The following is a 111905-nucleotide window of genomic DNA, read 5'->3' on the forward strand; positions in this document are numbered from 1 at the left end:
CTCTCTCTCTCTCTCTCTCTCTCTCTCTCTCTCTCTCTCTCTCTCTCCCCCTCCCTTCTCTTAATTTTCAGAATAGAACATTATCTTTCTCCAAGTAGGTCTTGCTCTTCAGAGAACCTGGTGTTTTTACAGGTTATCAGATATTGCTGAATATTTGGAGAAGCAGAGGGAAAGGATTAATGAAAACATTTCCTATTCATGGCTCATCGATTTTTTATTACACCTTTGGCTGATCTCTCCTCTCCCCCTTACACTCTCCAGCTAGCCAGCATCTCTCCAAACTAGATCAAAGAATCTAAAAGGAAAAATCTGCATCATCTTTAATATCCATCTCTCACCTCCCTCAAAAGTAGTTTAGAATAAAAAGAATTTACTCCCACATCCTGAGCCCTGCTTTACTTTGATCTTCCCCATCATTTTCTTGTTAAAACCAAAGGGTGCCTGCTGTGGCCACCACCATCAATTTCAGGTTGTGAAGTAAGGACTCTAATGTGGGTTTGGTTTTTAAGATTTTGAATTTGTAATAATAAAATATAAATAGGAAATCACAATAATTACAATATTGTATTTTCATATAGTGCACCAAGTACCTTACTCCCACTTGAAAACCAAGGAAGGTAATCTAAGTAATTTTCCAACTACTAAAAATATACAAAATGGTACAATCAGAAGACAGGTCTTGACTTCTGTTCTTCCTGTCTAAGTCACCCTTTTACTTTTTACTTTACACTTTCCTAGAATATTTTTTCTACATAGTTCTACCTGGAAGCAACTATACATCAAATCATTTTTTTAAAAAAAGGGTTACTATTTTTTAAAACAACTTTTTGCTAACAAAACAAAATTCCAGTGCAACAAGATGATTCAGAGTTCTTGGCAATGGGATGTGAAGTGTATTTAAAACAGACACATGCCCCACACACTGCCTTTGAATGAATGAACTGGAATCCTATCTCCAACTCTTACTAGCTGGGTAACCATAGGCAAGTCAACTCACATCTGTAAGCAGTAGTTTTCTCATCTGTAAAACGTTGGTAAGGAGTACCTTTCTCACAGGGTTGGGAAAATCAAAAAAGATCATGTGAGTAAAGTACTTGTTATATCTCAAAGCCTCTACAAATATCTATCACTTTTATTATTTTTATTATTAGTCACAATTCATTTGCAGCTCAATTCTTTTTTTTAATTCAGTAGTTTATTTTTTCCCCGTTACGTGTGAAAACAATTTTTAACGTTCTTATTTAAAACTTTGAGTTCCAAATTCTCTCTCCCCACTCCCCCTTCTATTGATAAGACAAGCAATTTCATATTAAGTTATACATGTTGCAGCTTGAGTCTTAAGAAAATATAAGCTTCAAAACACCCCAAATGCTATTCTTGCTTTAGATTTTATATATATTCAGTCATACAATTTGGAGGGAAATGTTATAAAACAGCCCTGGAGATGTAGGAACTGAACAGGACAATTCAACACCATGAAATCATTCTTCAGATTTCAGATAGTGCCTAAGAATTTATGGAAGTCTCTAATTGTGACTTATGCATCTCAAGGCATTTTCACTGTGGCCATAGATGATTTGCAAATTGTCTTCAGTTATATATCTTTTGCTTTTCAATGGCCTTTTGGTTACCTGCCTTGTTTAGTTTTCCTAAGGGATTCCATAAAGAATTTGTAAGTATGTCTCATGCTGGAGGGCTTTAAATCCAGGGATTTGCATCCAAGTACTGGCTTTCCTATTACTATGCAACATTAAGGAAAATCACTTCTGTCTCTGAACCTCAATTTTACCTACACTTCCTACCTCATTGTAGTTTGAGTGCTTTAGGTGTCTGTAATGTTTTTTTACCCTCCCTCAAAGGAAGGCTTGGTAGCTAATTACTTTTTGTTGTTCAGTTGTGTCTGACTCTTCATGACCTCATTTGGGGTTTTCTTGCAAAGACACTGGAGTGGTTTGCCATTTCCTTCTCCAGCTCATTTTACATATGAGGAACTGAAGCAAACAGGGTTAAGTGACTTGCCCAGGGTCACACAGCTAGTAAGTATCTGAGATGATCAGATTTTAGCTAGCGGAGTCTTCCTGTCTCTAGGCCTCAAACTCTATCCATTTCACCACCTACCTCCCCTAACTAATTACTTAGAACCCACAATCAACGTTTAAGAGGGAGGAAAAAAAACAGGAGAATTTGATCACTTTATTTTTGAGTGTTTCAGATATTAATCTTAAAAGGCAGGATATGCGACTAGTATCTTAAATCCCCCAAATTTCAAAAAAGTAGAGATAAGGGTAACTACATTTGAGGAGGAAGAAGATGAACAGTATATATTAGAACTATAAGTTTTCTGAAAGAATCAAAAATAAATTGGAATTTTTCTACTAGGAAATAATTTTTTCCTTCTCCAATTTATTCTATTGATTTTTCTTTTTGTTATAATGCTCACTTCTTGGCAAATGATTTTTCAGTTAATTGACCAGAAAAAGTAAGCTCCTCTGCCAAATCAACACACACACACACCTTACAGTGTTTAGTTGTGAAATAACCAGTGGCATAGGAAGAAAGAATTTAACTCTAAGAGTTTAAGTTGCAGAGAAGGTGCAGACCTGCATTGGTTGACAGAGTTTGCTCACTCTATAAAAATGAAATCACAGGTCCAGTACCATAGAGAACATCAATGAGGTAAACTTATCTACCCTTTCATTTGGTAAAATTACAAGGGGGTATTTAAAGACATTCAAAGGCAATACTGTATATTCAAAACAAATGCAAGGAAATACTTTTAAAATAACATATAATTAGTTAGTTGAACTTGCTATCACAAGACACTATTGAAGCAAATTGTTTTATCAGCTTCCTTTTCTTACTAATCAAATTTCAGTATTAAATAGCGAGCAAAGGGTGAAAGGGGACCTATATTTGGTATTTCAAATTATTGGAGGAATACACAACATATCATGCCCCAGGGCCATGGTCATTATTCCTTTTGCTTCTCAAGACGCAGTTTGCTTTGAAATGTGGTGTTGAAGTAGAGTTTCAGCACAAGTCAGTATTTTCAAGTAAACTAAAAGTATTTGGACCACAGAAATATTGTATTCCTCAATTATGATAAAGTTTCAGGGCATTTGGAAAACAGTATCAATACACGGACCATAAATTAAGCTATGCTTGTGTCCTAAACTATAAAGGGGTTGGTAATTTGATAATTAGATAAGGTTACCCCCACTATATCACCTTTGAAGAGTCAAAATACTCTGCTTACCATGACTTTTTTTTTCTTTCTTGCAAGGCCAATGAATTGCTGGTTTGGGGAGAGAGGAAGGGGGCTATACTCATGCAAATCTAATACTCCACAAAGAAGACTCTCACTTTATACCAGTTTATTGAGAAGATGCTATCTACAAATTCATTACAATCCAGAGACAGAATGGTGAATAAATGAATGAAAATGAATGGGGGAAAAAAGCATTTATTAAGTGCTTACTATGTATAACCATTCTGGAAAGGAATTTGGAATTATGCAAATAAAATGGATAATATCTCCATATCCTTTTCCTTAAAGGCTCCGCAGTGAGGCGTACACCCCAAGGAGGCCATTGACTAAAAGTCCCCAAATACACCAAAATATTTTATAGTAGCACTTTTTGTGATAGCTGGAAACAAAGCCAATGCCCATTGAATGACGGACGTCTAAACAAATAAATGGAATGGAATGGAATGCTGGGTGAAATGATGAACCTGATAAATAAAGAAGTATGGAAAGACTTACATACATGGATGCAAAGTGAAGGAAGCAGCACCAAAGAAACAATATACACGATTACCATGTTATGGAAGGAATAATAACTAAAAACCAAAGATAAATGTTGCAAAATTGTAAAGAATATATCTGACCCTAAAGAAGAGATACAAGAAAACACCTCAACCCACTCCTTTGTAGAGACAGGGTGTCTCTAGGTATGAAACTTTGTATGAATTGTCAATTTTTTTCAGAGATATTGATAGGTTTTTCTGATATTTTCTCTTTCTTTTTTTCTTTTTAAAAATAATTATTTCTTTTAAGAGACGGCTATCTGGGAGTGGAAGAAGAAGGGATACAAGGGGAAGTCTAGGTGTTGTAAAAACAAAAAATGTTGATAAAAATTCTTAAAAAAAAAAGAGCTTACTATGTTCAAGCACTGTTCTAAACACTGGCCATACAAATTTAAAAGTGAAAACAGCCCTACCCTTAAGATCCTTTCATTCTAATAGAGGAAGACTGAATACATAAAGGTTAGGTGACCCAGGAGGGGTATTGTGGTTTGAGACAGTAAGCAGAGCCATAGGGGAATCTATTGACACGCCCTTTCCAGTAGCAAGAGCTAATATTTATGTAGCTTTATAATTATTATCTCATTTGAGCCTCACAACAACCTGGGGAGCTAGGTGCTATTATCATCCCCATTTAACAGATAAGGAAACTGAGGTAAACAGGGGTTAAGTGACTTGCCCAAGGTCATACAGCTAGTAAGTGTCTGAATCTGGATTTGAGTCTTCCAGTCTCCAGGCTGAACTCTATCCAGCGCAGCACCTAATAATTTGATTACGGTGGAATAGACAAGAGTGCCTGACCTAGAATCAGAAGATCTGAACAGCTTTCCCAATGCTGATTCACTTATGAGCTGTGTGACTCTAGAAAAATCACTTAATTTCTCTGCACCTCAAGTTCCTCGCCTGTAAAAAATAGGGACTTTGGGAGGATCAAACAAAATAATATATAGGTTATGCTCTGCAAACACTGGAATAGCTATATAAATACATTAGTGTCGTCGATAGAGCTCGAGACTTAAAGTCAGGAAGCCTGAATTCAAATCCCACTTTAGACATAGTGTGGTCACAGGGTCACAGTGCGTGACCCTGGCCAAATTAAAAAAACTCTCTGTGCCTCAGTTTCCTAATCTGTAGAATGAGAAATTTGGATTCTCAATCTCCCAAGGTCCCTTCCAGTTCCCCATCTACAATCCCAGTAGTAATGCCCTTCCCCCGTCGCTTGCTTCAATTTTCCACCGACACCTAGGGCTCACCCGACATTATTGGGCATGGGTTGTTCTGCTGCAGAGTCCGTTGTTTCAGTGAGGCAGAATGGAGTACCAGTCTGTGGTCGGGGATCACCCGGTTCTTTCACTTCCCTTTCCTTGGAAATTTACGACCTCATGTAATGCCTCTACCACTATTGCCTCAGTAACCCCTTTTTCTCCCTCCCTTGCCCCTTGCCCTCCCCCAGCAAGTTCCATGTTTGATTTGGAATAGGGTGAGAGGCAAGGCTTCCTTCAAATTCATTTAGAATCTCTCCATAACCCCTCTGGGTTCCATTTCTCTACTCCCAGGGAGTTAAAAGTGAAAGTGAATTTATGGGGTGGGGGTAGGAAGGCTGCAGAAGGCAAGAGGGGAGTGGGCAAGCGAATGGATGGGGAAGGAGGAAGAAGGGAAGGTAATCCTGAATCACGTGATAAGGCCCAGCTGCCCAATCAGATGGGGGGAGGGGGGGATGAGGCATTTGAGCCTCTTGGAGGGTGGGAAACGATTTTCTGTCCACCAAACTGTCTGGCTGGAGGTTAGAGTGCTAGCAAAGTTGTATGCCTGGCTGGACTGCCGCTGTACCTGCGTGCATCTTCTGCTTCGCAGGACCCAGCTTCTCCCTCTCCCTCTCTCACCTCTCCAAAAGGTCCTAAACACCTACATTGACCTAGCTGTGAACTGCTTTCCATACATTCACTTTCACTCAGTGAGCCACCACCCCTGCCCCGGGGAGAAGAAAGTGCTTTACTTAGAGTCCATTTAACTAGGCATAGCTGCTGCACCCCTTCCTTTCCGTCAGACCCGAGGAAGGGAGATTTGGGCGTGGATAGGTGGGTGCAGGTGTGTGTGGCGGGTGGGTATTCCAATTGTCATTTATTTGGTGGGCTTTACTCCGTGCCCATTCGGATTGGGGGTTGGGGGGGGGGGGAGGAAGCCAGCAATCGGATCCCTACCCTCCTATGTTCGTGTAAAAAGTGAGAGGAAGGAGGGAGGGGAAAGAGAGAAGCAGCTAGTCGTCTCTTCCTCGACCTAGGAGATGCAGCTGACGCGTTGGCGAAGTGGTCCAGGTGAGGCTGCTGCCTCCTTTCCTTAACTGGCAGCGGAGACTGCAGGTGAGTGAGTGGCCCCTGAGGGCTCTCTGGAGCTTCCTTCCAGTAACTGGATTTGTCCTCTCTTGGACGTCCAGCAGATGAAAACTTCTGTTCTTTCCCTTTGAAGCCTTAGTACAATAGTGTGAATTGTATTTTAAGTGACACTTGATCTTCTCCCACCCCACCCGGACCAATTCCAATTTCCTAGCAGAAGCTGGAACCGTGATTTATATTTAATTCTGTTTAAGAAACAAAACCCTCGGTTTTAACGAAGCAAACATAATTTGATAGGACTTTGCTCTTCCAAAACCATTCTTTTCCTTTTAATATCTATTACACACTTCCAACATACCACCATCCCAGCCCATAAAAACAAAAAACCGATAACAATAGAGAGCAGGTTTAAACTAAATAGATAATAGATGTAAGACACACACACACACACACACACACACACACATACACACACACACACACACACACACCCAAGTTTTAGCCCCCAGTTTCTTTCCAACTTGCCTCCAGGTATATTTGTGTAATCCGAGACAGAGAGTAGCCAAACTGGAGTTTCTCCTCTGAAAGCCTAGTTTGCATTGAATGGAGGTGTTTTGTCATTTAGGTTTACACATCTCTGCGATTTGAAAAGGAGCAACTTGGAAGAGTCTGATTTCCTGCTTGACGTCTGGCTGCATTTTGTCAGACTTGAGTAGGTGGGGAGGGGGGATCTATTTGAAACGAAGTAAGGGTGACTGGGGAATGGGAGTGGGTGTTCTAATGAAGAGCTCCCTTCTTTTTTCAGGGTCTTTTCTATCCTGCATTCATGATTACATATCACAGTGATTAAAAATTCGGGGGTGTAGTTGACGTTTTAGGGAAAGGCAATTATGCTCAGAGTTAAAGTTAACATGAAATATTAGTTGGAGGATTTCAACTCTTGCTCAATCTGCAAACAGTGTAAATGTTGACAGTTCATCTCGCTTGTAAAAATTAGTATTAATTATAATCTGTATTTTAAAATTTGTGCTAGAAGGAGGAAAGTGAAAGTTATTTACCTGTAAGGTTTGTTTGGAGTTACAATTCCGCTCAACTAGGTCATTGTCTGATAAGACTGGTTGAAATGCGAATAAGATCCGGTTTATTTCTCAAACTTATTTATTCTACCCATCTTGGAAAAGATGATGCAATGTGGAGGGAGCAGGGATACCCCCGTTTGCTGACCAAGGGAAGGGGCTTTTAGGGCTCAGCCTTAACGTAATAGCCTCGGGAATACTGTTGCTCTAGTCTAAAAAGCAGTGTGAAAGGGATGAGGGTGATGATCCGCTCAGCAGAAGTGCTTTTCTGACTGGAGGTGAAACTTACACGATCTTTTTTCTGGACTGTTTGTTTAGATCGTTCGGTGGAGGAGAACCGTAGAAAACTGTTCAAGGTAAGGCTGAATTTTTTTTTTTTTTTGTCCGAGATTCCAACTCCGGCTGGTGGCCAAAACCAATCTAACTGCTCGGAAGAGACCTAACAAACAGTTCGTTTCGCTGAGTTCTAGGCGAATGCGGCCAGTGCCTCCGTATTACTGGACCGTATTTAGACAAATTGCGTAATAAAAGACTCCAGCCAGTATGCGTGCGGCCCTCCATACCCACCAATGGTGAGATGTACATTGGGGTGCAGATAGGATTCCTCCAGCCTATTTTCTTACTAACCACCGACAAAGAGAGGATTAGCCAAAACGTTCTTTTCAGGTCGGGCTGGTGAAAAGCTTCAGGCGACCTGATTCCAGCTTGGATCAGAAAAATAAATCCATCTAAAATACGTAATTGTATCACTGGTTTCTGGAGGAAAACTAGAGGAAGCAAGTTGTGCAGCAGTTTGTCTAGAGGAAAGGATCATACAGAGGACCCATTCCCCCCATCCCTTTTAGCTTGCCAGGACTGGGTCCCTAGTTGCTGCGTGGACGCTTCCTCTCAGCCCTTTCGGCTGCGCAAATACAAGTATTTGTAAAAGTAAGAGTTCACGAAGATCCCAGAGTTTGTGTTTGCTTATTTGAGCGCCTTCGCCCTCCCTTCCCCCAAGTATTCGGCAAGTTTGGGGGGACTTTGTATTGGGGAATAGGGGAAGGGAGGCAGAGGAAAAGGAATTCAGTCTTTATGTTATCCACAGCCAGATACCCAAAATCAGTGACTGTGGCACCTGGCTCAAGTCGCTACCCGCCTCGTGGCACAGAGCCAAGGGCTTGCCTTTTTGGCCCTGAGGAGCAGTTGTGTCTCTAAGTGTCAAAGCTCGAGTTTTCTTTGGCCCCCAATAAAAACTATAACAAATGAGAAAGACACTTTGCTTTTTCTACTCTTCCCTTGTAGGTGAAGTAGGTGCGCCCAACTGAAAGTTTAAGTAATGATAATCTTCCCTCCTTTCCCTATCTCTCTTTCCCCGCCACCTTCCTTAGCCCACCTTTTTATGGTTCTCTGGTTAGTAACAAGCATGTTGATAGGCTAAACTGAAGAAGTCTGGAAAACTGCCAACCTCAACAACTCACACCACCCCACCACCACTGTAGTTAAATCACTTCTAGCCTTATCACGCTGCAGTTTGATTCTATAAATTCAAGAGTGGCCCTTCAGATGATAACTGTATTTGACTAATTAACTCAAGCCCCTCCGAGAGCTGTCAGAAAAGTAGTTGGCGGTTTTTGTTTCTGTTATTGCACTACTTTTATGAAGGCAGAAAAAAAAAGTGGAGCTTTGAAAGGATGTTGGTACATACAGCATTTTCTGGAAATCCGAGACTAGATGGCATGGAGTGGGGGAGGGGACAGGGACCAACTTCCAAACAATTCTACCTTGGAGCCTTTTTTTAGTGAGCAGTAATTGCTGGAACCACTACTCAGCAGGACAGAGGAACAGGCTTTCAGGAAAGAATAATTGAACAAACTCTTTGCTGTAATAAAATAGAAGAGCTTAAGTAAGAAGAGTAAATTAATAAAATCCAGAGAATATATACCGGTAGAGGGGCCTTTTTGTTATTTTTCCATGTTTCCTCCATATGCCTTCTCCCTAATGCTGTATATTTGTACACACACAAAAAAAAACTTCCTTTTGGATTGGACACTTTCTTTTGACCTGAATTGTGTTCTATAATTAGTAGATACACTAAGTTGTCTAAAGGAAGAAGTCATTTCCAGCTTAGGTTTTTGAAATAATTAATAATAACTAATTTTAGAGGACATCTTTAGCTCATAATATCTAAAATTAAAATGCAGTTTTTCAGATTTCCCATTACAAAGCCTTGTTTGTTTCAGACAATCATTGGCAGCCCATTGTTTGTCTTTGAAATTTTAACACTATGGAACTAGTCCATACTCTGTCCCCCTCCTTAGACATCCAACCCATCAAACTTTAGAATATGTCAAAATTTCATTGTGCTCAAATAACCTCTTACCAGTGTCTCCTTTTAAAACATTTCCCTGGCTCAGCACTGCAATAACAAATGTTTAAATTCTGGCAATGATTCCTGACCAGATGACTATTTCTTTTCCTTTTTTAACCTGTTCCAATCTGTAAAGAATATATTTAAGCATTCAGGTCCACAATTTTTGAGTACTTAAAAAAAATCACATAAATCGGTGATTTTGGTCTGAATTACCAAACTTGGTAACTTTACAGCTTGAATATAATGCAAGCAAGGAAAACCTTGCTGAGATGAAATAATAGTTGAGGCAGCCTAATAGACGAAAGGACTCCTTGGTCCGGAGTCAGAGGACCTGTGCTGTACCACTTTTGTATAACCTTGGGTAAATCACTTACAACTCAATTTCCTCAACTGTAAATGGGGGGCTGTACTAGATGATGTTATTTAAGGTCCCTTCCAAATCTATGATCCTGCATACATGCTTCTGTTCCTCTGGGCACTAAATGATATGAGAAATGTTCATTGGGAACTGATTTTTTTTCAAGGAGAACCTTCAAAAACTGTGACAAATTAGTGTTATTTTTATGGGAGGCTTTACATACATTTTCAAAGTTTATATAGTACATTGTCATTCAAAACACGCACAAATAAAATATGCTCTCCAGGCTTAGAACATATTTCATAGTATCTTTCTACAAGTATAGCTTAGAAGCATTTTATTTTTTACAGGTAGGGGAAGAACCAGTGATGAAGGGGAAGAGACTGGTGGAAAACAACTGGGTTGAAAAAGCAGTTGGGTTTAATTCTGATAGTGGTATTTTGCAGTTTTAACTTCACATCAATAATGTGCTAAAAAAAAATTTCAGTATCTTTTCCTTTGTCAAATAAATCCCTGAGGATTGGTCACAAGCTCAAATGTCCTCTATATGGCTTAGTATAGAGTTTGTTAATTGGAGGAAGAAGACTCTTGGTTTGTTTCCCATTAGATAGTAAATTATTTGATAGCAGAGACTCTTTTTTTGCCTTTCTTTGCCCAACCCCAACTCCCAACACAGTGTCTGGGACACAGCAGGAACTTAATAAATGTTTGTTGACTTCTTTAACTGCCTAGGATCTAGTTTTGTTTTTAGCATTTTAAAATACATTTTTATTGGTCTTTTGCTTTTTTACATCCCTATAATTTCCTCTAGTATTTCTTCCCCTCCTCCTCCCAGAGAGAGCTATCCCCAATAAAAACTGATATTTTAAAGACAAAGCAAAAGAGAGAAATAAGAGGGGGGAAATCAGCTTAACTAAGAATGCATCAAAAAAAGTCTCAAATATGGACAGTGTGTGATATCTGTGGGCCCTCCACCACTTCCAAGGGATGGAATTCTCATATCTTCTCATATCACCTCTTTTGAGACTTATTTGTTCTTTATCGTTTTATAACATCCCCTCTTCATTTTTATTTTGTGTGCGTATGGCTCATTTTTTCCACTTATATTGCTGTAGTCGTGTATATTATTTTCTTGGCTCTGCTTACTTTGCTCTGCATCAGTTCATGGAGATCTTTCCATGATTCTCTGTATTCATCACATACATAATTTCTTACAGCATAGTAATATTTCATTACACTTATATACTCCACTTTGTTTGTCCATTTCCCAATCAACGGGCATCTACTTTGTTTCTAATCTTTGCAACCACAAAAAATGCTGCTCTAATATTTTGGTATATGTAGGGACATTTTTTTTTAATGCCCTCCCTGTGGTATAAGCCTAGGAATGGAAGCTCTGGGTCAAAGGGTAGCACATGTTTTAAAATCAACTTTGTGCTCACAGGTAATGACAACCTCGTTTGCCTTCAGTAGACCTGTGCAGCTATTTTTAAATTACAAAAAAAAAAAAAGGCTTAAAGTTAATATGGAGGCAGTTAGCAAATAACACAAAATGTTTCTTAGGTGAAAGAATCACATACATAAACATTTCACGTGTAAAATTTCACTTTAGCTGAAGAACCCGCACTAGAAGTAGACACAGGCTGGCTATTAGTGTCCCTCCATTCATTCATATGGCAGAGGTAACTAGAAACCATAGCCCCTCTTACTCCTACTTCTCGATTTTTCCTGTATATGTGCTGCCTCCTCTTTATGACTACCCAGTAAATATGTTTTGCATGATTTCACATGTATAATTGATATCATATTGCTTGCCATCTCAATGGATGAAGGAGAAGCAGGAGGGAAGGAGAGAATAGGGAACTCAGAATTTTTTTAAATAAGCACTAAAAAAAATTTTTTTTAAACGACTATCCAGCAGTCACACTGAACTAGAATTGTAGTTTGCTGTTACTTCATAGAAAGACAGGAACAAAGGAAAAAGGAAGTCTGTTTTTTGTAAGAATTGTATAACTTTTTCAAGCCACTTGTTTTTTCACCAATCTTTTTCTCTTGATCACTGGTCCTTCCCCTACCTATTAGAAAAAGATACTGCTCAGCTATACTTATGTAAAGACATGTTCTAAGATCTGATTCTGTATTTCATTTATGCATATCTGTTTTAATGACATTGAACTATAATTATATAATAATCTGGAAATTTATACAAATTTGAATATAAGGCAGAATAGTATAGGGATAAAGTGCTGATCTTGGAGTCAAGAAAATCAGAGCTCTAATTCCTCCTCAACTGTGTCCTCCTGAGCAAACTGCATGATCTCTGAACCTCAGTTTCCTCATCTGTAAAATGAGAATGATAATAGCACCTATTTGAGGCTTGGCATAAGAATCAAATGACAAAATGTGTGTTACACGTTTTGTAAACCTTAGAGAGCTATGTAAATGTGAACTATTGATTAATTTAACATCCAAAAGTGAAAGCTCTATGCATTGTTCTTATTACCTTTGATGTCCCTCCTCTCAGGAGCATCATCTTCCATGAGCTAAATTCTTTTTTTTTTTTTGAGCTCTAGCAATTATTTATAATGTTTTTGACACATTATAAGAAGCAGGTATAAAAGAAGACAAATTATTTTCTTTACTGTTCACTCAGACTAAGAACTTCAATTTGCTTTCTATTCTCCAGCACAGGATCATAGATTTAGGGTCGATAGCAGTCCTTCAGTCCAACCCCTTCATTTTACAAATGAAGAAATTGAGGATCTGGGGGAGGGGGTCAAGTGACCTACTAAGGTCATACAAGTAGGATGTGCACATCCTCTAACTCCAAATGCTGGGTTTTTCCCACTATATCTTGTGGCTTCCGCGATGTTTGTAAATTATAAACTGATTTTTTTTTTAATCCTTCTGAAAGTCAAATACATTTTCAAGGATCTCAGAGTAAGAGTGTAATTTGGAAACAATGCAGCCTTTTTTTCTTTTCTAGTTATAGGTGTAGTCTAAGTAGTTTCTTGATGGTATTGAGTTTGTGATTAAAGGCTCTTAAACACTTCTGTTGGTAACCCACTCATTAGGATCTTTTTGATGTCAGGAATTTGAAAAGGTTACCCAGCAGCCATCATCCCTTATCCGCACATCCCTGTCCCTTAAGAAAAAAAATGATTTCTCTATTTGCTAAAAGGATCAAGATATTTTTTAACATGTCAAAATTTGAATACTTTTATATCTGGGTAGCAATATAACTAGGAATGTGTGGAGTTAGGAAAATAAGTGAGGAATTCAGTTGTGCCTTACTATTTTTCAAAAGGGAAAGTGTGAGAACAACTACCTAAGAGTAAGGTAATATGAAGAATTTAAGGGCATAGCAGTGGTCATTTGTCTCTCCATATTTAAAACTTAAACTGCTTCGTAATTTTCCTTTTGAGTACAGAACAGGATTTGAAGGATCTTTTATTTCAAGCTGAGAAGTTACAATTCACTCCTAAACAGTTTTGAAAACAAGAGATACTGGAAAGCAATAGAGAAAACATGGGACATAGAGCAGAAAGCTTCTCAACAGTTGTGTAAGTGTGTGTTGTGGGGGTTGTGGGTTGCTTTAATGAAGCTATAAATATGGTTCTAAGATCTGTGGGTAATTTATGAATGAAAGCATCTGGGTTAAATGTTGGCATAACAGAAGACAAATATTTTGTTTCTCTTTGACTGTGGATTACTTTAAACTTTGATAATCATGGTGAGCCTCAGTGTTTTTCTGAAAAGATGATCATATCTGCCATACCCACATCTGACAATTGAAAGCCAATGTTTTAAAATTTGTTTCTGGTTTGGCAAAATATTGCCATTCATTCTAGTGAGATTAAACTAGTAGCTAGAGATTAAACTAGTAGCTAGAGCTCTGGACCAGGAATCAGGAAGACCAGAGTTCAGATTTGGTTTCTGAGACTTTCTACCTAGGCAAGTCACTTGACCTCAGTTTTCCTCAGTTGCCTCATCTATAAAATGGGGATTGTTATTTTACATAGCATTTACCTCCCAAGGCTTTTGTGAGGATAAAATGAGACAATATTTGTAAAGCACTTTGCCAACCTTAAAGTACTACATAAACACTAGCTATTATTATTATTCTATCGAAGAATATAAATTGTGATTAGATTCTATTTGTATTCACAATAGAAAATATACTCAAAGTGGGAGGAAATAGAATTATATAGTTGATTTTAAGCATTTTCATTACAAATCTAATTTAGTAGCGGTTGTGGTTTTGCTGCAAGTATTTCCAAAAATAGATTTAACATTGCTACCACTTGCAGCATTTCCCATTTTCTATCTTTGTATAGTAAATTTAATTGAGCATTGTAGACAAGTAGTTAAATAAATGGCTGTGAACTTTCTCCTCAGGCTAGCTATTACTGACCCAGTTATGGTCAGGGAAAAAGTGGGAAAAGTGGTCATAGTGGAAAGATCACTCACTGATCTTAGCAATCAGAAAACAAAGCTACAGGGTGGCTCAGGCAAAGCCCTGGCTCTGTCACTAGAAGGACCTAGGTTCTAATCCTACCAGATTATGCCACTTAGACCCATGTGACATTGGACAAGTCATTTCCCCTCTCTAGGTTTCAGATTCTTCATCTGTAAAATAAATCAATAAATAAAAATAGGAGATTGAGTTAGATCGCCTCTAAATCTCCTTTCAACTGTAAATCTATGATCTCCCTTATGTACAATACATATGATATTTTCTGTGGCTAGCTTATATATAATGCTTTAGTCTCTCTTCTCTATTTTGTGCTGGAATTTGAAATGTGCCAAAAAAAATTTGTCCTTAAAAGTTTTAGAAAGTATATTTTAAAACACTGAGAAATAAATTTGTAATTACACAAAGAGCATAATTCTTTTGCTTCCATGAAATTTATAGAACTGCATAAGTTTGCATGCAAATATTGTCTGATAAAGATATGGAACTCAAAGCTTCAGAGCCTGAGAGATTACATTGTTATCTTCCTAGTACCTTTTTTTCCCCACTCAGTATCTTTAGTCATGTTTCTTCCATCCTCAAGTGGAATGCCTTCTAGTGATCTAGGCTTCATTTTTGCCTGTGAAAATGTTATCTATCCTTCAAGGTTCAATTTATCCTTCAGCTGTTCCATGAATTCCTCCAGATTATCACAGCCAGAAGTGATCTCTCGACTTTGTGAACCACTTCCTACTTCTATGGCATTTGACTCTTACCACTCATATGGAGGGCAGAATGCGATATTAGCATAAAAATTATCAGCTGCATCAATAAATTGCAAGAGGAAGCTGGTGGTGCAGTAGACAGAGCACTAGGGCTGGAGTCAAGAAGACTTGAGTTCAAATTCAGCCTCAGGCACTTCATAGCTGTGTGGCCCTGGTCAAGTGACTTAACCTCTGATTGCATGACAAAGTGGATCCACTGGAGAAGGAAATGGCAAACTACTCCAATATCTTTGCCAAGAAAACCCAATTGGGGTCAAGAAAGGATAGACACAACTGAACAACCACAATCAGCTGAATAGCTAAATTGTAACCTAGTAGGGTAGGGGCTCCTTGTTTTATACTTCTTGGTATGACTCAATACTTCTAGACCTTTGCATTTGTTGAAAAATGAATGATTGAGCACTAAACATATTACATATATATACATATATATATATACAAATAAGGTACTATTTCCATTTATATGAGAGAATTTCAAAGATCCATGGAAAATTCTTTTTAAAATAATAAACTCATGGTGGGGTTTGTGTATGTGTGTGTGTGTGTGTGTGTGTGTGTGTGTGTGTGTGCTTTTCTTTATTAAAAATTGACTGGATTGCAGAAACGCATAATAAAGAAATCAAACAACGCTTGTGGTGGGTGGGGTGGGGGAAAGGGAATAAAACTACCTGTGAATTCAATGAAAGGCCAAGTAGTTAGTGGATAATGGGGACCCGTTGCTCTGCAAATGACCTCAGGCTAGTATCTTAGGCTGGACTTTCCACTTCATTTTGGTGAATGAGATGGTTTTTTAAGGTCCATTCCATTTTTAAAAGTTCTATGATTTATTGGAAGACTTAAGAACTAATAAAATTGTCCTGGAATCAAAAACTACTAAGTTATTTAAATCCGGTACATATGATCTTTGATTCAATAGGGTAAAGGGCACATTGTCTGACCTTCATTTACTTTTCCACTAATTTATTTTTCTAATTTGAAAAAATAGATTTCTAAAATAGTTTTGTATATGAATTAAATTGTCTTGCCATTTTATTCAAGCTAACTATATATGTGAATTCAAAATACATTCTGCACATGATTTTTGTTTTTATTTTTTCTATATCTTTATTGTAACATCCTATACTTTTGATTATCTCTGTATCACTTCAAATCCTTATTTTCCCTTCTTAAGACTGGAAGTCTGCCTAGCAAAGTTACTGAAAAGAGGATTGGGCAGCCAATGAGAAAGGTGGTGGCTTTTTTTTTTTTAAGTAGCATTTGAATTAAGCTATGGAGGTAAAGCCAGGTAATCGTTTTCCTTTCTCTCTTTGTCATTGGGAGAGACTGTAACAATGGGGCTATTTGGTCTCCAGATTTGCCCTTATAACCTTTGCTGCTCTTAAAATGCCTCAGGGTCTTCAGGATGTTTTTAGCGTCTTTTTTTTCCCTTCATATTTCTTACATTTAACAGTTAACTACAGGAAGATGGGAGGAGTTTGGTACTTAACCTTCTGGGGAACTAGTTAGAAACTAGGGACTCTAGAGAACCCAATCTAAGAGTGTTTCTTTTCTTAGATTGATTAGTTTATTATTATTTTTTAAATGGCACTGTTTTTTACCAACTTCAAAAGCCTATCTTGTAAAGAAAGAATGTTATTATTTGCAGCATTAAGGAATCTAGAACACTTGGCAAAGGTCAGAATGATTTTAAAAACTTAGTTTTTTAGCTTTTTTTTTCATTCTAGGACCTTTTCTTTGGTCATTCATTTTGAGAACCCTGGCGGAACATTAAGAGTGTGTGAGGACATGATGGAATTTGAATTTCATTTATTTCATTTTTTTGTGCTTGGGGAAAAGAGGGAAGATGCAGTGAAATAATTAATTTAATCCTTTGGATATTTTGACAGGTAAAAAAGATGGACTGAGTTGGGTGCTTCTGGATTATTCAGAAAAAAAAGCCACGCTTTCCCTTCCCCCATTTTTTTTCCTTCCTCAAGTGGAGGCAGATCTTCCTACTTTCATTATGGCCCCATTGCAACTTTGGGCCTGGGGTAAGAGAAACTAGTGGCTGGGTTTCCTCTGGAGCATTTAGAAAATAATTGTTTAAAAAAATGACTTACATATTGATGAGTCTTTTAGATTTTAATGCTTTGTAATAATTTTCGCCCACTTCTTTTAAAAAAATTTATCCAAAATTTTTACTTTTATTATTTGTTTTGCCATCACCTCCATTTCTGTCTATATCACTTCTTCTCCTGCCCAGAGAGGGTTGTAACAAAGGACGAAACAGAAGGGGAAAAGGCAGTTCAACAAATGAAACTACAACACCAAGTGTGACTATATACTAATGATTGAAGTGGGTGGGGTGGGGGAAAGGGAGCAAAATTGCCAGTGAATTCAATGAAAGGCCAAGTAGTTAGTGGATGATGGGGACATATGCACACACGTACACACGTGTATGTGTGAATAGATGTGTGTATATCACATGTGTATATATGCAGGTGTATATATACACAGAGATGTGCCTATGTATATATATGTATGTGTATATGTAATATATTTGTGTAGTTCCCCATTTCCACAAAGGGAGAGAAATTCATTTACTCACCCCTTCTCTGGGATTCATTTCTTTTTGTGTTTTCATTTGTTTAAGTTAGTGGATGCCAAGTTATGGAAAATCAAATGATCCCCTGTCATGTTATTCCATTTTGACTGTACCTAAGGACATAGGCATATGATATGTTTGAAACAATGCTGGCCTGGAAGTCAGGAGACCTGAGTTTTGGTCCTACAACTGTCATTCAACTGGCTGTTTGGTCTTGGGCCATTCTGTTCTTTTGAGCTGGGCCCAGATTGGTCATCCCAGGTCTCATTTAAGGCTTTTTCCTTATTTTTTGGTGCAGACTTTACCTCTATGGGCCTCAGTTTCCTCATGTACAAGTTAGACTAGATAGTCTCTAAGAACCCTTCCAGCCTTTACATTCTTTGATGCCAAACATTTAGATTGAACTTCAGACATTTACCTACATGTGGAGGGTCAGTCTTAAATAAAACATGTTCCATAGAGTTACAATTCATTTCAGAAATTTCACAACCTTCAGTAACTTTAACCCTTCTCCTCTATCACCAAGCTGTATTTGCAGCAATCGTATAATGGTATCTTCTAATTGTATCAGTACTACCCACCTCAGAGTCCTGAGGAAACCTCTTTGTAAATCTATAAGAGATAAAAAAATGTCAGTTAATGTAATTATTCGTTAATAGCTATGTTCATTGTTGAATAGTCAAACTCCTTTCCCAAGTCAATCACTATCACTGGGTACAGAAGAGATAGAAAGGTAAGGAAGGAGGTGACAGCTTGCTTGATTTCTTAAGGCTTTCTTTGTACAAAAATTGGGGGTGAAACACTAGCAAAGCTATAAATGAACTGCTGAACCCTCTAGGTACACATGGGTGCACACAGGTACTCAGTCATTCAATAAACATTTATTAAACATCTACTGTGTGCAGAGTATAGCTCCATGTTGGGGGAGTCACAAAGTTGAGATAAGACACCATCAAACTTTGCCCTCCTAGAGCTTAATGTCTAGTAGAATGATAAGACCCAAACAGATAAACTATAGCACACAAGATTACTTCATAAATGTATTAGAAAGGTGTAAAACCCAGTGTACTGTAGCATTGAGCAGGTCTCATTGTAGTGCTAAGTTCCTTTAATTGCCCCTATAATTGAGTTATGTCTGTTTCTGGTGTAAGTTTGGTCTCTTTTTACTTCTTCTTTGCCTTTTGGACAGTGATCATTTCCTCAAGAAGCCATTTTTTTCTTTTGAGCTGGGCCTAGGTTGGTTATCCCAGGTCTCATTTAGGTTTTTTCTTATTTGGTGGTACAGGCTAAACAGCCCTTCACCACCTTATACCCCAAGCCAGGCTAGAGGTAAAATTGATTGGCAAGTTTTTTAAAGCCCAAGCCCATTTTCTTTTGACCATTTGAAAATGAAGTCTTTCGCACCACTTTGCGAATGCAAACTGTCTTGCTCTTTGTCACATTCCAAATCTCAAAGTGCTTTTTTGAAAGGACTGAAAGCCATGTAATTTCAGTACTAAATAGTCAGAGTCTTCTCTATCCCCCAAAACCAATCTAGGATATCCCTAAATTAAACCAAGTTGGAGGAAATGTGATGAACTCAAATAGTTTTTACTTCTTTAATTGGAGCCCCCCTCCCACTTTTTAACTGAGACTTCACACCTTAGGGAAAGGTATGGGTTGTTGTTTTCTCCCTACAACATACACAGTGCAATGTAAGAAAGGTTTGTTTGGTTTGAGGTTTTTTGGGGGGAGGGGAGAGACATTTTGGTTTGGTATCATCTGTTTTGTGTTTTTTTTTGGCCTTTGGAATGTGCACCTGTGAGTACAAAATAGGGGTGTCTGTGTTTGGATTATACCCATTGCTGATTATCAAATGTTTCCCAATCACTTCCTCTCCTTGAAAAGGGAAAGGGCCTGGGTTGACTTTCTGTCTGCTGACCATTCTATCAATTTTGTCATCAATGCAAGTTTTCACCAACAAACTTGTTGGTAGAACTTTCTCCCAAGTGCCTTTTGAGGGGAAGCAAGTGTTTAAGTGTATTGATGAGGATAAGTTAATTTAAGATAAAGTTAAGTCATATGGGAGAGAAAAATGTAGCAACAAACAAACACTAACACAAATATTTCTGCTAACAGTTAATCTTTCATCAGAACCCCCACTGGATTATCTTCAGGCTTTAGAATCCTTTTGTTCAGTAGTGATGAATGTCACCATAAGGCTAATGTTGTTTAAAAGGATGAAATTGGTAGTAGCAAAGGTGAGGTTGACTTAAGTAAATTCTTAATCTGTCTCAGATATTTACAGGTTGGAAATGTTTAGCATTCAAAAATGTTTAGCAGAAAGGCTAAGTGACTTTATAGTCACTAGTAGTTTACTTCCTAGTTTTCTAGAGATAATCTATCCAAAAAAATAAAAGGGAAAGTTTTGGCCGTGTGATGTAGTAGTATTATTAATCACAATTTTCATATGTTAACATATGTTGTGGGGAAAGGAGGGAATTAAGCATGTGGGAAAATGATGTCCATTCATTACTTTAATATATAAAAATGCTATACTAAATAGCAGAAGGATTAGAAAATTTTTGTTAAATGCTGAATTCATCTAAGTTTAGAACTGTTTGCATCACCTTGAGTTAGAAACTGACAATAAATATGCTGATCCAACACATAGATAATTTATGAGATTATAAAATAAATCATCCTTAAAAAATTTGAAGGGATGTTGGGAATTTCTTTTACCATAGAAAAAAAGAAGCCTAATGTTAAAATAGGACATTTGAGTCACTGTAATGAACTGCCAGTTAGATTTCCACCTATTGTATTCTTTTAAACAGCTGACAAACTTTAATAGTAGTATTCTGAGCACCTGTAATGTTACCATGTTCCTTCTTACTTCTAAGAGGGTCTACAAATTTTTGCCTAAATCTAAAAGAATGACTTAAGGGAAGATTTTGGCTTCTTATCAAAACTTAATTTCCATGAATGATGGATTTTGGCACTTGATGGGAAACTGTGGAGTGATCAATTACCCGTTTCTTATGCTAATGAAATTGAAAGTGACTTCAGGAATTTCTTTTCACTGAAGGTACCCATTTGGTTATGCCCATGACTACTCCTCTCCCCAGGCTCTATTTCTACTAAATAGTTGTTTTATAGAGTAACTGTATCTAATCTTTCTGCTGGACTACAGGCCCTGGCCTTCCTTTTCTGGACTGGTCCGTAATTTGTAAAGCTGTCAAAACAGGTGTTCTGTCCCTAAGAGAACTTTTTTTTAACAAATCTTCTAGCAAACTGGAAAATCAATAAAGTTTATATTTGTTAATTTAGTTACACATTAGCTACACTGAAGGATTAAATTTTGGAGAAAATCAACTTGTTGCACTATTTAGATAACTAGAAACAACTCTAAATGTAAGCAAATTTAAAGTCAGTTTTAAGTGTTTTTAAATTTGTATAGTACTGTTAGAAGGGAGAGGGAGGAACAGCTAGGTGATGCAGTGGATAGAGTGCCAGGGCCTAAAGTCAAGAAGACCCATCTTCCTGAGTTTAAATATGCCCTCAGACACTAGCTGTATGATCCTGGGCAAGTTACTTAACCCTATTTGACTCATCTGTAAACTGAGCTGGAGAAGGAAATGGCAAACCACTCTAGCAATCTTTGCCAAGAAAACCCCAAATGGGCTCGCTGAGAGTCAGACAACACCGAAACAATTGAACAACTGTTAGAAAGCATTACTTTTCAGCTCAAAATCAATTAACAAATATTTATTAGGCATTTGCCAGGCATTGTGCTAGCCTGTAAGGATACAAAGACAAAAATGAAGTAGTCCCTGCGCTCAAGGAGCTTACAGTCTAGCAATGGATTGTTTTTCTAGAATGGCTAAACCATTTCATAGCTCTCCAAAGATGGAATATTAATGTGCCTCCTCCCATTGTCCCTCCAATAATTACTATTTTCCTTTCTTGTCATTTGACAATGTGATGAGGTAGAACTTCAGAATTGTTTTAATTTATATTTCTCATATTTTTATTGATTTGCACAATTTATCATATTAATATTGATAGCTTTGGTTTCTTCCCTTGAGAACTACATATACTTTGACCATATATCTGTAGTGGAATAGCCCTTATTCTTACATATTTGAATTGGTTCCCTTGAATATTCCTTGTATATCAGATCTTTATAGAGACATATACTGCAAAGATTTTTTCCCAGTTAGCTTTTTTCTTCTAATTTTGCCTGCATTGATTTTGCCTATGCAGACGCTTTTCAACTTTATATAATAAAAATTGTCTGTTTTATCTTTTTGTAATCTTTCCTCTCCCTTGTTTAGAAAAAAAAATTTCCCCATAGCTGTGAAAGGTATCTTCTTTCTCCTCTAATTTGTTTATGGTATGACCATAAACTATAAATCTAAGTCTTGTGTCCATTTGGAGTTTATTGTGGTATATGTAGAAGTCTATTGTGGTATTTATATTGTCAAATGTTGGACTAAACCTAAATTCTGCCAGGCCATCAATAACTCTTTTAAACAGGTCAGGTTATACTTGTTTGAAATGCACATCCGCTCTAGCGTTTATTAATCTTTGCTGTAACAAGTCAGTGGACTGACTATACACAGACAGCTGATTCATGTATGACTTCCACATCTCTAATCTCTTGTTTCCTGTCTGTTAAAATATGATCAATTTCATTTTCTGAATGAAATTTTTTTTCTATCAAGCAGTAAGTATTTAATGTTTTATCTAAATGATTTTTCACTTCGTGTTGGTGTGGCTTTTTCTATTGATCCCATGTTCATTTCCCTAATTTTTTGATTAAAGTCACAGACATACTTACAGTTATAGTGAAATAAGAGGAGGAGAAGAAATATCAAAAGAGTGAGGGAATATTGTGCAAGTTATTTAGAGCAGAATTATACATAGGCTAAAAAAGACACCAGGAAAAAATCCATGGCCAGAGAAAGCAGATAAGAATCATCTGGCATAATATGAATAGCAACCAACCAACAAGCACTTTTAAGTGTCTGCTGTAAGTCATACACTATACTACTGTAAGTCAGAGAAAAAATAAAACAGTCTCTGATCTGGAATAGCTTGCATCCCATTGGTAGAGACAGTACATATTTAAATAAGGATAAACAAAATAAATACGAAACATTTTGGAAGGAAGATAATAGCCACTTGAGGGGCAGGGCAATGTATTAGGAAAGGCCCCCATATATAAAGGTAATATTTGAGCTGACCTTCAAAAGAAAGATAGTCTGCTTTGGGAGTACTGTAATTACTTCCATAATTCTTCAGAGATCTAAGGTACTCCAAAAATTAAGTACTTCTTAGTACTTTTTTCCCATTGTTTCCTGATTACATCAGTTCCTTTGTTCATATTCTAAAACCCTGATGTTTATTGTTTAACAAAGCATACCCTAGACTTAGAACAGACTTTGGCTAACCTTCATTCATAAAGGGGTTTACTTTTTTTTTTTTCCAATTCATATGCACCTCACAACAACCTGGCTAGACAGTTAGTGGAAGTCCTCATTGCAACAATGAGAAAGCTAAGTGTAACTTTCCAAGGTCACAGGGATAACAAGTAGCAGATCTGGGACTTAACACAGATCTGACTCAAATTCAGTGTTTTTTCCATGGTATCAAGTTGCCTCTAAAGTTGCTTAAGTCCTGTGTGAAGTCTCTAAACCCAAGAAATTGTCTTGATTTTTAGTCTAGTACAAAGTATTCGGATCTGTACTTTAATTACTCAGGGAGAGCCACTAAAGTTACAGCTACAATTCATTTGACAGACCTTTATTATAAGTACTGAAGTAGATATAAAGTTCTGATTGGACTTTACCCCTCCCTCTTTATGTTATTAAGCTAGTAGGGGATAAGCTGGACATAGATAACTAACATACAAAACGTTATATGGCAAATGTATTAGAGAAGGACAAAACAAAGTGTTATGTGAGAAAATGATCATGGCCAACAAGGAGGGTTAGACAAGGCTTCATTCAGAAAGTAGCATTGGAGTGAAACTTTAACAGATGGGAAAGCATTTGGGGGGGGGGGGGGCCGCAGCAGGGAGCAGACTGACAAGAGATATTTCAGGATTAGGTATGAGCAAAACATAAGCAAAGGCACTGGAGGAAAAGTGAGAACATGTTTTAGGGGCAGAGAGTAGTCCAGTTTGACTCTATCATAAATTATATGGAGAACAATATGAAATAGATACAGGGTTGGGGAACCTGTGGCCTTGTAGGTCCTTGGGTGTCTTCTTTTGACTGAGTCCAAGTTTTATAAACAAATCCTTTTATCAAGGGGATTTCTTCTGTAAAGTTTGAATTCAAAGGGCCACACTTGAGGACATAGAAGGCCAGGCCACAGGTTCCCTACCCCTGGGCTAGAATGTTAGTCAATAAACATTTATTAAGCACCTACTATGTGCCAGGTGCAGCAACTAGGTGGCAAAGTGGATAGTGCTGGGTCAGGAGTCAGGAAAACTCATCTTCCTGAGTTCAAATCTGGCCTCAGACACTTACTAGCTGTGTGACCCTGGGCAAGTCACTTAACCCTGTCTGCTTCAGTTTCCTCCTCTGTAAAATGAGCTGGAGAAGGAAACACTACAGTATCTTTGCAAAGAAAACCCCAAATAGGGTCACAAAGAGTCAGACATGACTGAACAATGTTCCTGTGGCCTGAGTGCTGGGCGTACACATAAGAAAAAGAAAGGCAGTCCCTATCCTGAAGGAGCCTATGATTAATGGGAGAGGGTACCCACAAAAGGAGGGAAAGAAGGAGAAGTTCAAAGGAAGGCAGCCAGTGGGAAATGAAGAGATGGTTTGTCTTGGTTTAGGGAGGAGTTCTCCATTCCCTTCTCTGATCAGAGGGTTGCCCTCCCAGGGCAGAGGGTGTGAGTTCCAGGACTGATGTGAACTTGCAGGATGAAAAGATTCCAGGGGCATGATGGAAAAGTCCAAAGGAGTACAGCAAGCTGGAAAATGAAGAATGTTGTCACGTTGTGATCTGCTTTGACTACCAGGAAAAGAAGTTTGCCTTTGACTCTGTAGTCAAGATGATTGAGCAGAGGAATGATGTGATTAGACATATGCCTAAGGAAGATTAATCTGCCAGTGGTATGTAGGATAGGTTTGGAAGGGGATGGCGGGGAGGGAAGGTGAGTAGAGAGTGGAGGCTGGAAGACCTGTTAAGGAGACAAATGCAAAAATCCAGGTAGATGGCAAATGAAGGCCTACATTAGGGAAGGGCAGTAGGAGTAGACAGGATTAAATGGAAGGGAGAGATGCTGCAGAGATAAGAGCTGGTGAGAATTTGGATGTGATGGAGAGGGAAGTGGCCTTAAGGCCTCAGCTTCCCCACTCCTGTGACTTTTCTTTACTTTTTTTTTTTTGCTTCACTATTCTCCATTCACATTTCCATCCATACGTCTCCCCAGAACTTCAAATTCAATACGTCCAAAATGGAATTCAAAGAATCATAGGTCTAGAGCTGGAAGTGGCTTAGGGGCCGCTGAATCCAATTTCCTCATCTTATAGATGAAGAAACCGAAAACGTAACTGATTTGCCCGTAGCTACACAACTCATCCTCACCTCCTCTCCAACAAAATCTGTCCCTTGGAACAAATAAATACAATAAAGCAAAACCAATTTGTGTCTGAAAATGTTTCATTCTCTATCTACAGTCTGTTACCTCCCTGTCCAGAGGTGGGAAGTACAAGTGCATCTCACACATTTCCAGTTTCTCCCTTTATCCTGATTCCTTGCCCTTAAGTCTTTAAATGTGCCCACATCTCCTGCAGTCTAAAAACAACAACAACAAAAAAGCCCAAACCTACCCTTGTCTCTACTGCCTCCATCTTACCTGCCCTTCATAACCAAATTCTTAGAATGACTGCTCTCACCTCACTGCCTCTATTTCTTCACCAACCACTCAGTCACACTCTGCTGAAATAGCTCTCTCAAAGGTCACTTATGACCTCATTACAGAATCCAGTGGCTTTTTTTTTCCCTTTTGTCATTCTCCTTGATGTTTCTGTAGCATTTGACTTTGCTGACCATCTTTCCTCCTTTGGTTTCCATGACACTGTACTCTCCGTGATGGTTGTCTACTTAACATTCTGACTAGTTGTTATTCTATGGCTCTGACTGGTTTCTCTTCATCCTCCCACCTTCTAAATTATCAGTTTTGCTAAAGTCTCTATGCTAGGCCCTCTTGCCATTTTATACTCTCTCCAGATCATCTCATCTACTCCCAAGGCTTCTATTGTTACCTATATACATATGATTCTCAGATCTATGTCCCCACTCTCAACTTTTCCACAGAGATCCCACATATCTCTTAACTGTCTGCTAGACATTTCCACCTATACATCTCACTGGAATTTCAAATTCAATATATACAAAATTTAACCCAAATGTGTACATCCCACCCAAACTTTAGATTCAACATGTTCAAAATTGAACCCAAAGGATCATAGATTCAGAGCTAGAAGGGTCTTTAGGGGCCACTGAGACCAATTTCCTCATTTTACAGATGAGAAAATTGAGGCATAGAGATGTTAAAGTGACTTGCTCGCAGTTACATAATTAATAAATATCTGAGGCAATATTTGAACTCAGGTATCCCTGATTCCAAATCCATTGATCCGTCTACTCTGTTACCTACCTTAAACCTACCCATTAAACTTCTTCCTTAAAGGGATCATTCCTCCTAAATTTTCTGTTTTTAGTAAGGAATCAAAGAATTTTCAAAGTTGGAAAGAACACCAAAGCTCATCTAATTCAACCTTTAGAGCAGGGGTTCTCAAATTTTTGGCCTGAGAACCTCATTATACTCTTAAAATTATTGAGGACACCCCTCCCAAGAGTTGTTGTTTATGTAGATATATCTATTGATAGCTTACCGTTAAAATCTTAATATATTAAAATTATTACTAACTAGTAATACTAAAAATCAAAATATATTATTATTATTATTTTAAAAATCTTATTATATTAAAAATATACCTAGGGTCACACAGCTATTAAGTGTTTTAAGGCAGGATTTGAATTTAGGTCTTTTGACTGTTACTGTCAAGTTCCTTGAATCCATTAGGATGGGGGTTAGAAACAACATGTACACAAACACAAGTACAAAATATATAGAAGGAGAATATATAGAAGGAAAATTATCAAAGAAAGTCCTTTCTAAAATGTGCCTAGAACTGAAAAGTATATATCAGAGGTCTGATGAGGATTAAGTACAAATAGCAGGACTAAATCTATGTCCCCATCTTATTCAAAGCTGCATTGTGTTATCACACTGTTGATACATCGAGCTTTCAGGATCTTAATTTTGCAGTCACTTTTGACCCATTGTTCTCTCTTACCCTACGTATCTGACCTATTCCCAAATTCTGGGTTTTTACCTCTTCAATATCTTGTGTCTCCCCCACCTCCATTTAGTGTCTCCTCAATGTGAGTTAACCTGTTATACATTCTCAATTTCTTTCAATTATTACCAGTTAAAATCAACAGTGGAATATTTACTGAAAAAGTGTAGCAAGGACAGAACTACAAAAACCTCTCTCCCCAATTGGAGTGCACTCTGTCCTTTATACCTCCACTTGGCATTTGCGAGAGTGTTCTCAAAGTGGTTGCCACAAAGTATTGCCCCTACCAAGTTCACTTCTGGTTGTGGTATAACTAATAGACCCGGACTTCTGGTTGGATTCGCTGCTGAACTAGGTCAAGCAGGTTGCTGCTTAGAGCTGTTTCTTCATTGGGCTTGGCTGCTGGACAACTGGTGTCTTCCTACTTTTTGACACTCACAAGGTCATAATCTGTTAAGAGGGAAGAAAAGATGTAACAAGGATGGAAGAAACAGTAAGCCATGAGTTCTCAGCCATATAAAATCCATGGTGGGGAAGTAAGACAGCCAGGAATAGTACCTGCTTCCTCTCTCTGCCAGGAGACTTAAAACAGTTTTTCCCCTCACTTGCCACGTAGCTGGAGCTTCTTATATGCACATTCAGCCAACAATTAAAAGACTTTTTATCACCTCGCTGGTAGCCAGAAGGAATCAGAGACATACCTTGGAATGCTCTGAATGAGGAGAGGCTTTCCATCTCCCATTTTCATCCATTTCTAGAAGCAGGCTTATCAGATTGTGAAGGGCCTTGAATATAATTGTAAGGGATGGATTGTGGAGCTCCACAAAGGTTGATACCAGGCAGAGCATATTGAGTATGCTTTAAGGACAAGTGGCTAGTTCATTGGCCAGCCCCTGTACCCTCCACCCCCAATCTATCCCTTACAATTATATTCAAGTCCCTCCGCAATCTGGTTCTAATATGATGGAGAAAGTGATGGATAGATTTCCAATTAACAAACCTGGAGTCCATTTACAGCTCTTAACAATTACTATATCACTCTAGGCAAATCACTTCATCTTTCTGCATCTCAGTTTCTTCATCCACAAAATGGAAACAATAATACTTTACTATCTCCCATGATCACAATCCATGATGATGGTAAGAAAAGTGCTATATAAATGTGAGCTATTATTATCGTTATTAGGAATATTTGGCCAAATTTATCTCATACATTCCCTTTTATTTAATCTGTGTTCTCTCCAAACTAGACCACACTTGGTTCTGGTGTTCTTGCTATACTTTCTTCCATATTGATGCACTGAGGGAACCTCACTTGTGCTCTCCCTTTGGCTATGATAGAAAGCATGGAAGAAGCAAAAGTTATCATCTCCTTTTTCTCCTACTGCCACTCTTCAATGAAATTAGATCCTTTAAAAAAAAAAATTCAGGTTGCACAGATTCACACACTCCTACTGGTGGAAGTATCCCATTCTCCTTTCCTACTTCTAGTAAAAGACTGAAGAATAGGTGAATATAGATCCCAACTCCCCTCCACCCCCAGTGCTACCCACACCCACAGGCTATTGCTTGTTGGCCAAGGCAGAAATCTGTTCTAGCATACCCACTCCCGGAGGTCTGTGGTGTTGTGGATTAGAAAAACAATTGGAACCTCTTTTACTTAACCCTGGGAAGACCTCTTTTGCCTCCCAGTTTTCAACTTAAAATAAGGATCTAGAAGACTGTTTCTTTTTTGTTTGTTTGCTTTTAATTGTTAATATTGCCTTCAAATGAACAAATATGCAATTAGAAATATGCCCGTCCAGAAGGCATGGGTAGTTGGAGATCTACAACCTTAGAGGGAGTATTTCCGCATTGACGAGATCGAAAGGGCAGATGGGGTCAAAGTATTTCACGTCCTCGGAGATGTCTAACTTGGTGGCTAATAGAAATGATTTGTATATTTTATGTTGCCATTATTACCTCTATTTTTTGCTATTTTGTGAATTAACTTGAAGGTCTCATTCTATTTGGTAAAAAAAAAGATGCTAATTTCTTTGGAAAAGCTTAAAATGATGGATACTTTGATTTTTGTCTTAGTGTTATAATATCCCTGAGAAGGGGGCAAATAAGAAGGGTTTTACATTTCAAAGGAAAAGGAAATATGCACATGAGTCATGAATTTTTGTTTTCCTGTGGCTTACACAAATATTTAAGTGTTGTTTTGTTTTTTTAAATCAGTGCATACATAATCTTTTGAAAGGCATGACTGTTCTTACCACTGCTCTAAATTTTGGATTTGATTACAAATGCCCGATTACAATGCTCCTACTTTCTTGCATGGGGGTAGAGTAATTATGAAGGTAGCAGTTGGTATTCTGGTGACAGGTGTTCTCCACTTTTATAGCCGAAGTTGTAAATTACGGTCACTAAAATAGTTTGTGAGGTGGTGGGTTTTTTGCTGGAGTTTTTTCATTTTGGCGGGGACAGACTTGAGTGGAGAGAACAGACACCACCAATGGGGATCTGGGAGTCCCTTAGAGAGTTCAGCAGAAGGCTTTCTTTGATGGTCTTGCAGACTCCTAACCTGCAGAGAACATCCCGTTGCCCTCCAGTCCTGCCCTCTGGACTGAGTGGTCAGCAGGAAAGCTGCTGTTTTCCCAAGCCTTCCCTTTTACTGAATAGATAACTCAAAGGTGGGGAGGCTGCATTTCTGTCTTTGTTTTACTAGGTGGTAATCACTTAGCTGCCTATGGAAATGAGGCTGCTTTGAAAGAGGAGATTTACACATTGTAAACTTTTTCCCTTGGGGCCAACTCAGGCATCCCCTTAATGTGACTTGAAGTTGTGTTTTTTTTTTCATTTGTTTATGAAGTAGAAAGTGATCTACTCTCCCCTAGTTAAAGTGCCCTCCTGTTTAAAAAAACCAACCACCACTACCACCTTGAGTTCCTACACCTCTTCTGATTTGTGCAATTTTGTGAATTTCTAATCTCACCCCAGATATTTCAAATCCCTTCTTTTTCTCTGCCCCATTTTCTATCTCCTTTTAGACTCTGGCAAGTGGAAATGGATTCAAAGCTGCCAAGTTACAGTAGCTAGAATCTGAGCTATGCATTTTTTCCAATCTGGTAAAGGACAGTCAAGCAGCTTGGGTCTTTGGAAGAGTCTTGACTATGGAGTCAGCGGACTTGGGGTCCACTGCCAACTCTGGCGCTCCCAACCTGTGAGGCCTTGGGCAAGTCACATCCCTAATCTAGCTCTCAGTTTCCTCCACTGTAAACCACAGGAATTTGGAGTAGATGACTTCGAAAGACCCTTCCAGCTCTAAATTTCTGATCCTAGACAAATGAGAACCTGAGATCTCATTTACTCAGCTTTGATCCATCAACGCCTGTGTTTATTTCAAATTGGCTTAAAGATGAAGTCGACATTAATTTGTAATACACATATATTTAGAGGGACGGAAGTAGCCACAAAGCTTTAGACTTTCAAAACAAAACAAAACCGTGGAGCTGACAGGTCATATTGATGGAAAGAGACTAATGGAAAACATTCCTGAGGGAAGGTGATGAGGAGGGTATCAGAAGCAGAGTCTGAGGGTTCACTGTGCTGAGTATCCTCCTTGGTCAGAAATGACTGCAGACTGGCTGTGACTGTTTGACTGCCAGGATTTCCCCTTCTACCATCTCCACCCCCCACCAATTCCCATTCTAAGATTAAAACTTAAGTTTAGAAGCAAAGTGACCCAAAGGGGCACAGAGGTTTATGGAAGTTCAGGGCAGTAGCTTGGCCATTCTGACCCTGTGTAAACATCCCCTCATTTCTCCATGATGGATGATGAGCAGCTTTGACCAAGACTGAGCTCCTTAGCTCTGAAGGCCAGCTGCCTAGCCAGATTCTTTTTCCCTTTTGAAAAGGAACCCTGAAGGGATGTTGATTTAGTGACATTTCCCCAGGATTGACCCTGTCAGTCAGCTAGCCAGCATGATTGAATTGTAGCTAGAGCTACACATCTAATTGAGATACATTTTGGGGAAGAGAGATAAAAGTTAGGGTTTAAAAATGGCTCCTCTTGTGGATTCTGATTGGATTGGGTAGGTGGAGGGGCAGGGAACTTTGTTACACATATTTTGAGTAAGTGCCTTTGACTTCTTTCTGAAGCAATTGCAACCTTTCTAATATCATTGAGGTAGGCAGGGGTTTATGGTAGTGGATAGATAGATATGTTTTTGGACCTGAGACTTTGGTCACTTCCTAGCTTGTGACCATGGACAAAGTCATTCAACATCTCAGTTTCCTTTTCCTCCACTATGTAACAGAAGTAATGACAGCACCAATCCGGAGTTGTTAAGAGGATCGAATGAGATGATACATAGAAAGCGCAATATGAAGACTTATTATTTCATTCTCTTCTTTACATCTTTATTATTTTTATGTTATTTGATTTAAAAAAAAGATAATCTCTTCTGATAGAGCTCTGATAGAAATGGTCCTGGGACAGACATGTCATTATCCTGTTATTATTCTATTGTAATTGGCGTTTATTCAAATTCTTGTATAAGTTGATAAAATAATTGCTTTTGATAAGTGAAGAAAAGTGTTAGGGTGTACATTCACCTTTTTTTTTTTTTGGTGAGGCAATTGGGCTTAAGTGACTTGCCCAGGGTCACACAGCTAATAAGTGTCAAGCATCTGAGGTCAAATTTGAACTCAGATCCTCCTGACTCCAGGGCTGGTGTTCTATCCACTGCACCATCTGGCTGCCTTTGTAGGCTCACTGAAAACATCTTTGTGATAATTCCAACACTGATTGGACGACAGGGATTGTATGTACCCTACTCTGTTCTGACATGGTTTTGATTTCTATGCATTATGTAGCTACACTTTGAAAACTTTTCATTCTACTTAGCTTGTGGATTGGGCAGCTAGGTGGTACAGGGGATAGAGCACTGGGCCTGGAGTTCAAATTCAGAAAGACCTGAGTTGTAATCCTGCCTCAGATACTTAGTAGCTGTATGACCCTGAGCAAGTCATGTAACCCTGTTTCCTCATCTATAAAATGAGCTGGAGAAGGAAATGGCAAATCACTCTAGTATCTTTGCCAGGAAAACCCCAAATGGGTTGAACACGACTGAAATGACTTAAGAACAACAAAAAGTTTTGGTGCTGTCTATTAAAATATTCTTAAATTGTTATGGATCAAATGTTGTATCTTGGGAATTGGAGCATCAGTTTTGTCTGTTGCTATTATTACTGATCATCTTATTTTTATCTTTTTTGATGAGAATTCAGATTAAAACTATCTAGGGACAAGATATTATGCTGCTACTGTTATTTGATCTTTGATTTTTCTGATGACTGTTGTTACTGTTGAGGTGTTTCAGTTGTATCCAACTCTCCATGACCCCATTTGGGGTTTTCTTGGAATGGTTTGCCATTTCCGTCTCCAGTTCATTTTACAAATGAGAAACTGAGGCAAACAGGGTTAAGTGACTTGCTCAGGGTCACACAGCTAGTCAGTATCTGAGGCCAGATTTGAACTCAAGTCCTCTTGACTCCAGGCCCAGCACTCTATCCATTGTGCCACCTACTTGTCCCTCTGCTGACTGTAATAATAGCAATAATGACAACCAACCCATCATTTAGGTCATGTGGATAAGGGAGTAAGGGGATAAGGGCAAAGTAGGGGAATGCCAACCAGGATGGTGAACAGTGGGAGCTTCAGGTGCTCTCAGAGTGCTATGGTAGGCTATGAAGGCCTGTCAGGAAGGCAAATTAAGCTCTGGTGATAGCAATGATCACTGATCGAGTTGGCATCCCAATCAGGGTGGTACAACTGCTTTTAAGAGTCAAAGAAATAAATAAGACAATAGATGAGACGGCATAGGGTTTCAGGTGGTCATACTCAAAATTGTCGCGATGATCAGCTTGAAACAGAAGACATGGGAACAATGGTGCTTCTTTGGATTATGGGTACCATAAAAAAGGTAGCTTAGTGCAGGGGATAGGCCACTGATCAGGAGGAACTGAGTTCAAATTTAGTCTCAGACCTTCCCCTTAAATCCCCACTCCTCCCAGGAGAATGTAAGATCTTAGAAGATGATTTTGTATTCTCAGAGCCTAGCATAAAGTCTTATAAGTAGTGGGCACTTAAGAAATGTTTCTTGAAATTAATTAAATCATACATTCACTAGCTGTGTGACTCTGGTCAAGTCACTTAACCCCAATTGCCTCACCAAAAAAAAAAAAAAAAGAAAAAAGAAAGAAATTAATTAAATCAAGCATAAGAATTACCTGCCTTCTCTTTGAAAATGACTCATAGATTCCAGCTAAAACCACTCCCCCCCATTCAATAGCATAACACTTTAAATAACTATTATAAATGTTAAATTATGTATTATAGATAATATATTATACATATTATATGTATTACTACTCCAGGTATATATAGTATTACTATAATTGATTTTTATGTAATTTCTAAAATAATGTCAATCAGAGGCTCTGTCAATTTAGATTTGAGGTGTGATGGAAAGTGAATACTAGCAACAGTCATTGGCCACTTGTTAAGCACGTGTCTTATTCAAGATGGTTGTATTTGGTTTCTGATAATAGAAGAAAAACACAAGTGTACATATTAAATCATGTTGACAAATGCATGTAATTCGATGCCAAGTGTAAAGTGAATGGCCAGCAAGTTGGCTGATACCAGATACTTTATGACAGTTTTTCTTTTTTAAGTACTTTTAGGTTTCTATATTTAGATCCTATCCTATCCCACCTCTCTGCTATTCTTTTTTCCTTTCCTCCTCCCTCTTCACCTATCTAACTGTCATTGAGAGTGGTGAGAATACCATAAAAAAAAAGCACATTATTGGCAGGGCTATACTAGTGACTATACTAGTGATTAGTGACAGGGAAGAAGTTACATGGAGTAATCCAGTCTCAATTGAGTTTCCTATATTTTACTTAAGTGGTTCTTGCTCTTTAGCTAAGAACATGCCAAGCAATCAATTAGTAAGTATTTGTTAAACACCTACACAGTCCTAGCACAGTCCCAGGCATTATGCTAAGTTGTGAGGATACAAAAAGAGGCAAAAGACAGTTTCTGCCTTCAAGGAGCTTGCAGTCTAATGGGGAGGGGGTGACAACATGCAAACACATATATACAAAGAAAACTATAGGCAGGATAAATAGGAAATAATTAACAGGAGGGAATGATCTGGAATTAAAAAGGATTGGGAAGGTGTCTTTTTAGTTGCGACTTAAAGAAAGCAATAGAGGTCAGTAAGCAAATCAGAGGAGAGAGAGCATTCCAGGCATGAAGGGCAGCCAGAGAAAATGCTGGTGTCTTGTTCATGGAACAGCCAGGACACCAGTGTCACTGGATGAAGAGTAAGTGTTGGGGAGTAAGGTGTAAGAAGACTGGAAAGGTAGGAAAGGGTTAGGTTATGAAAAATTTTGAATGCCAAACAGAGCATTTCACATTTGATCATGGAGGCAAGAGGAAGCCCCTGGAGTGTGTGGAGAGGGAGATGGGGGGAGAAGGGGGATCAGACCTTCATTTTAGAAAAATCACTTTAGTTGGATAGGAGTGGGGAGACTAGAGGAAGGTAAACCCACCAGCAATAAAAATGATACAAGGCTATTGCAATAATAATCAGCCAATAGATTGGAAAAGGTTGAAAATAAGTGACAGAGTGGGGATGATAGAGGAAGCAATCTGTTGGAAGAGATGAGCTGGAATGTGACTGCTTGAACAAGTAGAGGCATTTAGCTTTGGTACGGAGTAGGCCACTTCATCATGTGAAACAGGGACAAAGGAGGAGAAAGTAGCAGAAGGCATCTGACTAATAGGAGATGAGAAAAAGTGAAGAAGAGGGAGCTCACAGTGAATGGCCTGAATTTTTTATGTAAAATATGGGGCAAGATTCTCAGCTGAGAGAGTTGGGGTGGAGTGGGAGGAAGGGGCAGCATGGGAGTTTTTAAGAAGGATGAAAAAGTTGAGAAGAGCTACCGTGGAGAGTGGCATAGTGAGTTGATAAGGGAGATATATTAGGATTGCCTAGCAGAAATGAGGGCCCACTTAAGGTCATGTAACATAAATTTGTGGTGGACCCAGTCAGAACAGTTCCATGATTTTCTCTGCCTTTGTTCAACTGCATATGTGTAGGAACAGAGATGGCAAATGATGGGAGTGATCCTAGGCTGAGTCTTGGCTGGGCATAATTGGAGAAATGATAAGGGGGCTAGGTATTCAAGAGAGGAGGACAGTGTAGAGTTAAATTGGTTCAGCAAGGGGTCAAGATGGGAAGAAGAAGAGAGAGTGCTTATACGAGAGAGACGACCTTGGAGAGAATTGAGAGGTCAAGAAATTAGAGGTCATGGTATGGATGAAGAATAAGGTTTCATAAAGAGAAGGCAGAGGGAGAGGGGAAAATCCAATAAATTGTTGTCAGATAAGGGAATTTCAGATTTCTTGAACATAAAGGTGGTATATTTATGGGTGATGGCAAGATCAAGGGGGTATGACTATCTTTGTGTGTGGCTGAGGTTGGGTAGAGGAGTAGCTTGTGGGAAGTGGGTAGTTTGAGGAACTCAGTGGTTAGGGAATTTGAGGGAGAATCAATATGTATATTGAAGTCCCCTATGAGGTCAGGAGTTAAGGAGAAGAGAAAAAATGTGAGCTAAGAATTGAACTTATTAAGGAGGGAAGGGGAGTTATCTAGGGTTCTGTAGACAACAGCTACCAGAATAGTGATTGAGTGGTAGATATGGAAAGCACGAACCTCAAAGGAAGAGAGGTTGCTGAGTGATGAAAGAGAGGGAAGAACCTGGAAATGTAATGGGAAGCAAGGAGTATTCCAACTCTTCCACCTCAACCACTGAGTCAAAGAGGAGTGCAGGTGTAGCCAGTACAGCCAAGGGTGGCTAGGGAGGCCGTGTCATTAGGTGGAGACCACATTTCAGTAAGAGGTGGTAGTAGACGGGAAGAGTACGAGAGGAAAAGATTTAAATTAAGGGAAGTTTGTTGCCTATGGAACTGGCATTCCAGAGGGTACGGTAGAAGGACTGGGTGGAGTTAAGTTGAGACTTTGGAGTGGCAGGGGTGAGGGGATGGAAATGAGTAATAGTGTGATAGGTGGTGTGGAATGGGGTTTGGATGATGATCTCCAGGAGTTCAGTGCCACTGGGAAGTGAAGGGTATGACCAAATGTGAGGATGTTCATCGTTGGGTGGAGGGTGTCACTCCTCTACCCTCAATCAAGCATAAGAAAAGATGGGAGGCCTGAAGTCAAAGGGAATATTGCTCTTCTTTTCACTAAATGTTCTCCACTTCCCACTTGGGAGATTGGGCTGGCAGCAGGAGGTAGAAGTTTCATTCATGGAAATAGTTGCTTTTGGGCCGGTGGAAGATGCCCAGCTCAGCCCTTAGCAGCCATTCCTCAAGGGACACAGGGAGCCCAGCTGGAAATGGAGGGTTCAAGGCACTAGCAACGATGTGACATAGAAGGAAAACGTGTGGTTGGGGCAATGTTAATATTAAAGTGGATTAATATGACAAAGAAATAATTTTTTTCTGCTTTAACTAGTATATTGTGTCGCTAAAAGACACTGAGTTAAAAGTCAGCAGCCCTGTCATGTCCCCACCAGTAACTGCTTAAAATAAATAATCCATCATTTCCCCATGCCTCAATTTCCTTGTCTTTAAATTGAATGGGGTAGGGGGGGATCTGTGGCCCCGAGGCCACATGTGGCCCTCTAGGTCCTCACATGCTGCCTTTCGACTGAGTTCAGGTTTTACAGAACAAATCCTTTTATTAAAGGGATTTGTTCTGTGAAGTTTGGATTCAGTCAAAGGGCCGAACCCAAGGACCTAGAGGGCCACATGTGGCCTCGGGGCCACAGATTCCCTGGCTGATATGTTCTATATAGAGTGATTGCATGAAGACGTAATTAGATTTAGTGTGTGAAAATGCTTTAGAAAATAAAGTACTGGGGCAGCTAGGTGGTGCAGTGGATAGAGCTCTGGCCTTGGAGTCAGGAGGACCTGAGTTCAATTCAGACACTTGGCACTTACAAGCTGTGTGACCCTGGGCAAGTCACTTAACCCTGATTGCCTCACCAAAAAAAAAAAAAAGTGCTATGGAAATGGAACAGACTTCATTTATTGAAATTTTTGGACAATGAGATGTTCCAACAACCAGTATTTCAGTTAGATGCAACAAATATTAAGTGAATACATGTTCAAGACACTGTGCTTAATTAGGCTCTGGAGATGAGCTAGAAGATGCCAATGAAAATCTGCTTTACAGGCATGTTAAGAGGGATGGCATATGGTGGTAGATCAAGTTCAAAGCAAGGGAGGTTGTGAGGGGTGCAACAGAGACATCCAAAACAAAGTATTCTTAGAAAATTTTGAGATAATATTAATTTGAGAGATCATATTATTGGGGAGGGAGGCATTTCACAGAGGATTTGACAGACCTGAGCTGAGCCTTGAAGAAAAAGAATTCTGACTATGGGTATTTGTTAACAAGGGTTTCTTTCCTCCCCCCCTTTTTCCCCCATGAGTAATAAGGGGTAAATAAGAAGAAAAAAATACTTATTAATTTAAAATTTTTGAAAGGCAGATATGAGAACACAAAGCAGTCATGGCCTTTGGCTTGATTAAGTAAAAGGAGGCAGGAAAATAGAATGAGGAGCTCGGCAAACAGTATTTGCTTGGAATGGATAGATTGTGAAAGGGAAGTAATATGAAATAAGACTGCAAAGGTAGGTTGCTAGAGGCAGTTAGATGGAGCGGTGGCTAGAAAATGGGGCCTGGTGTCTGTAAGATCTGAGTTCAAATCCAGCCTCAGACACTAGCTGTGTGACCTTGGGCAAGTCACTTAACTTCAGTTTCTTCATCTGTAAAATGGAAATAATAACACCTACTTTCCCAGGGTTGTTGTGAACTTCAAATATGATGATAATTGTAAAGCACTTAGCACAGTACCTGGCAAATAGTAAGCACTATATGAATGCTAGCTATAACTATTACCACTGCTGGAGCTAGATTGAGGTGGGGGCCTTGAGCACCAGGCTAAAGAGTTAAAACTTTTTATTGGAGGACAAAGGACTTTTGAGTAATAGTTTGATCAGGTCAAACCTGTATTTTAGGAAGATGAAATTATGGGGAGAATGGATTGGAGTTAGAAGAAACTGAAAAATGGAGATCAATTAGGGGGCTATTATAATTTAGTCCAGGGGAGATTTAAGGTGGTTACAGTGGGCATTTAGAGAAATAGAGAGATGACAAAGTTAAGGTGCTAGATTTTGAGCTAGAAGGGGCCTTAGAGATCATTCAGTCCAGCTCTTTCATTTTTATAGAGGACTATACTGGGACCTGAGGGCAGGGGCACAGTAGATAGAGCACTGGCCTTGAAATCAGGGAGACTCAAATCCAGCCTCAGACACTTACTAGTTGTGTGACCCTGTAAAAGTCACTTAGTCCCGTTTGCCTCAGTTTCCTCATCTGTAAAATGAGCTGGAGAAGGAAATGGCAAACCACTCCAGTATCCTTGCCAAGAAAACTCCCCAAAAAGGGGTCACGAAGAGGAAAATGCTAGTGAAACAACTCAGCAACAACAAAATACTGGGACCCAGGGACATGTCGCATCTTATCAGACTCAGAATTGAGATTCAAATCCAGGTGCCCTGACAGAACTAGAGATTGCACCACACTTGTGATAGAATCAGCAGGACTCGGCAAGAAGAAAGTTGAAACTTAGCCTTTTAGAAATGTTGGTGGTGTGCTTTTAAACTACTTTTAGTAGAAATCTAAAATGTTTCCCATACATTCTTGTCTTTATAAACAAGATATACTGAATTTAATTTTATCATTTTCTTCAGAACTTAGGGTCATCATTATTGCTACAAATGTCTTCAAATATTGTTAATAGTGGGATTATTGAGGTGTATAATGGATGTTTGCCTCTACAATTGATGTCCCTTTTTTAAGTGTTATTGTGTCTTTCTATAGTCTTTCTACCTCCTCACTGTCAGCCTTCTTCTCTCAATGGGCTTGTCTCCAGAACCAACATCTCCTCCTCTCTTTTTTCCTCTTCTAACTCTTATTATTTGCTACTTCTAATATCCTGTGGCTGGAAACTAGATAACCAAATCTGTTAGAAACATATCTAAACTAAGTGTCAATAAGTATTGAAGAAATTGCCTGAGCAGCTTTTCAGTGACTGAAGCTTTTGCTATTGTTCTCTTTGTGATTATGACCCATACAAAGCAGCACCAGTATTCTGGAAGCAAACTCCTTTTTTCTGATATTCATTTAAATTGTGTTGATTTTAGATAAACTCTGATCAGACTTCACTTCCCCTAGGCATTTTTCAATTTCCTTGATTGGGAAATGGAGGGGTTGAACTTTTCCCCATTATCATGGACTAGGTTTATTCCTAATGTCTATTCATTTATCTCCTATAGACTTGACTGGAAGCTTTTTAAGGACAAGTACTGTATACCTTATCTATAAGATACTCTAATCTAGAACATGACCTTTAAAAAAAATGCTGAACTTAATAAATTCCAAATAAATTCATTTATCCATAAAGATTATATAACAGGAAAGAATTGTACATGAAACTGTGTAATCTTTACTATGTAGAACTGCCTTTTCTTTTTAAGTATATAATACATTCAATATGTAACTTTCAAAGCTGAGCTACTTGTTTAGGATAGCTTTTGGATTTCCTTCTGTTCTCTTTTCATTTTGGGGGAAGGGGCAGAAAATACCTGCTGTAGCCCCTTCTATCTCCCCCCACCCCATTTGATAAAAGGAAGGAAAACAAAATCCTTGTAACTACTATGTATAGTCAGAGAAAAAAAATTCACACATTGGCCTGGTCCAAAAATATGTGTCATTCTGCACCTTGAGCCCATCACCTCTATCAGGAGAATAGAATGCTTCATCATCAGCCCTTCGGAATTATAGTTGGTCTTTTCATTGATCAGAGTTCTTAAGTCTTTCAAAGTTGCTTGTTTTTTCTTTCTTTGTTATTGTATAAATTGTTCTTACCAGATACTTTTGGATGGTTGAAATAGGAAGTAAGAGAATCACAGAATTGGAACTGGAAAGGACTGTAGAGACAGGTCATGAAATCCAACCCCTTCTTTTTTTAATGAGAAAACTCAGACTCAGAGAAATAGTGCAGGTTCTACATCTAGTAAGTGACAGAACTCTGATTCAAACTCAGAACCTCCAATTTCAAATTCAGCACACTTACCAGTGTAATTCATGGTACAGTGTTAGGAAGTAATGAGTATTGCAATTATTCTTAAAGTAGGCGTAGCTTCTATAACTCTTACCACCATGTCCACTGCTTTTGTTGGAAACCTTCTTCTCAGACCCTAACATCAGTCCCTTCTCCATCTCAGCCTGTGAGATGGTGTCCTACGTTTTAGAAAAGAAGTACCATCTTCTGTGAGCTCCCCAACATTCCCTTTTCCTCATCTCAAACCCTTTTTTGTCTTCATTCATCCTCTCTTCAAAATCCTCTATTCTCATAGCACCTTGTAGTTCTCTCTGTATCTCCATGACTATCCCTTCCCCCTTTGCCCTTTCCTATCTTCTCTCTGGGTCTTGTTGATTATTCCCCAACCCTCTTATCTGCAATATCTCTCTCTCTATCTCCTTGGTTAGTTACTTTCTATTTACAACTATGCTCAGATGTCCCCATCCAAAAAAAAAAAAAAGCCAGAAACCATTCCTTGACCAGCTACCTACTCCCTCAAACTATCTCCTATTTTCCTTCTCTCCTCCCCTCCCCAGCTGAATTTTTAGAATTAATACCCTGCCTTCACTTCCTGTACTGCCTTGCCACCCACTCATTCCTCAGGGATCTACAATCCCAGAAGTATTATTTCACATTACTCCCTTTTACATACTCTGCATTCTGGCCAAATTGGACTATTAGCTGGACTTCTTACTCAACGCGAAGTCTCTGGCTGCCCCACCTTTTCACAGACATCCTCCATGCCTGGAATTTGTACCTTCCTCATCCCTGCCTGGCCAAATCCTTTTCTTCCTTTGAAGACTCAGCTCCTGTGGAAAGCCTTCCCTGATCCACCCAGCTGAAAGCATCCTGTTCTTCTCTAAATTTCCCTAAACTTCTTTGTCTGGATCTCTCCTTTGCCCCAAAGATTCTAACTTGTATTTAATTTATTTGTATCCTTATTTAGCACCCCCTCCCCACCATCCCAGCAGACTATGTTATGTTCCTTATTAAATAAATGAATTTTTAAAAGCACTTATTAAGTGCTTTTATTAAGGAAGCTGCGGGGAGACAAATATAGAATCAGATGTCAAAGGAAGAACTTAATAAATAAAGGCTTGTTGATAGATTGATTGATTCTTAAGGCCCTCCATAGTCTGACTCAAACTTATTTTTCCAGCCTTAATTCACAGGGTTATCTATCCCACACTCCTGTTCCTGGTCTCTTCCTGCCCTCTCCAGCTTACACAAACACTGATACACATGCATCTCCCTGCTAGACAGTAAAATTCTTATAGGCTGCCCAGATTCCCCAGCTTCCGTCTGCCTATATTACCTGGCTCTGAATACAATATGGTTTAACAGTTGTTTGTTGACTTGGAGTTAAATTAAATACCTTTGAGTTCTGTACCCTCCCAGCAGGGACAGAAGGGCTCTTCCTCCTTTCCTCCCCCCACTCCAAACAAGGGTAATAAAAGCATACATGTAAGGCTTGCCTATACTTTTGCCTATGCTTGAGAGTAATTGAAAAAAACATCTTATTTTAGTCTTTTGTATTTTAATGTGTTGCTATCAACTTTTTTTAAAATAAAAAAAAGGAGATTTATTCTTCATGTTTGGAACACTTAAGCTGCCCAGAAGTTGACATTTGAAGTTATTTTGCCATTTGTCAGCTGCGTGGATTTGTGTGGCTGAATGTGTGTTCATCTTCATGCTGTGTGTTTCACATGTTTCACTGAACAAAATCATAGAGAAGTAAAGTAATGGCTGGGCTTTGCCTCGGGTGGGTTGGGAGGGCACACAAAGACTGCTTCTCCATGGGGGGGTGGTGTAGGGGATGTTGGGCTTAGCCATCCTCATTATACTCACATGTGACCCTCAGGACCACCCTGGGAAGTAGATGCAGTTATGGGCCTCATTGTACGGATAGGAAAACAGGCACAAATAGAGGGGGAAAGAAACTTGCCCAGGATCCCACAGCTAGCAAGTGTCTGAGGCCTGATTTGAACTCTGGTCTTCCTGGCCCTCAACCCATTGCCCTACCCACCCCAAGGAGAAGGAGGGAGCTGCTCTCCTCCATTTGTAGAGCTCTGGTCAGGTTCTCCCTGTAGATGAGGTACCAAAAGTGAAACCATCCCTGCCTGTGGGAGGGAGAAGAGAACAGGACCACCTGATGTACCCCCAGGAGGTCCCCAAAGTCTCAGTGTCAGAAGGTGTTAATAGCCTAAAGGGCATTGGGACTTTGGGGACCCTCTGTGGAGGACCCAGTGTCTCAAGGAGAAGTAGGGAAGGGGGACCAGGAAAGGCTTCACATCCTGGATGTGACCCCTTAGGTGACATCCAAGCTCAGCCTTTGAAAGATGCTGAGAGGCCCAGAGCCACCATGATGACATCCAGGCCAAAGAGAATTTAAGTTTTCTGAGGCAGGGAATATAGTGATCTTGGAAGAATTCAGTCTATGGAAGAACATTTTCATCCCCATGAGTGGTCACAGCCATAATACGATGGACTGACAGAAAGCCTGGGAGGGCACGAACTCCCTGAACCCCTCTGTGCAGCACTCATCTGACAAGGGCCCCAAGAGGTGGAAGAATATGATGATTGATGCCTGCAAGGAGCTGGTCACCTCAAAGTACCCCCTGCTCAGGCAATGCCCCCAGGAGCACCTCTTCTATATGCATTTAGGAAGGCTTTCTGGATCTTGTCCCCAACCTGGTGCTTCCACCCCAGGGGAACTTCCTCCCACACTCTATGGATGTGCAGGCCGGTTCAAGGAGCCCTCTCTAACCAAAGATGTCTCTAAGTAGGGAGAACAAAGGCTACTAGATCCCCTGAAGGATTTGCCTCTGCACTGTGAGCCCGTGTCCCAGGTCCATCCTGCCTCGCCCAAGGGGGTAGTGTCACCAGAGGATACATCTGCAGACCTGCCCTACCTCTGTACGATACCAGTCCCAGCAAGCCTTCCGCAGACACGACTCTCCCACTTAAAAGATTAAATGCCCCATCAGCCCTTTGCTAGACTGGCCCTATTTGGGAGTGAGCTCCAGTCCAGTCACACCCAGCAGTGGGATGGACACTATGAGCACAGAAGGAATCCATATAACCATAGACAACAATGGTGAACACCTTAAGTTCTCTCTGGTCATTCCTGCGCAATGGGTCCACCCCTACCGCCCAGCAATACTGGCCTTATTAAAGTCTAGTAAAGTTAGAAACATGGCCCAGGTATTGCTTTGGTTAAAATATAGGCTGTACCCAAAACTCAGGTCCCTAGAATCTTGGCGATCTTCAAGGTTATTTCTTTAGCTTACAGATGAGGAAACTGAGGGGAGTGCCTAAGATCAGAGCTAAAAAGTATCAGAGCTTGGATTACAGCTCCGGTGTTCTCATTCTGTGTTTCTTGCTATTTCTACTTCTCATCAAACTATTTTGACAGAAGAGAAACATGAAGTTAAACACAAAATAATAATTTCACAAATCTATTAATCAATTTACAAGTTAGACACCAGGAGATGAATATTTTTTTTCAACAGCATTTTGAAAAATGGGCTGTCAGGGTGTGGAAAGATTAGGATTCGCATTGATGGAAACAATGTAGGCTCTAATGAAATTCTTTGAAGACTTTAAAAAAATTTTTCTCTCATTTTTCATTGTGCCATGTAGCTAATTGCATTGTACTAAGTGTGTGAGGGGGGAGGGTGGAATATAAATAAAATAAATGAAATTTATTGGTATACAAAGAAATTGATATTGGTAAATATAGAAACTGAGGCAGCTAAGTGATACAATGGATAGCATTGAGCCTGCAGTCAGGAAGAATTGGATTGAAATGTGATCTCAGACATGAACTAACTGTGTAACCTTAGGGCAAGTCACTTCACTGCTGCCTGCCTCAGTTTCCTCAACTGTAAAATGAGGATAACAATAATGCCTACCTTCCAGAGTTGTTGTGAGGATCAATGAGATAATATTTATACTTAGCATAGTGACTGGCATATACTAGGAGCTTAATAAATACTTATTTCCTTTCTTTCCCTGCCCACCTTTCCTAAAAAGGGAGTCCTCACTATGAGCCCCATACACCATAGAGGTCCAAAGTCCGGTCCTTCCCAAAATGTTTTGGTTTTCTGAAACTTAAGTAGTATTTATAGAAAAGCCTAATGTGAATCTGGGACAATACATCCCTTTTAGACAGTTTCTCTTAAGAGATTAAAGGCTTTAGAACCAAAAGATACCTTAGAGATCATGTGGTCAAACTCTTTCCTTTCACAAAGGAAATTGAGAGAGTGGTAAAATAACTTACCCAAGGTCATCCAGCTAGCTAGCAGGGGTGACATTCCAATCTGAATCCTTTGGCTCCAAAGTTAGTGCTGTGTTGACTGAATCATGCTGCCAATTAAAGACTTGTTTTCCAGGTAAAATGACATATTTATGAATACTCAGTCGAATGGCAGCTACGTAAAGAAAAACTTCCTGGTTGATGCCTGACAAAACTGTTGCTTTAAGATGCACAGCATAACTGAGATGACAGTGACGTGATGGTCTGAGTAATCTCTGCTTGGCACACCTATATGTTTTACTTTCCTAAGAAACCTATGTAAAAATCCATGCCTATAATGTTAAATTATCCAAGTTACAGTTGTAAAAATGATAAGACCAAGATGTAGGCTAGATGATAGCATATTTAGATAGATTCAGAACTTTAAGCTAGGCTTAAAGAGAAATGATTAATGCTTTGAGAAAAGACAGGGTGGTATAATGGACAGAGCACACCTGGAATCAAGAAAAGGACTTGTGTTAAAAATCCAACAGCAGACATTTACTAGTTGTGTGAGTCTGGACAAATAATTTCATTTCTCTGGGTCTCAATTTCTTTTTTTTTCCCCTTCTTCTCATACTTCTCTCTCCCCCTCCATCCCCACATAAAAGAAAACCTTTATAACAAATATGCAGAGTCAAGAAAAATAAATTACTGCATTGGCCATGTCCAAAACATATGTCGTAATCAGCACCCTGAGTCCATCATCTCTTTGTCAGGAGGTGGGTAGTAGTAGCATGTTTCATCATGAGTCCTCTGGAATCATGATTGATCATTGTGGTGATCAGAGTTCTTAAGTGTTTCAAAGCTGTTTATTTTTACAATGCTGCTGTTTTATAAACTGTTGTCCTGGTTTTACTCTCTTCCCTCTGTATCAGTTCATACTAATTTTTCCAGGTTTCCTGAAACTGTCCCCTTCATCATAATTTATCCCATTACATTCATAGGACACAATTTGTTCAGTCATTCTCCAATTTATGGGCAAACCTTTAGTTTCTAGTTCTTTGCCAGCCCAAAAAGAGAGACAATATTTTTGCTTTCATGGGCCCTTTTCCTCTTTCTTTGATCTCTTTGAGATATAGGATTACTTAATAAAGGTATTACTACATTAAAGCCTATACAAAATATAGTGAGTTTGGAGGCATAGTTTCAAATTGCTTTCATGAATGGCTATAGCAGTTCATAGCTCTATCAATAGCGCTCTAATATTTCTGCTTTCCCCCAACCCCCACAGCATTTATCCCTCAGTTTCTTCATCTATAAAATGAGGGGCTGGACTTGGCAACCCCTAGGGTCTCCTCCACCTCTAAATCTATGATTCTATGTTGTCACCTTGGAAGGTGGTTTCTAGTGGAGTCCTCCAGGGATATGACCTTGAACCCTGTGTAAACTATCAGATGATTTGAATAAAGGCATGGATGACACAAAACCAGGAAGCATAGCTAATAGATTGAATGACACAGTCAGGATCCAAAAAGATATCTCTAGGCTAAATTGCTAGAACTGATCTAGAAAGATGACATTTAACGGGGATGAATATCAAGTCTTATTGCTTGGGTTTCCAGAAAGCAACCTCACATATAGAAGGTGGGGATACCTGATTAGATTTCATTTTGTCCGAAAAAGATCTCAGTATTTTAGTGAACTGAAAGCCTGAAAGCTCAATACAAATCAGTAGTGTGATCAGACCACCAACAAAACTAATGTCCTCCTCCCATGCTTGAAGAGAGGCATAGTATCCAGGACTAAGGAGGTGGTAGTTCCATTATAGTCTGCCCTGATCAGACCACATTTGGCATATTGTGCTCAACTCTCTGTACTGTAATGAAGAATAATTATAAGCTGGAGAATACTCAGAAAATGGTGAATAAGTTGGTGATGGACCTTGAGATGCCACATGAAGATCAACTGGAGGAAATAGAGATGCTTATACCTAGAGAAGAGAAGACATAGGGAAATATGATGGTATTTAGTAGGAGATAGTCAATATTAGTAGATAGTGGATATTAGAGATAGTAGACTTGTTCTGCCTTGCCCCAGAAGACAGAGATAGGAGCAAATTTCTGAGAAGCAAATTTGGCCTAGACATAAGGAAAAACATCAAACTTCCTAAGATGGCCGTTCAAAAGTAGAATGGATGGCTTCAGGAAGCAGGAGATTCCCCTCAATAGGCATCTTCAAGCAAAGTCTGAATGACCACTTCTTGGATAGGTAGTAGAAGGGGCTCTTGTTCAGACATATAGTAGAAGAAGAAGGTTCAGGTACAAGGGTTGAAGTAGAATGTCTTTGAGGTCCCTTCCAACTGTGACGTACGGTGACACTATGATCTTCATTTTGTCAAAAGTGTGTTTCTCAGTGCATTTACAATTGGAACTTTTTTTTTCCTGCTTCCATCAATAAAATACTTTAATATAGTCAGGAAGACCTAAGTTCAAATCTGGCCTCAGACACTTACTAGCTGTGTGACCCTGAGCAAGTCACTTAACCACTCTTTGCCTTAATTCACCAGAGAAGGAAATGGCAAACCACTCCAATATCCTTGCCAAGAAAACTCCATGGACAGTTTGTTCCACAGGGTCACAAAGAGTCGGACACGACTAAACAACAACAACTCAGAGAATAGACAATGTGTTATAATGGAAATATCACTGGATTTAGATTAGAAGACTTGAGTTCAAATCCTTGCTATTCAATTTACTAACAATGAGATTTTGGACAAGTCACATAACCCCTCTGGGACTCAGTTTCCTCATCTATGTGATGAGAGGTTGGACTCAGTTAACTCAGTGGACCCTTCCACCTTTGAACCTATGACCCTATGATTCCTCTTGTCTTCTTTTAAATATTATTGATAATTTTTTTACATCACTTTAATTCTCCAATATATTCCTCCATCTCCTTCACCCGGAAAGCAGCAGTTCAGCAAAACTAACCAATGCATCAACTGAGACCAACAGTTTTTTCAGTCTTACACAGACATTGTCCCTTGTCACTTGAAAGAAGTGAAGGAGGTACATTCTTATATCTTACCTTTGGAGCCAAGCTTTGACCCTGAACTATTTTGTATGTTCAGTTAGCCATTTTGACTGGCAAGCTAATGTTTTTCCAGTGTGGAATCATTTAGATTAGTGTGGATATTAAGCTTAAACAAATAGGTAAATATAATCTCATTCAGGAGGTTATAAAATAGAAATCATAAATTAATCAGATTATGGAGGAAAACTACAAAGAGGACCCTCATTTTACATACCTAGAGAAGTTTTTACTCAAGTGGTAATATAACCCAGCAACAGATTAATGGATATTTCTATGACGGCATAATTCTTTTTGTCAGATAACATCAAGGTTATGTGTCATCGATCAAGTAACTTCTCTGAAAGGAGTCAAGTCTTCTTTGGAAATACCAGTTTTTTGCTGGGCGTGGTGGGGGACACCTATATCCTTGCTACTGGGGTTATAGGATGGTAGATTGTACCTCGAGCTCTGCAGTTCTGAGCTGTAGTTGTAGGCTAAGTCCATTAGGTACCTCACTAATACGGTGAAGGCGGAAAGGCCACCAGGCTGCCTAACAAGTGTGGGAACCCACCAAAACAGGACATGTCAAAGCTTCAAGCTGGTGAGTAGCTGATGCCCTCTTATCCTAGCTAAGAAAGGGAGATCTAGTCTAAGAAAAGTAAAGTAAATAAAAGAAAGATATGGCATTTTAAATATAAATAAAAATCAGATTTGCATGTTTGACTTTCAAGAGTGAGAAAGTAGATATTTCTGGTTTTGTTTTTATCTGATACGGTAGAAGCAAAAAGAGGGGCATAAATTTCCTGCCTTGTTGATGATAAATGTAATCTAGTAACGTCTGTTGGTCGGCATTTTGATTTTCTAGCACCAGATGGGGATGCTAAAATAACCATTGACTCTTGAAAATAATGCTATTTACTTTTTCTACCATCTAAAAAACATTTGTCCATTTGAAGCTATTATGGTGGTGCAGGGGAAGGCACAGAGCTAGAATGAATGCAGATCAAGAAAATCACAGAGGAAAAGAAATAAACAGAAAAACTACTCCCCCCTCCCAATTTGTGGAAAAACAAGGAACAGGGAAACCACAAACAGGAAATACTACTGAGCCTAAAGGAATTGCAGCAGTGAATTACAAGCAATAGGACTAAGGATGTGCAGAGAAGTCCAGTTTTCACAAAAGACCTGTTAGTGCTTACACATCACCAGCCTTGGCAGCTGTCGTCTTTTTCTCCTCCTCCTACTCATCCCCTGCTTACACCCACTCCACACCCCTCTACAAGATCAACCTCCGCCACCCACCATATTTAAAACCACGACGACGACGACAACAACAGCTACAGCAACATCAACAACAATGGAGTCTGTAGGAGTTATTCCTTCTCATTAAACTGATTTACTGGGGCAGCTGGTTCTGTTCAGCCTCAGTTTATTCCTACTTTGTTTTAAATTCAAGAAGTGCTGGGGGAGGGGACAGGGCATTAATCGCTGCACTTGTGCAAAACGGAGTGCCAACTGATTTATTGCACAGGTTATAAAGGAAAAGGATTCCGTGTGCTTCATTCTCTTGGCAAGCCCATCCTGCACAATGTCCTCAGAAACCCCGAGAGTCCTGTTTTGTCAAAAGAAAGGGGGAAAAGCTCCACCAAAGATGTGCTCTTCTTTTTTTGAGCATTAATTAAGACTGTAAATCACTGGCCACATGAAACAACTGTATACGACAGACAGACTTGGGATAGTCCCGGAGCTCTGCTAGGGAGATCAGCCTGAGTGCCTAGACCAAAGCTCTTACGGGAGGGCAGACTTCAAAGGGAAATTTTGACTCAAGGAAGAGGCCTGCTACATGGATACAGTTGTAAAATGCCCAGTTCTCTATGCAAATTAGTGAGAGGAGGGAGGATGAAAGTTGGCAGAGCGTATGTATGGGAAATCTGTTTTTTTTCTTTCATTTTAAAGGTACAATATAAACATTATGTAGTAATATCTAGTCTTTCATCCTAAAGTAGTGGTGAGTTGGGTTTCATTTTGTTAATACTTTCTAAGTATTAGAAACATCCTGTCTTTCTGAGAAAAATTATCTTATACAATCTTCATTGAGAGGCAGTGCAGGGGACATTGTTGGCCTCAGGGTCTGGAAGACCTGGGTTCAAGTCAGGCCTCTGAACCATACTGACTGCGGAACTCTGGGCAGATCACTTAATCTCAGTGCTGTATAAACTCTCTAAGACTATAATAAGTTGTAGATCTGCATTGGGAGAAGGAGTTTTTCCCCTAAGAATTGTCATTGATGTTCAGTCCTGTCTAACTCTTCAAGACCCTATTTGGGGTTTTCTTGGCCAAGATATTGGAATGGATTGCCATTTCCTTCTCAAGCTCATCTTGCAGATGAGGAAATGAGGCAAACAGGGTTAAGTTACTTGCCCAGGGTCACACAGCTAATAAGTATCTGAGGCTATATCTGAACTCAGGTCTTCCAAACTCCAGGCCCTTTGCTCTGTTTACTGCACTTGAGAATTGACACTCCCCACAAAAAATTATGTGTTTAAAACTCAGAAGATAGGCCATCTTATTGTATTGGGAAATATGTATATAATTTAGATAAATGGATGGATGAATGGATGGATGGATGGATAGATAGACACATACATACATAATTTCCCAAGGACACATATTCATTTTTTAATGTCATTGAATCCCATAAATTGCATTGTAGATGATCTCTGGACATTCATTATCTTTCACTGATATGTATCCAGAATAGAACTTTACCAAAATACTACTCGATTCTTTCATAGAAGCAAAATTCTCAAAGGTTAGTCAGATCTTGACAACTTAGAAAGGTTTGAAGTCATGTTTCAGGTCAGCCTGCCTAAGTTTGGAGAAACCCAAAAGGTTGGCTTTCTGGCCTTCACTAGGCAGTGAGTTTGAAAAAAAAAAAAAAAAAAACAAACCCCAGCAATTCAAGAAGGTGGTTGATGTACCAAGGCTGGGGGGGATTACAATCTGCTTTGAATAAGTCAGCACCCACATTGACAAAACCAAGGATGTTTAAAATCTTGATACATGAAAGTAGGTATGCACTTCCAGTTTGTGTAGTAACTACCCTTAGAAATAGTCATTAAATAGGCCCTTGATAAGGTAGTCACAAATAATTTTTTTACCAACCAAATATATTTTTATTATTATAAAACAAGCTACTTAGGCTCGACATAGGTCCTCAACAAATATATGGGCATTTTTGTTGTCTTATTCTTGATAAACACAAAGATATAAAATTTCCCTTGGGAGGCAACATGATATAGTGGAGAATAAATTTTATTTGGAGTTTGAGGACCTGAATTTGAATCTCAGATCTGCCACTTAACTCACCCATCTGATCACGGACAAGTCACATCTATCACAACTGCTGGAGTTCTCAGTTTGCTCATCTGTAAAATGGAGAAGGACTAAATAATCTCTAAGGTTGCTTGCGGTAAAACTATCACGTCCATTTTACCACATGAAGAAACTGAAGCTCAGGCAGTGTTAAATGACTTACAAAGCTATAAATTAGACTTATTCTCCTGAATCATAATCCCATGGCTTTGTCACCACAATACATTCATACCAGTAATTTATTATTAAGAGCAGCTAGGTGGCATAGTGGATAAAGTGCTGGCCCTGGAGTCAAGAGGACCTGAATTCAAATTCTACCTCGGACACTAGCTGTGTGACCTTGGGCAAGTCACTTCACCTTTTGACTTAGTTCCTCATCTGTAAAATGAGCTAGAGAAGGAAATGACAAACTACTCCAGTATCTTTGCCCAGAAGACCTCAAATGAGAGCAGGAAGAGTCAGACACAACTGAAATGGCTAAATAACAACAACAACAACAACAATTTATTGTTAAACATTTATTTAACAACCGGTTTGGGGGGAGGGGCAGGGTTAGGTCAGGAAAAGTATGGTTATATTTTTGCTGTTAATCTACATTATTGGCATTTTCTTCATCATTTTCTTAAGTCTGTACAATCAACAGAACAATAAACCAGACCTGATTGTAGAATTTGCCTACTTCGGAAGTGTAAATGTTCACATAGAAAATGTGATGAGCTGATTCCAGCAATCCCCTGCCTTCTTGAATATTCAGTCTTACTTAGATTTGAATGAATCTTACAAACTTTTATTTCTTTTCTAAAAATTGTGTCCAGAGCTACTTGAATGGAATAGAATCCAGAAATAACTTTTAAAAGTTCTGTTTTGAAACCTCTAATTACTAAAGTATTGACCTGGTTTTAGAAGATTCTTTTATCAGTTTCCAAGGAAATTGTAATAGCAGCTCACAGTTTTGTTTTGTTTTGTTTTGTTTTAGCTCAATTTTTATAGTGCTCTACAAAGCAGCTTACGTTCTGTTCTATTAACTCATTTGATTCTTACAATATCCTTATTGAGGAGGGGGGGTTTGTTATCCCAATTTTGCAGATAAGGAAGCTCACAGGTTAAGTGACCTGAATAGAGTCATACAGCTAGTGAGGATCAGGCAGTATTTGAGCCTGTCCTCTTAACTCCAGGTCCAGTATTCTCTACTATACCATATTATCTCTCCCATGAAGGCAATAATTATATTGTCCTGTACTTACTGATTGTCTCCCTCATAAGAACTAAGCAAGTTCCTCAAAGCAGGGACTGTTTGGCCTTTTTTGGCTATACTTCATTGCCTGGCACTTAATAATTATAATAGCTAAAAGTTACTATGTGCCAGCCACTGTGTTTATATAGGTTTCTTTCTCACATTTATTTCTTTTATTTTTAATTTATGAACTAAAACAAGTATTTCCATAACATAATATAATAAAAAATATGATTGTACATGAAACTATAAATCTATTACCTACAACTTGCTATTCCTTTTAAATATGTAATAAAGTTATCATGTAAATTTCTTTTTTTCTTTTCTTCCTTCCCTCCCCTCCTAGATGACTACCATTAGACACACACATACATTATATCTATATCTATCTATCTATCTATCTACACACACACATATACACCTGTATATATACATACATATACATATATACAAATATATACTTTTATGAAATTTTATATATATATGAATGTATATATGTCAAATTATCCCATACAAACTTCTATTTATCAGTTCTTTCTCTGGATGCAGATAGTGTCTTTCTTCATATGTCCTTCATAGTTAATTTGGATATTTATAATAGTCAAAATGACTTATTTTGCTCAGCGTCATTCTTAAAACAATATCGCTATTACTGTATACAATGTTCTCTTGGTTCTGCTCTTTGCTCTTCATTATTTTGTGCCTTGTTTTTTACAGCTAATATCTCACTTGACCTCACAGGAGACGGGAGCTATATTACAGTAAAAGAGGTGCTCTCGCCATTTTACGGTTGAGGAAACTGAGTCAGATAGATATTAAGTGACTTGTCCAGGGGTTACACAGTTAGGAAGCATCAGATTTGAACTCAAGTCTTCCTGATTCTAGATCTAACACTCTATACACCACATCACCTAATAAATGCTGAATAAATGCTTATTGATTGATTACCATTAATAATAACAATAATAACAGTAGCTACCATTCATATAGCACTTTGAGGTTTGCAAAGCATTTTACAAATATTATCTTATTTTTTTCCCCTCACAACAAGCCTGAGAGGTAAGATACTATTATTTTCTCCATTTCACAAGTGTCAACACTGGGACATTGAATGATTAAAGTGACTTACCCAGGGTTACAGCTAGTAAAGTATCTATTACTATTGGAATCAAGTTAAATTATGTTTGTGAATGTTTTGGAAACCATAAAACACTGTTTCAATATTCTTGAACTAAAGCCCCATAAGAATAAACAATTTTTTCATCATTTGTATTTGTATCCCCAATGCCTGGCACATAGTAGGCACTTAACAAAGGCTTGATTGATTGACTGAAATGGGCCCCAAAATTAGAAGCTTAAGCATATGGGTGTAGTATCCACCCAAGCAATCCCTGGTGTGCCAGTCAAACCATTTTCATCAAACCAGGTGGCTCCCTGTCAACCACAGGGACATAAGCTTGTGGAGATCACTTTTATGAAATTGTGCTTGGGAACCTGGAATCAAAGTTTAAGTTGATGTTAAAAAACTATTTTAAAGAGTGTATGTTTATAAACTTGTATCTGGTAAAACCATAGATAACTTAAATAAATACTTTGGCCACATAATGAGAAGCTGAGACTCATTGGGAAAAAAAAAACCCTGATGTTGAGAAAGATTGAAGGCAAAAGGAAAAGGGGATGGCAGAGGATGAGATGGATAGACAGTATCATGGAAACGATGAGCATGAGCTTGAACCAACTTCAGGAAATAATGGAGGATAGAAGGGTATGGCATGTTATGGTCTATGGCAGGGATGGGGAACCCGAGGCCTTGAGGCCACGGGTGCCCTTCTATGTCCTTGGGTCTTTAAACTGAGTCCAAGTTTTACAGAAAAAAGTCCTTTTATTAAGGGGATTTGTTCTGTGAAATTTGGATTCAGTCAAGGGCTGCACCCAAGGACCTAGAGGGCCACATGTGGCCTTGAGGTCTCAGGTTCCCATCCCTGGTCTATGGGGTCATGAAGAGTTATCATATATATATAAGTGTTTTATATACATATATATATATATGTTGTTAAGTTATTAATACAAATTAATAACTTAACAACAACAACAACAACAAAAACCAGCTTAGAATCTCAGGGGTTACAAGGGACCTCACAGAAAATTTAGTCTTAAATCTGACCAAGAATCCCATCTACAATAAATGGTCATCTAGGCTTTGCTTAAGAGTTCTCATAAGACAGAATCCACTACCCAGGCAAGTCCCATAACAACCATGGATTTCAGTTTCCTTATCTGTAAAACGAGGAGTTTCAAGCAGATGACCTTCTAGTCTTTGGATCTACGTGCCTATGTTCCTATGACCTCTCAGGCAGCCCATTTCACTTGTGGATCAGCTCTAATTTTGAGGAAAGTTTTCTTGACATTAAACCCAAAGCTGCTTCTCTGAAACATCAATCTATTATTTTCAGTTTCTGGCCTTTGTGATCAAGCAGAATACATCTAAAATTCATCTTCCTCATGATGGAGAAGATAAGTCTTTCAAGTGCTAGCACAGAGCTAACATGACCCTCCTAAGTCTTTTCTCTTCCAAGCTAAGGATCCACAATTCCTTTGATATTTATATATCTTATCCTAAGGCTCTGCACCATACTGGTCACCCCTGATGAGCTGGACAGAAGGTATGCTCTATCTACCTAGTAGATCATTGCCTTTCCTCAAATTGGGCACCCTGAATTGAAGACAATATCCCAGTGGTCCTGGCCAGGGCCCTCTCATCTAATGTCCTTCTAACGAGTTAAAGGAGCAATGAAACTATATCTCTTATGTATTTGGAGAAGCAATTTTGTGTAGCCTTGAAGCCAGGAAGACCAGGGGCCTATTTGGGGCCTCTTTCAATCAATCAGGCCCCCTACTTTGATACAGATGGGCTGTCACTCAACCCTCTCTATGCTCTAGGCAGCTCTCTAAAACTATAAATTGCAGAGATGGTCCTGTTCTGCATTGATGGAGGGAACTTGTTCATTTGTGAGTCCCCAGCACTAACAAAATCACACAGGTTTAAATCTTGGCTTTATTTTGTGTGGATTTATAATTAATTAAATTCAAATAATTTTCATTCAGTAGACTCCTGTGGACCATCTACTGTTTATTAAAGTGTCGTGTTAATCACCAGTGCAAAACACAAAGACGTGGTTTCTGACCCTTTACAGTACTAACAATTTAGGAAGGAAGAAACAAGTATGTATTAAGTGTCTACTATGTGCCAGGCACTGTGCTAAGTGCTTTGAAAATATTATTTATTTGATCCTTGTAATAACCCTGGGAAATAGGTGGTAGGTATTATTATCTCTATTTTACAGCTGAGGAAATTGAGGCTGACAGGTTAAGTGACTTGCCCAGAATCACACAGCTAGTGTCCAAGACTGGATTATATATTATATATTAACAACAACTAACATTTATATAGCTCTTACTATGTGCCACTGTCCTAAGAGTTTTACAATTATTATTTCATCTGATCTTCACAATAATTCTGCAAGGTAGGTGTTGTCCTCACTTTACAGATGAGGAAACTGAGGCAAACACATTAAGTGACTTATCCAGGGTCACACAGCTAGTAGTGTCTAAGGTCACATTTGAACTTAGTTCTTCCTAACTCTAGGCCCAGTGTTCTATCGACTGCACCATGTAGTATCCATAAATCATATAAGCCTCAGTAAGTCCATGATTACATTTCATGTGGGCTTTTTTTTCCTTACCCTTGAAGACCGTGCCCTCTCCTTTCCTTAGTAAAGGGTCTTCTTCAGTTGCTGCAGCCAAAAGGTAGGCTCTGTACATAAGTAGCTGTAACTATAAGAAGAGTGTGAGAGTACCTTAGTGGTACAAAGTGCTTTGACAGTTGGCCAGAGGGAAAGATGAATCCCAGATGCATTTGTTTCCTTTCAGTCGCTGTTTGGAACAATTGGCTGCACCTTTTGGAGAACAGTAAGGGAGTGAAGGTTGTCCTTTATGACCATTGCTTGGATTACTCCTAATGGTTTTTGACACATTGGACCAACAGATGAGACAATCCAGTATTTATTTCTACATCCAGCCTTCCCAGGATGCCACCTACTGCTTTTTTCCCCCTTGTCTAAGAGTTGGAATATAGGCCACCTGGAATTAGCTTCCTTCTGTCACCCAGTATCATTAAATTCAAGCTCATAATTTCACCACTGGTGTGTTCAATGAAACATGACTAAAATGTTGAAGTAAGCTAGTTTGGAAAGAGGGTAGAACCATAAAGGCGGTGGGGTAGGGGGGGTGGGTAGGGGGGAGAACAATCCTGGTTTGCCAAACAATAGAAATAAGTATGTTTATACTGACATCCCTGTCCTAATCTGTTAGCCAGTCCATAGCGGCTTAGCAAGCCTGTATTTAACCTATTTCCCTAATGGCAATTAAGACATGTCTTCATTTCCCAGGAAAAGGATTGCCAATAAAATCCCTTTGGCTTGCTCTCTCTGGACACCCACTCTCTCTCTCTCTTTCTCCCCTGCCCTCCCTCTCTCCCTCCTCCCTCCCCTCCTACAATCATCCCCTTCCCCCACCCAGAGGGCCTAGGCATCCAAAGCATTCCCTGTGTGTTGGGGTAGCATGCAGTGAGGAAGAAATGATTAAGCAGCTGAATGTTTGAAATCCAGCTAAATGCACCGATTATTATCTGCTTAAGCCTTTCTTATCTTGAACTGTGTGGTGCTTCATGGCAGGCCCATTGTTCTCAGCTCTAAGGTATTAATGAAGGAATCAGGGCAACTGGCCAGCGGACAAGGGGAGGTGGCAGGAAGGTGACCCTACTGGATTGATTTCTTACCCCCCCCTCCTCTGTGAGACCTTTCCAGCTGGTGTGGTGGAAGGTGTAGTATGTTTAGTAGTTTAAAAAAAAAAAAGAGCATGCACACACTGCCAAGTCAGGTTGTCTAACCTTTCTCTTAAAGGGATTGAAGAGGGTTGCAAATAGCCTGCTTAAAAAGACATTTTTGAACCTTCTCTGCTTTCTCACCAGACAAAAATTCTCACACAGGCACTGCCGTGTGCAGGGAGCCACCTTTGTTCACACCTTCACCAGCTGTTCCAGGAGCTCTGCATTCCATGGAAGGGGAGGTTTGTTCACTTTTAGGGGAAGAAAAACATGACTAAGTGGAAGGTAGGGAATTCTAAGGTATTGGGACTCAGCCTGTGATTTCAGTGGTACAGGGAACTCCTTCCAGCAATAAAGGTCAGTGCCTTCTCTGCAATTTAAAGTCTTAGGGAGTTGTCTAGAGCACTGAAAAGTTGTGACTTTTCCCAGTCTGAATGTATCAGAGGCTGGTCTTCCAGGCCTTAAGATTGGCCTTCAGCTACTTTCCTACACTGCCTCTCTGGAGATTCTAAGAAACAAAGGGAATAAAAAGATCTCCGTTGCCTCAAAGCAGAGATATGCTAGATTGCAAATTCCATAAAGGGGAGGAATGAGATCTTTTTTTTAATCTCTGTTTGAGCCTAGGTACTGCTACATAGACTAGGTGTCTTTTTTTTTTTTCAAATTGAGGCAGGGATATTATAACTTCTCGAACAATCATACTTTTTAGTTGCTGTGGATTTTGCCATCAGGTATTATAATGTTGCTAAGATTATACACCAGCAATTAGCTTTCCAATGTAGGTTATTAAAGGAATTAGATGGTGCTATAAATATGTTTACCATAGAACATAATTATTATGCGTTTGCTGGAATGGGTCATACTGCCAACCAGGAAACCCTTGCAAACATACCCAATATTCTGAAATGCATCAAAACTACCTTGGAATGGGTCTGGGTGGTGATCTGAGTTAGATGACAAAATCAGCCTTCCCTGCCCACTTGACACCTCCTTACTCTGCATTTTTTCAGCATTTTTCTATGTGGTACAATTTGAACAATATTATGGTACCTGTGTTCATTTCTCTAATTTGATTTATGACTAGTTTAATATCCTTAAGACTGAGGACTGTTTTATTATACTCTCTTTGAATCCTTCATAGCACCTGATACAGTTCTGCCCAAATAAATTAAATGCAATTTGAAGACATTTGACATACACCCTTATATTGGGCTTCCATCACAACCTAGTATAATATTGTACACATAATGGGTACTCAATAGGTACTTAATTGAATGAATAAATGAATTCAAACAGTAGACCTCCAAGTACTTGGTGAATGGTGTTCAAGTGTGAGGAACTCCAGGTGTGAAAATTTTTTAAAATTATATTGGTGTCATAATATGTGTATCACCTGTATTTTCCAACACAGGCATCCCTTCCTCCAACCACTCATTAGAACAAAGAATAAAAGGGGGGAGGGGAAGGGTTTCGGCAGAACTAACAAAAAAAAAATCAAATTTGACATTAATATGCAGTGTTCCATACTCATAGTTTACCATGTCTGCGAAGTAGAAAGTATGGTATATTTTCATATCTTTTCTTTTTTGTGAATCTTTCCCATTATAATTGGATAACATTCAGTTTTGCTTGTTTTTCCTCTCCATTTACACTGATATAACTTATAAACACACGTATGTACATGTATATGTGTGTATATATATATACATACATGGTATATAAATATGTGTGTATATATACATATATATGTATTGGTTTAAGGTTTGCTAGGTAGCAGTGGACAGAGGACTGGACCTAAAGTTTGGAAGACTCCTATTCTTGAATTCAAATCTGGCCTCAGACAGTTACTAGCTATGTGACGCTGGGCAAGTCACTTCACCCTGTTTGCCTCACTTTCCTCATTTGTAAAATGAGCTGGAGAAGGAAATGGCAAACCACTCCAGTATCTCTGCCAAGAAATCCCCACATGGAGTCATGCAGAGTTGGACACAACCGAAAAGCAAGAAGAACTTTACACATGTATTATTTTCCTGGTTCTGCTTTATTTCAATTTGCGTTAGTTCATAGAAGTCTTCCTATGTTTCTCTGTATTCATCATTTCTCACTATGTAGCACAATTTCATTATACTCATATACCACCATATTTTCAGCTATTCCCCAATCGGTGGGTATTTGCTTTGTTTCCAATCTTTTGCTACCTTGAAAGTGCTACTACAAATATTTTGGTGTTTATGAGATCAGCCTTCTTTGGGGATATATATAGATATAAAAATATATGTAAACCTAGCAGTGGAATATTTGGGACAAAGGGTATAAATATTTTAGTCATTTTCTTAACATAATTACAAATTGCTTTCTAGAATGGCTGCGTCAGTTCATAGCTACACCAACAGTATATTAGTATTCTTAACCTTTCTACAACCCTTCTGATGTTGGCTATTTCCAACTTTTGTCATCTTTGCTAATTTACTGGGTATGAGGTGAAGCCTCAAAATTGTTTTGATTTGCATCTGACTATTAGCGATTTGCAACAATCTTTCATGTGGCTGGCCATTAATAGCTTACAATTCTTCTTTTGAAAATTGTTTATATCCTCCACTATTTAGCCATTGGGGAATGGCTTTTGGTCATATGCATATTTCTGTTAGTTACATACATATATATGTATATCTTGGATATCAGGTAAAGAAGAGGAAAAGAAAGGAGGATAAAGATGAGAAATATGAATGAAAGAAAGAAAGAAGAAAAATAAAGAACAACTAGAATTTACCTGGCACTTTTAAGTTCTACAGGGTTACTCTGTACCAGTTAGACATCTGGGCAGTTATATTGTTTTATTGATATACAACCAGTCTACTACATTATCTGGCCAGGTACTGAGGTGCATAATTACTTTATGCAATGAAATCATTCCCATGATACCCTCAATGACTTGTTTCATGCCTTATTATCTTTATTGCTAGAGTTCCCAACATGAGAGACTGCCTTATTTTTGCTCAGGGACTTGGAGTATAAAGCAACTAGTCATTTTTTTTTTGTTATAATACTCCACTGGATCTATACTCACATTGCCTGTTAGCCAAGAAGACTTGAGTTCAAGTTCCGCCCCTGCTAAACCTTGCCTGCGTGATCTTGGACAAATCACTTAACTTTTCAGAAAATATAGAGGATTCAATATGTAGTTAGGTAGACCTGAGTTTGACTACTACCTCAGATACTTACTACCATGAGTGACCCTGGGAGAGTCACTTAACCTATCTTAGCCTCAGGTTCCTCATCTGTATAGATAATAATAGGGTATTGTGAGTCTTAAAATGAGATAATCCTTTGGTGGGCCGTATGTTGTGCAGGCCTGAGTTAAACCATAGATTTAGCCCCTGTCCATATTCCTTGACATTTCAAGGATGCCAGTGGAATATGTGTCCTATTTTTTTTTTATATTTCCCACTTGTCAAATAACCAGTCCATCTAATTTTTCACCCATACATTTCTTCCAATTTCCTTTCAAGTGAGAATGTCACTGGGCAAGGTAGCCCAGGCCTGTCTCTGCTCCCTGCATCTGGGGAAGATGAGGCAGATGGAAAGCTTGAGCTTTAGAGTTCTGAGCCTCAGTAGGGTTATGGCAGAATGACTAGATGTTTACACTAAGTCTGGCATCAATAAGGTGACCCTCCAGGAAAATATTTGCACTAGGTACAAGATAATCAGTAGTACTAGGTAATGTGAGGAGAGAAATCATTAGCAACTGAGGGAATCTAGGAAAGCTTCCTGGGGGAGGATACATCTGAACTGAGCCTTGAAGAAAGATAAGATTATGAAAGTAAAGACAATAGAGAAACAGCAGGAGAGAAAGTAGAGAAAACTCCAACACCAGATTCTTAGTGGCTGAACGAATATGTAACTACCATTGAATAATGGTTTTGTCTGGGGGGTTTTAGTTTTCAACATTCACTTTTATAAGATTTTGAGTCCCAAATTTTTTTCTCCCTCCCTTTTCCCTCCCTGAGACAGCAAGCAAGCTGATATAGGCTATACCTGTACAATCATATTAAACATATTTCCACATTCGTCATGTTGTAAAAGAAGAATCAGAAAAAAAAGGAAAAACCATGAGAGAGAAAAAAAAAGAGAGGAAAAAATAGTATGCTTTGATCTGCATTCAAACTCCATAGTTCTTTCTCTGAATATGGATAGCATTTTCTATCATGAGTCTTTTGGAATTGTCTTAGATCATTGCATTGCTGAGAAGAGCTAAGTCTATCAAAATTGGTCATCACACAGTGTCGCTGTTACTATGTACAACATTCTCCTCGTTCTACTCATTTCACTCAGCATCAGTTCATGTAAGTCTTTCCAGGATTTTCTGAAATCCACCTGCTCATTTCTTATAGCACAATAGTATTCCATTACATTCCATTACATTCAACTTGTTCAGCCATTCCTCAATTGATGGGCATCCTCTCAATTTCTATGAATAATGGTTTTTAAAAACCATGAGAACCAGATTTTTTGGTTGCTTGCCTCCTTATCCTCTTGGGATTTGTACAGGTTGTCTTTCTAGCCTCCCGCCCTCCCATTAGAACTAAGCTTCTTGAGCGGTGGGATTGTGCTATTTTCACTTTCATATTCCCAATACCTAGCAAGTAGGAAGTACTTAATAAATACTTGTTGACTGACTGACTACTAGGAAACATCATTTACAAGTGCAGTAGGTAAAAAATGTTTCTTAAATTGCATTACAGGCAGCTAGGTGGCATAGTGCATAAGGATCTAGACTTGGAGTCAGGAAGATTTGAGTTCAAATCCTGACGCTGGCACTTACTATCTGTGAATAAATCAGTTAAAATCTCTCAGCCTCAGTTTTTTTTTTTTTTTATCAAATGGAAACAGTGGTAGAACCTACCTCCCAGGGTTGTTGTAAGGATCAAAGGAAATAAAATACGCAAAATACTTTGCAAACTTTAAAATACTATATAAATGCTTGTGATTACTTTAAAAATTTTTACCTTCCCAACATTATGTGGCCTCCGCTTAGCATGATATAAATTATAAATGTTCAAATTAGAAGACAAGAAAAACCATTACATATATTTAATAATAAAGTCATGGTGTATATGTTAATATAGATGTTAGGGCTGATAAGAAGACACAGTCTTTCTCTCCTATCACATAATTGGAGTAATAGTCTGTTGAAAATCAGTGAGTGGGGCAGCTGCATGGCACAGTGAATAGAGCTCTGGCCTTGGAGTCAGGAGGACTTGAGTTCAAATCCAGCTTTAGATACTTAACACTTCTTAGTTGTGTGACCTTGGGCAAGTCACTTAACCCCGATTGACTCACCAAAAAAAAAAAGAAAGAAAAAGAAAATCAGTGAGCAATCCATTAGGAAATGACCGGTGACTTGATGGCATTGAAGAACACCAAACTAGCTGGTGCAATGAACATCCACTGATCCAAGGGCAACGATAGCATTGTTTTACAAGCATGTGTGACACAGGCAAAGGAAGGCTTGTTGAGAGTCTTTCACTTCAAACTTAATGTCTTGAAAATGAATTTCCTGTTTTAAAAGGGGATCCCAAGCAAAAGTCCCTGGCATCATACTTAAGACTAATAGAGGAAATCAATTCTGTTTGTTAAAATAAGCTAGAAGCTGGTTCTTCCTTTTTTCTTTAGATCAACAAGTATTTATTGAGCACCAGCTCTGTGCTGAGGAGTGTTCCACTGCACTCCATGGAAAAGACTAGAGAAGTAGAAAATGGAGGCCCCACCCCAACAAGGAGTTTACTGTCTAGACAGGGAGATAGCTGAAATCTTACCTTTGCCCAGCCTTTGGGTGTTTTCATGAGTTTAATAGTTTAAGTGCCAAGTATGGTAAGTGATTTTCCCCCCTTCGAGTTGTATAAGAAGTAGAAGGGAAAGAAGCTTATTAAATTACAGAAATTGATTTATTTGTAATACTATTTTCTAATACCTACCAACCTTTAAAAATATTTTTGCACCTTAAAAATAGCTCTTTCTATATTTATTTCCAACAAGGATCTCCTTGGCATCCATGTACATTCTTGTCAATCCCCTCGTAGTTTCGCCCTCATTTATACTTTCATTCATCTTCCCAGAGCTTAGGTATATTATCTCTGTTGACTTTTATAGCCATACATCTGTTTCATCATTCCTGTTCTTTCTCAGTCATTCAGTTGTGTCCAACTCTTCATGACCCCATTTGGGGTTTACTTGGCAAAGATACTAGAGTGGTTTGCCATTTGCTTCTCCAATGTATTAAGGCAAACAGAGGTTAAGTGACTTTTCCAGAGTCACACAGCTAGTAAGTGGCTGAGGCCAGATTTGGATTAAAGACTTCCTGACTCTATACCCAGTGTTCTGTCCACTAAGACATCTAGCTGTCTCCATGATCTTAGGCACGTATCAAATATTTTTCTTTTGTCTGCTTCCATAGAAGGCCAAACCCCCTCAAATGCAGGGACCATGAAAAACTTCCTATAGTATCTAGCATATCTATGAAATGAAGAATGGGAATTTGTGAGATGTTCATGTTAGAGCTTTCCTGGCATATCATGTGGTGCAAGATCAGGTGTCTCAAGGAGCCTTCAAGGATCTCCAAATAAATTCTGGGTAGGGAAAAGAAACATGGCCTATCTCTCCAAATAGTCACACCATTCTGAATGAATATAGCTGGCAATTTGAAGGAGAGAGCTCTGTAGACATCCATGTATCCTTCAACAAAGGGATGGGGAAGGAGTACTGGGGCTGGGCAGGGGGGAAGACCCCTGCTTAAGCTGGGGAAGAGGAAAGAGCTACATAATCTTCATGGAAATACTTTCAAAGAACTTATTTCCCATCCCTGCATCTTATATGCTCAATTTGATTATTCTCTTTCTATAATCTTACCAGTTATGTGATCTTAAGTTTTAACTATTATAGGGCTGCCTCTCTATACACTCTGCATGCCATTCTATCTCTCATTTTATTTAGCTATAATATGTTTAAAAAAAATAACAACAACAATATTATCAATTTTGGTACTCCCTTCTCCAATGCAAATTAAAATCTCCTTATGTTTTCTCACCCTGTGCAATTGTCATCCATGTCCATCAATCGCTCAACAACTATGTATTAAGCACTCACTATGTGCCAGGCCCTGTCCTAGGTCCTGGGGGTGCAGCTACAAATGTAGAAGAGGCCTTTCCTTTCTTGACTAATCATCTGTTATCATCCCTTACACTCGCTTCCTTGCCAACCCATCTCCTTTTCTGGTCATACGTATCCTTAGGTATGATATTGTCTAACACATTATTCTTATGCAAGTCATTTTGGGCCAGGTGCGACAGGTTACTTGCACGTACCATGTGTTTTTACATTTGGGTCAGTATCAAAGGATCATTGATTAGAGCTGGACGGGAATTGATTGGTTATCAAGTTCCACTCATTCTGGTTGCCTCAGTCCTTGTAAAATGAACTGAAGAAGGAAATGGCAAACCACTTTAGTCTCTTTGCCAAGAAGACCCTAAATGGAGTCACAAAGAGCCGGATACAACTGAAAAAAAAACAAACAACAAGAAATACACAACTTCTGTTGTGTGATTTGTATACCACAAAATATTCAGGAACAAATATCATTTGCATTTATTTATGCATTTCCCAAAGCAGCGTGTACTTTGAAGTTATGTCTTCAGAAAAAGGCAATTGTCTACTAATCTTCTTTATTTGGAGTGAAATTTATTTTTTTAGTTTACTGATGAAAACTTTCCAGATTTGGTCATTTTTTCCCCCCTCAAGCTGAGCTATCACCTACTGAAGGTATCACTTTTGTTTTTCCTCAAGTCTACAAAGCACTTGTGAAGGAGATATTTGTCACAAATTCACTTAAAAGTTAGATTCCTTTTTCATTGACCCTTGATTCAGTTCAGTTCAAGGAACCCTGATGCTGAGTTAAATTAGGAGTGGTGCCACCAAAATTACTTTCAGGTCAGGAAAATTTAATCAGAAAAGGCCTTGGTGGCTATAAATGGGTGGTAGCCATCTCTAATTCATCTTGTGATTCTATGGCAGGCTCAGAATTGCCCATATTTGTCTAGAGATCCCCTGAATGGACATTTGATCAAAGATGGGAAGAAACCTGAAGGTCAATTCTGTTTATTTCTGCTTCTTCCCACATCTAGGTCTCTTTAGTACTACTTGCTACTTATTAGTAGACTCTATATTTTTTTTTCATTATAGTTGGGGTTTTTGTGACAGAACCTTGGAGTGTATAACACCCTGTGGTTTTTAAGACAGTTTTTCTTTTGCATTTGGACTCCATTGTGAATGCTTCTGGTCAGGAGTCGGTTGGGATAAAGAAATTCTAAAATTAAAGGACACTTTAAAATGCCCAACATCATTCGTCTACGTCGTGATTTTTGAAGTTATTGCTTTAGGGAGAACTTCTGTTTTTCCTATACTGCTCTCTCATTTCTTTAGGATTACAAAAGTAAGAAGACGGAAGAATTCATTATTAAAAATCTTTCTCCATCCTGCTGCCAACTTCTTTCCTCCCACCTTTTCCCAAACTTCTATGCCTACATGAAAGAAAATTACTAGGTTTCTGTTTGTGGTCAGATATATACAGTAGAAAAATGTAGGAATGCAGGATCGTAGACTTAGAGCTGTAAGGAAGCTCAGAGGCTGTCTGGTTTAACCTCCTCATGTTACAGATGAGGAAACTGAGGCTTAGTGAGTAGAAGTAACCTGCCCACGATCACACAGCTAATGAGTATCAGAGGTAAGATTCAAATGCAGACCTTTCTGACTCCACGTCCAGTGCACTATGTAATTAGACATTCCACATGCGTATTTGTGAATCCCTTTATATCTGCTTGGCTTTCTGCTTTTTTAATTTCAGTCTCCTGCTGCAGCAAAGGCCAAAATCCACGATTCTTTTTAACGTCTTCTTTTACTTTTTGACACTGACTGAGGACAGAAGATGCTTTAACAGAGGTGGGGAACCTGAGGGCTGGCCTCAAGGCCACTTGTGGCCCTCTAGGTCCTCAAGTGTGGTCTTTTGACTGAATCCGAACTTATGAAGTTTGATTTCGCGTGTCATCGCTGGTTTCAAGTGATTATTAGGAGGTGAAAATCCTACTTCTCACTCCCTACCCACCATTTTTCCCTCTTTCATTCCTCAGAATTCCTTTTGCTCTTCTGTTCCCTGTGGCTTTGGAAGTGGAGGAACTGGGGTCACATCCTACCTTTGTCATCAACAGCAAGTAAGTAACCTTTTCGATGTTGTTCTCCTCTCTGGGTTTCCGTTTCATCATCAGTGAAATGAATAGTTTAGACGGCCTCTAATGTCCCTCATTCCTATGATAAAATACCAGCCAAACCATCCCAGTAGCGACCGGTTGGTAACCCTAGCCACGGATGAGTGTGTAATTGCAATTATATTAGGTGCTGAAATAAGCTTGGTGTTAATGCCCCAAACAAAATTAAACTTGGTTCTTTCTGAGGTGCTGTGGGTATGGGTGTGGAGAAATTGTGGGGAGGCTTGCTTACAACAGATAAGGAAAGAGAAAGGATGGTTATATATTTACATGAGAACTAGGTGATAACAGGGAAATGAAGCCAATGAGCACCTTTTAAAAAAAAATTTATAGTGGTAGAATTCTCTAATTTTATTTGTTTTTTAATATTGTTTTAATACTCCCAAGACTAAAATTATAGAATAAAAAGGACATAGGGCAAAGTGAACAAGTCAACTTTCAAAAAAAAAAATTGAAAAGAAAGAAATATTTAAATCTCATATAGATAAGATTGAGAGGTGGTTTAAACGGAAAATGTGGCCTTAGGACATAGCTTAAATCCTCCTTCTTTCCTTGTGTTTATCCACATGTTCTGCCCTCAGTGGCTTAGTCAGTCTTCATGCTAACATCTTAACCAAGACAAGAAGGATCCCAATAAAACATGATTACCATTATTGCTTGTTGCCCAAGTGAATGGTAATAACAACCTTAATCCTTAGAGAATTTCCTATTGCACAAGAAGGGAGATAGGAGCCTTAGCAGGATGCAAAACCTGGATGTATAGGTCGTAAGTCCGAGCTTTTACTGCTTTGCTAGGGTGTGTAGGATATTTGAATCTTAAGGGGAAAACAGAACTTAATTTTTCTTAGTAGTTTATTTTTCTTTCTGCCCGATTCCTGATTTTTTTCTGACTTGACCCACAGATGTTTATGTGAAGTAAAAGTAGTTCTTTAAAGAACAAGTTATTAGCAGAAAAACAGGAACATGCTTAAAAAGGGAGCCAATAATGCCCAGCCAAAGAGGAGGGGAATAACAAGGCTTCAGATTGGTCATTGTAAGTCATTGCAGTCTATGTCTCTCTGGCTCACATGTTCATCTTGCCTTCCATTCTTCATGGTCTGCAAAGACAAACTGCATCCTTGGCTGTTTCAGTCCCTAGCTCCTGCTCCAGATCCTAGGATTCCTCTTACTTCCTGATCTGTCTGTCCCTGTTTGTTTTATTATTATTTTTGCTTCTTAAAAAAAAACCTTTTAATATCAAATGTCATCTTTTTTGCTGCAGTCACTTGTTTTTACAATATTTCACATTGGGTCCACAAGATTTTAATATGTGTTCTTTCATTCTTCATCATGAAACCATACTTAACACAGTAGAAAATAAGCATACTTTTAACAGTTGATTTTTCCAAGTCTAGCCTCCATTATAGCCCATAGTTTTTTTTATTCTATTTTATTTTCATATCTGCATTCTCTCCCTTCCATGACCCTCTTCAGCACCTCCCCTTTTTGAGAAATCAAGAAAAACAAAACCCTGTTATAAACATACATATTCAAGCATAACAAATTTCCACATTGACCATGTCCAAAAAAAAGGTCTCATTCAGCAAAAAACTAGGACTTTAAACTTAACCATACATTATTAATGCCTTTATACAATTCATGCCTTCGAAACACAAATATAGGCACTTGCTGAACCTGTGAGTATAATGACGACTTCCTTGAACTTATATTACATAGGTACTAGAGGGTGGGGTGTATGGGGTGTTCAGGGAGGACTAGTACCTCTGGCGTGAGGACATGCCAAGACCTTTTCAAGGTTGCTCATCTACCTTTGGTGTCCACCTGTAATCCAACTCTCTCACCTGTGACTCCAAGAAGCAGTAGCATGTGCAGTAGTCATACCCCAGTAAACCAACTATCTCAGCAGGTAGACTAAACCAGGTTGAAGATGACCAACAGGCTTTGGTGAGTTAGGGGCATGTCTACCCCAAACATGTAAAGACTTCTCCTGGCAGAATGGGCAGACAAGAACAATTTGTTCCATAGGCCATGAAGGCAGCTGAAGTAGGCACTGTGAAATACTTACAGCTTGGTCAAACATTGAAGATGCCAAAGTCATCCAGGGCATCCCAAGCCATATTACCAAGTCATCCTGATCTTTGTTCTGCCATTGGACTTCGATGATTCTGGAAGAGAGAGGGAGGCTGAAAATTTGTACAACTCAAATCAAGATATCACTCATTGATGATGTCATTGGTCTTCTTCAAAATACAACAACAATAATTAATGTGTTCAGATATAACTAAGAAATCGCTCCAATGGAAACTTTGCTGATACCTAGAGCATTTGAAAACCATGGAGCAACAAAGACAGGATTGGTCTCCAACTGTCTTCTGTGAAGTCTTCCTAGTACTCTTAAATGTATAGAATTAGATAAAATAAGTGACAGCCATTCCACTTCTTCACTACTCAGTTTGTGTTAAAAGGGTAAGTAGGGTATGGTGTAGAAAGAATTAGGACAGAGGGAGGGTTTGGAAAATGCAGTGGCTTATGCTTATGGCTTAAATATAAGGTATTTGGGATAATAAAATTTATGTGAAACAAAGATGCGCTAAAAAATTCTGTAAATAATGACCCAACCCTCCCCATTATAGAAGATTTAAAATAACCTAAGTCATGTAATAGATACACAGGTTATGGATCAAATCCCAGCCTCTGTAAGTTTATTTTTTGAAGAGAGAAAAATAAAGAATATTCAACAAACAACCAAGAAAAAATCCAAGCTACTCACCCTTCCCCTTTAGCAATTCTAACAAAATAAAGACATCTTCATTATTAGAGGAAAAGAAAGTATTAGTGCTGATCCCAGCAGGGCTGCTTTACAGAAAGAAACCCTCTATAGGATGCTAATCAGGCCCATTCAGAAAAGCCTTAATTAATTTAATTAAAATCTGTCAGATCAAACTGATTAGCTTGATATCCAAGCCTAAGTTGAGAAAGCTGGGCTGGTGGGCAGCTGCTACTGAGGTGGGCTTAGCTTTCAGTAAGAAGAGAGGGATGGTCTCTGAGGTGATCCATGCAACCTGCCTTGTGCTTCCATTGGAATAAAGTCAATCTAGTTTCCTTTTCTTTCCCCTTAGTTTAACCCATGTCTTCACTGAATTGCCCAGGTAAAGTGGGTAGCTTGCTCTGCTCTTATGGGAGAAGGGTAGACAGGTGACTTTACTTACCCCTTTGATAACTGAATTCCTGATTGAGCATTTTCCATCGCTGGCCATCCACTGTCTCAATCATTGTCCATGGCCACTAACACACTAGCAGAAAGGAGACAAAAGCCAGGTCATGTGACCCTCCTGATAGCACTATTGACACAGACAGCTTTCACAGATCCACATTTTAGCTCTGGTAGAGCAGCCAGTGCTCTTTGTGCTATGAAGAGGGAAAGCCCTGCTCAAGGGCAGGACTCTAGAATATCCTGTGGGGAATCACTTTTCATTAGAAGATTCTGGAGGGGAAAAGTGAGTATTTCATCTACAATGGGAGATGTTCTTTTTCCTGCAGTTAGGAAGCAAGTGACTTGGATGTTAGGAAACCCATCAAGCTAACCCAACTTCCACTGGGGTCCTGACTAGACTTCTTTATGATAGTAAGAGAGGAGAGGCAGTATGGCATAGGGGATGGAAAGCCACCAAGACTTGGTCTGGGTTCAAATCCTGCATCTGACACAGATTGGTTTTTGCCAAGTTAGTATTCTGAGAAGCTGTCTAAGACTTGAAGTTACAGAGAAAGATTGGACCCACATTGGTACTGAGAGTTCCCTATACCAATGAAATCACAGATTCTCTCTCTCTCTCTCTCTCTCTCTCTCTGCATGTATACATATATAGAATGCTTATATATGTATATATGAAAGAATATATTAGCATATACATATTTACCTAGAACATATCAATATACAAAGAATAGTTAGGTAGATAAATATATTCTTTCTTGAAAATATAGTCCTAGAATCCAAGTAGGATTACCCCAAGGATCTGGCAGTCCTTTGGTGATTGGCAGGTCAATTGGTGGGAAAAGCAAACATTACTTACTAGAGATATTATTTACTAGGTACCATATAAAGCGATTTCTTGAGACTCTCTCCCTTTCTATAGGGGCTATTTGTGAAGAAAATCGTAAGTTCTCACCTAAGTGTCCTAAAACTTTGATGATATCACATGTACACAGTATCAGTTCTGATTTCTCTTCTGGGACCCATAACCTAAAAGAAATAGAGTTGTTTAACCTTGAATGGAGGATTTCATAAATTCCTTTTCTTACTTTGAGCAACAAACTTTACTATGGAGCACATCAATCTTGAATGACTGCATATTCATTCTTGGTTATAGCTCTAGTAGCCTCAATTCATCTCTAACCAGTTACTTCAGTTTTCAGATCAGTGGTAGAGATAGTTATGAATAGTAGCTAGGCAGGATGAGACAGAAGCTTGTAAAAATATTTTACTTTGAAAGTGACAAGTGCCTTTGGTTGTTGTATGCATATGATGACAAACACAACAGTCCTTGGTCAGTAGACAGTTGAGAATTACCTACTTTCCCAATCACAGGGAGTACCTGTGGCTAATCAAATCCATACCCATTGGCCTATCCAAAGGGGTTTATTAAGTGAAGAAAGAGTTAAGTCTTTGCTTTCGAAGTGGTGTCTTCATAGGATTCCTTCCAATGTTTGGTTGAATTTATCACAGAATACACCTAGTGGGTTTGCAACTACAGCATTCCCTCCTATCACTTCATTCTTTGAAATTCGTTGTCCCTTTGTTACAATCACGTATGATGGTGTCAACCACGGAACCAGAATTACACAGTTACTAAAAGTAAACAGTAATAAACATTCATAATATACAGGGTAGAGTAGAAATTCTGGACTGAGATGTAGAAGAGCTAAGGAACTAGCCCTGGGTCTGCTTCTAGCTAGGTGACCTTGAAGAAATCATTGCTATTTCCTCACCTGCAAAATGAGAGACTTGGACTTAACCATCTTAAACATCCTTTACAGTTTTAAAAACATAATGATTATATCATATTTAAACAGAGGCATGGTCTTCTTGGTAGCTAACAAATTTTAATATTTATATTACACTAGCACTTCTTAATTATCTTGGTTCTCTACAGATATTTAAATCTGGCAATAGTAAGTGGAGTGAAAAGTTTCTATCTGCCCTTTAATTCATGAGAATAAATGGAAATTGCCTGTCCCTCTCCCCACTCTCCATATCCTTTTGGTGTTAGGACTTACTGTCCCTACAAAGAAACACTTTTAAAAAGAGATGCATGTAATGCTGTTAAAGTGCAGGGTGTGGGCACTCAGTCCTGACCAAACTTCAGTGGCATGATTCCAGCAACATTTTTTTTTGCTCAAATCAACAAAAAGCATTCTACTAAACAAAGCCCACGTTTGACTTAGCCAGCTTTTCTCTTAATTTCACAATTTTATGGCTCTTGGTTACATTGATATAGGTATCCTTGAAAAAGACAGCTTTAGTTCAATCAGTGAACCCTGCAGTAAAATGTAGTTGTTTGGTCAGCAAAGGGTCTTATCACTAAAGAAACTTGTTTTATGGAATACAGAGGGTCAGAAAGGTAGGGGAGGGGTTTTTTCTCTATTTTTGTTGTCTTTTTTTCCCTTCTTTAGGTTTAACTCTTTCCAAGCCGTAGTATTCAAAGATTTTTGCTTTCTTTTAGTTGGAGGAGAGTGGAGCAGAATGTTTTTCTACTTTCCCCTCTGACATTTTTGATGAGACAATGTTGTATACTCAAGGTATTTTTAATTGGGTTCAAACTGTGCAAAGTTCCTTTAACATTCTCTAAGGAGACAGGACAGACCAATAGCAGATCTCTTTTCCTCCCCCAGATCCTCTTTGTGCATCTTAATTAGTACAGAAACAATTTCTGTATTTAATATTGTTTATTCCTTATATTACAGTAGGAGATAAATTCACTTCCTCACTCATTCTTTGGTTTTAAGACATTGATGGGCTTGAATGTATCCAGAGGAGGGCAACCAGGATGGTGAAGGACTTTGAGTATATCATATATGAGGAACAATTAAAAGAATTGAGCATATTTAGCCTGGAAAAGAGAATTCTCATGGGGATCATCTCTGTGTTCAACTCTTTGAAGAACTATCATTAGAAAGAATTAGATATGTTCTGTTTGACCCCAAAGGGCAGAACCAGGTAGAAGCTGTAAAGGGACCAATTTCGACTCCATGTTAGGGAAAACTTCTTAACAATTAGAGCTGTCCAAAAGAGGAATGGAATGCCTTGAGAGACAGTGAGTTCCCCCTCCTTGGGGGTCTTCCAATAGAGGTTGGACAACCACTAGTCAATTTTATTACAGCGTGGATTTCTTTCCAGTGTGAATTGGACTAGATGGCTACTCAGGTCGCTGCCAACTCTCAGATTGTACGATTCTGTCATTGGAATCTTTTAGCACACATTAATTAACTGCTACTGTATATAAGCCACTGTGCCAGGTGCCTGGGATAGAAAGATAAAATGATGCTATGTTCCTGCCCTCATCAAGGGGTTTGCATTTTGGGTATGCAGGTGGTGGGCGGGAGATGTACACATATACACAGATAAGTATTTTAACTACAGGATAAGTGGGGGGGGCAGCAATTGAGAGCCTCAGACAAAGTACTCTGGGAAAATTTGAAGGGAAAACTTGCTTCCACCTGAGGAGGAGATCAGGGAAGGCTTTGAAGAAGAGACAACTGAATTGAGCCTTGAAAGATTCTGAAAGACAGAGAAGGGAGGGAGGAAGCCCACTCCAGGTATGGGGATAGTTTCTGCTGTCATGCCCCACAATTGGAAAACTTTGTCTTTGCTATATCCCTAAGTCTCCTTCCCCCCTCATCTTCCCCCTGTTCTCGTTACTTCTCCATGAAAAAGATGCTGGCTTTTCCTTGCACAGTCTAGCCCAAACCTATCCTACAGTCCTTACCTTTCTTTCCTCTCTGACCTGATAATAGAGTCAAATAGAACTACTTAGTGACATCACAAGGCACAGGGTTCTGCCTTCTCACCTTTGCTAGTGTTTGGAATGCCTCTTCTCTGGTCATCTTTGTTCATCATAATCCTACCTGGTTTTCAAGAACCAGCTCCAATGGTACCTCCTCTATGTTGCCTTCCCTGATCACTCCAGGGTGAAAAACTTCCCATCTCCTCTATGTTTCTGGGGCACTTAACATATACAGTCCACCTCATGCTATAGCAAATTGTGTAATCTTTTATTACCTTTCTTATCTCTCCCACTAAATTTTAAGTTTCTTGAGGGCCAAGACTGTATTTTATAGAATATTGTATGCCATGTAGTACCTGGCACCATGATTTTGTAACGTAGCAAGTACTAAATAAATTAAATCATTCAGCATGCAATAAATACATATTTGTTGCCGGGCACTGTAATAAATATATGTTGATTAAATAAACGAATTAACATCTGCACTGTACCCTGGACTTTTTTTTGTAGATGTATTTTCATGTTGCCCTATTTTTCCTTGTTCCCTAAGCACAATACCAAGCTATTTCTGCCCATTTCTTAGGGCTTATTTTTTTCTAAAAGTCAAAATAAAGCATGTTATTGAATTTTAATTTCTAAATTACTGAGCTTCCCTCTAGCTAGAGAGAAGATGGGGGCAAGTTAAGACATAGTGAGAAGAACTTAATTGAAATGGTTGACCTTAAAAAGAAATCACTACGCACAGGAATAAAATTAATTTCAGAGTGATACCTGGAAGTTGACAGTATTGAGATGATAAGTATAACTTCTTTTTTAAAAAAAAAAATCATACTGTGGTGTAGTAGTAAATTTGGAGTCCTGGAACCTGGGTAAAAATCCTGGCTCTGCTAGTCACTCCTTGAGTGTCCTTGAGTAAGACATTTAACTAACTTCTCTAGGCCTCAGGATCATGATACAGTAAATAAGGGAGTTGGAATAAATGACCTCTGAAGTCCCTTTTTCCTCTTAAATCTGTGTTCCCATGATCTAGATTCTTGCAATGCTAAGCCTGTTGGCATATCATCATCTCCTTGTTCACTCATTCCATCGAAATACCAAAATATACATCCTGTAGTCGGAGTCTAAAATAGATTTGTTAATTCAATAGGATATCTTTGGGAAATCACCCTGGTGATGCCGTTACACATTTTCTTCTTCTTTTCCTTCAACATAGTAAGTAAAATAAACAAAAATATCCCACACAGACAGTACTGTAGAGAAGCACTATTTACAAGTTCCAAATAAGATGAAGAAAAGTGAGAAATAATTATTCATCATTGTCTTTTTTTTTTTTTAAATGAAGCTCTTTCTCTGGCAGACTGATAATAAGGTCCAGGGATTTTGTGTTTGGATGATCAGTCATAACTCAGGATACTCTGCAGAAATGTGGAAGTAAAACCAGCTCAGCATTTGGGTGCCTGTCTATTTAGTTCTGTTACTACAGAATAGCTGGGGGCATATTCTGGGTTCTGTTGCTCTCTTATGAAACAATTAATATAGGAAAGTCAGTTTTGCCTGGCACCACTCTAGATAGTATAGACCTGATTTCTCCAGATAACAGCCTGATTCTTTTCACTCTTTGACCAGCAGTGCCTATCTGCAAAGATACTTAAGAAAGATTAGAAAGATGAAGAATTGATTTAAAGAGCTGAACAGGGGAAAATCACTTTATGAAGAATATGGGGCAAGTAATTTGAGCTATGTTAATGGTTAACTCTCAGTTGGATGGGTGCTACTTAAACAAACATGACCACAGTGGGATGGGTCTTCTTTCCCCTGTAGACCTAGGCTCATGTGGTAAACCCAAGGATTGGGGTTTTCAATCATTGCCCAGGATAGAAGAGTCTAGTAGAAGTACAGCAGAAGGGCTTTCACTGCCTCTTCAAACAGGAAAGAGAGGAATCATGTTACTTCAACTACTATTTTCAAATGAAGAAGGGCAAGAAGGGGAGATGTTTCTGTAAATGGCTAAGTTCATAGGTTAGCTGCCCTGACTTTCTCAGCTGTTACTTTGCTTGTTTAACTGACTGTTGTCTGAACAGGTGCATCATGCCACTAAAGGTTTGCTTAGGATAGCTGACATAACTTTATTATCCTACTAATAAAGAAAAAGTGGGGAAGAAGTGGCCAACAAGATGACTTTTCCAGGAAGATTGTGAGGACTGAGAACCCGGAGACTTGCAGTGGATGAGGGGGGTTAAGATATGGTGTGAAGCCTGAAGTTTTCTTTATAGGAGACAAAAACTGCTTTTAGAAAAGGTGAGTTGGAGGGTCGGGGATGAATGCATTCTGCTCTGAAAATGCCTGGCATCCTCCTTGTAAGTTTGCTGGGTGTTGGGTTTGCTTTTCTAAGCTTTTTTTGGTACAAGTTGACAAATCTTCTTTGCTATAAGAAGATATCTCTTTATAAGTTTTTTGTCATAGCTGGTCTCTCTATATGTTAAAATTCATCACTTTGTTGTTCTAGCTTGCTCTGATATAGATGTCAAAGATTAAAGTTGTTAAAGTATCTCAGAAATCCAATTAAAATTCTAGTCTTTCTTCAAATTCTTGCCAACTTGTCTTTCACAAAAGAATAAAATGTAGATATACAACAACCAGCATGTTAAATGAACAAAACAATTTTCCTTTCAAGAGGTATCAGATTTTGGTATTTAGCACTTAATAACATAATTAGCATTATAGCATTCTCCCTACCTTGCTCCTTCCCCTCAATGTCTTAATTCTTTTACAGAGATTTTTTTTTCCTGAACAAGGGGAATATATTCATTTTTTGAAATGGCAATTTAAAAAAAAATCGTTCTTAAACAGTAATCATTTCTTTCAGGTTGTTAGAACTGAAATGATTAAAATTCGATGTTTCATCAACTTTGAACTAGTTGAGACAAGTCTAGTCCAGTTTTACTTCCTGCTTTTCTCCTGATAGTGTTAATAAGTTTTGCATTAGCAAGCCCAAAAAAGTGAAAGCTTTAGTTCAAATTAGGGCAGATTCCCCTAGATTTGGAAGCATTTTTTTTAAATCCAGCCCCTTTAGTTTGGCTATTGCAAAGTTTTAAACTAAAAAATACATTAAAAATTTGAGGGGTATTAAATTATAAAGCACAAATCATGATAATCTGGAATTTAACAAATAGTGTTGCTATTTTGAAAATCTGTTAGTTTGACCTAAGTATTTCAAAGTTTAGTGTACTATTAAAAAGGGAAGGCATATATTTATATTAGCACATGAGCAAAATATATGTATGCTTTTAAGATGTTCTTGGGGGGGTTATCATTTGGCTATTAATGAGAATTAAAGGGTCTTTGCTAATATCCTTTTATGGTTCATTTTAGCAGTAGCATCAGACATATCTTCCAACAGATCTGTGACCTCATTGACGGGGGTGGGGAAAGGTGGGGCAGAATTCTTCCAACAGCCCCCCAACAATATAGATTCCAACCCATCAATGCCCGCCTGTCTTATGGAACCCAATTACAAAATAGCCTCATATATTTCTCTAAGTGTTCACAGTACTTTATTTGAGTGGAAAGTTCATTCAGAATAAGTGCTGGTGGCTAAGAAATAATGGCAATATAGAATGAGCAAGTTCTTGTTGAGATCTTAAAGATTATGAAGAAGTAGCAGAATATGACAGATGTGTTTGGTTACTCCTTTTCGAAAAGATTAAAGTTGGATTAGAGGTCCTAGTTGCAATAGGAGGTAGCTAGATGACTTGGTAGATAGAGAACTGCACCAGGAGTTAGGAAGACTTTAGTTCAAACCCAGCCTCAGACACTCTTTAGATATGTGACCCTGGGCAAGTCACTTAACCTCTATTTGCCTTAATCCACTGGAGAAGGAAATGACAAACCACTGCAATATCTTTGCTAAGAAAACCTTATGGACAGAAAGGTTCATGGGGTCACAAAGAGTCAGACATGACTGAATGACTGAACAAGTTGTAGTATCAGTCCAGCTACTGCTTTCTGATGTAATAAGATGGAAGAACAGTATATATTCAAGATAGGGATTGGGTGATTTCATTGGTAGAAGAAACTCCAGGATGAGGAAACTCTCTACCAATGGAAGTAACCATACCTTCTCTGCCTTAGGGAAATATCTGAAGCATTGCGAGATCAAGTGACTAGCCCTGGTTCACACCACCAGTATGTGTTAGAGACAAGGCTTGAATGTAGGTCTTCTTGGCTTTGAGGCTGGTCCTATCTACTATGCCATGGCTGCCTCTTACTTTCAAGATAAATTTTTATTTGATTGTAGTACCTTCTTGAAGGGTGAGCCTGTTCCAAATACCCTTTACATAAACAAAATTGCCTGAGGATTTACATTCAGGTACTTTCCAGAAGACTTTATTAAACATGCTATTCTTCTACCTACTCCTACACACACACCCTTTTTTTTTTCACTCAAAAAGAATGATTTGCCTCTCTTAATCTTCCTTGAAAGTCGGCATTTCCTACTTACATTGTGGTCACAGACTTGCCAAAATTCCCAGCCCCATCTCTACTTGTCTGCCATTGTCTTCTTGGGGTTTTTAGAAGTGCAGGGCAAATCCTACTCATATGCCCTGATGAGGTATGGTGACAACCCTGGATTCTCCAAAGTTATGCCAAGGGGGAGCAAGACCTGGCAGGTTCTATTAAGCTGGGAAGACTGAATACAAGCCAGACATGAATTATGCCTATTACCATAGGACTAACCTAACTGAGTTCAGTGAGGCTTATCACTAAGATATCCACCAGTCTAGTATTATTATTATTATTATTATCATCATCATCATTATTGATGATGTTGTTATTATTATTAGCAGCTGCAACTTCTGACGATGTGATTGTGATTCTTACCAATAACACTGGATCTCTTATATATGGTTAATTCAATGGTGTTTTTTTTTACTCTCAATTTTGTTAATCTCACCTTTAACTTAGGATTTCCAATTTAATGTTTAATTGGGGATTTTTAGTTTGTTCTTTTCTACTTTTTAAAATTGCATTCCCAGTTCATTAATCTGTTCTTTATTTTACTGATATAAGCATTTAGATACATAAATCACTGCTTTTGCTGTATCCCATAGGTTTTGATATGTTGTCTCATTATTGTCATTTTCTTTAATGAAATTTTTGTTTCTATGATTTGTTTTTCAATCCATTCATTCTTTAAGATTAGGTTGTTTAATCTTCATTTAGTTTTTAATTTATGTTTCTGTGGTCCCTTATTAAATGCAATTTTTGTTGTGTTATGATCTGAAAAGGATACTTTTAATATTTCTGCTTTTAACTATAAAATCGTTATGTGCTAATATACGATCAATCTTCATAATACATTATCTCTTATGTGTGAAGAGAAAGCAGAAGAAAATACTGCTCTGCCACTAAACATGAATCCCGTTTGTTACCCTGCGTGTTTTGTAACATTAACAAAAAAGAGAGAGAGAGAGAAATCCTAGGACCCAAAGGGACTGTGGAGATTGTCTTGTGCAGCTACCTCATTTTATGGCTAAGGAAACAAGTCTAGAGAAACTAAGAGATTTGCCTAAAAGGCCAGAAGCTAATTAGTAGCTGAGCCTGAAAAGCCCCAATCTTTTGATTACTGGTTCAGTGCTCTTTCTACTGTATATACTCCATGCTGCTTTTTAATGTCTAATGAATTAATCTATATTATTTCATAATTATCCATTTAATGAGAGACTTTGAAGTTCCTGCTTATTAAGCCCATGGCCAGGAAAAGGGCTTCACTTTTATCAGTCAATCAATAAACATTTATTAAGCACCTACTATGTGCCAGGCACTGTGCTAAGTGCTGGAGATATAAAAAGTATCTTGCCCTCAAGGAGCGTTTCTCTATCTAAAAAGCTTTTCTTTCCTAAGTTGAAGGGATGTAATAGATTTTCCAGCCAATGTCCTTCATGTATTTCTTTATATTTGTTGGTCATTTCTCAGTCATATCCAACTCTTTGTGACCACATTTGGGTTTTTCTTGGCAAAGGTACTAAAGTAGCTTGCCATTTCCTTCACCAGCTCATTTTATAGACGAGGAACTGAGGCAAACGGGGTTAAGTGACTTGCCCAGGGTCACACAGCTAGTAGGTGTCTGAGACTGGATTTGAATTCAGGAAGAGTCTTCCTGACTCCAAGCCTGACATTATCCACTGTGCCACATAGCTGCCTTTTCCTCTATATAAAGAATAACTTTAACTACTGATTTATTGACCTTGATCTCTCTTTCCTCTTATTTTTCTTGCCTTTACTCTGACAAGCTTGTCCTTTTATACAACAATCCTTATTGCTGTCGTTAACTTTCATTTACCGTGTGTGTTTCTGGTAGACAAGCACCATAATCTGCCTGATTTGTTTGTATAGGGCCAAGGGGATGGAGGAGGCACGTAATACTCCTTAATAGTGATAATTATACACCTAATTTCTTACAAAGAAGTAGAGGATAGCTAATTCAGTATTTTTAGTAACGTTTTTCCACACCAAAGAAAAAAATAAATTAAAATGTATTTTACCTTTATGACCAAAATGTATATTCCTTTATTTGCAAAATCAGAACCAGATATAGTAGTATATAGACTTTTGAATTGCTTCACTAAGAATGATGATAGATTAGCACTGAGGTGCTGTCTGTGACCAAGAGACCAAGTGAAACTAAATGGCCCATATGGGGATTGAACCAGTGACCTTGGCCTCATTAGCACCACAGTTTGGCTAACTATTTCTTGTCAACTCTTGATTAACCAACCCAAAGAGGGATTCATTGTTAAATATAGGGCCTTCTAGCAAAATGACTGTGTGAGATGGTATATATCAGCCCATTCTTCATCACCTTAAAGCAGCTAGACATGCACCAAATAAACTAAACAACAATTAAAAGAGTGGAAAGGAAAGAAATCCCCACAAAGGAAATCCCCAGTGAATAGGGGGGAAAAAATAGTAGAGAGACTGAGGAAAGGAGCAAGCAAGGAACAGCTCCTCATACCATGAAAATCCTTAGGGTAAGAAAATGACAGGATTGTACTAACTACAAATAGAACCCCAGAAAAGAGAATGGATGGGCCACAAGGACAATGAGAGTGACTAGAGGGCTTTAAAGGAAGAAATTAGAATTTTAGAAATAAAAATAATTAATTTAATAAAGGAAAATCTATGGTTGAGAACAGAAAGTTAAAAAACCTTAGCAAAGCAGTGGATGCCTTGAAGGGGCAAACAAATGGAGGAGACAGAAATAAGAAAATTCAGTGGTCTGTTGATACAATTAGGATCATAGATTTAAAACTGGAAGAGATCTCAAAGACAATTTAGTCCAGAGATTCTTTGTCTTTTGTGTGTGTGTCATGGATCACTTTGAAAATCTGGTGAAGCCTATGACTTTTTTCTGAATCACATTTTTAAATGTATAAAATACATAGGATTATAATTTTACTATTTATATTTTATTATTTATTACAATATAAATATTTCTGCTAAAATATAATTATCAAAATATTAAAAAACAAAACTCACAGACCTCATGTTAATACTTTAGTCCAACCTCCCTGATTTTACAAATGAGGAAACTAAGGCCCAAAAATGGTGAAGTGACTCACCCATGGTCACATGGGTAACGTAGTTGGAGAGCTGGGATCTGAACCCTGGGAGCTCCCGGTCCAGAAGGATTTATAGTCATCACAATGTTTCTGTAATAAATGACTAATTGAAATATTCCCCTGCTAGCCTGAGACTAGCGTCCTATTCACTAGGCCTGGGAAGCAACGCACAGATTGGAGACAGAGTTTGTACCTACTTGAATGATGAAGAATTTTGCTTTGAAGAACATTTCCAGATGCTCAGCACCACCTAGAATTTGCTATTCTCAGTGGCTTAGGACTGTGACCCCTCTTTTCACAGTGGCAAAGACAATCCTAATTCACCAAGATGGTGGAATCCCTCCAGCAGGGAGCATGGGGCTTGGCTTATAAACTCTTACTCCCCTATACACTTCTCACCCCTCCTCTTTCAACCCTTCTTCCACTTACAAGCTTGATTAGCTGTTTATCAATTCACAATGGAGGTTTTTTTGGACCAGATTAGTCATTAGAGTCACTTTCTTAATGATTTCTATGTCTTCAAACCACTTCAGGATTTAAAAATGTCAGAACTCATTCTGGTTTTCCCTATAGTGAAACACAAAATAGATTTGGTTGGTGAGAGAGTTCTTGTTTTTCTTCTTTAATTTGTATATATTTGTTTTGTATAAATGCCATCATTGCACCAAAGAAGATTGATGAGCTTCCTGCCTTATCATATCCTTTTGTTCCTGGGACTACAGCAGGGTTTTCTTAACCTTATTAGTTTCATGGACCCCTTTGGCAGTCTGGCGGAGAGTGTGGACTCTTTATCAGAATAGTGTTTTGAAATTCATAAAATAAAATCCACAGGATTACAAAGGAAACCAATTATATTGAAAAATATTTATCAAAATATTTAAAAGAAAAAAAAGTTCACAGACCCCAGGTTAAGAACCCTTGATGTATATTGAACCAAAGGAAGATCTCATTTACTCTAAGACTCTTTGGTTGTAAACTACTTGGTGTATTTATTTATTTGTTGCAGCATTTACAAAATGGAAAAAAGTATGTTATTTGAACTTCTGAAGCTAAAAAAGAGAAAAATGCACAAAATATGTACCCTTCTAAAAAAGCCAGCAGACTGGAATATCAGCACAACTAATTCTTAAGGGACCTTGTCTTCCTCTGCTTGCCAATGTCTGTTTGTTGAGTGATGCAATAGTTTGCTAATTAAACAGTTCACAAGGTGTTTGGAGCAGGCCTGTGGACACTTTACCAATTGAACAATTTATTGGGGTAATTAAAAAGGGTAGTTGCTGTTTATTAACCAACTTGACGGCCATGTTTACTGACCCAATCGGGTGTAACCCTTGGCCCCTGACTTTGGTTTCTTAAAATTTCCATAGGTATTGTTGACACTTTAGTTGCTAGTTAGTATTCTTGTTGTTGTTTTAAGGCAAGACCCTTAACTTTGCTGAGTTTGCAAAATTGGATTAAGTAATTAGATTTCTTCAGCTGGAAGTTCAAATAAGACTGGAATTATATGGGAAAACAGCCTTTTAGTGGGTTTTTTATGTGTCTTTATTTTAACAACAACAACAAAATGCTTTCTGATGGGGACAGGGTTTAGATAGGATTTATGGTAATGAAAATTGAAATCATTCAAAATCACTGTATCATTCTTTATGTACGAAACTACACAAAGTTTCTTTTCATGTTCTGATCACTCCCAATTACTACTGATTTTTTTTTTTTTGAGAACACATGCATAGTTAGGGGATTGGCTAAGACATTCAGAAAGACTTAACTCTTGGAACCAATGGAGTACATCAAGTTTGGAAAGCTGAAAGCTCTACTGATCCCTAAGGGTGATAACCTGCTGGCATTTTCTGGCCTCCCAGTCTCTCCCTCCCTCCTTCCCTCCTCTCCCCCTTACACCTCCCCTGTCAAAAGCTGTTTAACTAGAACTAATTGACCATTCTGAAAGTGCAATTTGTAGGGATATTAATCCAGGTCTGACAAGGCTGGAAAAAAACAAACCCTAGCCTACCCACTAGATACCCATATCTAATCACTTCTGGAAGAAACTAACACAAGTGTATAAACTTACTAAAGCCTTAATGCTCCTGTTTCTAATGGGATCCCATTTTATCAGTCACATATGATTCACCCAAATGAAAGACGTAAAGAAGGACTGATGGAAAGGAAGTGGTTTGGAGCCTGCTTGGCCTTTACTGTGGTCAGTCGAGGAACTTGGTATATGTTTTAATTAGAAGCCTGGGTCAGGATTATTTTTTATTGTAATTTAGGTTATAATGCAAAACAGTTGAGAGAAGAATTGCTTAAAAAAAATAAATTCATTAACTCACTATTTACCCTAATGCGTCTGTCCACAGACTTTTTCTCTTTAGAATGTTTTCATCTCCCTTTGGCCCCTACTCCCTCTGGTGCTCAAAACTCTGAGCAACCCAGGAATCGTTTTGAAGCCAGGACTTTCTTCCCTTTCTGCCTGGGTTCTGTTATTTAATCTTGATGCCAGGGGCCCATGGGTATCTCCTAAATGATCTGAAATTAGGATTCCAGAGGTGTTTCAGAAATTGAAGTTCAGCAATAAGTTATGAATGGTTTAGGAAGGTTCCATGAGAAACTGCCGACAGCTGCTTGAGCTAAGTGGGCTTTATCCTTAGAACTAGACAAGGAAATTTGTATTTCCTGTTTTAATTAGAAGGGACTTTCACAATATAAGAATAAAAAGACGTGGCTTACCCCCAAAGATATGCATCTGTTTTACATAAAAATAAATGCATCATAAGTGTGAGAAATTGCTTAAAGATGCCCATAATATTGAGAATATGCTGCGTGTTTACTTTATAGTCAACCAAGGTTGGTTATTTTTTTACTCAGGAAGGTTAAGAACCTTAAGAATTTTTATGGGTTGCTCAGAAAAAAAGTTGGCTAAGAACCATTGTTAGTGTTCTATTTAGACAGAAAGGTGAAAAGGAGTTGTTTTCTTCTTTCCCTCCCAGATTCAGAAACAGGGCACTTTCTTATAACCCTCCAGAGGTGACAAACCTTAATAAGTATCATAACAAATCCAGTTCTCTCTTGCTAATTACAGATCTGCAAGATAATTTACTGTCTTCTAGCATGATGTTGATTTTTTTAAAAGTCCGTTGTATTTCAGAATATGTCCATGTGCCTAATACAGTGTGTTGCCCATAAAAGTTGCTTAATGTTTAAATGCCAAAAATATGGTGTCATTTGGAACATCAGAGGATATTACAGCAAAACCATACAGCACATGAAATTCTATTGTCTTGCGATTTAATTCAATTCAATGCTAGGACTAGGGGTTGGCTGAAGAATCATTTTCTTTCAATAAATCAACAAACATTTATTAAGATCCTCTTAAGTAGGAGGCATGAAACAGTCCCTGCCCTCAATGAAATTATAATCTATTGAGGAAGATAACCTGTAGATAGATAGATAGATAGATAATATATTATATATGTAATATATACAAATATCAGGGAATGTGGAGAGGGGTGCTGGCAGCAAGGGGGTGGGCCAGAATCAGGCTTCATGTAGAAGGTGTTATTGGCGCATAATTTTAAAAGAAACTCAGGAAGGAGTTTATTCCAGGCATGTAGATGGCCAGAACAGGGGCAGAGAGATAGGAGACAGAGTGTAATGTGTTAGGAACAGCAAGAAGCTAGTCTAGATGGACTTCAGAGTGTGGGAAGGGGAGTAATGTATAACAAGGCTGGAATTTAGGTTGAAGCCAGCTTGTTAAAGACTCTAAAAGTCAAACAAAGGAGTTTATATGTGATCTTATAGGGAATAGGGAGCCATTGGAATTTATTAAGTAGGAGAATAACATGGTTAGACCTGGGCTTTAGGAAAATCACTTTGGCAGTTGTATATGAAGGGTGGATTAGAGGGGGTGGCACTTAAAAGTGAGGAGACCAATTAGGAGGATAGTGTAATAGTCTAGGTGAGAGGTGATAAGGGAATGAAGGAGACCTCGGGAATAGAGAGATGGGATCAGAAGCAGAGATATGTTGAAGATTTGGCAACTGACTCAGTATGTGGATTGAGAGAAAGTGAAGATTCAAGGATAATGGGGAGGTTATGAGGCTGACCCACCTTCCTTCCCTGTCTCTAATAATAATAACAGATCACATTTATATAGCACTTTAAGGTTAACCAAGCACTTTAAATATACATTATTTCATTTGTTCCTCTTAACCATGTGAGATAGGTGGTAGGACTATTAGTATCTCCATTTTATAGATGAGGAAACTGAGGCTCGAAGAAGTTAATTAATTTTACCATAGTCATACATCTATCTCCATCTGAACCCATGATTCTAAGTCAAATCAGGGCCCTTTCTACTACTCTAACAAATAATAATTTATGTTTGTAACGTGAGTTTCTGTCACAAACCACTTTCACAAGAATTATCTCCTTTGATCTTCACAATTACCTGTGAGGTAGAGAAGACAGCAGAAACTGAGGCACAGAGAATCTACAAGACTTGCTCAAGGTCATACCTCTAGTTAAGGGTAGAGGTCGAAGTCAAATCCAGGTAGAAAATAGTGTCAGCAAATTTCAATTACTCTTTATCTTTCCTATTTAGACCATTCCTGAAATCTAAACACAGCATACAAAGGTCAGCTTCCTTCCCTTTTAATCCTGATTTTAACACCAACTAAAATGAACATTTCCATAAACATTGTAAAACTGAAGGAGAAGATTATATCTGAAACTGTGAATCTCTATTATGTAGAGCTTGACTTTTTTCATAACATATAAAATTCAACACCCAACTTTCAAGCTGACCTACTTGTTGGAGATGCCTTCTGGCCTTTCTTCTGTTTTCTTCTAAATATTTTTTTAGCTCTCTCTATATATATTTAATCAACCCCTTCCCAGATTTGAAAAGGAAAGAAAAGTAAAATCCTTTCAACACCTTATGCAGAGTCAAGCAAAACAAATCCCCACATTGTTCATTTCTAAAAATCGTACGTCTTATTCTGCAATTTGAATCTATCACCTCTCTGTCAGGAAGTGGAGGAGCACACGTCATCATCAATTCATGAATGGTCATTACATTGATCTGCGCTCTGAAGTCTTTTTAAGTTGTTTTTCTTTACATTGTTGTTGTCAATATATAAATTGTTCTCCTGGTTCTGCTCGCTGCATTCTGCATCATTCCTAGAACTTTCTAGGTTTCTCTGAAACTATCTCTTGTTATTTCTTAGGATGCAATAATATTGCATTTAATTAGTATATGATCATTTTCAAATTCTTTTCAGGTTTCATAAGAGATTGAGGCAAAGAGGAGACAGGTACAGTGTGGAGGAAACTGAAGCATCTTCTAAAAATTTGCACCTTTATTTTTAATGTCAGAAATGGTTAAAGCATCGTGTGATTTTGTTAAAAGAGTTTGCCTTTCTCTACTAACCCTCCCTCCCTTCTTTTCCACTTTCTCTCTTAGCATCAGTATCACCCCCCCAGTAATCTATGTTCACATTCTTTGAGTTATCTAAACTGCATAGGGATTTATTGACAGCTGTGTGCCAGGCACTGCATTAGGTTCTAGGGTTGCAGAAATAAATGATGAAGCATTCCTTATCCTCAAGAAGCTTGCATTCTAAGGGTGGGGCTCTCTTTGATGTTTTCCCTATTCATAGTCCCTCAGAGGAAAGCAGTCACCAATAAAACACTCTTAAATGCTTCAATCAAACATTCTTAAATGTTTGGTTGGTGCTTTTTTCACATTGCTACCGATTTCCCATGATTCCTTCCAGCCCCAACAGAACCAACCCTTGGGACCAAGAGGTAGTTGAATCAACCCTTTGGCCATGTCTGACAACCTAGGCAAGAGACACATCCTTCTCTGTCAGGCCTTTGAAGTCCAGATTAGTCACTATATTGCTTGGACTTCAGAAGTAACTCTATACTGTTTTCGTTTGCGTTAATGTGATAATCAAGCAAATTGTTCTCCTGGTTCTACTGCTCTTTCTTAACAATAATAAAGATAACAACAACTAGCATTTATATACCACTTTAAGGTTTGCAAAGAGCTATATAAATATCATTTGGTCTTCACAATAACCCTGGGAGAGGTAGTTATTAGTATCACCCCCATTTTATAGAGAAGGAAACTGAGGCAAGAGAAGTGACTTGCCCAAAGTCTTACAACTAGCAAGTGTCTCAGGGCAGCTAGGTGGTAAAGTGGATAGAGTGGTGGGCCTGAAGTCAGGAAGACTCATCTTCCTGAGTTCAAATCTGGGCTTAGATACTTAACTACCTGTGTGACCCTGGGCAAGTCACTTAACCCTGTTTTCCTCGGTTCCTCGTCTGTAAAATGAACTGGAGAAGGAAATGGCAAACCAATCCAGTATCTCTGGCAAGAAAACCCCAAATGGGGTCACAAAGAGTCATGTGTGACTGAACAACAGTATCTAAGACAGAATTTGAACTCAGTTCATTTTGACTCCACGTTCAACCCATTATCCACTGTGCCACCTAACTGCTATGCTACTTTTACTCCTTATTTCTACAATTGCCTTGTTCGGAAAAGTATTACATGTATCGCAACAACTAAGTTTCCTGAATTATCTTCCCAGCTAGTACCCATCCCTACAGGCTATCCCTATCCCGGGCATTCCTGAATGTAGCACCTAGGGTAATGTTTTGCTAACACTGTTTTTATGTCACTGCCCTGGTAAAGAATCTACAATGGCCTCCTTTCAACCTCTAGGAACAAAACCTGATTCCTTAGCCTAACATTCAAGGTCCTCAGTCAATTGTATGTCTATCCTACCCCAAACATTTACCTAACCTCATCCCTTACTTTACTCCTTAACTTCCCCTCTATTTCTGCCAGATGAGTGTCCTTACTCAGATATCTTCCAGCTTCCATCTTGCTCACTTACACATCATCTGAAATATCTTCCTCTACATCCAACAGTTCAACCCTTTTCAGTATTTCGGAAGTTTGTTCAACTGATTCTGCATCATGGACATCTCTCTCTTTGCTCTGCCTTTCCCTCTGAAGTTGTATGTAGTAAGTGGTGCAGCGCATAAAGTATTGGAGCTGAACTCAGGAGGACTTGAGTTTGAATCTTGAATCAGACACATACTACCTATGTGACACTGGACGAGTCACTTAACCTCCCTCGGTTTCCTCATCTGTAAAATGGGGATCATAATAATACCTCCCTTACTGGATTGTTTTGAGGATCAAAAGAGATAACTTTTGTAAAGTGCCTTGCAGGCTTAAAAGCTATATAAATGTTAGCTGTTGTCATAGCTATTATTGTACTAATGCAGACCAAGAAGCAATTATGGGTCATCTAATAACCCTTTAGATGTTGCTTTAAGATTTGCAGATTGCTTTGCCTATATTATTTCATTTGATCTTCAAAAAAGTATTCATCTGAAAACTGGAATTTGGGATTCAGGGAAGAGAAGCCATGCCGTTTCCTTTTTTCTGCCAATGTTACTGACTGGCTGAGCAGTTCATCAAATTAGTGACAGTTTTTAATTGGCTGTTTATCACTAGCTGACCTGCTACTGATAAAAGCTCAGTGACTGAGGATGCTGAAGGTGCCTTCTTCTTCCTCTCTCCACTGATTGGACATGAGGGAATCCCGGGCAATAGTCCGAAGATGTAAACTCTTCCTTCTGTTGGTCCAGAAACATAAGAGCAATCATGAAGATCACAGAATGTTCAAGCTGCTGCTTAACCTCTCAACATTAAAGAAATAATTTAGGGTGGGTGGCTGTTAGCAAGGGCCAGGCTATCCTTATGTAGCCCAGTAGTCCCAAACCACCTAGTGTGATTCTGAAGGTGTTCCATAAACACTTGTTGGATTTTTTTATTTTTTTAATTGATAGATTTTGTTTTTACACCACCTTCATTTCCAAATATATCTCTCCCTCTTTCCCATCCAGAGAACCATTCCTTGTAACAAAAAATAAAGAGAGGGAAAATACTAATCTACACATCAGCTGTTTCTGACAGTATGTTCTGCAGTGTTGTACACGCATAGTGTTTCACCTCTCCAATAAAGGGATATACATTTTCTCATCTCTTCTTCAAGACCAAGCTTGTTGATTTTAATGATAGAGTGCTCAGTTTCTTTTTTTAAATTGTCCTTTCCATTTATGTTGTTTTGGTCATTGTATATATTGTTTTCTTGGTTCTGCTTACTTTACTTTGTCTCAGCTCCTATAACCCATCCCATGTTTCTTGGTCTTCTTCATATTTGTTGTTTTTTGTGAACCAATAATATTCACACAGCCCTTCCCCCCTTTCTAACCATTTCCTAAATAATATGTGTCTGCTTTGTTTTCAAGTCTTTGGTACTTAAAAAAATGCTGCTATAAATATTTTAGTATATATATGACCTTTCTTTCTATCTTAAACATCTTTCAGGTAGATGCCTAACAATGGCATCTCTGGTTCACAAGGACTTTTTTAATCTTGGATGAAAGAACTCAAGCAGAGAAAGGTTACAGGAATTATTCAGGGTCCCATAGCTAGTTGGTAATAGAATTGGAACCAAGAGTAGGCTTTTCTGAAAAACCAGCCCAGTAGAATCTCCGAAACAGTGACATGTGGACTAAAAAGATTTCATTCATATTCTGATATGGAAGGATATTGAGATAATTGTATTTTTGAAAAATGTCTTAGCATATTTGCATCTCTTTGGTACTTGCGAAACTTTTTTTTAGTATTGATATCATGCAGGAAAGAAAATGAAATAGAAAGGTTTTGCAACAAGATTTAGTTGCTACATTTTTTAAGTTTTCTGATTTAGAAATAGCCATCTTTTTTCCCAGGTAGCATTATTTATACAACACAAAATAGCCATTTCTTTCTTCAGGTAATATTATTTATATAGTACGAAATAACCATCTCTTTTCCCAGGTATCATTGTTTATGTAGTCCAATGCTACTTTGGAAAAGAGATGACTGTTTCTAAATCAGAAGATTTGTCTATATATCTATATCTTCATATCTATATATATTTATATAATACTTCTTGGGATTTAATAAAGTTTCACTGTTCAAATTTAATTTGGGGTCCTGGAATCCAGTCTGCAGAATTTACTGTGAATTACCTTGATCTATGATATGTATGTGTAACACATCTATGACAAGGAATATAAATCCATGCTTTCTAAAGCTCTAAAGAATATCGTAAGTTCTCTATCATTATGCTCAATAGGTAATTTAAAGTATTACTCATCCTATATTTTTCTCCCTCTCTGTGTAAAAAGTACATACAGTCATTGATGTATAGAAGACATGCTTTCCCAAAAAGTTATCCATAAATAGACATTTCATACATCAACTTTAGTTTCTCCAGTGACTTACAAGAGGGGTTCTTAATCGAAGGTCCATGGCCCCACAAGGGATTCATGGATAGATTTCAGGGGTTTAGTTCACTTGGATGCGAAAAAGAACTTCATCTTTATTTTTGTTAACCTCTAACTGAAATTTGGCATTTTCTTCAATTATTTGAAAACATTATTCTGTGGAAGGATCCCCAACGCTTCCCCAGACTGCCAAAAGGAGTCCATTACATGAAAAAAAGGTTAAGAACTATTGACTTACACTAAAAAATGACTAAACATGCATGTCCTATATAAGGCTGATATGGAAGAGGGAAATGGAGGAGTCAGCAAAATTTCATAAATATAAGTTGAATATATGTTAAACATAGAATTTGTTCCTGTTTTATGATTTTTTTAAAATTTGGACTTAACAAACACCAAATAAAATGAGTATTTCCATATTCAAGGTAGAGCAAAAAAAAGAGGAAAACATAAATATCTTTTACAAATTTTTTTTTTTACCAATGCTTTTCCTTTCATGTATATTAGGAAATTCAACATGCAACTTTCAAAACTACCCTGTTGAAATAGGTTTCCTTATCTTCTGTGCATTTAAAAAAATTTAAAAAATAGCTCTCTCTTTTTGATAACCCTATCCCTAGACTTCCTCTCCCTCCTAACTCCCACTGAATAGAAAACAAACAAACACACTAAGCCCTTGTAACAAAAATGCATAATCAAGCAAAATAAATTCACCCATTGACCATGTCTGAAAATGTATGTCTCATTCGGTGCCTTGAGCCCATCACTTCTCTGTCAGGAGTTGGGTAGCAAGTTTCATCACTGGTTCTCAGGACTCATGGTTGGTCATTGCACTGATCACATTTTTTAAGTCTTTTAAAGTTACTTTTCTTTAAAATGCTACTATTATTTTCCTGGTTCAACTTATTTTGCATCAGTTCACACAAGTCTTTCCAAGTTTCTTTGAAATAGTTTATAACTTTTGTAACAGTGTAATTCTGAGTATTGAATTTCTTTATGCTGAACTTTGCTCGTCTTTAAAAACCTATACATAGGTTCTAAAAGGCTTCATTATTCAATTCCATTTCTGTTCTCACCACTTTTAAATTATGCTCACCTTCAATATTTGCTGCAAATTATTTCATCCAGAAATAATTGATTAAGGTAAGGGCTACTGAAGGAATAGGTTAACAGAATGTTGAATCCGAATTTTAGTTTTAATTTCTTCTTCACTCCTCCCTCCCCCAAATAGCAGCTAAGAGGGGTTGGTGAAGGGGTAATGGACACACAAATGAATAATCACCCCTGCCTTCGGTTTTAAGAGCCAAAGGAAATGGCAGCAAAAAGAAGTCCAAATGAAGATGGATGGATTCCCATTCCCAAAAGGGCGAAGGGGATGCCCTCCATCTAGGACAAGAATGGACGAGTGACTCCTGGGTCCCCTCAAACTGTTGCCTTTTCCTTGTGGTGTTTTCCTAGGGCAACGATTCTGAGGAGTGCTTCCTGGCTATGACCGGGGCTCTCAAAAAAAAAAAAAAAAAACCTCCTTCCCTAGGTCAGGCAGAGGTCAATGTAAACTAAACTGAGCACCTCTTTTCTAGCTAATTCTACTCAAATGGGAAGAAGCATCAGAAGTGACTTACATGGGGTTTTCAAGGTGAGAGAGTAGCACTTAGGGTCTGCACTACTCATATCCTGGGATGTGTGAAGAGGGCACGAAATAGTCTTTCTGAAGTTTGTTCTAAAGTCAGCCCCTCAAGTTGGATTTCCCTGCTCTTTTCCTGTGTTCTATCTTTTAAAACTTTTTCTCTGGAAAAAAGTGTGCTTCTCAAGGAGAAAACGTGTTGTAAAACTGTCATGCCATAAAGTTGGCAACTTTGAGGGGATGAACTCCATGTTTATGGGCACGCTTAAGAATATTATTTGGTTGCTTGCTCTTTTCCATGGGCATATTTTCTCTGCTATTTCCTTTTGGGGAAAATAAGAATTATGAGTCACTTTTTTTGTAGTTTATAAGCTACAAGAGAGAAGTTTTAAGCAATATCCCCAAAAGTATATGCATGTCAAAGAAGGATAGTCACCTTATGTTTCCAGTCAGGTAAATCAAGCTATTTACCACATGTTCTGGTATGTTCTGCTATGTTCTGGAAAGAGGAGAAATCATGCTGGATACGTTGAATAGCTCCACAAAATACATTCTCTGCCTTCAAGAAATTTATAGTCTAACACATGTAAAAATAGCTAACTATAATACAAACATATGAAGCATGAAACATTCAGCTGAGTAGTGTCTGTGATTCTAAATGAACGTTTAAAGGCAGAAACTTTCATAACTTAAAGACATTTAACCTGTTTAGGTTAAATTCCAGCCTGTTTCCTCATCTGCAAAATGAGGAGACTGGATTCAATAACATCAGAGTTCTCTTGCAGCTCTAAGTCGGTAGTCCTATGACTCTCAGATTGGTTCTGAGCTGAAGAAGAGAAGGAAGTGAGAAGGAGAGGTAAAAGAGGACAGAAGCTCATTTTGTATTCAGTTTGGAAACTTTTCTTCCTGTTATTTAAAGAATACTGTAGTTTTTCATTAAGTCGGATTGTGGAGTGTTAGTTTTACTTCATATGTGCATTGGACTGAAAGAACAATACACAATTCAGAGGGCATCTTTGATTTTTTTAAGTTGCTTTGAGTACATTGAGTTCAAAGCCCTCAGCAGATGGGTACAATGCCCACATTTCTAATTTTACCTAATATCCAGCATCTGGTATGGACTGGTTTGTAGTGCTGAGAGCAAGAGGAAACACATTAGTCATAGATGAAAGGGGGGAAAATCACTGTCCTGTCTAAAAATAGCTTTGTGTTTTTCGCCAGTTAATATCAACTGGAGGTATGATTAAACAGTAGTTGTCTAGAAAGAGACAATAATTAAGTGTGACTGTTTCCTCTCTAAGTCCAGACCCAGGTGGTGAAAGTTAAGTATTGTCATTCAGATAAGGCCCTGAAAGCAGTTTTCTTGGACGTCCATTCGGCCCTTCTGTAAAATGTCCTTTCTGGGTGCTGAGCTGTGGACAGACAAAGTCCAGATCTGTTTTGCAGGGCAGCCACAACAGCAGCTCTCAGATATTAAAGGGTGGGGTTAAGGCTGTCTAAGATACAGACCCCTACACCTATCTGGTTATGAATCCAAGTTGAAAGTCTCAAAGAACATTAGTCAAAAGGCTTATAATAGATGTCAATCCCATAATATTGTTCCTGGGAGTCCTGTGGTGGAAAAGTAAGCCAACCTGGCAAGAGGAGCCCCCCAGGATGATAGATTGTTTTCTCAGCTAGTTCAAGCAGTTTCAATTTGTTCTTGGTTTATCTCTGAAGAGTCACCCCTTTTTTCTTGATGGTCTTGGCACATATGATACAAAAGCTAGTCACATGTATGTTTAGAGTTGTGTTTGTGATTAACGTGGACAAAAAAAAGCTGATCTAAAGAACTTGGAAATAACAAAATATCGTATTTATCAGGCAAATATTGCATTTAGTTGACTGACTTGGATAACTAAACTAAAACTACTTGTGTCTTATTGCATTAACAGAGGTTATAAAGGAAAGGGGATTTTTAGGGGTATGCCACCAAGCTTATAATTTTTTGATTTTTCAATGCATAGTGAATAAAAAGCTGGCCTCATCTCTGCTATATATTTGGCTGTGTGACCCTGGTCAAGTCATTTAACTTCCCCGTGTTCTTGGCAATTCTATGAGACTATAAATTACAGTGAAGTTGCCAGTTAGGGAGTTTCCTCACTTGAGAATTCCCTATGAAATCACAGTCCAGGCCCTATCGCTATGAAGCTCGCCAAAGTACATAGTATCTAGGTCTCTCTCGGGGGTTCCTAATTTTATTTGTATCATGAACCCCTTTGAGCAGCCTGGAGAAACCTATGAATACCTTCTTGGAATAATATTTTTGAATGCATAAGTTAAAATTCATAGGATTACAAAGGAAACCAATTATATTGAAATGAAGATACACTTTTTTTTCCCATGAAAGTTAATGGATCTCTTGAAATCTCTGGTCTACAGACCCCAGTTTAAAAAAACCCACTCTAAATGAACATTAAACCTAAAGTTTAAAGACATAAAATTTCTTAACTGACAGGTGAAATGGTATTATATTTATCAACAATAATTAGATTATTAGCTAAAAATAGATATATGCAGGATGCTGTTTTTGGTCTCCAAATAGTTTTTTAAAAAGTATGGTTTCAGTCACAGTAGTAAAACAAATATTTTAGTGGGCTGCCTGCCCAATAATCTCATGCAAATACTATTGAAAATGATTATAACTTCATCTACCATTATCAGTTTATTTAAATAATAGCTTGGTCAATAAGCCTTCAGATAAGAGGGCCAGATAAAGGAAGATTGAGACTTCGTGGCTTCCATATTTTTGAGCCTATGACTTCCAAAATCAAGGGGCCATTCTGCTAATCCTAATGGATTGACTCCCCAAATTCCTTGGATTTGTTCCCAGGACTTGTCTCTTTGTGGGGCTTAGTTTATATTTGGATAGGTTTTTCAGGTTTATATGCAATAATTCCATTTAGTCTAGCCATAAACTTGAGGCTGCCGAATTAGTGCAACATTAAGGGAAAGTCCCATTGGTACCTATGGAGGCCCTAGTGTATCACTCAGACATGCTTAGCAGAAAAATAAAGACTTTTCAATTAGTTGGTTGAGAGGCCCTATGGAAAAACAGCAGGGTTGGCTAACAAAGCATTGTCTGTGGTATCAGCTTGCCCCTCACCAAGAAGACAAATAAAGAGGGATTCAGTGCTTGGTCATTAATGGGCTGGTCATTGGTGGGGGTTTTTTCTTAAATGGGGGCTTTGTCTTATCCCTGCTGTTTAAGCCCCCTCCAAGCACTCCTCACCTGTCATATCTGTCATACATTTAATTCATCATGCTCAGTGGTCAAAAGCTAGCTGATAATATCAAAACAGGGGGGAGAAAGCCTAAACGGGGAGGGGAGAGGCAATCTTATAACTTTAGCATCAAAGGAGATTACCAGGCAAATAAGATCTTAATGAAGAAGGCGGCTGGGCTGTGAAGGAGAATTTTCTATGCTTCAAGACAGGTCTGATTTAGGATCAAGGCATTTCCAAATATATGATTTTAATTCACTTTTAAAAAAAAAAATTTTAAATAGCTGAATTGGAAATGGAGCAAAAGATGCACATAAAAGCATTCTTTTCTAATTTGCAGTTATGAAAACCTTCCCCCAGCCTTCCCAACACACATTTTAAAAAATTAAATCCTAAAAGGTTTTTTTTTCCTTTCCATTTTCATGTAAATGAAAGCCCTAGCTTACCAAAAGGTATTAGGGGTTCCAGCAGTCCTTGCTCTGCCAACAGATGTGCCTGCCCAGCCACACAAGGCACTTGGGGTTTTTCCAACCCTTTCCCCAGGATGCCAGCCTCAAAATCGCTTCTTGCAGGTATAACTGACCAACTTCTCAGCTTGGCATGTAAAGCCCTTCACACTTTAGTCCTAAACTACTTTCTCAGCCTTATTTCACACTATCTCCTTTGAAGTACTCTACCTTCCAGCCAACCTGGCCCTGCTTGTCATTCCCCCACCTTGATACTGTTTCCCAAACTGTCTTCCTTGTCTGGGAATGCTCTCCATCCTCACATCTGACTTTTGAAATCCCTAGCTCCTGTCAAATTTCATCTCTTATTGATGACCTTTTTTCATCTCTCCAGTTATTAGTGCTATCCCACGAATTACTTTGTACTGAATTTGTATATATTTTAAAATTTAATTATCTGTGCTCAAATTGTCTCCTCCCTAACCAAAGGTAAACTTGTTGAGGGTAAGGCAGAGCTTCTTTGCCTGAGGTCTATGAGCTTGGTATATATGTATATTATAATATTTCAATATAATTGGCTACCTTTTTGATTGTATTTTATTTTCTGCACTTAAAAGTGATATCCTGAAAATGGGTACATAACTTATCACCAGACTGCCAAAGGACTCCATGACCAAAAGAAAAGAAGGTTAGGAACCTCTGGGGTAAGGACTGTTTGCTTTTTCAAGGTCTTTATATCCCCAGTACTTAGCACAGTGCCTGACATAGCCAGTGTTTAATAAATGCTTATTGAATTGAATGGGATGGAATCGGAGTGAAAAGATACTGGACAGAGAATCAGGAGAGACCTGGGTTTGAATCCACCTCTGGCTCTTGCTGAAGGCAAACCTTTAATCTTTCTGAGTGGGAGTTTCATCTTCTTGGAAATAGGATGATAATCTTTGTAGAAATACCTACCTCACCCTACCTTTTAGAAGGTTAGAGGAAATAACCTAAGTGAAATACCTTAAAAGCCTTAAATCTCTACCTAAATGTCAGATATTATGCTATTATTTTTCAGGGTAGGGACTATATTTTGTCCGAAATTCACATTTCCCCAGGACCTAGCACTGTACCCTGAACATAATAGGTTCTTAATAAATATTTTAATTGTATGGTGGTACCTCAGTTTCCTTACTTGTAAAAAGAGAGAAGAATAAAAGAGATTATTTCTATGATTCCTTCTACCTCAAATATTGTGTGAGGACTTATGGAGAACATGGGTCACTAGAATTTGTAGCTGCTTTCCCTGAAACAAAAAGTAACTTTACTGTTACTTATATCACTGTTACTTATATCACTTTTGCTTATTATAATAATTAGTCCTATTTAAATGACACTTTAAGTTTTAAGTGTTCTCTGTATAGTATATCATTCTATCCTCACAAAAATCTTGTGAGTTAGATATTATTATATATCTATTCATTATAAAGTTATTAATATATAGAAATACATTATATCCCTATTTTACAGATGAGGAAACCAAAGCTCAGAGACGTTAAATCACTTACCTGGGGTAATACAGCTAGCACATGTCGGAGGTGGGATTTGAACCTAGGCTTTCCCAACATCATCTAAAAATAACTAACAAAATATTGAGATGCTTTCTTTAAAAAAGTTCAACTTACTCATACATGTGTCAAGCTCACAGCACTTCACATTTCTCTTATCACATATTTGTGTTATAATTACTTCTACATGTGTTGGATTATAAATTCCTTGAGGGGAGGGAATATATTTTGTGGGGCTATTCAAGGTATCCAGCATGATCTCTCCTCTTCCCAGAACCCAGCAGAGCACATAGTAGGAGCTTAACAATGTTTACCGAATCCATCCCAACGATACCTACGTCAAGAATAAAGTAGAATTCGTCAAGTCAAATGCGAAGAATCCGTATGGATAAAGTTGTTTTCAGCAACAGTGTGCCTAGACTGCCCCATCTTGTAATTTTATCCCTCCTACCTTTTAATAAAAAAAAAGTCTTTACATGATTAAAGAAGAGAATAGCAACATTCAGAGGATCTAGAAGGCTGGTTTCTTTCTCCAATTCAGGTACCTAGATTACTCTGCTAAAGCTGTCTCGGTCATATCTGGAAATTGAATGCGTGAACACATGTAACTCTTTACTTCAGATTATACCACATATTCTTGCACTTGGTTTTGGCATCACTGTCGTAAGATTTGGGCAGCCCTCTCGGCTGTGATGGAGAGAGCACAAGCTTCTCAGAGCTCTAAATGACACGTGCCAAACACGTGGCAGGTAAATCTCCTAATTCAGTCTATTCTTCCAGCATTCCCTGGCAGCCAGCCAAGCTAAATATTTCTGCTGGATAAAAATGCACTCTCGTATGCTACGCTCTTAACTGAAGGTCTGACCTCAGCAGGAGGGGATAGAGCAGGGGGTTCCCCCAGTGGAGACTAAGAAGCCAACCAAAATGGTTCTATATATTTTCATTTTTTTTCTTTCATCTGTTTATTTTATTAAACAGCAGCATCCCAGGCTATTATTGGATTAGCTTTTTAATGTCTGAAGAAAAGATAAAAACAAATTGGGAAAACAGGTTTAATGATGCTTCCTTACTCAAGTTTTTTTTTTTTTTAGTTATCATCTTTTCGAATTTTCTGGCTGACTGCCAGTCACTTTAAGTCTGTTGCCTATTCTTTAGATTAATCAGTTTTAAAAGGTTTTAATATGGGGTTGATTGAAGGACCCAGCATATGGATAGGAGGGGCTTGTCAGTGGTGCTTATGATTAATTGAAATTATCACTTGAAGTGTTTGTTTCTGGAAGACTAATTGAAGGAAAATTTTTAATTAGAGGAGGAGAATTGGAAATCAACAGTTAGACACTCTTGTAATTATTGTTATACATTTCAGCTAATACACCCTTTAAAATAATAATAGCTGACATTTATGTGACACTTTCAAGTTTATAAAAATGCTGTGTGTATACAATCTCATCTGAGCCTCACAACAACCTGTAAGGCCAGCACCACAGGTATTATTAGTCACTTGTTGCAGATAGGGAAATTGAGGCTGCAAAAGGCAACAAGACTCAGCCAGGGTCACACATCTAGTAAATATCAGAGTGAAATCTGAACTAGCCCTTCTCACCACTAACTACACTACAATACCTCTCACATCTTTCACAAAGAGTCACTGTTTTTGAAAGATCTCTCTTTAAAACGCCTTTCCTATGCTCTTTTTCCTTATTTATAGCTACTCTTCTGTCCAGCTTTTTCTGTCAATAAGCATTTATTCCATGCTTTCTATATACCACACGCTGTGTGCTAAGTTCTTTATGTAATGCCAAAAGAAAGGCAAAAACAGCTCCTACTCCCTAGGAGCTCGCTTTCTAATGAGGGAGATGGCATGTAAACAACCACATGCTTATAATACATACAGAGAAGACGTAAGGTGTTCTCAGGAGGGAATGGCACTAGCAATCGGGAGTGTACTAGGAAAGGCTTTCTGCAGAAGGTGGGGTTTGTGTTGAATCTTAAAGGAAGCCACAGAAGAGAAGTAGCTAAGGTGAGGAGGGAGGGTTAGGGTTAGAATCAGAGGCATTTAGGGTTTCCTCAATAGCCACTGGCAAAGGCACAGAGGTGGAAGATTGGAGTGTCCTAAATGAAACAAGTAGGCCTATGTGGCTAGGTTGTAGAATCTTCAGAGGGGAGTAAAGTGTAAAAAACTGGAAGGGTACAAAGAGGCCAGGTCATCAAGAGCTTTGGTCATCCTTATACTCTTAGGAGAAAACTACCCAAGTTTTAGAGTATCACTGTGAGTCTAAGCACTGAAGCAGACTAGGAAGGGGGAGCAGGGAATTTTTTAAGACCTTTAGGTGATAATTCCTAAATGAAATAGGAATTCTACTGTAATTCTTTGCACTTGTGTTCTGTATTGACTTATCTAGCCAAATTTCATTGTGCTTAGTCACATGGGTTAATAACTCGTTTTTGCTATGTTGTCAAATTATTAAAACTCCAATATGAACAGAATTAGTATTATGATAATGATAAGAACAACCAGAATAACAGGAGCAGGCTGTCCTTCTGTGGTCAAAGATGATAATACTGGCTGGGTCCAGTAGGGCACAGACTTTGAATTCTTTTCTAGAAGCAGTGACCCATTTATCCACTTGCCTTTGGGAAATAAGGACAGACATTTGAAAGATAAGCAGCTGGGGTTAGGTCCACAAAAAATGGAACTAAGCTAATTGACCTCCAGGAGGTTAGACCCCCATAATTAATGACCTTGGCTTCATTAGTACTAGCTGTAGCTAGTGAGCTAATCAGACACATAGACAGATTTTGTGGGTAATTCACCAAAGTCAGATATTTAGATACTTTTACTAATTGGGACTTCTTGCAACTATAAGTAATTTGTTGACCAATGGGGAACAACAAACTTAGTAGTTAGAGTTGAATATGTACACTCTAATTATATGAAGAAAGAATAGAGGAATTGTCTTGGAAGCAAAACAACCAAACGGGTTTTAGAGAATACTGTCATTATCATTCAAAGGTTTCCTGATGTCTGCAGTAGAATGTAAACTTCATGAAGGCAGAGGCTTTTTTTTCTGTTTTGTCTTTTTTTTTTATTTTTTTTTCTTTTTGATGGGCAATCAGGGTTAAGTGACTTGCCCAGGGTCACACAGCTAATAAGTGTTATGTGTCTGAGGCCGGATTTGAACTCAGGTCCTCCTGACTCCAAGGCCAGAGCTCTATCCACTGCGCCACCTAGCTGCCCCTTCTGTTTTGTCTTTGTATTTCACAGTGTCTGCTCTAGTTCTCACACATAATAGAAGAGGGGTATATACATTTATATTTTGACCACACAAAAACATAAAAATTTTCCTCTTCTATTCCCCCACTGCTATTGGGGAAAAAACAAAGATCATGGTTTGTTTTTAGATTTTTCAAGTATCAGTCAGTTAGTAAAAGAAGGTGATAATAATATTGAACCTAAAAATCACGCTGCAGATGTATTTTAGAGGGTGAACCTTAATCGTAATTCCTACTTGTGTTTGAATTGATTGGGGGGAAATTATGGCCTCTTTTGCCTTCCCACATATGTTATTAAAGTACAGATCCATAGAACCAAGAGTTTTCCTCTTCCAGCAAAATAATAATCTGTGATGTTCATTTTAGATACCAAAGTCCACACTTGAGTAAGAAAAATGCATCACCTTTAATTTATTTCTTAAGGGAAAGACTCATGATGAAGTTGGGGTTTAAAACTGATCCCCAGAATTGACATATTCATGAAGGAGATTTCTGGTTAGGTTCAAGGCATCCCATATCCCCGGAATGGGACGTGATATGGGTCTAAGGAAAAAGGAAAACACAATTCACATAATGGGGCTTTCCATAAAGAACCTCCAGGGTAAAAAACATCTTAAAAAAAGAAGCATAGGTCTAGACTTTCATTCTCCCATGCATTGGTCTTCCCAATGTTAATAAAATGCTAAACTAGATTTGAGAGTCTTATTGAGTAGGGCAGATGCTCCCTGCATCTGTGGGTTGTTCCACATGTGAGCTGCATGACAGACTTCTAAAAAGTTTATACTGTCAGCCCTAAATAAATGAGAACAGAAAAGTGGTGGGGTGAATTTAGCTCTTCCTCAAGGATGGGATGGTTTCAATACTTGTCTTCCCACACAGACTTCTACTAGTGCTTTGAACAGAGCTTTATGCCACCAAGGTCTTTGAGCCCTCCCGGAAGATGTGGCCTGTTTTGTATACACATCTGACTTGGAAGGGGAAGTGGCCATATTAGAAGGGGGAAGAGAACGGATAAGAACTGAGTATTAGTTCTCTTCTTTTCCCCCATCAGGCAAACAGCAGTTATGGGTATTGGTATATGTGCCCATCACTCTTTCCCCTATCATTTATCCTACAGCCTGTCTTGAAAATCTCCTTTCTTTGGTCATTGAGGAAAGTCTTAGACTAAAAGAAATTCTTCAGTTCCTGTTTCTAAATTCACCGATAACAAGAGCCACATTTTTAAAAAAATCAAACAATACAAAATAATATAAAGTGCTTGGGAAACCTTAAAGTACTCTATAAATGCTAGGTATTATTTTAGGGCAATTCTATAAATTATCTTCCTGTTACAGACATATATATACATACATATATATACCTATTGTTTCTAGGATAAAATACAAACTTCTCTATTTGACATTGAAAGTCTTTCACACATTGGCTTTCACATACTTTCCAGACTTGATGTATGTTATTAGACATTACTCCCCTTAAATTTTACCTCCAGTTATCCTGGCCTATTTGCTTCTCCTCCCCACGTGAACATAACATCATCTCCCACCTCTAGACCTTTGTATTGGCTATCTTCCATGTCAGTAATGTACTATACTCTTTATCTCTGTATCTTAGAATCTTTACCATCCCTTAAGGCATAATTGAAGGGCCCCCTCCTACAGGAGCCTGTCCTGATTCCCACTCTGTCCCACCTCTACCTCAATTATTCAGCCTTTAATTAAATATATATTGTATTTACTTATCTGTATATATACTATTTTTTCCCCAAGAGAATATGGGTACCCAATAGAATAAGGTCCATGAAGTCAGGGACTGGTTCATTTTTGACTTTGTATTTCCATTCCTGCAAAATGCCTACTTGGCACATAGTAGGCTCTTAATAAAAACTTGTTGAATGAATGTATAAAAGGACTATGCCTTACCCTTCCTTAAATAATTATAGGTATCTGTGACTTGCCAATTGGATCAATCCATCAAAGGTGTGAAGCAGGCACAAGCCAAACCTAAATACTGCTGTTAAGTCAAGCAACCAGTCATGAGCTTTAGACAAAATAGAAAAAGTTCTTGTTGAATTTAAAAGCCCTTAAAAGCCAATGGAGGAACTGGGAGTACATTCAGGTTGGTTGAGGGACTGTGGTCATGTCCTGTGGAGCATCTATTAAATCAGGAGAGTAGTTTGAAATGGAGGATTCAAGCATCTGGTGGCTTAGGGTGGAAGCATTCCAATCAAACTCCTAAGAAGGAATTGCTTGGGAGAGGAGATAGAAGGGGGAAGCACAGAAATCATTCTGTCTCTTGAAACCATGGACTCAGTCTCCTGCTTCTCTCCTTGACCAGGACTTTGTGAACTTTAGCAGGTCAGATGATTTTTGGACTTCTCATTGGTGTCCTTGACCTAGCAGCAGCCCCAGGATAACTGACACAGGATGTGTATCAAGATCTGGGGACAATCTAGACAAACTGAGGAAAAGCACCTTTGAAACTCCACAAAAAGCCCAGCAGAAATGCTATACAAATAGTCAGTCAGCTAGCTCCTACTACGGACCAGACACTGTGCTAAGGAATGCGATACAAAGAAAGGAAAAAAAAAGCAACCCAATCCCTATTCTCAGGGAGCTCAGTGTCTAGTGGTAGAGGCAACATGCAAATAACTATGTATAGACAAGATAAATACAGGATAAAATTGACATAATCAGCAGAGGGAAGGCACTGCTTTAAGGGAGATCAGGAAAAACTTCTTGCAGAAAATGGGACTTTAGCTGAGACTTGAAGGAAGCCAGGCATGTTAGGTGGTAGAGATGAGGAGGAAGAATGTCCTAGCCTTGGGGAACAGCCAGTGAAAATGCCGTGGGTCAGGAGATAGAGCGTATTGTTTGAGGAACAGCTAGGAAGCCAGTAACACTGGATTCAGAATTCATGTGGTAGTTGGGGGGAGGGGAGTAGATATGGCATAGGGAGACTGGAAAGATAGGAAGGGTTTTAAGTTATGAAGGACTTTATAAGCTAAACAGAGGCTTTTTTATTTGATCCTGGAAGTGCTAGGGAGTTTTTGGAGTTTATTGAATAGGTGAGTGACTTGGTCAGACCTACCTTTTAGAAAGATCACTTTGGCAGCTGAATAGATTGATTGGAGATCAAGGAGACCAAGCAGAAGGCTAATGCAGTAGTCCAGATGTGAGGTTATGGGGGCTGTACCAGGGTGGCATCTGTGCAGGAGGAAAGAAGGGGGTGTATATGAGAGATGCTGCTAAGCTAGAATTGACAGGATTTGATAATAGATTGGATATGATGGGGTGGTGGGTAGAGAGGAAGGGGGTGAGGGAGAGAAAGGAGTTAAGGATGACACCTAGGTGATGAGCTTGAGTGACTGAGAGAATAGTGGTACGTTCTAAAGTAATAGGGAAGTTATGAAGAGAGGAAGGTTTGGGGAAAATATCATGAGTTCAATTTTGAACATGTTGAGCTTAAGATATCTAAAAGACATCCAGCTCAAGATGTCCAATAGGCGTTTGGAGATGTGAGATTGGAGGTCAGGAGAGAGGTTAAGGCTAGACAAATAAATCTCAGAATCATCAGCATAGAGATGATCATGGGAGATCCCATGGGAACCATGGAGATCACTAAGTGAAATACTACTGAAGGAGAAGAGAATGCCCCACAAAGAGGGGAAAAGGGATTTCCAGAAACCAAGAGCTGTGAATTTTCCCCTTTGCCTATTGTCCTTAAATTTAAGCCTACTTTCCCTTGGATTCTGTATGTACTTGTGGAACCAGTGTGTCCCACCACTTCCTAAAGCTAATTGAACCTGGCTTACTAATTGATATCAGTGATAATAGGGAAAGCACACTGGTAGGGTCTCATGACTATAATACTAAACTATAATACTAAAATGATACCCCCAACCTCTTAGAGTCCCCCCTCCAGAACTCAAGAGAAGATGTGGTGTCTTGATATCTGATACATATGAATGTGGCTAAGTGATGCCAAATCTGGGGGATGTTTAAACAGGTAATCGATAATACTATTCATTAAGATTTGAAAGATTTCCTAAATTTGTGTTTTGATATAAGAATCAAAGACTGCCTATAGTATAGCCACAGATTAAAGGCAATTTCAGTTAGTACGTGGATTTGACTGTAATGGTAGGGAGTAACAAGATATTGAGGAAAGAGACTTAGGTTCTAGGCAATTAATCCACAAACATTTATTAAGTGTCTACTATGTGCCAGGCTCTGGGGTTATAAAGATAGAAATGCAAAAATCTGCCTTCAAGGAGCTTGCTATGGGCAAAGAGCACGTATCCATGTAAGTGTGATCCTGTCTCTGCTATTGCCACCAACTAGCTATATGATCTTAACCTATTAACTTCAATTATCTAGGCCTCAGTTTCCAAGTCCATGGAAGCTCACATTTATACATTTCTTTATGGTTAACAAAGCACTTTTAATTCAGTTCAACAACCATTTATTAGGTACCTACTCTACTCAAGGCATTGTACCAAGGCATTCAAGTATAGCAACCAGCCCTGTCTAGGGGCCCTCATGCTAATGCACAGATTACACATGAGGAAATCAGTGAAGTGAAAGACCTGTCAGTTGTAAAACCAGAACTAGACCCCAGGTCTTTCTAACATAATGTATGTGATAAAGGACACACGAATTAATATTTGACCCCATGAAACAAGCTAGAGTCAAGCTTATAAATTGGCTAATTACTAAAGTGCTTTTTACAGCTTGGAATGAATTCAGAAGATAAAGGTGGGGAAAAAAACTAAAACTGTGCCCCCTTCAATGACAACGTGCTCCAAAACAACATGATTAGGACAATTTATTTTTCTTGGTTGCTGACTACCATCAAAAGGGAAATAAATATTAGGGAATTTTGTTAGGCAGGTCACAACTTGGTTTGTATTCATATTTACTGTTCAGATAAATTTTACTTCAATATAGTTTCCTTTAAAAGTTACATGTGAATGCAATTTCAGTAAATATAATGTTTTACCTCATATTTTAAATATTTTCATAATTGTACTTCAGTTTAATTGTTTTCTTCTGTAATCCTAAGTATTATATTTCATACATTTAAAAATATTTGGAGATGGGGACCATAGACTTCACCAGACTGCCAACGGGTTCCATTGCTCCAAAAAGGTTAAGATCCTGCATTAAAGAAATGTAATGATTGAACATTTAAAGGAATCCTCTAGGCTAGCCCTCCCCAGGCCTTCTTTTTAAGGCAATGGGGTTGTGACTTGCCCATGGTCACATAGCTAGTAAGTGAGGTCACATTTGAACTCAGGTCCTCCTGACTCCAGAGCGGGTGCTTTATCCACTGTGCCACCTAGTTGCCCCCCTAATTTTTTGAAGAGGAATACCATCAGAAATGAGGAGGTGGTAATTGTTCCTCCTTACTCTACCCTAGTCAGACCACATCTAAAGTTCAGTTCTGGGTTTCCCATTTTAGGAAGTACCTTGATAAGCCACAGAATATCCAAAGGAGGATGGCCAACATGGTGAAGGACCCAAAGAACATGCCATATGAGGATCTATTGAAGAAAATGAGTGTTTTAACCTAAAGAACAGAAACCTATAGATAGGCCTTGATAGCTCCCTTAGCCCTAGAGGGCAGAACAAGGAGCAGTAGTTATAAATTGGAGAAAGGTAAATTTGGGAAACTCCCTAATTAGAGCTAGTCCAGAGTGGAACAGGCTACTTTGGAAGATAGTGAATCCTTCCTTACCAAAGGTCTTCAAACAAAGTTGGGATGCCCACTTCTCTAGTATGTTGTAAAGGGATTTTAGATCAGGTATCTAGATGGATCTATCTAGAAGATGGCCTCTGAGTTCCCTTCCAACCATCTAAGATTCTATTATTGCATGAGAATGAGAATAGTATTCAATCACTGGGCCTACTATAGTACATAGTGTAGATGAAAGCGTGCTGGAGGTAGGATGAGAAAGAACCGAGTTCACATTCTGCCTTAGCTACTTACAACTGTGTGACCCTGGACCAGTTACTTTAACTTTGTAGCCTATTTTTCCTTGTCTGTAAAATGGGGATCATATTAGCATCTACCTCACAAGTTGATATCTCATTATCAAATGAGATAATATATAGAAAGCAATTCGCATACGTTAAAGGGCTATATAAATACTAGCTATTATTATTATCCAATAGGCTTACGAGTCATGTTGTAGAATTGAATTATGCTGACTAGGTCCATTGCAAATTTCTTATCTGACCTCAGTATGACCCTCACCATTCCTAGGCTGTCTATTTTCTCAGCAGTCCATCCTTCCTCTTGCTATGACTCATGAGCTCCCTATTCTCTTCTGTTCTATACTTTAAAACACCTTTTATATCATTCCCCCATTTTCTTCTCTAGGCTTTTAGAAGCAACCTCTCTTCTTGTCAGAGCCAACCCCTCTACCTATTTGTTCTGGATCACATCTCCCATGTCCTCCAGGAGTTTGGCCTTTGATCAACCCCTTTCTCTAATTTTAATCTCTCATCAACAGGCTCCTTACTTGCTGTTTGTAGACATATTTGAGTTTTTCCCATTCTACCAAAAAAAAAAAAGACCTCCTATGACCCTGTCATCCCTTCAAGCTCTCATCCTACATCTCTCCTCCCTTTTATATACACACTCCTAGAAAAAACTAACTATACCACTCTTCTACTCACTTCTTAACCCCTTCCAATGACTTCAGTTCCCTCCATTTCACTGAAACCATTCTCTTCAGTGTTACTAATGATCTAACAGCTAAATATGATGGCCTTTTCTCAGATTTAGTTCATCCTTTTTGACCTTTTTGTAGCTTGTAACTATTGACTACCTATTGGCCCTTCCTACCCTTTCTTATCTTTATCTTCTTTTGCTTCAGTGACCTCCAATATCTGTCCAGGGCTTTCTTTCATTGTTACCTCATCAGCCCCCATAGGTTCAATTCTCATTTGTGTAGATAACTCCTAAATCTATACATCAAAACCTAATTTCCCTCCAAAGTTCTTGTCCAGCATCATAAGTAACTGTCTTTGTGTCCCCTGAGCCTAACCAAAAATACTTGTTGAATAGAATTGCGTTGGGTCATAGAATGTGAACTCCTTGAAAATAACAATTGTTTCGTTTTGTATGTTTGTATCCCCTGAGGCCTAGTGAGGTGCCTAAACAGGACTGGCACTTTTAATAGGTACTTGTTTTGTGATTGATCAGTTGATTGGATCTTTCCTCTCCAGATCTTATAGGCCCCTACCTTTTTTTTTTTTTTTAATACAGAGTCCTGAAGTAGGAACCAGAGCTCCTTGACTTAAGGCCTATGTGGGGAAGTTGGAGCACAGATTCTTAACTTTTTGTGTGTCATAGGCCCCTTTGTCAATCTGATGAAGGCTATTAGAATAATGTTTTTAAAGGCATAAAATAAAAATTCAGAGGATTGCAAAGGAGATCAATTACATTGAAACATGGCTGTAAAAGTATTTTTTAAAAACAAGTTCATGAACCCCAGATTAAAAACTTTTGGGTTAGGGAGAGAAAAAGGGACCCTCCACAATATTTAGCAAGAGCCAGAACTAGGATGAAAATGTGGAAAAGTCCAGTCTATTTCCTTATCTTTCATGAGATTTACTCATGATTTATTTTCATAAGCATTTAAGGTGCTGGGGGAATCCAAAGAGGAAAGAAGACTGGGGCCTTCCTCTTAAAAGGAGTTTGCAATCAAAAAATAACCCCTGGTAATTTTTTTTAAACTGGAGAGGCTGTATGGCACAATGAAAAGAATTCAGGATTTGGAGTCAGAGGACTTCAATTCAAATCCAGACTGACATTTAAGTACACCTATATATATTGGTAAATGTTTAATGACCACAGAAAATATATGCAGGACACACTTTTAAGTTTAATCTGTATTATTAACAGTTTCCCCATCACTTTCTTAAGGCTAGACAATTAACAAGACAGTTAAATTAAGCCCTGACTTGTCTGTTTCTTTTTTTTTTTTTAACTTGCCAGTTTCTGAGGGGTAAATGCTCATATCTGAGCTGACTCTGGCAGATCCCTGCTTAAATAACTATGTAACCTTAGTCACTTATCTCAGTTTCCTCATTTTTTTTAAAGTTAGGAATTTGGGGTAGATGATCATCTCTCAAGGTAAAGTTGACTTCTAAAATGTATTGATTCTATGGTCTTTTGGAATTTTTACTCTAGTTCAATTAAGGGGAGAAGACCCTCTAGGGTACTGGTGCCTAGGACCTACCATGGTTGTTAATCCACCACCAAGTAAGGGCATCTTTTAAGAATAGTCATTTGCATAAACCGGAGGCAAAAGTCTTATTTATTCTTTAGGCTTTTGCTCCTGGTTTATACAATAGAAGCCAAAAAGATTTTCATAGCCCAGCCAAACCTCGCCCATTGCCCCCAGAGGCTGTTTTGTTAGCCTTGCTGTTGGAGTTCCCCAGATTTATACCTCGAGAAGCTGATTACTGCCATCCAAAATGGGAAAAGCAATCATGATTTTCTTTTAGAGTAGAAATTCTCTTATAGAAGGTAGTTATCAGAAAATCCCTTCTTTTCCCTACCACTACCACCCACCTCCACCTTGATGATTGGATCTGAAGTCTCTGAAAAAACATTATATGTAGAAGTCTACAACAGGGAACTCTTAAGAAACTCCAAATTCTTTTGTTACCTGGCATGGTGTTTTATCTAATAATAAATTTACTGTTTACCAATGTCTTCTCTCTCAACAATCCCAAGAAGCATAATCTGAGCAGTATTATTATCACCACTTTTTGCATATGAAGGTATGGAGGTTCTTAGGAGTTAGGTGGGTCAATGCATGTATATTTTTACATAAATTCATTTTAATGGTTCTTTAGGGCTTTTAGAAGTCTATATGGTTACCTGAACTAAGGATCCTAGGGGCTTTGAGGGACATTGACATTAGAATTGTTTTTTTTATTATTAACTTATTTATTTTTATTTTTCAACATTTATTTCCACAAGATTTTGAGTACCAAATTTTCTCCCTATCTCACCCCTCCCCCCACCCCGACAGTGTGCATTATAAATACCCCTTCCCCTAATCTGCCCTCCCTTTATCTCCACCCCCTCCCTTCTCTTATCCCCTTCCCCTTCTATTTTCCTGTAGGGCAGGAGAGATTTCTATACCCCATATATCTTATTTCGCAGTTGCATGTGAAAAGAATTTTTAATGTTTGTTTTTAAAACGTTGGGTTCCAAATTTTGTCCCTTCCTCCCTCCCCACCCACCCTCATTGAGAAGGCAAACAACTCAATACAGATTATACATATGTAGTCATGAAAAACACTTCCATAGTAGTCATGTTGTAAAAAACTCTATTTCCCTTCATCCTATCCCACCCCCTTTTTATTCTATTCTCTCTTTTGATCTTGTCCCTCCTCAGAAGTGTTTGCTTCTGATTACCCCCTCCCCAAATCTACCCTCTCCTCTATTATCCCCCTGCTCTCTTATCCCCTTTCTCCCTATTTTCCTGTAGAGTAAGATAAGACTTCCATACGCAATTGAGTATGTAAGTTATTCCCTTCTTAAGCCAAATCTGATTAAGAATAAAATTCACTCATTCCCTCTCACCTTCCCAGCTTCCCCTCTACTGTAAAAGCCTTTTCTTCTGTCTTATGTGAGATAATTTACCCCATTCTACCTCTCCCTTTCTCCTTCTCCCAGTATAATCCTCTCACCCCTTAATTTTATTCTTCAGATATCACCCTTTCATCTTCAACTCACCCTGTGCCCTCTATCTATCTATCTATATTTACATATAATTTTTTCCCTCCAACTACCCTAATACTGACAAAGGCCTCATGAGTTACAAATATCATCTTTCCATGCAGGAATGTAAACAATTCAACCTTAATAAGTCCCTTAATAAGGAGATTTTGGGGTACAGCATTATATATCCTTTCAACAGGGGCTTTATCTATCTGCCATCATTCCATAACACTCGCAGACTCCATCTATCTGGGCAGTAGTATTTGTCTCCACCCAAGCCTGAATAGGAAAAAATCAATTCAGGTTTGGGTTGGGTTTGACCAGGATAAGAAGATTCGGATGCAATCTCATTATCAGTGTTGTTCTTCTGAAGAACTTTGAAGCAGAAGGCTGGCAGGGTGGAGCTCTGAGTCACCAAGACACAGATTACCAAGAGAAACAATTTTTCACAATATGTGTGGGTATATATATTGTATATACAATATATACACTTGTATATATATATGGTACATGCATATATATGTATACTTGCACACATGTATTTAGATGAGTGTATACATATTCACATACATAAATAGGGTTCCCAAAATCCTAGTGCAGTTTGCTGCATACACTAATTCACAGAAGAACAGTACTGTTGTACCCAGTAAACTGCACTAAGACTTTCAGGACACCCTATATTGTCACCATATAGTAATAACTTCATTACTACCCGTCAGTGTCAGATATATGCTGGAAAAAAATGCATGCATCAAAACAAAAGAACTAGTTATATGTGAGTGATTGAATAATTTTTATTAATCTTTTGTTTTTTAACTGTCTTTAACGGTCCAAAACAATTTTGTAATCTGAATAATCAGACCACCAGGCAGTAAGGAGTTTGTTTTGTTAATTGTTCTTGTTAAACTTAATTACTATTGGGTGGAGTAGATGGAGGGGAGGAGAAAAGTTAAATAGGAAAGAAGAAAATTTCCAGTTGTAGTAACAGACAGGGTGAACTTTGAGGTTGTTTGTAAAAGTCCACTTTTAACTACTGCTTCTACCAATCTTCATATCTTGGGGTTCTTAACTTTTTTGTGGGTCACAGATCCCCTTGGACAGCCTGATGATTCCTACTGACCCCTTCTCCGGATAATTTTTTTTAAAGAATCAGCTGGGTGGCATAAGGGATAGAGCTATATAGCCTTAAAGTCAAGAAGCCTTGAGCTCAAATATGGCTTCCAACACTTAAGTGATATATAAATGCAAGCTATTGTTGTTGTTGTTGTTGTTAAATGCATAAAATACATTGGCTTACAAAGGAAACAAATTCTATTGAAATACAATTGTCAAAATATTTTTTAAAAAAAGTCACAGAGCCCCCAGGTTAGGGACTTCTGATATAGACTATGAAAGGGTAAATCAGTATGAATGTAGGGATGTGCAAAGAACCTGCTCCATTTGGAACCCAAGGACAGGAACCACGGAATATTTTGCTGTGTGTGTGTGTGTGTGTGTGTGTGTGTGTGTGTGTGTGTGTGTGT

At 38.4% G+C, this 111905-nt stretch overlaps 1 long non-coding RNA gene across 1 annotated transcript; it reads left to right on the forward strand.

The window, feature by feature from the left end:
• Nucleotides 1-6077: 6077 nt before the first annotated feature.
• Nucleotides 6078-66435, forward strand: LOC114037575. Its single transcript, XR_003568464.1, has 3 exons — nucleotides 6078-6164; nucleotides 7532-7569; nucleotides 66368-66435. It is a non-coding gene; the product is annotated as an uncharacterized LOC114037575 (long non-coding RNA).
• The last annotated feature ends 45470 nt before the right edge of the window (nucleotides 66436-111905 follow it).

Source organism: Vombatus ursinus, unplaced genomic scaffold (genome assembly GCF_900497805.2).
Source record: "Vombatus ursinus unplaced genomic scaffold, bare-nosed wombat genome assembly UNPS02000582.1, whole genome shotgun sequence".
In the NCBI taxonomy this organism is placed as follows: Eukaryota; Metazoa; Chordata; class Mammalia; order Diprotodontia; family Vombatidae; genus Vombatus; species Vombatus ursinus.